This window comes from Gobio gobio (assembly GCF_949357685.1).
Source record: "Gobio gobio genome assembly, chromosome: 23".
Taxonomy (NCBI): Eukaryota; Metazoa; Chordata; class Actinopteri; order Cypriniformes; family Gobionidae; genus Gobio; species Gobio gobio.
The window spans coordinates 27,297,171-27,441,349 of record NC_137119.1 but is presented as its reverse complement, the minus strand read 5'-3'; the positions used below and the strand labels follow the sequence as shown (position 1 = coordinate 27,441,349).

The 144,179-nt window shown below is 39.3% G+C and overlaps 2 protein-coding genes and 1 long non-coding RNA gene across 5 annotated transcripts; 1 reads left to right on the top strand and 2 right to left on the bottom strand.

Annotated features, from left to right (window-relative positions):
- Nucleotides 1–23,490: 23,490 nt before the first annotated feature.
- On the bottom strand, nt 23,491–71,876 carry pkia (cAMP-dependent protein kinase inhibitor alpha). 2 transcript variants are annotated; one of them, XM_079806153.1, is made up of 3 exons: nt 71,800–71,876; nt 24,871–25,048; nt 23,491–24,478 (listed from the first exon to the last, which is right to left on the bottom strand). In XM_079806153.1, the coding sequence occupies exons 2-3, from the start codon at nt 25,019–25,021 to the stop codon at nt 24,396–24,398; spliced, it is 234 nt and encodes a 77-aa protein (XP_079662279.1). In that variant the 5' UTR covers nt 25,022–25,048; nt 71,800–71,876; the 3' UTR covers nt 23,491–24,395. The 2 variants fall into 2 exon arrangements, with proteins under 2 accessions (XP_079662279.1, XP_079662278.1); XM_079806152.1 differs by lacking the exon at nt 71,800–71,876 and adding an exon at nt 45,488–45,592.
- Nucleotides 57,768–83,151, top strand: zc2hc1a (zinc finger, C2HC-type containing 1A). 2 transcript variants are annotated; one of them, XM_079806151.1, is made up of 11 exons: nt 57,771–57,859; nt 58,555–58,625; nt 60,055–60,171; nt 62,572–62,607; nt 65,411–65,583; nt 70,605–70,746; nt 70,829–70,977; nt 71,362–71,461; nt 73,708–73,813; nt 73,897–74,007; nt 80,380–83,151. In XM_079806151.1, the coding sequence occupies exons 5-11, from the start codon at nt 65,503–65,505 to the stop codon at nt 80,513–80,515; spliced, it is 825 nt and encodes a 274-aa protein (XP_079662277.1). In that variant the 5' UTR covers nt 57,771–57,859; nt 58,555–58,625; nt 60,055–60,171; nt 62,572–62,607; nt 65,411–65,502; the 3' UTR covers nt 80,516–83,151. The 2 variants fall into 2 exon arrangements, with proteins under 2 accessions (XP_079662276.1, XP_079662277.1); XM_079806150.1 differs by lacking the exon at nt 65,411–65,583 and having other exon boundaries at nt 57,768–57,859.
- A 2,542-nt stretch (nt 83,152–85,693) lies between these two features.
- Nucleotides 85,694–89,754, bottom strand: LOC307119707. Its single transcript, XR_013815671.1, has 5 exons — nt 89,454–89,754; nt 88,890–89,018; nt 87,854–87,919; nt 87,314–87,463; nt 85,694–87,216 (listed from the first exon to the last, which is right to left on the bottom strand). It is a non-coding gene; the product is annotated as an uncharacterized lncRNA (long non-coding RNA).
- Between the last annotated feature and the right edge of the window lie 54,425 nt (nt 89,755–144,179).

The window sequence follows — 144,179 nt, the reverse complement described above, 5'->3', positions numbered from 1 at the left end:
TATAAGTAACTTTGCAACTACATGTCAACTAAATTATTAACGTAATCCATTATATTACACATTTAACATGTATATACGCATATAATCTGACTACTTTATTTTACTTTATTTATGTGTCATGTGATCATTAACCGACTCCAAAGAACTGTGAACTTAATTTTTTTATTTGTTATTATTGTTATAATTGTTATTGACTAAATGTTTGTCATGGCCTGACTTATTAACTTAAAATCTTAGGGGGTATAAGGAAATATATTAGGTCAAAGAGGTTCAGATGACAAAAATGTTGGGGAATCCCTGCATTTCATGTAAATATGAAATTACGTGAATGTACATTTTAATGTGTTTGAAAGACAAAAGCATTTCCAAAGACGGTAATACATGGTTAAATGACTCCCTGTGTGATCATTTAAATAATAATGAATGTGTCCATGAGCTGATTAGAGAAAACACTTGTTAAAAGTGAAAATATTTTTATAAATCCAGCGATCAAGTGCCATGCGGATCTCAGTTTTCAGTGATAGTCACATATAGTGGCTGGTCTGTGTGTGCAATTCCACAAACCTGGAAGACCTTCCCAATGGATATAAGCAGTAGACTTTTTTTTAGAAAGGAACATTTAAAAGCTAAAAATAAGTAGAAGAAGGGAGAATCAATGAATTATGAATAATTTACTGCCATTGTGAGAATAACATGTAATAATTAAAAAGTAACTGTAGTCTGATTATGAGTATTTTTAAATATATTATAATCGAATTACAAGTACTTTTTGGGATCTTATTATGTAATACAGATTATATTCAATCAGTTACTACCCAGCCCTGACTATAAGTCACTTTCAAACTACACGTCAACTTATTCTACTAACCCTAACACATAACATTCTGCTAATACTATAATGAGAGTGGGTTGACATGTAGTTGCAAAGATAACAGAATGGACCATTAAAATAATATTTTTTTCCCCCTTTTTTTATTGGTTGTATTACATGACTTTGATTTGGCAGACAGATATTTGACAGTTTTTCAATACGTTTTGCTAAAAAATAATAATGTTTTCTGTTCAAAATTAAAGGGATAGTTCACCCAAAAAAGAAAATTACTTCATGATTTACTTTCAGTACTTTCAGTCTTTCAGACGAATACAATTATAGTTATATTAAAAAATGTCACGGCAGTAAGTGGCAGCCCAAAGTTTGAGCCCAAAAAAGTGCATACATCCATTATAAAAGTAATCCACACGGCTCCGGGGGGTTAATAAAGTCGATGCATTTGTGTAAGAAAAATATACATATTTCACATTATAAAGTAAAATATCTAGCTACCGCCAGACTGCATTCCATATTCAACTTACAGAAAAAAGTGCGAAGTATGATGTCGGACGTAGCATAAGCATTTTGAATTGCGTGAGGCTTTACACTTTCTTTGTAAGTTGAATATGGAAGGCGGTCTGGCGGAAGCTAGATATATTACTTAATAAAATTTTATATATGGATATTTTTCTTACAAAAACCCATTGATTCGCTTCAGAATGCCTTTATTAAACCCCCGGAGTCATATGGATTACTTTTATAATAGATGGATGCACTTTTTTGGGCTTCAAATTTTGCCATTCACTGCCATTATAATGCTTGAATTAGCCAGGACATTTTTTAATAAAACACTGATTGTATTCGTCTGAAAGAAGAATGTCATATACACCTAGAATGACTTGAGGGCGAGTAAATACATTTTCATTTTTGGGTAAACTATCCCTTTAATTATAATTTGGAAATTAAAGACATGGTCATTCATAAATTCGCTTCATCATCTATCATCTAAGCCTTTTTACCTTGTGTATATGGTTTAAAAATTCTTTGTTTTGGGGTGAATTAACCAGGCCTCTCCACTTTTCCTCCCCCATCCTCTTCTCCCCAGCCTTCAGTGCTTTTACTTACAATGGCTGAACAGATGGATCACGAGATCCACAGCGCCGCAGAGAACAAGAGGGTCACTCTGCCCTATCACTTCTGTTTGAAGAAGAAGAAAATAATGTAAAAAGCAGGAGTCCAGAGTGTACTTGAGTGTAAAATCACATTCTGATGTGCTCGGGCAGCTTCTTCCTCTCATGTACCGGAGTATATTAAAACCTCCCTCACTCTTCCCTTCAGTCAGATACAGATTACATCCTGTTTAAAAGCCCTGCTATTTCTCCACACAAGTGCTTCGGTCTGATCGCTTGCTTTGTTTATGGGTCAACTCATTGTCTTGCCTGCAGAGCACAAATGTCTTCAGCTCCATCTCCAGACTGAGAGTGTCTTCCAAATATTGACGCACTTGATACGCATAATAAAGAGCATCTTTCTGCCAATCGCCTGGCTTCTTTGAATTGTACCTCAAGCGATGCTTTCTCAGCTCTTAGACCTTTTAGAGAATCAAATAATTTATGAAGGTCTAAGTATGCTTTCTGATGCTGGACTTATTGAGAGGATCAAATGATCTTTACATGTTGGGCTTGATAAAAGATGTGCACTTAGTGGAGAGACAGTGGCAGTGAGACAGTGAGAAGTGATTTTAATATCTACAAGATGTTTTCAGATGTTTTCATGGCTAGTCACCAGCATAATGTATGTTTTTTTATGCTGAGACCAGATGGGATGTGGGAGTGCTGGTGCTACACCAGCTCATATGCTTGTCCACAAACTAGACCAGCACTACACCAGCATAAACCAGCTTTGACCAACATGGAATTCATGCTGGTTTATGCTAGATTTTTCAGCAGGGTTAAAGGGATAGTTCGCCCAAAAATGAAAATATTCATTTCATCATCTCATGTCCTTCCAAACCCTTAAGATTTTCGCTCATCTTCGAAACACAAATGAAGATATTGTTTATGAAATCTGAGAGATTTATGACCCTCCATTGAAAGTCTTTTCACCCAAAACAATTCTGTCGCTTTAAGATGTTTATAAAGAGATCGTAAAATAAATCCATATGAATCTAGCCATTTAAACCAAGTTTTCTGAAGAGACATGGTCGCTTAATATGATCAACAGATTTAATTTAGACTTTTCTTTATATTTATTGATTAGTGAATATTGAGCACTCAATTGGCAAATAGAGCCATACTTGCTTGACCCGTGAGAACAAACCTCATTGGTTCTTGCGGAAGCTCAAACATGCTGTGGTTCCTGTGCATCTAGCAAGCATTGATCTTCCATTTACTACATTTAAATGCTCTATGGCTGTGTCCCAATTCAAAGGCTGCATCCTTTGAAGATATTATAATATATATAAATAGAATATATATAATTAGAATATCATCAAAAAGTTGATTTATTTCACTAATTCCATTCAAAAAGTGAAACTTGTATATTATATTCATTCATTACACACAGACTGATATATTTCAAATGTTTATTTCTTTTCATTTTGATGATTATAACTGACAACTAAGGAAAATCCCAAATTCAGTATCAAATTAGAATATTACTTAAGACCAATACAAAGAAAGAATTTTTAGAAATCTTGGCCAACTGAAAAGTATGAACATGAAAAGTATGAGCATGTACAGCACTCAATACTTATTTGGGGCTCCTTTTGCCTGAATTACTGCAGCAATGCGGCGTGGCATGGAGTCGATCAGTCTGTGGCACTGCTCAGGTGTTATGAGAGCCCAGGTTGCTCTGATAGTGGCCTTCAGCTCTTCTGCATTGTTGGGTCTGGCATATGGCATCTTGCTCTTCACAATACCCCATAGATTTTTTATAGATTGTCTTGCATACGTCTGTGCGTAGTGGTTCTTGAAGCACTGACTCCAGCTGCAGTCCACTCTTTGTGAATCTCCCCCACATTTTTGAATGGGTTTTGTTTCACAATCCTCTCCAGGGTGCGGTTATCCCTATTGCTTGTACACTTTTTTCTACCACATACACATTCACCTCTCTATTCATGTGCTTGGACACAGAGCTCTGTGAACAGCCAGCCTCTTTTGCAATGACCTTTTGTGTCTTGCCCTCCTTGTGCAAGGTGTCAATGGTTGTCTTTTGGACAACAGTCAAGTCAGCAGTCTTCCCCATGATTGTGTAGCCTACACTACAGAACTAGACTGAGAGACCATTTAAAGGCATTTGCAGGTGTTGAGTTCATTAGCTGATTAGAGTGTGGCACCAGGTGTCTTCAATATTGAACCTTTTCACAATATTCTAATTTTCTGAGATACTGAATTTGGGATTTTCCTTATTTGTCAGTTATAATCATCAAAATTAAAAGAAATAAACATTTGAAATATATCAGTCTGTGTGTAATGAACAAATATAATATACAAGTTTCACTTTTTGAATGGAATTGGTGAAATAAATCAACTTTTTGATGATATTCTAATTATATGACCAGCACCTGTATACACACTATATTGCCAAAAGTATTGGGACACCCCTCCAAATCATTGAATCCAGGTGGTCCAATCACTTCCATGGCCAAAGGTGTATAAAATCAAGCACCTAAGCATGCAGACTGCTTCTACAAACATTTGTGAAAGAATGGGTCGCTGTCAGGCGTGGTACCGTTGCCACCTGGGCAATAAGTCCATTTGTGAAATTTCCTCACTACTAAATCTTCCACTATCAACTGTTCGTGGTTATAACAAATTGGAAGCAATTGGGAAAAACAGCAACTCAGCCATGAAGTGGTACGCCACGTAAAATAACAGAGTGGGGTCAGCGCATGCGGAGGCGCACAGTGCGCAGAAGTCGGCAACTTTCTGCAGAGTCAATAGCTACAGACCTCCAAACTGAGCAGCTGCATCCACCCTTGATCACCAAGTGCAATGCAGAGTGTCAGATGCGGTGGTGTAAAGCACGCTGCCACTGGACTCTAGAGCAGTGGAGATGTGTTCCCTGGAGTGACGAATTACGCTTCTCTGTCTGGCAATCCAATGGACGAGTCTGGGTTTGGCGGTTGCCAGGAGAACGGTAGGCCTACTTGCCTGACTGCATTGTGTAAAGTGTAAAGTTTGTTTTTCAGGGGTTGAGCTTGGCCCCTCAGTTCCAGTGAGATTCAGCATACCAAGACATGTTGGACAATTTCATGCTCCCAACTTTGTGGGAACAGTTTGGGAATGGCCCATTCCTGTTCCAACATGACTGCGCACCAGTGCACAAAGCAAGTTCCATAAAGACATGGATGAGCGAGTTTAGTGTGGAGGAACTTGACTGGCCTTCACAGAGTCCTGATCTCAACCTGATAGAACACCTTTGGGATGAATTAGAGCGGAGACTGCGAGCCAGGCCTTCTCTTCCAACATCAGTGCCTGACCTCACAAATGCGCTTCTAGAGGAATGGTCAAAAATTCCCATAAACACACTCCTAAACCTTGTGGAAAGCCTTCCCAGACGAGTTGAAGCTTATATGTCTGCAAATGGCGGGCCAACTCCATATTAAACCCTACGGATTAAGAATAGGATGTATATACTATATATATATATATATATATATATATATATATATATATATATATATATATATATATATATATATATATATATATATATATATATATATATATATATATATATATATATATATATATATGTGTGTTGTGTGTGTGTGTATTATGTATTATATATTAAGGATGCAGCCTTTGAATTAATGTTCGCTGATCAATGTTTATATGTGAATAAAAGCCAAAATTACACGTAGAAACAAGAGATTTTGTACAGCTTTAATTTTCTTAAAGAGGCTTTAAATTATAAAAATAATGCTTGGCAGTAAACGAAAATCCGAACAACAATAATTAAGAAGCTGTTAATGTCTGGTTGGTAAAGCCTGTGTTCAAATGCGGTATTGTCACATGGCCTTTTGTCTAATGCGTGCTTTGATGCAAGTTTAATGCACACGACAACAAACATAGCGTGAAGAGTGACGTCTGATTCGTGACAAATGTCTCTTTTGAACCAGTTCTTTTACAAGCGCCAAAAAAAGAAAAAAGAATCACGAGTTTGAATCAGGATCAGTGAATTGTTCAGAGTTCATAAATGTCTCAACTGAACTGCTAGTAATTTTTCTGTTGTGTCTGATTTGAAATGAACCAGGAACTTATAGGTCTATTTACTGTCTAGTTGTTTATATAATGATGCTCGTAAATTAATAATGCCATTATATTATAAATTGTCATTGTAAAGAATATATAAATGTATATTTAATTTTTTTTTTATAAATGTTATTATTTGTTAGGAAGTCCAACTTTAAGTTTCTTGTTCTCCATTTTTAATGTAATATTTTTAAACATTTTATAATTAATTGACTATATGAGTCATGACCCTAGCACAACCATGTGCACTATCCACCAAGCCACCTCACTTACCGCTATTTTTAGTGAAATATTGTCTAATCTGCAGAGAACAAGGCAGCCTTCTGTAAAAACCCTGTGTCAAATTTCACAACTGTAACTGATTTGTTTGTCTCTCCAACTAAAGTTTCAGGATATTTAAGACCACACTAACTAATTAATGTTAATTTTAATTGCATTGCATTTAAATTTCTTCTGGAAAATAAATAGAAGTGATGCTATTTAAAAACTGAATTTCTTTGAGCTGACAGGAAAACTAATATTTACAGACATTTTTAGGGCACATTTGCTGCCTGGGACTCTCAATGCACGGAAAACGCTCATTACCATATATTATGATTTAGAAAGATATGCAAACGAGCTGCCATAATTAAAAGCAATGTGTAATCTTCTCCACATTCCTAAGCACAAGTGCCACAGCGCTGTCAAGAGGGAATTAGTGAAACACGAGCACCCAAATCTGAACTTTTCTCTTTGGAATGCAGTGTGCTAATGATCTCTGCACTGAGCATTAATTAGGTTTTAAGCTTGTGCCTCAGTTTAGCTATTTAAACTCAAAAAAAGGAAAAAGGAAAAAGAGAGACATACGTGTGAGGCTAGACATGGACCCAGTCAGACACATGGATTCCTGGTGTGATTTGGTGAAAGTGTGACTCCTAAACACACGTGAGCCTCAGATGCTGATGTGTGTCATTAGGACTGATGATCAGGGCGAGTGAAGATGCACGTCAGTCCTTGTGCCTGTGAGCTCAGAGCTCAGTCTGTGCAAGACATTGGAGAGACGTCAAACCCACTTCAATTCTGTATTATCTTCAATTTACTGTCATCTGAACAGAGCTGCTCACAGCTGAGCCCTCTCTCATTGAATTGCTCTGTCTCTCTCTCTTTCTTTCTTTCTTTCTTTCTTTCTTTCTTTCTTTCTTTCTTTCTTTCTTTCTTTCTTTCTTTCTTTATCTACCATCTGTCTTTACATACTTTCATTTGTCCATGTGTCCATGTGTCCATCTATCTATCTATCTATCTATCTATCTATCTATCTATCTATCTATCTATCTATCTATCTATCTATCTATCTATCTATCTATCTATCTATCTATCTATCTATCTATCTATCTATCTATCTATCTATCTATCTATCTATCTATCTATCTATCTATCTATCTATCTATCTATCTATCTATCTATCTATACTTTCAAGTGTCTGTCTGTCCATCCTTCTGACTAATTCATCCTTCTATCTGTCTGTCTCTATTTCTTTGTTTGATTGTCTATCTCTCTGTTTATTTTTTTGACTGTTCATCCATCCATCTCCATCCTTCCTTTATTTTCTTCCTACCATCCATCCATCCATCCATCCATCCATCCATCCATCCATCCATCCATCCATCCATCCATCCATCCATCCATCCATCCATCCATCCATCCATCCATCCATCCATCCATCCATCCATCCATCCATCTATCCATCTATCTATCAGACTATTAAATAAATCATCCTTCTAGCTGTCTGTCTCTGTCTTTGTTTGTTTGTTTGTCTATCTATTTGTTTATTTTTGACTGTCCATCCATCCATCTCCCTCCTTCCTTCATTTTCCATTCATTTATCATCCATAATTTTCCCTCCTTCTTTTATTTTCTTCCTTCCATCCATCCATCCATCCATCCATCCATCCATCCATCCATCCATCCATCCATCTATCAGACTATTAAATAAATAATCCTTCTATCTGTCTTTGTCAGACAGACAGATTTTTTGACTGCCCATCCATCCCCCTTTCCTTTCTATCCATCCATCCATCCATAATTTCCCCTCCTTCCTTCATTTTCTTCCATCCATCCATCCATCCATCCTTCGCTCTATCTCTCTATCTATCTGTGTCTGTTTACCTATCTGTTTATGTTTTGACTGTCCATCCATCCATCCATCCATCCATCCATCCATCATCTATCAGTCTATTAAATAGATCATCCTTCTGTCTCGATTTCTTTGTTTGTTTGTCTGGCTATTTGTTTATTTGTTGACTGTCCATCCATCCATCCCCCTTTCCTTTCCATCCATCCATCCATCCATAATTTCCCATTCTTCCTTCATTTTCTTCCATCCATCCATCCATCTATTTATCTGTGTCTGTTAACCTATCTGTTTATGTTTTGACTGTCCATCCATCCATCCATCCATCCATATATCCATCCATATATCCATCCATCCATCATCTATCTATCTATCTATCTATCTATCTATCTATCTATCTATCTATCTATCTATCTATCTATCTGTCTATCTGTCTATCTGTCTATCTGTCTATCTGTCTGTCTGTCTGTCTGTCTGTCTGTCTGTCTGTCTGTCTGTCTGTCTGTCTATCTATCCTTTTCTCAATTCGTATGACCAAGTCTCTGTGAAACAGATCAAAAACGAGAGCTGGCAGCGGCCTCTTCCTCTCCTGACCTTTCTGAGACCTCCCATCATGTTCAAACTCCCCACAATCACCCGCTGCAGCCGTTCCCTGCGATACACGCCAGCGCCGTGCGTTCAGCCAGCTGTGTACCGCGCTCCACCTAAATATACAGAGTCAGCAGCCGCATTCATGGCTCAGTATAGGCTGGTGGGCTGAAGCATTTGTGTGCTTTCGCTGGCTCAGCCGTAACACGTGGAACAATTAACAAACTGCGATGAGAGATGTGCGTTCAAAAGTTGACAAATGGGGGGAAAACGAAAAAGACCGCATTGCCATTTCTACAAATGGAAAACAACTGGCTGTGTGAGCCAGCCAGCGGAGAGAAAAGTTCTCTTTCCATATTAGTTACAGACGAATACCACTGGCACAGGAAAAATATCATAACCTGCACATGTTCAGACAGCAGTGAAGTCTGTGTAAAGTGGTGTGAATTGCTGTTTGTTTATGTGTGGATATGTTGTCAATAAAAAGCTTGGCGTGGAGTCTCTACATGCAGTCGGTTGTGTATACGTAAGCTGTATGTTTGCAGTGTGTTAACTGGGTCTGTAGGCAACTCCACGGATAGATATCTTACAAAATATGGCCTTGGACTAGAACAGTGCTGTAAATTTAGATATGTAATGGTTCCAGCATGCGCCATGTGGTTCACAGTGACTCCAGACAGAATAGACAAATGCACTGTAATAGTGTGTCTCAATAAAGACAGTTAAAGTATCTGGAACGCTCATTGCGCTTATCAGATTTTCCAGCCTCTGGGCTTCCATCTTATTATTTGGACCAGAATAGCGATAGTTCATGCAAAATGTCAATTCTGTCATTATTTACTAAAACATCATAAATTAGTCCACACATACTCTTGAGAATCAATGCTGTTTTAGCATCATTGAGGTTGACACCATTCATTTGACACAATTTTTCAGAGACATTTAAAATAGTCTTCATGAGTCGTAAAAACTCATTTATGGTGGTTTTATGGCGCTTTATCGTATGTGATCACTATGAATTTTCAGCTGAACTATCTCCTTAAGTTCTGTTTTTTTGCAAACTTTTAAGATTTAGTAGATCTAACTGTCATGCTCTCAGATGATAACTGCATATCGCCTTAGCGCCAATGGCTGTAAATTGGTCTACACATGGCTAAGTAGGTTTATTTCATAATTCTTATAAAGCAATTTAATCTTACCTTACACTTCATCAAGAAACATAGAAAGAGGGTTTAATGAGAGGGATATTTCATCATTTCTCATTTACCCTGCATGACGGTACAAAAAAGGGGATGAGAAATGAAATGAAACGGAGCATTTTTAATTATGATCATTTTGATCTCAGCAAACATGTTCCTCGTGGAATTAGTGGGAGCAATTAAAATGTAATTTATGTTCCTTTCAGCATACGCCGAGTGTTGATTTAAAGCTCAGCTAGCATGCACTGTTTGTTCCAGTACAGCTTTATGGGGCCTAATTAGCAGTGGTTAGCCAAGACTGCTAGCTGTCCAAACAAACTAAATACTATTGGCCAATAAGACATACTGAGAAGTGTGGAGGCTGGTCTGTAAACGTGTGTCTGTAAACCAATCAGCCTCACTGTGGTTACATTGATTAGTGTCTGGCTGAGTGTGTGTGAGTTTGTGGCTCTGTGTCTGTGTGTTTATGTGGGTGTGCCGCTGAGTTTGTGACTGAGTACATGAGAAGAGAAGAGGGGGAAGAAAATTCTTCTAGAGAGAAACCAAAAGCTGTATAATTATCCGCACACACACTGGATCAAGTTTCTCTTTAAAAAGCAACCAATTATCGTAATGTGTGTGGTTGAAAACAAATTCCTGAAAAGAGATGGATTTTCCTTATAAACACGCATAGTTTTCCAGCCGCAATCAGGAGCGGTGCAGTGTATTATTAGAAATCTTTGTCTGGTCAGGGTTGGCAATGTAAAATATCAGAATTATAGATGTGTCACAGGTTTAACCGAGAAAATATAAAATAAGTACCTTTTGAATTAGACATTATCAAAGTTTTATTAGTGCTCTAACTAAATGTCTTGAAGACTTGTAAACCTGGAACTAACTGCATAATCTTCGTTTGATTTATTTATGGATGTCGTACCCCTTTCACCCTGACATTAAGTGTTTAATGCAGGAAAAATAAGCTCAAACTTCACAAATATGCACTTAAGGGTCCAAGAGCAAGAAAAGGCATGAGAGGACAGAGGAAAGTGAGAGAAAGAGAGAGACAGGAAGAGACATATGTCCAAAGAAAGAGGCAAAAAAGATTTAATGCTATTATATATATGTATTAGTGCTGTCAAATATGATACTACAGTTTTTATTCATGCAAATTATATATGTACATAAATAACCACTTTTTAAAATATTTTAAAAAGTATATATATAAAATTTAAAAATATATTTTATATGTACATAACCACTTTTTTAAATATGATACTGCATTTTTTATTCATGTTAATACGAATAAAATGAATAAAAACTATGAATAAAAATATGAATAAAAACCATATATATAATTTAAATATATAATTTATATGTACATAAAAAAACTTTATATATTTTTTATTTGAAAAAATAATGATATAATTATATATATATATATATATATATATACTTTTAAAATATTTTCGTGTTTCTTTTCATGCAAATTTATATATATGTATTAGTTAAACATTTAAAAATATATTTTATATGTACATAAAAATAAAAGAAAATATATTAAAAAGTATGTATGTATATATATATATATATATATATATATATATATATATATATATTATATGATATACCTCTGATGATATATATATAGTTATATATTTTTTATTATTATAATCCATTTTCATGTTAGCAATAAAATATTTAGGCAAAAATATGCTGAAAGCAAAGGTTACATTTGAAACAAAATATTTCATGTCATCAACAAGAGAGCATTTGTTGAACAAGTAACATTGTGAGCATTTGTGTCTGTTTAGTTATGCAACATCGCACCCTACTGTTGTTAAATGATACTGCATTTATATTCATGTGAATTATATTTCTCTAGCCTACATACAGTATATGTACAGTCAGACACCAAGGATTCAATTTCAGTTACAAGCAGCCATTTGAACAGCAAACACTAAGTATTTAATAGAAATGTGTTTAGACTTACTTAATGCTTTCAAAATGGTTTAAGTGACAAATGTTGAACCTTAAATACAGCCATCTTCCCGTGGACTGAAGCAACACGTAAAAATCCAAGGGGAGCGACTACCCTGAGAAGCAGCTAACCTCCAAATAATGGCTGTTTTTCATCTAAAACTCATCTTGCTTGATTGGTGAGGCTGAAAAGCTGAGCTTAACCTTTAAAAATATAGCCATGTGCTTTTAATAGATTCTCTGAGAGCCCCATGATGAAGAGAATTACAGAAATGAACAAGGCAAACAATCAGAGACCTCACTACAAGGCCCTTGCCATGAGAAGCATTTCAATCACGCACCCAGCTGAATTTTCTCCCAGACCGGAGGTTAATAGCATGAAATGCCCTTCAGTCTCCTGAAAGCGAAAACTGGAGCTAAAGCAATATATCTGTTTCATAAGTCAGCTGCCTCATATTACACCAAGAGTTGCTCATGATTCAACATGGGAACATATTCTTTGGAATTCCGCAGGAGGACCCCAGATATAATTGTTTATTTGTATGTTTTAAAAGAGGCCAAAGGCAACCGCATTGTGTTATCTCTAGAGCCGCGTTTATTAGTGGATGTGTTATTGGATGCAGTGAATAGAGAGTTGGAGACGAGCCATAGCATATTTGTACATAAAAGATCAGAAAGTCCCTCTGGGCATTTTTATTTTCTCTGAGAATGAATGGGGCTTGATGAATAAAGACATTAGTATATAAAGGTAGAGAAGCTGAGGATTTAACTAGTGAGTAAAATTATTTTTCTGTCTCTGCATCTTATAGTTACTTCAGTTGGCTTTGCTTGAGTTTGATTGCTTTGTCGTCTCCAAATGCAAACGACACTTATAATTCATGCGATTAAAAAGTCACATTAAAATAATGACTCAGAGATGTTCATTAGTTTGAATGAACGCTACATTTCATTTCTGGATTCTGTTAGAAAAGCGCACAACAGCAGCCGATGCATCGGTCACTCTGAGACACTGCGGCACATAAACACGGAGACTGTGTGAGAATCATAAAAGTCTGCCGCCCTGTAAAATCTGACCCAATATGAGCAATATGCGTCACTGTAATTGTGTTTATTGGGAGAGGGCCCAGACACTGTGGTAATTACATATTGTTACAGTCTGCATCCCTATATATTTGATTTATGTATTTTGGCTCCAGCTGACAGATAAATAAGAAAAATTGTTATATTAAGCGGTAATAAATATGAATCATTTCGCAATCTGCCAGGAAATAATATTGTAATCTGTGAGGTGGAAGGCTTAAACAATGTATGTATTTGTGTGAGTGTAGAGCATGGTCTGTACTTTGGAGAGACTGATATATCACAGCCAGCTGAGACACAGGTTTGAGTTCAATACTGGACGTTATGTACAAGCCGACGGGTCACTCCATCTGTTTCGTTGGGAAGAATGTGAAAAACAAAAAAGAAGCAATTTTTAGGGATAATTATATCAAAACAGGTGTTATCACTGTTTATGACTGATGTATAGGAGAGAGTGGGATAGAACAAAAATGGTCCAATTGGTTTTGGATCCCATTGACTTCCATTTTATTGACAAGACAAAAAAAAAACGTGTTAGACAGAAGTGAAAAAGTCATACAGGTTTGAAACAACATGAGGGTGAGTAACCTAATTTTCATTTTTGGGTGAACTATCCCTTTAAGTTGTTCTCCTATCCTCCTATGTCTCCTCTCCACAGAATTTAGAGCTATAACATTAGTATTCTATAACATGCAGACTTAAAATAAAACTAAAATATACAGGTGCTGGTCATATAATTACAATATCATCAAAAAGTTGATTTATTTCACTAATTCCATTCAAAAAGTGAAACTTGTATATTATATTCCTTCATTACACACAAACTGATATATTTCAAATGTTTCTTTCTTTTAATTTTGATGATTATAACTGACAACTAAGGAAAATCCCACATTCGGTATCTCAGAAAATTTGAATGTGAAAAGGTTCTATATTGAAGACACCTGGTGCCACACTCTAATCAGCTAATTAACTCAAAACACCTGCAAAGGCCTTTAAATGGTCTCTCAGTCTAGTTCTGTAATGTAGGCTACACAATCATGGGGAAGACTGCTGACTTGACTGTTGTCCAAAAGACGACCATTGACACCTTGCACAAGGAGGGCAAGACACAAAAGGTCATTGCAAAAGAGGCTGGCTGTTCACAGAGCTCTGTGTCCCAGCACATTAATAGAGAGGCGAAGGGAAGGAAAATATGTGGTAGAAAAAAGTGTACAAGCAATAGGGATAACCGTACCCTGGAGATGATTGTGAAACAAAACCCATTCAAAAATGTGGGGGAGATTCACAAAGGGTGGACTGCAGCTGGAGTCAGTGCTTCAAGAACCACTACGCACAGACGTATGCAAGACATACGTAAGACGAAAGACATAAGGGTTTCAGCTGTCGCATTCCTTGTGTCAAGCCACTCTTGAACAACAGACAGCATCAGAAGCGTCTCGCCTGGGCTAAAGACAAAAAGGACTGGACTGCTGCTGAGTGGTCCAAAGTTATGTTCTCTGATGAAAGTAAATTTTGCATTTCCTTTGGAAATCAGGGTCCCTGAGTCTGGAGGAAGAGAGGAGAGGCACACAATCCACGTTGCTTGAGGTCCAGTGTAAAGTTTCCACAGTCAGTGATGGTTTGGGGTGCCATGTCATCTGCTGGTGTTGGTCCACTGTGTTTTCTGAGGTCCAAGGTCAACACAGCCGGAGATGTAGATTTCATTTTCCAACAGGACTTGGCACCTGCACACAGTGCCAAAGCAACCAGTACCTGGTTTAAGGACCATGATATCCCTGTTCTTAGTTGGCCAGCAAACTCACCTGACCTTAACCCCATAGAAAATCTAGGGGGTACTGTGAAGAGGAAGATGCGAAGATGCTTAAGGCCACTATCAGAGAAACCTGGGTTCTCATAACACCTGAGCAGTGCCACAGACTGATCGACTCCATGCCACGCCGCATTGCTCCAGTAAGGAGCCCCAAATAAGTATTGAGTGCTGTACATGCTCATACTTTTCATGTTCATACTTTTCAGTTGGCCAAGATTTCTAAAAATCCTTTCTTTGTATTGGTCTTAAGTAATATTCTAATTTTCTGAGATACTGAATTTGGGATTTTCCTTAGTTGTCAGTTATAATCATCAAAATTAAAAGAAATAAACATTTGAAATGTATCAGTCTGTGTGTAATGAATTAATATAATATACAAGTTTCACTTTTTTAATGGAATTAGTGAAATACATTTTTGATGATATTCTAATTATATGACCAGCACCTTTATATAAATTAGTGGTATTATAACAAAGTGGAAGCAATTGGGAACAACACCCACTCAGCCATGAAGTGGTAGGCCACATAAAATCACAGAGCGGGGTCAGCACATGCTGAGGCGCACAGTGCGCAGAAGTCATCAACTTTCTGCAGAGTCAATAGCTACAGACCTCCAAACTTCATGTATGGCCTTCAGATTAGCTAAAGAACAGTGCGTAGAGAGCTTCATTGAATGGGTTTCCATGGCAGAGCAGCTGCATCCAAGCCTTACATCACCAAGTGCAGGGTTGTTTTTCAGGGGTTGAGCTTGGCCCCTTAGTTCCAGTGAAAGTAACTCTTAATGCTTCAGCATACCAAGAAATTTGTGAGAACAGTTTGGGGATGGCCCCTTCCTGTTCCAACATGACTGCGCACCTGTGCACAAAGCAAAGTCCTAGAAGAATAGTGAAAAATTCCCATTATCACACTCCTTAACCTTGTGAAAAGCCTTCCCTGAAGAGTTGAACCTGTTAATACAAATGTAAATAATCCCTGCACATTATTTACATTTGCACACATAAGCATGGACAATGTTTAATATTCTGAATTTTAAAATAGTGAAGCGATTGTTGTTTTAAGCGAAAACATTTTGTATTGGCATTTGCAGCAGTATTTCCTTTGTTTAAAGGAAAAATGTATTACTATTAGTTGCTTACACATCTTATTTGAAGCATGCGGCCCACTTTCATTTCATAATTTGTGGCTAAAAGGTGTTATAGTAGCATATGAATCTGTGTAAAGTATGTTGATTATTATCAGTCTTAGTGCTGTACAGTCAATGCGCAACATGTCAAAGTTTTGCCACCCTACTTACTGTATATCCAATCACTCTGCGCCACACACCCATATGGACACAGACAAGCAGTCAGTCCTGCCTGTCAGAGGCTGTAGCGTGGCAGAGTCAAGCTGTCTCCTCCTGAGTTTCTCTTTCCTCCTTTTGTTTAGCACTCTGTACTCTATATAGCTGTTGAGCATCAGCAAGACTCCGGCATGACCTTTGCCGGTAATCCTTATAAAACATAAATGCATGATATCTCCGCTTCTCTCTCTCTTTCTCTCACTCTGTCTCTACATTAGACCACCCCATGGCCCTCATTACAAGCATCCCACTGCCACCCAATGTCACTGTCTAATTACAATTACCCTTGATCTGCTCGATCATGACGTGAGACCTGCAGCTCACTGGTGTGCAGTGCCGAGGGTCTTTTCCCCGCAGGCGGTGTGCTGAGACGGGTCGACAGGACTGATGAGGACGACGCTTGCGGCTCTCCCTCCACGCTGCACCGCGAGCCGACAGGCGGAGGATCATTAGTGAACCAGCTGTTAACAAGCAGCGACAGGACAGCCAATATCACTTCCTGTGTGAGTGACACGCCGTGGGTGGCAACACGAGGCCAGGTGGGCACAAGTTCATCTGATTTAAAACTCTAAATCACCTGCTTTTTCCAAGTTTTTCAAGGAATCAAGCAATAATTAAGCAGCAAATGAATATATTTATTTGTATTTGAGGGTGATGGATTTTTGAGAGTATAATTGCTTCTAGCTTTCTTCATTAACCGCCGGTTTCACAGACGTGGCTTAAGTCTAGTCCCAAACTAAAATGCATGTTTGAGCTGTTTTAACTGAAAGCAACTTGCACTGACATATCTTAAAATATGTCAGTGCTATTGTTTTGTCTTAAGAGTTTTTTTCTAAGGCACATTTATAAAAGCTTAAATGTCCTAATTGGACAAAGGCTTAATCCTGGCTTAGTCTAAGCCCTGTCTGTGAAACCGGGCCGAAGACTGTTAAAGGAACACTCCACTTTTTTTGAAAATAGGCTCATTTTCCATCTCCCCTGGAGTTAAACAGTTGAGTTTTACCGTTTTTGAATCCATTCAGCCGAACTCCCAGTCTGGCGGTAGTACTTTTAGCATAGCTTAGCATAGATCATTGAATCTGATTAGACCGTTAGCATCCCGCTCAAAAATGACCAACAAATTTCTATATTTTTCCTATTGAAAACTCGACTGTTCTGTAGTTACATCGTGTGCTAAGACCGACGGAAAATGAAAAATTGCAATTTTCTAGGCCGTTATGGCTAGGAACTATACTCTCATTCCTGCGTAATGATCAAGGAACTTTGCTGCTGTACCATGAGTGCAGCGGCGCAATGATATTACACAGCACATGAAAATAGGCTTACATCAGTCAACATAACCAACGTGACAACCTGCTTACACAGAGAGCGTGCTGGGGACTATTTTCAGGAAAAATATCGAAACTCTTTGGTCATTTTTTTGAGCGAGATGCTAACGGTCTAATCAGATTCAATGATCTATGCTAAGCTATGCTAAAAGTGCTAGACCCGAAGATCGGCTGAATGGATTCAAAAACGGTAAAACTAAACTGTTTAACTCTAGGGGAGTTGGAAAATGTGTTCCTTTAATAACAAAAACCAAATCATTATTTAATATTTAAAGGGGCCGTGAACTGCATTATTTTATTATTTTATGATGTTTTCTGGGGTGCTCTCATAATGTTAGTATGATTTTTACATCAAAAATTGCCATAATTTAGAAATAAAAGGCATTTTTCCTACCCTGATTTTAGCCCTCTGCTCTGAATGCTCTGTTTGAAGGGGCGTGTCTGCTGTGAGACTTCAGTCTAAACTCCCACTGCTGTGATTGGCTAACATCTTTGCATATGAAATAGCTAAGTATTACATGTGGAATTATCTTGAAAACTTTTAGCATGTTTTTACTATTACAGTTTTCAAGGTTAACTAACTGTGAAAAGTGTTGATTATAACATTTTATTTAGCATTATATTTTGATTGTGGCATGAAAGGTTGCAGTGATGAGCATTGTAGCCGATCACAGACATGTTGAGCGCATGAACGCTTTCATCATAACTAACAGTGCAAACACAATGTAAATAAGAGATCTGTTGATTCTAATTGGAATTTTGCACAAGAGTCCAGTCGGAACATGCTGTTTGATTGACAGCTCCAGCAATTGTAAAGGGAGTGTTCTTTGTTCGCTTTCTATCTATAATTTAATCAATAATAATTTTAATTTCAGGCTCTCTGCAAATCCAATGCAGCAGCTTCTGTGTTTTTCCACAACCTGGCACTGTACAATATTTTGCACTCTTCAAATGCATATTTATCACTTGCTCGATCCAGTGTTAGCATCACGTCTGTTATTTACCTACTACTACTTGTAGTGCTCGAGCGAGTGGGCAGGGCAACTGAACTTTAGGGTTTGTGATGTAACCAACCCAGAAAGAAGCTTGTTGTAGTCCCTACCAGCTGTTTGTTGTAGTCCTTAAAAATTTATTTATTTTCTATGTAATAAAAGTGAATCCTAGACTGGGTAAACCCAGCCTGATCTGCCGGCGATTTGATTTCGCCCTGCAGCAAACCTGTACATTAATTTAACCCTGCTTCTGTTACTAATTTGCGGGAACCAATCACAGACTGGCTTATGCCATGGAGCGATGCCCATTGATCACGCCTCTTGTGGTCTGATTGGTTGAAGGACTATCCATTCAATGTCATTTGAATGTAGTACGTCGAGACATTCATAGAACATACTTTTTATGGTCATGAAGTAATTACTTATTCAAAATAAGCACCTACTCGAGGGAGTATGCGATTTCAGATTTCATTTTTGTGTGTGCATTTTGATGTCACGATTCATATGACCAGAATTCATTAATGTCAATGGTGCCATATTTGATTTAAGAGCTACAGCTGAGATTTTTAGCAAATAAGATTTTAAGTCTCTTATTTGGATTTTTTTAAATTAATCATAGCTAACGTTTCTTTTTCTTGCAGTGTTAACATTTGTATGCTTTTGAAAATCTAAATGTCCCCAACATATTGGCCAAAGTGTGTCTGAACCCTGCTATCATATTGTAGAAAAATTATGTAATGAATCATGTCACCTTTGCCTGGCTCCTTTTATATAAAAACTGTTGTACTCTTTTTGATGGTGGGATTCTCTGTGATTGATACGAGGTCCTCCGGCTGTGATTAAAGCACATTCGAAGGCATTGTCTGGAGTCTGTTTGATTTTTTCTGCACAGCAGGTTAGACACTAAATATCTTATTCTATTCTCAAGTGATAGTGCTTAGTGGAGCACTAGAGACCTTTTCCCCAAGTGTGTTCAAAACGGACGAGGTATCGTCAGACTCAAACAGGTATTAAAGTATGCCTAGTAGAGTATACATTTATAGCTGTCTGACTGGAACCTCACCTGACTGGAACCTCACCTGGGTTAACTTAAGTCAGGTGTGTATAGGGGAATTTCTACCACACTGTTCTCCGGTCTGACATTTTTTTATAACTTGAGAAGAATTGATATACATCGATCAGGAATAACATCATGACAGGTGAAGTGAATAACACTGATTATTTCTTTATCACGGAACTGTTAGTGGGTGAGATATATTAGGCAGCAAGTGAATATTGTGTCCTCAAAGTACATGTGTTAGAAGCAGGAAAAATGGGCAAGTGTAAGGATTTGAGCGAGTTTGAGAAGGGCCAAATTGTGATGGCTAGACGACTGGGTCAGAGCATCTCCAAAACTGCAGCTCTTGTGGGGTGTTCCTGTCTGCAGTGGTTAGTATATATCTAAAGTGGTCCAAGGATGGAAAAGTGGTGAATCGGCGACAGGATCATGGGTGGCCAAGGCTCACTGATGCACGTGGGGATCGAAGGCTGGCCCGTGTGGTCTGATCAAACAGACAAGCTACTGTAGCTCAAATTACTCAAAAAGTTAATGTTGGTTCTTATAGAAAGGTGTCAGAATACACAGTGCATCACAGTTTGTTGCGTATGGAACTGCATAGCCGCAGACCAGTCAGGGTGCCCATGCTGACCCCTGTCCACCGCCGAAAGCGCCAACAGTGGGCACGTAAGCATTAGAACGGTATTCCCTGGTGGCTGTGGCCTCTTTAAGCAGGATAATGTGCCCTGCCACAAAACAATAATGGTTCAGGAATGCTTTGAGGACCACAACGAGTTTGAGGTGTTGACTTGGCCTCCAAATTCCCCAGATCTCAATCCAATTGCGGAAATCCGATCCATGGAGTCCCCACCTCGCAACTTACAGGACCTAAAGGATCTGCTGCTAACATCTTGGTGCCAGATACCACAGCACACCTTCAGGGGTCTAGTGGAGTCCATGCCTCAATGGGTCAGGGCTGTTTTGGCAACAAAAGAGGGACCAACACAATATTAGGATGCCTGATTGTTGCTATAATGTTACGCCTGATTGGTGTATATTGCATGACCATTTTTAATGTGCTTTTTGTTGTCATTTTGGTGCTTGACAGCTCTAGTCCCCATTCACTTTCATTATATGGAAAAAAAAAACAGCAGGAAATTCACCTTTTATGCTCCACAGAAAGTCATACAGATTTTGTTTAAATGACATTAAGTAAACGATGACAGAATTTTTGGTTGAACTATCCATTGTTAAATGTGGTTTGTAGTTAGGTTTTCACAGATTAAGCAACAGTGTATTTGTGTGCGTGTATGGGTGTGTGTGCGAAAAAGAAGAGAGAGAGAGATTAGAAATGATGGTATGACACTCTCCCATCAGGACAAAATCCATCACTGTCAGAGGTAGCATACTAAGAGTAGCAGAGCTCCAAGACCACAGATTCAATTTCACTCCCTTGAGCCATTCAGCCCTGCCCACACGTACAGACACCTTCCGTCTGAATAATAGCTCTGCATAGATTTGAATTTTCACTCTGCACTCCAGAGCAAGGCCACAGTCCAAGTCTAACTTTTGGAGTTTTGTTCTTACACATCCCCCTTCCTTCTCTCACACCAATATATGAAAATGTAAACAGCTCATTTGTTACAGAGAGTTTGTGCAAATTCAGCTACAGTTTCTATGCATTGGAACGGCATGGAAAATATATTTTTTAAGGAGTAACTTCATGATTTCAGTCATTTTAGACCAACATTGTCTACTCAGTCTTCCTTCCTGTCGCACAAAACACCTCTCCATGGGAAAACAAAGTAGCTTGCATTACTTAAAAAAAGTAATCTGATTATGTAACTCGCGTTACTTGTAATATGTTACCCCCAACACTGGTTGTATGTTATAATTCATGCAGGCCCATGATTACATCCACAAATGCACCTTTGCTCTTTGGTTTCCAATCAAACAGCAACTATACAGGGGGCACCAGATGCCACCTCTATGGAGTGTGATTGAGTAGACAGACACGCTTGACAGATTTGGAATTACAACTGGAAAATGATCAACATTTTAAGGCTGTGGTCCTGTCTGCCTTTAAACCACCTTATGTCTCTATTGCTCATGCACTTGGGTCACAATTACATAACTGATCTCTCAGAAAAGCCACATGGATTCATTGGTTGTGAAAATTGGCTGAGAACTGTGAACTCCAGTGTGCTGTAAGCTGATTAATGATTAATGTGCGGCTCCGCCACTTAAAAGGCAGAAAAGGTCAGTGGCTCTGCCAAAGGGTTTGAGATCTCAAAATACTTACTAAAGGGAGGAAACGTTGGTCTTCCCATAGGTTTTCCCACCAGCAATTTATTTCTTCCTGCTATTTGGTATTAATAAATTCCTTTTAATCATGTGAAAGGAAATTGCATTGCCAAATATCGCCATATATTAAAAGGGCCATTCTCAAAAAACATCTAAAGACACATCTCTTCCAGCAGCACCTGACCAATCAAGAATAGCACTTATCATTCTATTCATTTTATGTCTGTCTAATTTATTTAAAAATAAAATAAAATAAAATAAATAAAATTCTGTCCTGTGTGTTCTGAGCTAGATTAACTGAGACTTGTTACAGCACTTGAATACTGTTGCCCTTGACTGTAGTTGCTTCTATTGCTCTCATTTGTAAGTCGCTTTGGATAAAAGTGTCTGCTAAATGACTAAATGTAAATGTAAATGGATAGTTCACCCAAAAAATAAAATTCTGTTATCATTTACTCACCCTCAAGTTGTTCTAAACCTATAAGGTTCTTTGTTCTGTTGAACGCAAAAGAAGATATGTTAAAGAATTTTGGTAACCAAACAGTTTCTGGTCCCCAATGTGTCCATAGTAATTTTTTCATACTATGGAAGTCAATGGGGCACATCAACTGTTCATACAGGTTTGGAACAACTCGAGGGTGAGTAAATTAGGACATAATTTTTTACAAAAAGAAGAAAAAACTGTTACTTTTTTTATTTAAATGCAGCTATAGTGATATATATACACTATAATTACATATAACTGGCTTATGAAAAGGAAAGAATATAAATCTCCAAAATGGATGATGTTCACTGGCTTATTAGGTGGTGATGTTGTCTCGCTTATTAGGTGGAGCAGCAAATAGATTTGTGAGTGAACAGTGCCATCCAGTGGAATATCAGCATCACTGTCTTAATCAGAATATAAGTTAGTACAGAGCATGGTTGTAATATAATGTAATATAATATAATATATAATCATTGATACATTCAAATAAATTAATACATTATAAATAAATATATTCAAAAATCGAAATAAATTGTTAAAAAAATAAAAATCATCAACCAAACCAAAATCATCCCAAATATTAGTACTACCATCTTAATCAGTTGGTACAGAGCATAAATGGTTGTTGACAAATATAATATAATATATTATAATATAAAGTAATATAATAGTATGATATAATATGATATAATATAATTAATATATCAATTATATAATATTATATCAAAATAAATTAACACATTAACATAAATAACATTACGGGGGGATCTCCTCATCCACCACCAATATATATATGGGGATGAGTAGGAGGCCATGATGGACAGGGGCCAATGCCCAAATTTGGCCAGGATGCTGGAGTTACACCCCAGCTCTTTATCAAAGGACATCCTGGGATTTTTAATGACCACAGAGGGTCAGGACCTCGGTTTAACGTCTCATCCGAAGGACGGTGCTTTTTACAGTATGGTGTCCCCATCACTATACTGGGGTGTTAGGACCCACACAGACCACAGGGTGAGCACCGCAGGCCTCACTAACACCTCTGCCAGCAGCAACCTAGTTTTCCCAGTTGGTCTCCCATCCAGGCGCAGCCCAGCTTAGCTTCAGTGGGAAACCAGTCTTGGGCTACAGGGTGATATGGCTGCTGGCGCATATATAGTTATAGTTTAAAAAAAAACTTTTTCCCAAAGACTTCTTGAATTTATTCACATTTTTGTGTACCCACAAATGAAAATATCAAATATATTTATGCAAAATTGAGGACATAGAGCTAATGATTGGAAGACAAAATATGGGCAGAGGTTTGGTAAGGCAAGCTCTATAGAACAAATTTTCAAAGGGGTTAATAGGCAGTGTCAGTCAGACTTCAAATCAAGCCAGATTTCATAATACGATACAAATTTTCATCATTAAACACACAAAGTAGCATCACAACACGCTGCAAATGTTCGGATCACACATTTGTGGGATGTGAACAGTTATACACATATTCCGTCAAGAGCAGTGCCATGCAAAACCATCAGAGACAGTTTATCAGAATTCAGTGAGTGTTTAACAAGAGTGCAGCACTTATATTATGTGAATATACCAATGTGTACCCAGTGAAAACATAAACTGAAGATATCAAAGACATAAAGCACAATTTAATACAAAATCTGATATTACTATTACAACACTACACCTATAAAATGACTGAATTTTAAGTGCGTATTAGCTGCACTACTCTAGCAGTTATTTGGTGAATCCAAAATCACAAGTTCATTGGGTGTTGCTCATCTCCCAAGTGTGTCTTCATCATTCTAATGGGATTACTTCCGACTCAAATCCCACCAGTCGCTCTAGGTACCTACCAACTAGAGTGGATTTCTAAGTAAAAATCAGACCTACATCAGCTAAAGTAGCGATCACTGTAGTAAAACAGCAGCGCTATGATTCTTAAGGCCCAGCCTTTCACAGTAGCTTCCTCAAAGCAAAGTCTCTTCCATCCGGATCCTTCAGAGAGAGGGATGCTGCGCTATTTTCACTGTCAACCCCTCCATGCTAATAAAATCAGCCACTAGAGGGGGTATTTCCTGATTCTCTCACTGAAGTCTGTTATGTTCCTTCTCCTTTGCCCTCTTCCTGCTTCGATTCAGAGTCAGCCGAGCTCTGGCTTTTCTCTCCATCATTCCCTGTCTCTGAGAGCGAAAAAAGAGTTTTGTTAGTGAAAACAGAAACAAAAGACAGATGGTTTTAATAAAACTAGAGCTGTTGTCTGACAAGAGCGGATACTTCACGCCCTACGGCACGGCAAGATGTTTAGCAGTCGCTGCTATGCTTTTTCACAGGGATGCCCTCAGCTAACAGGCCTATATTTGATAAAGCACATCCATGTTTGTCTTGAGCTAAAAACTGGTGTGGGAAGCCACTAACAGGCCCTCTAAACTCTCTAGTTTGCCCAAAGCAGGCTTGTCTGATACATTATTCATGGTCAGCCTGCCTCTCAGTGCCATATTACATTACTGCAGTGTTTTGATGACTCCATGTTCTTTCTGAAGGAGCACCAATAAGTTAAGGGGACTTTAATCACCTGTTTTGCTGATATTGAGCTCAGACAGAGTTTGAGAGAGTCCACTAGAGTCCAGCCCGCCAGAGCTTCCCAGTATCTCGTGCACAGCATTGCGTCTGCCGGTCCTTGCAGAGGCGATGAAGTCTTCATATGTCACCTCGACATCAGTCATATCTAACGCGTTTCAACATAGCAGTACCTGTGACAGAAAGAGAGGGTTTTATTTGGACAAACAAAGATTTGCTGTGACATGCATATAAAAAACTCACGTGACTTTAAGAAATAAGCACACTTAATACCTACTAAATGAAATCTTGTTTTTCCTTGAGCGCAAGGAACACAAACAATACTATTTAAAATGATCTTTTAATTATAATGTATTTAATCAAATGATGTACTGGCTTACTACTAGACATTCCCGTTTTACCGACCATGATGCATTTTTTTTTTGTCAATTAATTTTTACATTTGATTATAAATATAGCGTAAATTATGTTTTATTATTTATATATATGATTTTTTGTATTTTACATGTTTTCATAAATGTTTAAAAGTTTTTTTAAATTTTAAAAATATTTCTTTGCTAAAGTTTGCACTAGATTTCTAGATTGTTGCATATTTTGTAAAAAGAAAATATGCAACAATCTAGAAATTATACAGCTACAATGTACACTACCATTTAAAAGCTATTTTTCTTAAAGAAATTAAATTTATTATTCAGCAAGGATGCATTACGTTGATTAAAAGTGACAGTAAAAGACAGTTATAATGTTTCTACATTATCGAATAAATGCTATTCTTTGAATTTCCTATTCATCAAAAAAATCCTGAAAAAAATGTATCATGGTTTTCCACAAATATATTAAGAAGCACAGGTGTTTGCCGACCCCCAAATCATGTGACATTGTAAACTTGCAAAATTGCAAGGTGTTCAATAATAAATTTTCCTCACTGTATATATATATATATATATTTGTAATAATATTTCTGTTTTTACTGTATTTTTGATCAAATAAAAAAATCTTTGAATGGAATCTTAGTTAACATTATTAGCTGGGACCAAAGTAACAAAGGCTACCATCAGTAACACGCTACGCCGCCAGGGACTCAAATCCTGCAGTGTCCCCCTGCTTAAGCCAGTAAATGTCCGGGCCCGTCTGAAGTTTGCTAGAGAGCATTTGGATGATCCAGAAGAGGATTGGGAGAATGTCATACGGTCAGATGAAACCAAAATAGAACTTTTTGGTAAAAACTCAACTTGTCACGTTTGGAGGAGAAAGAATACTGAGTTACATCCAAAGAACACCATATCTACTGTGAAGCATGGCGGTCGAAACATCATGCTTTGGGGCTGTTTTTCTGCAAAGGGACCAGGACGACTGATCCGTGTAAAGGAAAAAATGAATGGGGCCATGTATCGTGAGATTTTGAGTAAAAACCTCCTTCTATCAGCAAGGGCATTGAAGATGAAACGTGGCTGGGTCTTTCAGCATGACAATGATCCCAAACACACCGTCCAGGCAACAAAGGAGTGCCTTCGTAAGAAGTATTTCAAGGTCCTGGAGTGGCCTAGCCAGTCTCCAGATCTCAACCTCATAGAAAATCTTTGGAGGGAGTTGAAAATCTGTGTTACCCAGCGACAGCCCCAAAACATCACTGCTCTAGAGGAGATCTGCATGGAGGAATGGGCCAAACTACCAGAAACAGTGTGTAAAAACCTTGTGGAGACTTACAGAAAACGTTTGACCTCTGTCATTGCCAACAAAGGGTATATAACAAAGTATTGAGATGAACTTTTGTTATTGACCAAATACTTATTTTCCACCATAATTTGCAAATAAATTCTTTAAAAATCATGTGATTTTCTGGGGTTTTTTCTCATTCTTTCTCTCATTGTTGAAGTGTACCTATTAGGGGTGTAACGGTACACAAAACTGACGGTTCGGTACGTACCTTGGTTTTGAAGTCACGGTTCGGTACAAGTTCGGTACAGCAGTTTTACAAAATTGATTTTTATTTATTTTTATTAAACAGTGGTTTACTGAAAAAAATTGTGTCTGTCCTTAAATTAATTCAATTATAACTAAAAGTTTCTTAAAGATAATGCTGTAAACTATATAGGGAACCCTTACTTACACATTGCTATTAAAGATTAACAACTAGCCTAAATTCAGTTGCAATTTATTTTTAGCTCAAGCTTCACGTAAGGCTTTTGTATTAACTTCTGAATCTAATTACAATTTTTTTTTCTCCAATTTGTTGTTGAAATATAATCAAAATATACAGTGGCTGTCATTTTCATGACAGATTTATTTAAACATACATTAAATAAACAAGACATCACTAACAGGTTAAGTGGAATATGAATATAGGCTAATATAGTGCATATATTTAGAGAGTTAAAGGAGCTGTATGTAGGACTGTGGCCAAAACTGGTACTGCAATCACTTTCAAATTACTGTTGAGCGGTGTATCCCCTCTCCCCCTCCCCCTGACTCGAGGCTGCCAGATAGGCTGCAGGATCCAGCAGGAACGTAGGCTGCTACAAGGAGCTTTCAATGGCAAGTGACGAGTCCTACACAGTACGTTTTTTTCTTTCTGTTAATTATGTTTATGCTTCAAGAGCGATGTTTTGTGAAGTAATTATGAATCGCAATTTACTTATGGCGATTAGCCAAATATAATCGTAAATATGAACGCTCGTACATTCCCACATGAAAAAATACTATAGTATATTATAGTAAAATTACAGCAAAACTAAATAACATTAGCAATGGTCTTACAGGTCAGCAGCATGTTTTGTCCACTATATATGCGAAGAACGAATGAGGAATATGAGGTAACGTTAGGCTACGGTCTCAAATACGTTTTCACATTGCCATAATAGGCGTGCTAATGTTGTTTTCCTCAGCGTCCCAGCATAATGACAGAGAAACGGGCTCTGATAATGCATTACTAATGTTAGCAATGACGACTCGCCGTTTTTATTTACCAAACAATTCCTTAACGTTACCTTTTCAATTCAATGACCCACCTCCTCCATCTGCGCTAACCTAACGTTACTTTGCACGAACATGCATAGCTTTGTTCGACTGTCATGAATATTTGAAATGTCCATTTACATTAAGTAACGTTACAAGTTAGCCAAACATAGATGAACCTTAACGTTACCTGTCCAGGAGAAAATTAGCAATGTTGGCATCAGTCTTCAAATTATTCTCCGTTTTCAGCCATCTACATCTTTCAAAGGCATCTCCTATACAAATCCTTGTTTTATTTCGGACACTGTCACAACGTTTTTCTGATTCATAACGAGGTCGTTTAGGTTTCGTAAAGTTAGACATTGTTTATCCAAAAAGTTTGTAGCTGCAGCTGTGGTAACTAGAGCAGAGCTGGCAACCCCGATGCCGAAACACTACTGACTTCGTGATTGGTAGACAGGTGGAGGGTGGGGCTTCAGGCATGACACAACATGTCAACATCAACATCAGTTGAGGGCTATGAAAATGACAATATCTTGGCCGGACAACCCTTGTCAGTGATATAAATATTTGAAATTAACATGATTTCTTAATGTCTAGTGACATATCAGGGCCATTTTATGATTAATTGAAATACATTTCTTACATACAGTTCCTTTAATTTCTCTAGTAAAGTAACAGCTGTGGACACTTAATGACTGCCTGAGAAAATGTTAAATGTGATGCTACGTGACATTGTTTACAAGCTGTTTTATTGTCTTTCCACTATTGAAACACCAATTGAGCGATTACACGACATATGATACATTTCAGTAAGTTGTAATGCATCCTCAACACACCTTAAGAGATGTTATTTTATGTTTATCCTTTGGGAAGAGATGATCGTGTTCACTCGCGCGCCGCTGCTTGAAGTTGAACTGATGCATCTATACAGCGCCTATACAGTCACGTCACTTTAAAGAGCGTCAAAACGGCATTTATGATAAAATGAACTGAATACTCAATATGTTCGTGTGGGAACTCGGATTGAAATGTGTTTTGTGCTTACAACAAGACGACTGTTAACTGTTAAAGACTGCACCCGGAAACCGTTCGGTACACGCGTGCACCGAACCGAAAGCCCTGTACCGAAACGGTTCGATATGAATACATGTACCGTTACACCCCTAGTACCTATGATGAAAATTACAGGCCTCTCTCATCTTTTTAAGTGGGAGAACTAGCACAATTGGTGGCTGACTAAATACTTTTTTGCCCCACTATAGCTTTTTAAGGACTATAACAAATGGCTGGTAGGGACTACACAAGCTTCCTCCTGGGTTAGTGACATCACTAACCCTGAAATTTACATAAACGCTGGCGCTGTGGAGCGTGTTAATAAGTTAAGTGTATTTGATCACATAACGTCGTCGTCTGCCTTGCAATGTTTGTAATTACTTAGAGATGAACATTGAAAATGAGCTTACAAAATGGAGTTACTTCTGATAAAATTAATTAATGAAATGGAGTTTGAGAAATCACATCAAATCTAAACACCAGTCGAATGAGGACAGCTGTCCAGTCCATCACTGCATTCACGAGTGCAGGTAAGAGCAGCTGTTCCCCGATTGAGAACGAGATAACGTATATGATAGCAAAATGATCTCAAGACAAATGCTTCCTTTTAGGTTTTGTCGAGGGTTTAAGAACAGAAAACACAATGCTGTTAGAAACTTCACTTAACACCGTTATCTAGGCTCCTTAGTCGAACCAACTATGAACTGGGACAAGCACTGGCTCTGAACTAGCACCCGGTTCATTCTGGTGGAAAAGGGGTATGTGTGTCTCTGCAACGTCTGTCAGCAGGGCTTGTTTTCTTACCCGAGAATATCATCATCCACAGGATATTATTGTTTTTCTTAACATTATAATGTGAAACTATAAACACGATAACCATATTCTGACCCGAGTGAAGGCTATAAGTAGGTTCTGCACGATAACTGGCACGCTCTGCTTTATTAGTGTTTTTTCCGCTCGCATTGCTTGAGCTTATAATGCTTTTGTTCTTTAGGCCTATATTTTTTTGTTTACACACATTGTTTAATGTTTTGAAATGAATGAAAACCTTAAAGGTCCCATGGCATGGGATTTTTTTAATTATTTTATAATGTTTCCTGAGGTGTACTTATATTGTTAGTATGATTTTTACATCATAAAATGTCATAATTTAGAAATAAAAGGCATTTTTTCTATACTGATGTTTGCCCTCTGGCTGAATGCCCTGTTTCAAGGGGCGTGTCTGCTGTGAGACTTCAGTAAAAATGCCCACTGTTGTGATTGGCTGACATCTTTGCATTTGAAATGAGGGACGTGGTTTAACGAGGTCTACGAGGCACGAGCCTGCCAGAGAGACGGATGGACCGGAGTTCACTTCTCATCAGTTCTCTTAGCACGTCTTAGTTCAGTGAACTGCTGTAGTTACTAGCATATACTTCAGGATATTAGTTTATTTCTAGTCGGAGGGACTGTCACTCATGTCAGAAAGTTAGTAACTTTAGTAAATTATGGATCAGCGCTGACTCGAGACGCAGAAACTCACGACTGTATGCACATTTTAGAACAGATAGACACGACGAGGACGTACAAAAACACTGACTCACAAGATAGAAAACACGAAAACACCGTTCTGTCGGGAGAGAGAAGCCGCAGCGCGAATAATAAAGTTCTGTGTGAACTTGTATAATTAGCTACACATCAGAAATCACTGATCACAGATCAGAAGGCACTGAAAAAAGACTTCTGTTTTCATTTGTACATCCAAATACTGAGAAACTGCCAGCATTCACTCGTTCACAAGCCATAATCTCTCGAGGACAAATATGCCGCTCGCATGGGCGTGCCAGATTCTCTGGGCGGAGGAAAGGGAGGTAACCGTTCCTGTTATGACATCATAACAGAAAAATTCAAGATCAGCTTGTCAGGGCTGTCATTTTCTCAAAGGCAGAGAAAGACAGCCAGAAATCGGTTTACACCCATCAAAATTTCTAGCCACTTGGGGACAATATTCAGGCTAGGGGAACTCATGTTAATGTTGAAAAACCTCATAAAATTAAAATTTCATGCCATGGGACCTTTAAGATAACGTAAGCTTGTTGTGTATTACCTAATTATAAGTTTGTTCAGAAATGGTGACGAAAACTTGATGAATTAAAAAAACCTGTCTTTCTCATTTTCTCAAAATAACGTTTAAATAACCAAATATTCGAATATTCATTTTTTTATGAGCCCTAATATTCGAATACAATATTTTGGAAAAATGCCAATCCCAATCTTGAATCTCTCCATCATTGTCCAACTCCGGTTTGAACATAAAAGGCTGAACAGTTTCATTGCCTGTCTGCATGAAGCTCCGCCCCATGAGCAGCAACTCATTTGAATTTAAAGGAACACACAAACAGCGCGTTTTTGCCAAGCAGCTTTCTCTTGAAGCCAATATGGAAGTGACTTAAACTGTAATTCATCGACTGGCCGCTAGGGGCAGTGGAGCAGAATCTCATTGAGCCCCATGTTAAAATGGCCAACTTTACAGCAGAAAAAAAAAACATGTTTACAGCCTGGTACAAATTGTGATTTTGTTCTATATATCTTATTTTGCCCTTCATGACAACTGTGAGGGGGTATTTTTTTATAACTCATTCATTTACATTATATAAAGCCTTAAAGTTCTGCATAATTAAGGGCGTGGCCACTTTGAGTGACAGCTGGATTGCTGTTTGTCTGCTGTCTGTTAGTCACACGTCACCTTAGCTCCGTCCACGTCCCGCCTCTTTCCCCATTTTCAGTTATCCAGGAGTGACGCGCGATGACGCGCTGCCAAGATGGCAACGGCCAGCTCGACCCTACTTTATGCTTCAAAACAATTATGTTCTATTATGCTCAAAAATTATGATTGAAGGTGTCCAAATTGAGAAAGTAAATGAGAACAAATTCTTGGGAGTTGTAATGGACAATAATTTATCATGGAAAGCCCACGTTAGACATATAAAAACAAAAATTTCGAAATGCCTCTCAATAATAAACAAAGTGAAATATGACCTTGATCAAAATTCACTACGTACATTGTACTGTTCCTTGGTACTCCCTTACCTCACATATTGTGTTAAGGTGTGGGGAAATACTCACCAATCCACAGTTAATCCAATAATTATTTTACAGAAACGTGCCATGCGAATCATCCATAAAGTCGGTTTTCTAGAACACACTCATAATTTATGTCTTCTCTCCAAGCTCTTGAAATTTCCTGACCTTGTAAAATATTATACACTAATCATTTCATTTAAAGCATTTAACAATTTATTACCAAGCAATTTGCAAGGCTTCTATACAATCAAAGAGAGAACTCATAATTTAAGAGGATATGGAAACTTTAAATTACCTAACGTCCGAACCACTCGTAAAAGCTTTTGTGTGTCTATACGTGGTGGGACGGTATGGATTTTTTCTTACCGCGGTTGAAAAGCAAGAAATTCCCGCGGTTCAGCGGTAAACCGCTTTAAAGGGCTCCCGCTCGACTTTCGCGCACAGCCGCACACGCACACACCAGCGCAGGCAATTGAACATAATAAGGAACATGTTTATTTTACATTTATTTTTTCACGTTTAGAACAGGAACAATTAGAACAGAAATGGAATGATATCTGAAAAAAAAGTGCTGGCAAAACGAAATCTAGACTAGGCTATGGTTTACATCCCAGCCTTCATATTTTGCTGAGAGAGCAGATCAGATCCCGACTGACAGATCTGAAGATGGAACAGCATAAACAAAGACAAACAAACACATTTATCGGTATTGATCAGTAATATATATTTATTTGTTTATTTATTTCCAATATTTTTAATTTCAGATTACAGTCGTCGTCATCAAACAATCACTTAAACTATAATGACTTTCGCGCACACCCGCCCATATAATATAATATATTATTTATATTTATAGTATTTATATTTTTATATTAGGCTACATATTTTTAAATATTCAGGCTATTAATTTACATTTACAATTTAAATCTTGTGTGCGCTTTTGTCTCAGTGGTTAATGAAGAATAACGAAGGCTCAAGGCTATTTAATTTAACAAAGTGTAGTCACTCGCTGCTCACACTACCTTGATTGTATATTATGCTACTTTTATTATTTATATTTATTTTTTATATTTTATAACATTTACATATATTATTTTACGTATCTCGTGTGGTGTGCGCTTTTGTCTCAGTGGTTCAAGGCTATTTAACGAATACTTTTTAGGCTAATGATTGTAGGCTACATACACACACATACATATATATATATATATATATAGGCCTATATAGCCTATGTTATTTATATTACATAAATAATTATATAGGCTATATATATACACAATTATTTATATTTGTTATTTATATCACATAAATAATTTTTACATATTATATTATTATATTAGGCATATTTTACATATTTATATTAATTTATATATAGGCTAGGCTATGCCTCTCGTGTGCGCTTTTGTCTCAGTGGTGCTATTTAACAATGGCTATTTAATTTAACAAAGTGTCGCTGCTCACACTAGCCTACCGTGATTGTATATTACTTATTATATATATTTATATTATATATGTTTACATATTCATTTTAATTTATATATCTCGTGTGCGCTTTTGTCTCAGTGGCTCAAATATTTAACGAAGGCTATTTAATTTAACAAAGTGTCGCACACTAGCTACTGTGATTGTAAGCCTGCCAGACGGATATCTTTTTCGATAGCCTTTTAATGAAATTGGAATTTCAGAATCACATAGCCAACTTATATTTAATTGCCTACAATAGATTATTTATTGATTATATTGAATGAAATTTCGCAGGCACAGCTTATTTGTAGTCAATCTTTCCCAAACAGAGTTGGAAGAGAGTTAAAACTTACAGTACTAAGGCAGGTCCAGCTCAGTTTGTTCTTTCTGAAGCCGTGGTTTTTTTTTTTTCGCCAGCTGTGGGAGAAATCGGTCACCAGCGGTCGACGCAAACCCATGCGTTCTTCTTCTGCTTTCATGACTTCTATCTCCCTACCCGCTATTGTCGGCTGCGCAACCATGTGAGAGAATTGTGTTAAGCACGTGCAATTAAAACGTGCACGTCCTGCTTATGCGCCTGTATTTTATGCTTTAGTAAAATGAAATGCAAATTATAGGCTAAAAGACATTACACAGGTACAAATGGAATGTTATAATGGAACATTGCGCTCCCCAACTCGCGAAAGGTCGGATTTGCTCCATCTTTTGATTAAGTTTTGTTTAGAAAACCTTGAATCCATATAAGACACACGTCATTAGACACAATCCATGTCATTAGAATCAATGAATACATGGAATTAGACACAACGTGCACACATGTGCAGGCCAATGTTTTTTTGTTGTTGTTGTTTTTTTTGCGGTGATGGCGGTGACAATCTCAGACCCGCGGTAGGCGTCACGTGACCGCGGTATTGCGGTAATGCGGTAACCGGCCCAGCCCTAGGTGTGAAACCAAAAGGTTTTGAACAGTCTGGATATACACTTCAAAAAATTCCAAAATATCAATACATTTGAGATGCAATACAAACATAATGTCTGGACACAATACAGTATATAGAGAGAGGGTCTCAATATTCCATCCTGCAGTGCTGGTTTGTGTTTGTCATTTTTTTTCATTTTTTATTTTTATTATGTGCTGTCCGTTACCAGTGTTGGTATCTGTAAGATTTCCTTACCATTGTTGGTATCTTATTATTATTGCAATGTAATTATTAAGTTACCAAAGATATAACAGTTACTTATCGTCCTCGAATGTAATGTTATGAAGTAATTGTCTAATGAAAACAAAAAGGAAGCTCATTATGTTATGTTATATGATTTATGAGAAATGGGGGTAAGATTAAAAAAGTTTTCTTCTTCCCACTCCTTTTTGGGCAAACGGGAAAATAACCTTGCACATGACATGCAAGCTTTTTGTTATTGCATTGCAACTAGGGATGGGCATTTTTGTCAATTTCTCATTTCGATCGATAGGTCTCAAAAACGAGTACTCGAGTACTCGGGGGCGGGGCATGTGCAGGGGGCGGGGCATGTCCGTCATTGAGATGATGAAAACTGTTATGAAAATGGTTGTTGACAAATACAAACGTGACATGAAAACAGGTATATGAAAACATGAACATATAAAACAAAAAAATAACTGCTAGATTATGATGCATAAATGTCTTTGAACAGGGCCGCCCGTGGCATAGGCGGAATAGGCAAATGCTAGGGGCGCCACTCATCCATAGGGGCGCCAAAATGTATTACTGATACTATTTTATTAATTCGAAATATTAACTAAACTAAGTGCCCTGCCTCTTCCCGGTCCGCCTCATCAATCTCCCCCCGCCGAGCTACTTGAAGTGCGTCAGAAATATAACGCGCGATCAGTTTAACGTTGGGAATTTGTTGTGTCGTGTCGCCTCTCGCCGCAGAAAGGATTGCTTTCATTTTTTACGGTGCTTGGCCGCTCGCGCCAAGTGTAGACACGGTGAAAGTTGCCTGATATGATGGATGGCCGAATTGTAGTGTCAAAAAAGACAGAAGCCCTCTGATGCAGGGAAGATAAGGGATACACTGCAAAAATGCTCTTCTTACTTAGTATTTTTGTCTTGTTTCTAGCCTAAATATCTAAAACTTCTTAAATTAAGATTCATTTAGCCTACTAGATAAGTAAAATTACATAAGATATATTTTCTTGTTTTCTTGAAAATAAAATCAAAATTAAGTGAGTTTATTAGCCTGGGAAAAGCCAGACAACTTCCGGCAAATTTAGATTTGCTCTGCAAGTAGTCTGGCAAAGACCCCATTCAAACCCATTTCTAAACCCTAGAAATCGCGGCACCAATTAGAAACGTTGGGGCGGGCTTTAGACGATGACGACAGCGCAGCGACGTTGAAGCAGATTTGCCGCTACTGTGGAGCATCACTCGTTCGAATCAGCTATCGCGTCTGTTTTAAGCGATTTAAACTTTTCCTTTTCGTTAAAACCCGAGCAAAGAACAACACTCGAAGCCTTCATATCTAAAAAAGATGTTATCGCTGTCTTACAGAGTGGATTCGGCAAAAGTCTGATACCAGCTTGGCCCTTTGGTGGCTAAACGAGTGGGTCTTAGCGAGAGCCCTCTGGTAGTGTTAAAGGGGGGGGGAACACTCAGTTTCAGTCAGTCTCATGTCAATCTTGAGTACCTATAGAGTAGCATTGCATCCTGCATATCTCCGAAAAGTCTTTATTTTTATTATAATTATAAAAGGAAGATGCGCTGTTCCGAGTCTTTCCGAAAAAAGCCGTGCGGCTGGGGGCGTATCGTGTGGGCGGAGCTAAAGAATGTCGAGCGCGCACCGCTGTTACTGTGTTGAGTGCGTCTGAAAGCTGCGTCATCCCTAAAAGCGGAAAAAAACTTTATTCAACATAAAAAATGGCTTTTAATCAGATACAGCCATACATCTATGATCCGGAATCAGACCCAGAGGCTGAAGTTGAACAGGAGCAGCAGCAAAAGCACTAACTATATAATATGCTCAGCGGCTTGTGTTATTTACACATTTGTACTTTAATTATATCGTGTGTGTGTGTGTGTGTGTGTGTGTGTGTGTGTGTGTGTGTGTGTGTGTATGTGTGTTTACGCGTGGTTTGTGTAGACATGATTTGTAGTAAGCGGACTGGTTTTGCGCGTCAGGCTAGTGTTTACATAGAAAGACATGGAATAGTAGCGCATTTGAATGAAGAAGCGCGCATATTTAGTTCAACATATTTCCCCATTCTTTGTGTATTGTTGTTTGGAGTGCTTTTACAATACACAAACATACACATATAGTGGCCAGCTAAACAAATGTACACACTATACATCGCATGCTCCATTGATCAATACGTGATCATGTTTGGGCTACTTGATGGGCATAGGCAAAAACAGACATTTGAAGCAGTCTTACTCACTGCCTGCGGTTCCAACGTTGGGACCTTTATCGTTGGGACCGCTCCATCCTTCAGTATTAGGCGATTTGAAAATCCGGAAAAGCAAATTCCATCCACTTTTGCCTTAACGCGGGGTTATTTGGCTACGAGCCAGCGCTTTGATGGGCGTTTCCTATTGCTTTCACGCGCTCTCTCTCTCGCGCGCGCGCGCGCGCTCTTCCGGTAGAATTGTCCGTACGGCCCATACAAGGAAATTCCGCCCTGTTGACGTCAAGCGGACCCATGATCGAAAAAAACTTTCCGAAACTTATGACTAACAGGAAGTACTAATTTTGGCAAAGAAATACTCCCATCAAACGTCCATCTTAGCTTTTGAAACTGTGTCCATGTTTAGCATGGGCATTTTAGCATGGGCATAGCATTTTCCAAGTCTTTAACAGTGCAAAAAGATCAGTATGCATGAAACAGCATTTCACCCCCCCTTTAATGTTTTACAAAATATAGTTTTAAGTCCTTTTCAGGCGTGAATGTAGTTGTTTAAAGCTCAAATATGTGGTTTATTTATAAAGAGAGAGCCTTTTTTAAAATTTTATCTGCCGTTTTCGGAGTTGTGAGCGCCAGTGGTTCAGCGGCGCTCAATTGATCATTGATCCCGCCGAGAGGCGCCTTTCCTCGGCCAGTCCTTCTGCCGTCTGCCGCTGGCTCTGATGTCTCTGTAGTGGTTAAACCGTCTCGTCTTGTGTAGATCTAACGGCTGATCTTTGCTCTCATTAATCTATAATTTGTTCCTAGACAGATCGTTTTGTCTGAGGGCAAAGTGAAGTTTCATAACTTTATATTTTTAAGATATTAAACTTTACCGTTGTAGTCTCCTAGCGCTGACTTTGACTGAATTGCTTTATTTATTGTATAGCTTCTTATACCTTTTACTTATACTTTTATGATTGCTATGGATGATCACACATAAACTGACATTTAACAAAAAGAGACTGGGTTGTGTTTTGTGTCATATTTAATTTATTACAGTGATAATCATAGCCTATTATGTGTGTGTGTGTGTGTGTGTGTGTGTGTGTGTGTGTGTGTGTGTGTGTGTGTGTGTGTGTGTGTGTGTGTGTGTGTGTGTGTGTGTGTGTGTGTGTGTGTGTGTGTGTGTGTGTGTTTTTAAATGTAAACGAAAAGAGGCTGGGTTTTTTATATTTCGTTTTGTTATAAACATGCATTGAAGATAATATGCATTGCCTGCACTACATATACAAATATATACTGAGTGATACTGTCAAGAACGCTGCTTGTCCATTAGCAGACTAGGCGGACTAGTTTCCTCCCGTCCTCGGGAGTTCATTCTCCGGAGTCAAACTTGGTAAGTCACGGAAGCAAGTCAGAAGTTCGCGTACGAAATATGTCATAAAAAACACCACTGCCTCATTTCATTAAAAAAATAAATAAATAATTAAACATAATAATAGCCACATGAATGTGGTTCAGGCAACGCATAGCTAGGCCTACATTGATTATCTTATATATTTATAATAAAACGAAGTATAAAACACCATGCCTCTTTTCGTTTACATTTTAAAAATAATATATTAAACATTAATATGTGGTTTAGGTAAAGTGACCAGATTTCTGAAATGGAAACCGGGGACATTTCCTATTTGAGAACACAAGTACAGACAAGAACGCATATTGAGAAACGGCCAGAGTCTCAGATGTTTCTCCGTCGCTCTGCATACGTCATCTCCCTCATCGCCCTGATTGGTTTTAGGTCTATCCAATTGCGCCGAGAGGCATTTGAGCGACGCCCGTTGGTGACGCCCCTTTGGAAATGATTTGTCTATGAAGCTTTGCCAGACCATAACTCAGTTACTACTGAGAATGGTCTGGTTTTAACCAGGCTATGAGTTTATGCTTAAAACAAGCTAAATTATCTGGGGTGAGAAAAATAATCTAGTTTCTGATTAAATCTTGTTTCTTGTTTCCGTCCCAAACAGAAATAAGATAATTTTTCTCACCGCATTTGGCAGATAATTTTGCTTGTTTTAAGCAAAAACTCACTTAATTTGAGTGTTTTTTCCCCCCAGAAAACAAGAAAAAATATCTAATGTCATTTTACTAGTAAATACATCTTGATTTAAGATTTTTTTTTATATTTGGAAAAAAAATACTAAATAAGAAGAGCATTTTTTGCAGTGTAAAGACAGAGGTAACGTGATGTAGGCTTATTGATGAATGAATGTACAGTTTATTTAATTGCATAGTAGTAAAATACTTATGTTCGCTAATTCATTCCAGTTTTACCTTAAACTTTATGCAAACAGCTGTTCTGGGTTCTCGAGAGGCCACAGCCAGTGTGATTTTGTAAATAAAAACGCATGCAATATCACTTTTTTAATAGCCTAATGTTTTTACTCTACAGTTGTGCAGTTTTAAGGGGACATATGGCAATTTTAAAATGTATTTGCCAAAATTAGTAATGATATTCATATACAGGTTTATTTAAAATAGCAACATTTTATTTAAAATTCACATTAAATATCTACATTTCTCAGTTTAATTCATGGTGAAAACATGAATGTGCATAGTTTAGTGGAAGATTGCTGCCATCTACTGGAAAACAAACACTTTTGCTAGTTCTCAATGAATAGTTTGTGCATGAATGCTGGATGCTATTACTCTTGCTTTTTGTGTTTAAGCTGTAATGTGGCATAGGTGCTATTTTTTTATAGTTTAACTATCATCAGCCTTTTAAAAAATAAAATAATAATAAAAATATCATGAACATAATGACGGGGTAGAATGGACTGGACATCATATAAAACAACAACAATGAAAATAAAAATAAAAACATCAATGCATTACAAAAATAAAACAGTAGTAATTCCATAACTTAGACTGATAACATGTAGTGCTAAACCTTACAAGGGGCACCAAGTAAAATCTTGCCTAGGGCAGCAAATTGGTCAGGGCCGGCCCTGTCTTTGAAAAAGAAACATCTTTATAAAATGACTGTCTCAAATAACCAAGTCAGTAATATCGAGCATTGCCTTTGAGCTGAAACTGTGAAATAACACCACCCTGCAGAGCTTGCTAGCTGGTTAATAAACTCAACCAAACGGCAAACGCACCATATATCAATAATAATATGAAGATTATTATGAACCTATTACGACATAAATCAACACAAAAGGACGTGAATGCGCAAGTGAACTTCAGCGTGCTAGATTTTACAGGCGAAGGGTTCGAAACGGAACATTTTGAATGCGCTCTTCCCTTAACAACGCTGATATACGGACAACGAAAGCACACAGAAACAACATTTTATTAAAATCGTGTTCTCATTATAATGCTTTGACAGATTGACTCTGCACATCATGATCTTAATTTTATTATTCATGATCGAAGTGTTTACAGACATCACTGCGCGTTTTCGAACTCATAACGAAAAACAACTTTAAATAAACTATAGGTCTACTGTTAAAAAAATATGATAACAGTATAGCACTGCTGCATTACTAATATCAATGATTCTATGAAAGAAATAGCCTATCTAAAAAGAATTTGACTGTCTCTAAACCATCATGTCGAGCATGAAATATGCGTTTGAGCTGAAACTGAAGAGAATAAACAACAGCCGGTATAACGGCAGCGCTTTGCTAGTTTATTAAGGCCTGTACACACCGGGACGAATATCGCACGCGCTTATCGCCAGCGTTTTTCGTGACGTTTTTCTGCGCGTCTTGAGTGTTCACACCCAAATGATTTTCACTGGCGATGCGCCGAGTGAACGTGCACATTCAGTAGATAGCGCTCCCAGAACACAAGGTGGTGCTGCGGCACTTTACACTTCAGACACTCGCTTGTCACACAGAAGAAGAGGAGAGACAGTATTTACGTGCTTGCCAAAACCACAGATATATTATGTCTTTGACAAAACCATTCACACACTTTTTGCTAACTGGCAAGCAGCATTAGCAGCTCATCTTCTTTGTCTACTTACTACTTCTTCGTCGTATCAATGTGTGCTCGGCAAGATCGATTTTGTGCTTGAGCGCCACCCAGTCGTGTTTTACGGTCACTTCAGCAGCTCCAGGCACGTGAACAAAAGTGCTGATCTCATTGGTCGGACAGTTTTTAACGCGCCGCGTCAAAATATAAAAACGAACCCAAGGCGTTTTTTTTTAAATGACGCTTTTACGCCTGGCGTTTTACGCGTCGGTGTGCACACTCACATTGGCGCCCATTGTTTAGTCACGAGGCGTTAAATGTCGGCGATAAACGCGCGTGAAAATCGTCCCGGTGTGAACAGGCCTTTAAGCTCAACCAATCGCTTCTTATATTAGATTAACCAGATAGACAACATAAAAGTAATCTTACAACGTGCATCTGCAGACAAGGACGCGAATGCGCACATGAACTTCACGCGCTTCACGCTAGTTTCTCTGTGGATCAGCTGATACACGGGGAACTAAGCACAGTTCATTTACAGCATTCTTATTTCCATCGTGTTCTCATTATAATGCTATGTAGGCTATGACAGATTTGCGCTGCACATCTTGCACTAACCATTCAATGATCACAATGATTCCAGACATCACTGCAGTGCACGCCTCAGTTTCACTTTATTTCGCCGCGGTCAGGAGGCGTGTTGTATAACGCTAACCAATCAGACCTCCGGTACCGCGCAAAATGACGCAATAACCAGTAAAAAAGAGGCACTTTTTTTTTCAGGGCGATCATCGTTCTCATGATCGATGATCGCTGTCACGTTCGAGTACTCGATTACTCGACCACTGTTGCCCATCCCTAATTGCAACCGCACAAATTGTCAAAAAAGATGCTATTTATGTTTTTTTGTATAAAAATGTTTACTTGCCCAAAATAAACTAAATATATATATTATTTTTAAACGGCTCTTCAGAACCCTATGGGTGATGTCACGGACGCTACAATAAAATGTTCTGTGGGGTATTTGGAGCTAAAACTTCACATACATACACACTCACACACATTTTACATCTTGTAAAAAGTGGCAATCAACCACCCCTTTAATAATTTATTTTTCCTTTTTTAGTTCATGTTAACTAATGTAGTTCAATAATATTAACAAATGAAACCTTATTGAAAAAGTGTTAACGACATCTTTGAATGGAAGCGTGACTCCTTATTGATACATTTTCAAACTGATTCAACTACTGATCAGTGTTTGGACAAAGACTCTAACCGTTCTAACCATTAGGAATCCCAAACATTGAACAATGTAAAGATTATACAAGGAGCCATAATCTGGCCTAGATAAGAAGATAAGCTTGGATAAGGGACTGTTGTTTATTCTGTCTCACATTTGTGATCTCATGCATTTCTAAATTGTCCTTCTGGATATCTTTCTTATCTGAGATTCCTCTGTATGTTGTATGAAAAAAAAAGTACCATAAAATGTTTCAATGCTCTGATCCCCGAGTCAAACACGTCAAAACATATGTGGCACAAATCTGCAAGATTATAGAATTTTGTTGAACTAAATATCACTCATGAGATGCAAGGACGGTCTTCCCTGAGCTCAGAGTTATATATAGCCCATGCTAACATCTCAGTACAGTCATTCTCAGCTGTTGCATTCAAAATGGTGCTACTGTGTGGTGAAACACCCATAAGGAGGTCATCCTTACAGGCCTGTTTAACAGTATAAAAAACAAATCACATACTCCATTTCTCAAACAAAAATATTTACTTTTCGATTCTCCTGATTTGGGTTACTAAATAAGTGTATTATTTTAAATGTATGCAGAAATACAGAAAATGTTGCCCCTATTATGCTTTTTTTGTTGGACATTACCTTTCATGTAGCGTGTAATATAGCAGGTCTGCAAAGTTTCAAAGATCAAAGTGCACAATAAATAGAGTTATTGTCTCCCAAAAGAAAGAACTGATTCTGAACTGTCTGAAACGAGTTGTCAGTAATTGCAGTCTTACTTCCTGCACAAACCTACGTAGGTTTGCAACAACTTTGCACAATGCCCGTCTATGGTCTTCACTGGTTGCTTGCAAACAATGGCTATTTTGACCCGCCCTCAAACACTGTAGTTGTAGCTGAAGCCTGGAAAAGTTTGGTTCGTGTTTTCGACATGTCGACTATGCTGGGGAAGCAAATCCACTTCGCATGCACTTCCAAAAGTTGAGGACTGCATTGGAAGCAGAGTATGTGAGCGGAGTGGAGTGGCGTGATTTTGAATGGAGTGAGGAGCGGATTTTTTAAAAGTTGGAGCGTCATGTTTTTCACTTGCTCTGAGAGCGCTCCTCTACCGCTCCATCATGAGTACAATTCATGCCAACGGCCCATAATATAACAGCATTTTTAGCCAGAACTCACACGTAAAATACATTTAACTAGCTTGATACAGATGGACCATTCAAATCAGAAAGAATGTAAAGGTTATGATGACGCCGATGGACATGAGCGGGATGTTATAGTTCAAGGAATTTTTTGGTACCTTCTACGCCTACTGAATATAATCGGGAATGTAATCTTACAGTGCTTATCTGCTTACAGTTATCTGTATCTGATTTTGAATGAGCAGAAATATGGAATGTATTTACCCATAGATAAAATAACCATCATCTTACCAAACAAAATTTGCACTGCAAAAAGGGTTAGGTAATGCAATGATATTTAACTTTTAATGCTGATAAAGCCTAATAAGCTTGGCATGTCTTAGGAATAAATATTTGCGCACTAGTGTTCCAATAAACCATGTTGAAACTATATCCATTTTTTCATTTAATGTAGGCTGTTATAAACCAAACTTTTGTGATATTCAGAGCTTACTTAAATACTTTAGCCGCAAATTTCCTCGGAGCGAAGATGGAGTGGCCTTTCTGATATCAGTGAGCGAGGAGCGGGAAATGGTGAACCCGGAGCGGAGTGATTATTGAATGCTTAGAGCGTGGAGGGGAAATTGCTGCTGCTCCACTCCACTTCTGATTGGAAGTGCAATTAAAAAGACCAATCAGAGCAGAGTAGGCACTCAGAAAGGTGGAGTTTAGAGAGACTAAATCCATTTCAGACACAGAAAAGAGGTGGTGCTGCCTGCAATGTATATTTTTATATATATTTTTTTCTATTGGTGACCTCCAAAACAAAATTGCAAACCTTTAAAATAGCAAAATATGGGCATTTTAAGGGTGCACATACTTTTTTTTATCACCGCTGTACTTAAAATACCATATCATCACATTCTATTAAAATGTATCTGTCTGTAAACACCAAATTAATTGTCTTATTTCTATATATTAATGGGAAAGAGATGTAATTTAAAGCTCACTTGGCATAGGAGTACAGGTCCAAGTCCAAAATCAATACGGACGTAAGTGAGCAGTTCCTCAAGGCAACAGTGACATCCATGCAGAACAGTCCCACACACTTTACTTTGCCTATATGAAAACCTCTGTGCAATCCAACAACGCACCCTCCAAAACAGCGTGTGCAACAGTTTGGACAAAACAGCCCAAACAAACACATATAGCAATAGAGGTTCAGTAGATGGGAAGCAGTTAAGGGTGTGCCTCTTTTTTGCATAATGTGCGTACCAATGATGACTGAGTCCTGGGATAGAACAGGTTGCAAAGGTTAGAAAATAAAAGTCCATGTACCATGGAATTAATTTGACATATCAAATATATTAGTGTTCAATATACATTTTTGAGGATGAAGACAGAATTTAATTTTACACAATTTTATACATGTTTTCTTTATAAATGTCTGATGGTAAAATATGCATTTCTTTATATTTATATAAGTGCAACTCATTTTAATGGAAGTAAGGTATGATCTGAGAACAGGGGAATGAGTAATGCAATGTCACTATTTAATAATAATATCTAATGTAGTATAGTATATTAGATAATATAGTCAAATGAAATAGTAATTCCCATTCTAGTTATCATTTTGGATTAATTTGAAAACTTTTTTTTGCAGTTTTCAAAACTAAAGGCAAATTGTGTGACCTGTTATTCCCATGTTTCAGGAATCAGTGCCACTTATCAATCCAATTTTGACCCCCAACTCTGCAAATGAACCAACCACATATACATATAGTATAATGTGCATCATAATATTGGTGAGATAATCGTGAAAATGTGCTTCATTCATAACTAAACCCTTCAATGCCCCAAACTCAAAATATAAATCACCTTATTAATTGAACCCAAACTGAAACTAAAAACATACCTGGCTATGTAATGTGATTGTGTAATATGCCCCTTTGTTTAAATGAACACACAAACGTAACAATTTGACAGACTTATTATTTGAATTATTAGAGCGTAAAATCCAGTTTCTATTATGTACAATTAAGAAAATACAGAAATAAACGTTTGTAAGGGAAACTCGTCTCGAACTTGACATGTCACGTGCACTCGGTAATAACATCATATCAAAACATAGTATCAATATGGCATATCGCTCAAACATGACAGCTACAAGTGCAAATCCCAATGGAGCAATTCGTTCATTTACAGCACAACATACGGCGTGTGAGCTTATATGAATGCACCGTTATATAAATCTGACAGGCTACAGCACAGACGCTAATGAAACAAGGACGCGAGCGACTAAATCTATCATAGAATACCACTCACAAGGCTTATCTATAAGGCCGAGCGAATCCGCAAATCGTACCTGTTTTAGGCTGGACGTTTTTGTGTAGTTTTGTCGCTCCGGTTAATACTTCAGTAGGATGCGACGGTGCTGTCAGTGGTGCTGCTGCTGCTGGCTCAGTTCATGAGTCTGCATGAGAAGAAAGGGATGACGTAAGCGCGTTGCTGAGTGCTGATGATATGCGAGGATTATCTAAAACCATTGTAGGCTATCTGCTTATGCTCAGTAGTGGTAAGGAGTTCGACTCATTTCATTGATTCGAATCTTTTGAACCTGTTCATTGATTCGCGTGACTGTTTGTTTTGGGTGACAACGTACGGTACGCAAGTAGGTGGCGACAGTGAGTCGTGTTTTTTGTGACACGTTCACTCCGATTCTTTCAAAAGACAAAAGTCAGTTCAAATATGAGGGTCATTTTTACATTTTTAACGCCCATTTTCTCTCATTTTTGTTGAAACTGAGATTGATTTGAGCATGCCTGATTTACTGATCCTAGTTCACCAGAAGTCACGTGATCAAAAGGGAGATAATTTATTCTGAAGCAATATTCTCATTAGTGTTCTATCCAATAGTATCCAGCTGTAGCCCCGCAGCACACCAGTTTCAGAACCCCATCCACAGAACCGGAAGTGAGGGGCGGGGCTTAAATAGTCATAGTTGCGCTATCCATGTGTGGTTAGCGCTAGATATAGCGGGTATGGCAACGAGTTCAAGTTTAACGACATAATTTAGCCTACGTATCTGTGCTGTGCAGCTTCCTTAGTCCCTTCTGAACAATCCAGCTTCCAATGTTCATGCTTTGAGTTAATGACGGAACGTAAGTGACTGTTACTTTGCTGTGTAAAGGCCAATTTATACTTCTGCGTCGAGTGCACGCAGAGGGTATGGCGTACCCTACGCATAGACGTGTTCGATACGTCATACCCTACGCCGTACCACGACGCGCACCTCTCCAAAAATGTAACTACGCGTCGCGTTGACGCAGAGCGCAAGATCTGTGATTGGTCGGCTTGGTACCGGCGCATTTCCGGCGTGTTATTTCCGGCATGTTCTTCTCTGGTTCTTCTGCGCCGCCCGCTATTTTTAAATCCCGAAGTACAGCGAACAACATGTCGAACGTGGATATGGATCAAGCGACCGAGCGTTTAATTGAGGAGGTGCGGAAATTCAGGCATTTATACGACTCCTCTTCAGCCGATTATAAAGACTGCCAGATGTCAGCGAAATCGTGGAGAGAGATTTCTTCCAACGTTGGTTTGGAGGTGGCTGAATGTCTAAAACGATGGAAGAGCACCAGGGACAAGTACGTTCGCCTTCGCAAAAGACTCGCCACAAGAAGTGGAGATCCAGGCGGAAAAAAAGTCCCTGCGTTTTATTTATTTCTCTGTTTTATTTTTGTAATGCATTGATGTTTTTAAATTTTTTTATTGTTGTTTTATATGATGTCCAGTCCTTTCTGCCCCGTCATTATGTTCATGATATTATTTTTTTTTTTTTTAAAGGCTGATGATAGTTAAACTATACAAAAATAGCACCTACACCACATTACAGCCTAAACACAAATAGCAAGAGTGCATCTGGCATTCATGCACAAACTATTCATTGAGAACTAGCAAAAGTGTTTGTTTACAAGTAGATGGCAGCAGTCTTCCACTAAACTATGCACATTCATGTTTTCACCATGAATTAAACTGAGAAATTTAGATATTTAATGTGAAATGTACATAAAATGTTGCTATTTTAAATAAACCTGTGTATAAATATCATTACTAATTTCTGCAAATATATTTTAAAATTGCCATATGTCCCCTTAAAACGGCACAACTGTTGAGTAAAAACATTAGGCTATTAAAAAAGTGATATTACATGCGTTTTAAAAAACAGATATAATTTTTTTTGACAAAATCACACTGGCTGTGGCCACTGGAAAACTCAGAACATTGCATAGAACTTGCATACAGTTTAAGGTAAAACTGGAATTAATCAGCAAACATTAGTATTTTACTACTATGCAGGTAAATAAACTGGTAATAAAATGGTACATCTCACATCATCTCGTCAGCCACAACGGGAAAACCCGCCTGGTCTTTAACTGCTCTCACCAGTACCTTGGGCAGACCCTGAACCAGTACCTGTTAGCGGGCCCTACTCTTGGTGCCCCTTTGCTGGGAGTTTTACTGAGATTTCATGAACACTCCATTGCGGTTAATGGAGACATCAAGGGGATGTTCCATCAAGTCCGCCTCATCCCTGAAGATCGCCGCCTTCTAAGGTTTCTGTGGCAGGACCTGAAGGTGGAAGAGCCCCCAAGAACATTTGAGTGGCAAGTTTTGCCTTTCGGCGCAACCTGTAGCCTGTGCTGTGCGACATACGCCCTACAGCGCCATGTTGTTGACCACTGCGGGCCTGACGATGACCTGAAATTCTCGGTTGAGAACTGCTTTTATGTGGATAATTGCCTGCAGAGCATGGGTACATCGGGTGAGGCCAAACGGCTAGTTGATTGACTCAATCTTCTGATATCTGCAGGTTTTGAGTTGCGTCAATGGGCTTGCAACGATCCAAGCGTCCCGCGTCACTTGCCTCAAGAGGCCAGATCGGAAAGCCTGGACCTGTGGTTGGCACAGGATAAGTCCAACCCTCTTGAGTCAACACTTGGTCTCAGCTGGAATTGGGCAACCGACTCCTTGGGCTACAAACATAGGCCTGTGTCCTACGAGGAACCAACCTTGAGGAACATCTACAGAGTTCTAGCTACACAATATGATCCCCTGGGTTATATGTTACCTTTCTCCACCCGAGCAAAGCTCATCATCAGGCAGCTGTGGGATAAGAAGCGAGGATGGGATGACTCGAACTTACCCGCCGACCTCCTGCAGGCCTGGTTCAGCTGGGAGGCTGAACTTGAGTCCTTATCTCTACTTACATTCCCACGTGCATATGTTCCGGCGGACGTCAACCTTGCGGGTGCCACACGTGAAGGTGGACGCGTGTACATTTTGAGTTTACTCGCGCGAATCGCGCGTGACATTCACTGCACAACAGACGCGAATTCGCGTCTTGGGCGGGGCTTCCGCCAGCAGCTCGTCTCGTTGAGAAATGGCTGACATGGGCTGTGTTTACATGTCTTTTTTTTGTTAAAATCTACTGTTAATGTGTGACAAAACGTAGTTTTAAGACTTTTTCAGTCGATAATGTAGTTGTTTAAAGCTCAAATCTGTGGTTTATTTATATAAAGAGTGCCTATTTGAACATTTTATCTGCCGTTTTCGGAGTTGTGAGCTCCAGCAGACAGCGGCTCTCAGCGCTCGTCAAAGCCGGCGAGGGCAACCTTTCCTCGGCCAGTCCTTCTGCCGTCTGCTGCTGGCTCTGATGTCTCTGTAGTGTGTCTCGAGCTATAATTCATCTTGTAACGGCCGATCTTTGGTCTCATGGATCTATAATTTGTTCCCTGGCAAATCGTTTAGGCTGAGGGCAAAGATAAGTTTCATTACTTTATATTTTTAGGCTATAACTGTACGTTGCAGTTGTAACGTTAGCCTGCTAGCACTGACTTTGAATGTTTGACTGCATTGTTTGCTTTATTTCATGTATAGCTTGTTATACATTACGTATACTTTTGTAGGCCTATTATTGATCATACATAAACTTGCATTTAACAAAAAGAGACTGGGTTGTGTTTCATGTCATTTAATGTTATCAGAGTGATAATCATATTGTCTGAACCAGATATTAATATACAGATTTTCTCCTCATTGTTGTCACTACTAGAGCAAGCTCCTGATTGGTTAACGTGGCGCGTCCGGTGTGAACACACCATTATTAGTGTTTCTATTGTAGAATTACTATGCATTACCATGTGCCAGCGTGATGAGTGAGATTTATAGTGATAGAACAATGTTTATGCTGTAAAACACTGTAGGAAATAATAAGTTAACTAGTGTGAGCCTTCTGATATATAAGTTACATAGTTACGTTTATAATATTGAGTTAAAGAATTAATATCGTGCTCACGAGACCATGTGCGGACGCTGTTTGAGTAGTAGCCTTGTCTGGCCAGAAGATGTCGCCATTGCTCCTTTTGTAAACCTTTTCTAATACAGTTTAAAGGGGCTATATGCAACTTTTTCCCCAAAATAAACGTAACAATAGCCTTTTTATTTTACCATTTATGACTCAAACATCTCCTGATGAGCATACTGACACCTTGTCCGCTCACAGTGGGTGCACCTATAAGCCTGTATCCTATTTTTCCTATTTTCTGGCGGGTCGTTTTTTCCCGCGCTGTCTGCGGATGTGACGTCACCACCGCTGCGAGAGCGAGCAGAAAATAAGAGCAGTTCTGTTTTTTGGCCACAGGTGTCAGTCGCGAGTTTAAATTTCAGAAAAACGCATATAGCCCCTTTAATGTGAACTGGTCAGTGAAATAGGTGAATATATTTATATTTTTTATATTTCTCCAAGTAGTAATATTCATGTTTATGTAATTGTAGATTATGTTCAAAGGGGCATAGTAATGTTTATTGAGATATTTATGTTAGATGAACCTGATTTGTTTTATAAGTGTGGATATATTCTTTACGTTGCATAGAAATGTATGTACTGTAACTGTTTAGATGGCAGTACCTAATGGTGATTTATTTGTTTTATTATCAGACTATAATTACAATACTGGATATTGGAATGTTCTGATGAGCACTGCTGAAGTCCAATACAATCTAAAGAAGAAAGAATATCTCCTCGTCTTTATTCCTGTATTCTGACCGATACACCATCCTGTTTATTGCCTGAAACCCTAGATGAACTAGCCCTACTAGATTACCTCTTTTACACAAACACTGTAGTTTATTGTTACTTTAACAATACTACAACTTTTTTATTATTATTTAAAAAATATATTAGGCCTAATACATTTGTAACATGTTATAAAATGTTTCCCATTTGACTCTGTTCAATTGTATTATTTCCATTGAAAATAATAGACAGAGAATGTGACATTTCTATTTTTCAAATGTCAAATAAAAATAACCATTTTATACAAGGCCTTAAAGTGAAACGTGTTTCTCTGAAAGAAAACAAATAGGGCATATATAAAATATTTCTAAAATAATAGGTTTAAAACTAATTTAAACGGCACATAATAAAAAATAAAAACATGCAAAAAGTTATCTTAAAACACAAAAACACTTCGGTTACTAACGTAACCTCGGTTCCCTAAGATGAGGGAACGAGTATTGCGTTTTGCTAAAACGCTTATGGAGGAATTCCTTTCCTCGAGATATTGAAGCAAATTTTTATCCTTTTTTATCCAAATTTTTATATTTTATCTCATCTTAGGGAACCGAGGTTACGTTAGTAACCGAAGCGTTCCCTTACGAGAGTACTCTCGTATTGCGTTTTGCTAAAACGCTTATGGGGGACCAATGCAAAACGCTGTGCTTGCTTAACGGCTCTAAAGCCGACGACACCAAACCCAGGCCAACCTAGGTGGGCCCGTAATATGATATCAATCATCCAAAAAGTCCAAAATGAGCCAGACCTGAGTCGGGTCCTAAATGAGAATGAACACGTTATACGTGTAATAATATAAAGTATAGACCAGACATAGTCGGGCCAGGAATAATGAGTGGCCAGATAATTCGAGACGTATAAGGAATGTGCTTATGACTTATACAATATTTAACCCAGACCGGACTTTGAGCCTTAAGGGGTTAAATCTGTTTACACAGCAAGAAGCCCAGCTTGTAAGGCCGGAACATCTAAATTATAGAATCTGATAAAAGTGGACTGGGAGGCCCAGCCTGCCGCCGCACATATATCATACAGAGAAATGCCAGTAGACCAAGCCCACGAAGAGGCCATGCCTCTAGTAGAATGGGCTTTAATGCCTAAAGGGCAGCTGAGATCTTTAGACTCATAGGCCAGTGAGATAGCATCCATAATCCAACGTGACATGGTCTGCTTTGTAACCGCGCACCCTCGGGTGCGGCCGCCAAAGCATGCAAAGAGCTATTCAGTTTGCCTGTAAGCAGCGGAACGCTCTATGTATATCCTCAGCGCTCTGACAGGACAGAGCAAATTAGCATCTTCTTCATCTAACGGTGATGAAAGTGCCGAAAGTGAAATGACCTGTGCTCCGAACGGAGTTGAAAGCACTTTTAGGTACATATCCATGTCTTGGTTTGAGGACGACTTTGGAGTCGTTTGGCCCAAATTCCAGACACGAGGCGCTCACAGAGAGCGCGTGCAGATCACCCACTCGCTTAACTGACGCGATCGCCAACAGAAAAGCGGTCTTTAGTGACAGGAGCTTTAAGCTCACCGAATGCAGAGGCTCAAATGCAGAGCTCTTCATGGCATCCAGGACCTTGGACAGGTCCCCTATAGGGACTGAAGTGGGGCGAGGTGGGTGAAGCATTCTAGCCCCTTTAAGGAAGCGAACAATAAGATCGTTCTTTCCCAGTGACAGTCCGTTCACTTGAATGTGATACGCTGCTATAGCAGCCACATAAACTTTGAGCGTGGAGGGGGAACGACCCGCGTCCAGAAGCTCTTGTAAAAATGTAAGCACTTCTGACACTTCACAATCATGTGGGGTCAGACTTCGCGCTTTACACCAGTCTGAAAAGACTGACCATTTGCCTGAATAGAGCCGTCTGGTCGCGGGGGCTCTAGCTTCAGTAATAGTATTCAATACATTTTCAGAGAGGTTCTCATGTACCCGTTGATGGGCCAGACGTGAAGCGCCCATAGATCGGGACGGGGATCCCAGATCTGCCGTTCCGCCTGCAAGAGGAGGTCTCTCCTCAGCGGGATCGGCCACGGAGCTGCATCTGCCATCTGACTCAGTAGTGAGAACCAAGGTTGATTTTTCCAAAGCGGGGCTATTAAAAGCACAGCGCATTCGCTCTCCCTGATCCTCTCTATGACCTGAGGTAACATTGAGATTGGGGGAAAAGCATAAAGAGGAAGGTTGGCCCATTTGTGGGCCAACGCATCCTTGTGCTTGGAGAAATATATTCGGCATTGAGCATTGTCTTGTGATGCGAAAAGATCCACTTTTGCCTCTCCAAACATGCCCCAAATTGTCTGAATTGTATGTGGGTGAAGAGACCACTCTGCAGGGGACACTTTGCCCCTGGACAGCATGTCCGGACCCAAATTCAGAATGCCTGGCACGTGAGTCGCTCTCAGCGAGCTCAGATTGTGCTCTGCCCATATTAGGACTTCTTCCGCCATTGTGTGCAGATCGATAGATTTCAGACCGCTTTGGCGATTTATATAGGCTACCACCGACCTGCTGTCCGTTCGGACCAGGACATGGTGGTGCTTTATGTACGGAAGGAAAGCTCTTAGCGATAGCGGGACCACTTTCATCTCTAGACAGTTTATGTGAAGGCTCTTCTCCGAGTCTGACCAGAGACCGGAGATTGGCCTGCCCTCGTGAAGGGCTCCCCAACCTAGGTTGGATGCATCTGTCGAGATAACTTTCCACTTCGTAACAGTGCCCAAACTCACGCCCGTCTTGTACCAGACGGGATTTTTCCAAGGAGCCAGAGCCAACACACAGCTGTGGTCTACCTTGATTTGCAATCGGCCCGAGAGCCATACGTGAGCTAGAACGCGGCAACTCAGCCAGTGCTGTAGGGGGCGCATGTGTAACAGACCTAGTCTGAGAACTGGCGCCGCCGAGGCCATGAGACCCAGCATCCTCTGAAAGTGTTTGAGAGGAATGCGTGCACCGGATCTGAGGGAAACCGCTCGGTTCTGAACAGAGAGCGCGCGCTGTGACGTCAGCCGCGCGCTCATCTGCAGTGAGTCCAATACTGTTCCCAGAAACGAAACTTTCTGTGTGGGAGACAATGAACTCTTTGCCACATTGATTCAGAGTCCCAAGCATTGTAAATGGTTGAGAAGCCAAGATCTGTGGTTTAATAACTGTATCTCTGACTGAGCTATTATGAGCCAGTCATCGAGATAATTGAGAATTCTCATTCCCCGAAGCCTCAGCGGGGTTAGCGCCGCTTCCATGCACTTCGTAAACATGCGGGGAGCCAGAGATAGTCCAAAAGGTAGCACCTTGTATTGGTATACTTTCCCCTCGAAGGCGAATCTCAAGAATGGCCTGTGATGGGGGGCTATTTGTATGTGGATAAAGGCATCCTCTAGATCCACAGTGAAAAAACAATCTCCCGGGCGAATGTGCGCGAGGATTTGTTTCATTCTCAACATTCTGAACGGGCGCTTCATAAGGGCTTCGTTCAGATGTCTGAGATCTAGAATGGCCTGAGACCACCACCCTTCTTTTGGCACAAGGAAGTAGCGACTGTAAAGCCTGACTCGCTCTGTGAGGGGTGCACGGTTTCCACCGCTCCCTTTATTTAACAGTTCGATATTTCGGTTCGAAGCACGTGACTCATGTCGCTTCTCACTGCTGTCTCTACCACAGTGCGAAAGCACGGTGGTCTGTGAGCGAACTGTAGTGAGTAACCTTGTTATCGAAACCAAGGGTTGAATTAATTTGTGGGGCGGGTCACTGAGTAACAGGGACCTGTTAGCCTGGTTGCATTGTGCTAGTAGCACTGTGAGAGGCGGCGTGCACTGAATGGTGACGCATGCCTTATTTGGGTCGCCGAGTAGCGCTTACCAAGGGGATTGTGTTTGTGTACAGAAGAGCACGTTGCTCACAGGCTCGTTGACTGTGGAAATAGTGTTCCCAGCCGCCTGAGTGCAGGGGGCCGGAGAACGCAGAATAGCGGCGAACGCTTTAATTGTGTCGCCGGGGAAATGGTGCATGTGTACAGGCGAGCGCATTTGTTTGCGGGCTCGTCGATTGTGGGAATAATGTTTCCAGCCGCCTGAGTGCAGGGAGCTGGGGAACATAGGGAAGTGCTTGAGTGTAGGGGTACAACTTGATGTTGGCACACTGCCTACAGATGAACTCGTAACACTGTGTTTGGAAAGTGTTACTGTAAAGTGGACGCATTCTTGCGGATTAGTCCACGTGCACGTTAGTGGCAGGGCTAATGGATAGCGCGTGCTCTGCAGGCGCGGGTCTGCCTAGCCACTAGAAAAGCTCTGATTCATTTTAAATAATGTGTGGTGGCGCGCACTGTATAATGGGCGCCACTACATTAGAGTACTCGCGGCGTACGCCAGCGAGCGAATTCACAGAGGTAAACGCATAACACCGTTAATGTGCAAACGAGCATGTTTGACCACAGGCTAGTTATTGCAATATATATCTCCAGTCACCTGAACTAAGGGAACTGGGAGAATATCAGGTTTATTGAGTGATTTTGTGGCACTGAATTAACAGTGCTTGTGCTGGAGTGCACACTATGTAGTGGACACGCACATTACCTACAGTGTTGAACCACTCCAGCCGCCTGAATAGGGGGACTGGGAGAAGTGATATTTGAGGGAAAAAAGGCGCAAGCTTGGCAGCCATTTTATGACACCGTTATGCTCTAGACTGAGAGCGCGTGTTATGACGCGCTCTAGTCAGCGAATGCGCGCTGTGCAGAGAGCGCGCTTGCTGCCAAAGGTAAACAGCCTTATATGGCAGCGCGCGCTCTCTGCACAGCGCGCATTCGCTGCAGCGAGAACGGCTGTGACGTAAGCGCGTTCTCGATATATCCAGCAGCCTGAGTTCGCATGTCTACTCTAGCATTCTCTGTCCGCGGCATATCAGGGCGGCGGAGCGAGAGAGAAGGAAAAGTGAGGAGAGCTTAGGTTGAGTTCACTCGTGTGCAGAAGTGCATATCTTCTGTCCGCGGCGCTATCCGCGCGGCGGCAGTATAACATTCTCTGTCCCTGGCCATTTTCAGGGCGCCGGAAGTGAGAGAAGAAGGCGAGTGAAAAGCCCCGTATGTCCGCGGCGCCATTAGCGCGGCGGGGATATAACATTCTCTTTCCGCGGCCATTTTAGAGCGGCGGAGGGGAGAGAGGAAGGCGAGTGAAGAGCTCCGTATATCCGCGGCGTCATTAGCGAGGCGGGGATATAACATTCTCTGTCCGCGGCGCAATTCAGCGCGACGGAATGAGAGAAAGGGAGAGCTCCGTATGTCCACGGAGGGGACATAACATTCTCCGTCCGCAGCGCTTCTCAGCACGACGGAACGAGAGAAAGGCAGAGCTCCGTATGTCCGCGGCGCCATAGAGCGGCGGGGATATAACATTCTCTGTCCGCAGCGCATTTCAGCGCGACGGAACGAGAGAAGAGGAGCGCTCCGTATGTCCACGGCTTTATTGAAGCGGCGGAAGACCAATGTTCTCTGTTCGCAGCGTAAACACGCGGCAGACACGAGAGAAGAGAGGTGGAGAGCTAGTAAGCTCTTAGAAGTGGCGTTGCCAGCAACGCACACACACGTACACACATATACATAGTATAAAGGATATTTTGACCCCGGATGGCACAGCTGGAACAGCAGGCGGCTGAAGGAGGAGACCAGGTTGGAATCCGTCGTCCTCAGGGCTGCAGGGATTCCGCTGGTAGCGTTTCGACGGCGGGCTTCGATCCGGAGCTCAGCGATAGCAGTCGCTGAAGAAGAATTAATCTGACTAACCTTGCGAGACGGGGTCTTATATACCCTTGGCTATGCAAATTCTGTTGCCCCTTGTGGCGGGAATTTAGAAGGACCTGATTGGTCCGTCCCGCCCCGCGGTCTCGCTGTAGGTTGCTGCAGTTGCAGCGGCACAGCCAATCAGCACGCAGCTGCTTCCTGCTGAGAGTTGTGCAGCTGCACTGCGTGTAAAGGGTATTTTTGGATAAAAATTTGCTTCAATATCTTGAGGAAAGGAATTCCCCCATAAGCGTTTTAGCAAAACGCAATACGAGTACTCTCGTAAGGGAACTTCTGACTCTTAAGCCCATATCATGGCATTTCTGCAGAAATAGGCCTACTTGAAAAGATGAAAGTGTTTTCATCCCTGAGAACGAAATGAATACGTTTTATTAGCCTAATGAATAATTATTTAATATTGACAAATGCAAAAAAAGCTTTAATGATAAACGTGAAAGACGTGAACAGATTCAATATTCGTTCAGCATCACATGCATCATGACAGAATATCACACAGACACAACTCAACATATTCTCCTTTCATGCTTCTGTTCACATCTCACTGGCTTAAATGCATGTTTCTCTTGTTCAAGGATATGAATAGAAAAGTAACTTTATAAGTATTGTTGTTAAATATCGTAGACATCGATCCGAATAACATCCATGAAAACAACGTGTATGGGTAGCGCCGCTCACTTCCGGTTCTGTGGATGGGGTTCTGAAACTGGTGTGCTGCGGGGCTGCAGCTGGATGTATCTCGTTCTATCAGCCATGACTTGTACATGACACATCAGTGAGACATTGTGCCATTTCAAATAAAACAGCTGATTTCATTCAGTGAATAGGCTGGCTGCATTTCCCAGGCAGATGTGCTGGGATTCTGGCCCAACATTCAATAGTTCCGTATTTAAACAAGGACTCTATTGTTTGAGATTCCGCCCAATACAGATGTTTATTGTTACTTCTCAGGGGCATGTGAATAAGATACTAACAGAGTTTTAAAAAGAGTAATATGGTGCAAAATGTCATCTGCAATAGACTTGAGTGTTTTGCTCTTGCAAATAGTAGCTTTGGACTGGAAATTTGCCAGTAAAAATAATAAGAAAATATCAAACAATGTGCCAAAGTAATTATTAATGTAGAATTAAAACACTGCCGTTCAAAAGTTTTTGATCGGTAAGATTTTTTATGTTTTTAGAAGAAGTCTCTTGTGCCCACCAAGGCTGCATTAATTTAATTAAAAATACAACAACAACAAAAAGAACAGTAACATTGTGAAATATTATTAAAATATTAAAAAAACTGTTTTCTATTCTATTCAACATTGATAATAATCATGTTTCTTGAGCAGCAAATCATATTAAAATGATTTCTGAAGGATCATGTGACACTGAAGACTGGAGTAATGATGCTGAAAATTCAGCTTTGCATCACAGAAATAAATTACAATTTAAAATATATTCAAATAGAAAACAGTTATTTTACATTTTTATAATATTTCACAATATTACTGTTCTTTTTTTGTATTTCTAATTAAATATGCAGCCTTGGTGAGGATAAGAGACTTTTAAAAACATAAAAAGTGTAGTCCTAGGCAGTGTAGGCCTATGTAATAAAATGTAGATTGTAAAGCACAGCCTGGTCGCCTCCCACGTCCCACCTAGCGGATAGATAAAGGTATTACACAGCGTTTATTTCTGCGGGGAAACGGGAAAAGACCAATCAAAAATAAGGATACTGGTATGTGGAGCGGCTACCTAGAAGAGCCTAGTTGCTACAGCATCGTCCTTAGTGTCTTACCAGGCAAGAAAGATGGAGGAAATAGAAGGTAAGGCTTTAAATAAGCAAAAGATGCTTATGTAAATATTTTTGAATATTGTGCATTTAACCTCTAACACTCAATCCGTGTGTTTGTATAATGGAGAGCAGCTTTGGTTTATTCATTGCGCTGTTGTTTGAGGTTATCACCATGGAAGAGAATGACGTTTAGTAGGAAATACTGACGTTTGACTGTTATTTTAAGTATATATATATATATATATATATATATATATATATATATATATATATATATATATATATATACTGTTTATACATAACGTTACATACATATACATGAATGTGTGTATATATAGCTGAAGTGCTTTTGTTGTGACATTTGATTCATGTGAAGGCTGCATTAAAACAAACTTAATTCCATTTCAATCAATTGTTCTTGTGTGGCTCCGCCAGGAAAGATTTTTTTTTTCTCTCTACAAACTGACATCCTTTAATTCCTTTTTTCAGCACATCATTTGTTTTGCATGGACTGACAGGAGTGACCTATTTTCACACTGCTTGCTGCTTGATCTGTTCTCATTTGTTTAGCTAATCTAAAGCCACTATCTGAGTGAACTGGCTGCATAGACACACCCAAACAGACTTAACTACTTTTTGATCTTTATCATTTTTGTGTTTTTTTTTTCTTTTGTATTATCGTGATGATCTCTGTTACTATTTATATATTTTTTCTTTTGTCTTAAGAATCTCCTCCTGTTTCTGAAGATCTGGTGCCCTGCAAAATATGTGGAAGAAGTTTTTTTCCAAGGGTGCTTGTAAGTGTTTCTTTATGGATGATGAACTGACAACTGATGGTTGATATAAATTTGACATAAAACAGAAATCCCAACAGGACATTCTATATAATATATAAATAGTATTCTGCTATATGTTACCATATGTCCATTTATTATGCGTTGCCTGCCTAACAAATTAAAGTACCGGTATGTTACAGTACATAGGGCTGTGCGATATTGAAGAAAAATGCGATATCCTGGTTAAATAATGCAATATTCGATATGCGATACGATATTGTTTTAAGTGTGTAAAATCTATTTCTTTCCCCAACTGATATCCTTCACTTAAAGCATAACCGACTGTGTTTACATGAATACTCATCAAGACAGCCATTTTGACATAACTGTGTGTGTATTTGACAGTTCGAGTGTGTAACAATACACTCGGTGTGTGTCCGACAGCAGACAGCGCGAGACTGCAAGGAGTTTTTCGCAAGTTATTGTTTTTAATAACTCCTTTTAACGTCAAGCAAGTCACATAAGTAATAGTTGTGTGCCTAATCTATTCTCTGCTATATGCGTCGACCTAAAACGTACACTTTTCACAATGTTGAAGTAGCCTATTAAAATCGTTCAAATATTGCGTGCCCTTGCGATATTCCGATAATTTCGATATATTGTGCAGCCCTATACGTACACTACCATTCAGAATTTTGGGGTCTGTAAGATTTTTTTTTTAAGTGTTTTCTAAGAAAGTCTTTTATGTTCACCAAGGCTGCAATTATTTGAAAAAAAAAAAATACAGTAAAAATGGTAATATTGTGAAATACTAATATAATTTAAAACAACTCTTTTCTATTTTAATATATTTAAAAATGTAATTATATATCTGACAGAAAAGCAAAATTTTCACCATCATTACTCCAGTCTTCAGTGTCACATGATCGTTCAGAAATCATTCTAATATGCTGATTTGGTGCTGGATTTTTAATGATAATGTTCAGCATTAACAATGCTGAAAACAGTTGTGCTGATTAATATTTTGTAGAAACACATTTTTTTCAGGATTCTTTAATGAATAGAAAGTTCAAAAGAACAGCATTTATTTGAAATAGGAATCTTTTGTAAAATTATAAAGGTCTTCACTGTCTTTTTTTGATTAATTTAATGTATTCTTGATGAGTAAATGTTTTTAGTTTTTTTTGGAAAGACATTTTTTTTACTGACCCCTTTGAATGTTAGTGTACATGTTGCCTAGCAATATACTAGCCAGTTATATTGTTGTGCAGTTGCTATATCAAGATTAGCAACAAGGCATGTATTTTTCACAGGTCACACTGTAATCGCATAACCTGGTATTATTACCCTGTCAACGCAGTGCTGTCACAGTTATTTGATGGTATTATTACCCTGTCAATGCAGTGCTGTCACAGTTATTTGATACCCGCCCAACATATACCTGTTTTAGAAAAAACATGTGCCGATCTGCCAGAAGACAGTGGCAAAGAGGAGGAAGGTGTTTGACTCCAGCAGGCAAAGGGCAGAGGGGACTGATATTTCTACAATCAAACCCATAAAACCAAAGGTGAGGAAACAACCACACAACACTTTACAAATTACACAAATTACAGTTACAAGTTTGAACTAGTTGTTTTGACCTTGATCTAGTTTACCATAATCAGTACTATATATTTCCGCATATATAAAGGGATTTTGGGTTCCCTTCATGTTCAAAGATGAGGAGATGTGAACGGTTAGTGATTACATGCAGTATATAGTTGGGACTGCTGCACATTCAGGAACAGTGTAGTTGCCGTCACCATAACATCTATCTGCAGTGGCAAAAGTGACATTCACCACCACCATCTTAGTATTAATAGAACAACATAAGCATAAAGGCACTTATTTACTTGATTTCAAGCCTCATTGCCTATCAACACTGGAAATCAGTTAATAATATATAACAATAATACGGGTATTTTGTAAGGCTAGTTTACACTGCTCCAGCACACTAACATCCAATGAGCATCTCAAGGCTTGGGTGGTCTTGTATAATGATTTTGATTTCATAGTGAACCATTGAAGTGACAATGAGCGTGTTTACTTGCACATTCTTAACCCAAATATGCTGACAGTGCATATGGTTGTAAACGCTTTACCAGTTTTCCTTTATCAGAGTCATAAATAGGTTAATCATAAACCGATCAACACCGATTTTTCCCTCTAACCCTGATTTTGCCCAGCATGCCAGCATTTCTCCTATGCTGTTGACGTAGTAAATACAGTGTAGCGTTTCCGAATTCTTTATCAGAACGCAGACTTTAATGCTTTATTTAACAATCACAATGAATGATATAATATATGAAATCATATACACAAATGTTTATGTTTTGAATAATCTGATTTATTAAAGTCTTGTAAACACGGTTTACTTGCGTTGCTGGGTTATTAGTTTGCATGGAAACTGGGACAACGGGTTAATTCAATAAACTTTGTTTTGGGAGTTATTAGTGTATCGCCATGCATGTAAACGTGTTGACTCCATAAAAAAACAAATAGCTTATTATTATTATTATTATTATTTTACTTTTTTGCTGAGAATCCGCAAAGCTCTTACTTCTTTTGTTAAGGAAAGACCGCTAAATAATATGTCTTACAGCTGGATTCAATATATAATAATATATTAAAACGATGTACAGACTATGGAGGTAGATTTCTGCAGTAGTGCTCTTTAATTGTCTCACACAAAAACGCTGACTCTGAGCTTGGAAATTCACAGGGAGTACAAACACCTCAATGCAAATCTCTGGTAATTAAAATCATTTCCCCCACACTTTATGGATGTAATTTTAATAATGCCCTGTGACAAAATTCTTAGATTAAGTTAGTCAATTTAAATAAATGCAGTTACTGTGTTAAAAAAAAAAGTGCATTGATGCGTTGGGCAGATGCTTGTATCCAAAATGAGTTGCTGTGCTTTCAAGGTATTTATATATATTAAGAATTTTTTTTTACTTATGCATCAACATACATCAGGTGTATTAATTCAGAACAAATGAGCTACTTAAAAATGAAACAACTTAAAGTAACTAGCAATCAAAAAAAATTAATATATCTACAATAATATTCAAATAAGAAATAAATCTTGAAAGAGATCATTTTGGATAATATATCTTTTTTTCTTAACTTTTTTACATTTATTGATTTTTGTCCAAATTCTTCCTGACCATAGACCTAAATTTACAAGCCTGTTGCCCTTAATGAATTGTTAATTTATTGTCAAATTATTATTACTATAGATTTGATGTGAATATTCCTTATTACTGCCAGCATGAGTGTTTCCTTGGAATTGATAGTGTCATTCTTTATCAGTTGGTCTAAAGGAATTTCATGCATGGCTGCACCATGTTTGTTGAGGCAGTGTAAACGGCACAGTTGTTTTTTCAGCTTTCTAAATATACCTACCAACTTGTTTGAAATGTTAAAGGGATAGTTCACCCCAAAATGAAAATTCTGTCATCATTTACTCACCCGCATGTTGTTCCAAACCTGTATGAGTTTCTTTGTTCTGCTGAACAACACAAAAGAAGATATTTTAAAGAATGTTTGTAACAAAGCAGATAGAGCAACCATTGACTACCATAGTATTGTTTTCCCTACTATGGTAGTCAATGGTTGCTTGGATCTGTTTGGTTACAAACATTCTTCAAAATATCTTCTTTTGTGTTCAGCAGAACAAAGAAACTCATACAGGTTTGGAACAACATGCGGGTGAGTAAATTATTTTTGGGTAAACTATCCCTTTAAGTGAACATGCCTTGGTTCAGAACAGTCAAACTCTGGTTTGGCCTCAAGAAAGAACATAAAATGTGAAAAATACCTCAATCTCAATGAGACTCTGTTCAGAAACTTTTCCTCCACGGCTACCCTCATATCTACCCCAATGTCCTGAAATATTCTGAAACCCCTTTTGATTATGTTTCAGTTACACAGTTCTTCCAGCAGCTCTAAGTCTGATAAAGTAAGTTGAATGTTTGATTTTGTTTGTTTTTTTTCTCTTGTGTCTCACCATGTCACCTCTGATATGAAGGCTTCAGTGTTTAATATTTGCTAACTTAAAAAAAATGGTCCTTTTAATTCTCAAATGGAGGCTGTCCTTTAATTTCTTAAAGGGATAGTTCACCCAAAAATGAAAATGACCCTATGATTTACTCACCCTCAAGCCATCCTTGGTGTATATGACATTCTTCTTTCAGACGAATACAAATGGAGTTATATTAAAAAAATGTCCTGGCTTTTCCAAGCATTATAATGGCAGTAAATGGCAGCCCAAAATTTGAAGCCCAAAAAAGTGTATCCATCCATCATAAACGTACTCCACACGGCTCCGGGGGGTTAAGAAAGGCCTTCTGAAGCACATTGATGGGTTTTTGTAAGAAAAATGTCAATATTTAACACGTTATAAAAGTAAAATATCTTCCGTGTTCAACTTATGAAAAAAGCGTAACTGGCGTGACAATGACGTTGGACGTAGCATAAGTGTTATGAACTGCGAGAGGCAGTACTCTTTCTTCGTAAGTTGAATATGGAAGTCGGTCCGCCAGAAGCTTGATATTTTACTTTATAAAGTTTTAAATATGGATATTTTTCTTACACAAATGCATCAATTCACTTCAGAAGGCCTTTACTAACCCCCTGAGCCGTGTGGATTACTTTTATATTGGATGGATACACTTTTTGGGCTTTAAACTTTGGGCTGCCATTATAATGCTTGGATTAGCCAGGAATTTTTTAAATATATATATAACTCGGGTTGTATTCATCTGAAAGAAAAATTTAATTTACACCTAGGATGGCTTGAGGGTGAGTAAATCATGGGATACTATCCCTATCCCTTTCAATATTATCTTTGTAGTTGTTTTAAAAATATGAATGCAAGATCTCTAAAAGAGTTACAAGTTAATGAAGGAAACCCACCTTAAATCTAGCCATTACTGTGTCATAAGAGCTCTGTGATTAATTTATGTGTTCAAGAATATTGAATCAGGAAAAGAAATGTGCCATAGTAAAAATCTGCACTACTTCTGTCAGTCCTTCTTATCCTCAGAGGAGTTGTGTCCTTAGACTGAGGGAGTAATCTTTTTTTTTTTTCTTTCTTTTTTCTCAAGATGTTTGTTTTGACTTCACATTCTGGGATCACTAAACAAATGTATATCTGTGTTCTGACATACAAAACAGTAATTTTTGTTAAAAACAGTGGTTCCTATTCGAAGTGGAACTCAACACTGCGTCTTGGATTGACACTAAGGGGAACACCATCAGTGTCAATTTCTTTGGTCGACGACAGTCGATGATGTCATCACCAGAGCGCCCGTGAGTATAAGAGGGCACCTGCAATGTACGTCATCAGCTTTTTCGTCTTCAGGAGTAGTTTGTTTGTGCTGGTGCGTGTTGAAGGCAATTGATATGGAGAAGCACTCAAACAAACATTTTAGGAAGTGTGTGCCTCCTTGTCCCAGGCTTTTGACACCCGAGTACACGCATGACCTGTGCGTTGTGTGTTTGGGTGAGGAGCGTGCATGTTCAGTTCTTGAGGGAGCTGAATGTGGCCATTGTAAGAGATTCACAATGAGTAAGCTTTGTTCGCGCTTGGCCCTATTCTCGAGTGTTGGGGGACCAGGGTCTGCGCCCCATGGCTCAGGCCTCGCTGTAGTAGGTCGAGACAGAGGTTGGGAAGCTTAGGAAGGTGAGGGACCTGGTCGGCAGCTTTCAGGAAGTACATCTCACGCCTACATCTCTAAATCTCCACCTAAGACCTCTGGGGAACCTGGCGTAGGGCAGGCTCCCTTCAGTAGTTGGTACCTTAGTGTAGAGTAGAACCTTCCCCACTGCCTGGGGATTTGAAGAAAGATCCTCCGCTCCTCATCTAAGCCTTAACCGGTCCAAGTAGAACCTAACATGTAGAGTTCATTTGTCTACAGCATTGGACACCCTTTTTTTGAATGCTGGGAGTATTTGGATCCTGGACTAGTCCAGGCAGGGTCAGAGCACTCGCCCCTGATTGAAAACTCTGGGGTGGTATAGCTGAAGCTCCCCTGCGGTTCCCTAGGAGTATGAGTCTTTACCCCTGGAGGTAGTGGTAATCCAGGGTTGCATCTTAAAATATTTCCCCAGTCAAGTATTCCCAATGGGCTGTGTTCTTGGGCTTCATGTGGCTAATGCCTGGCCCGTAAAGAAGGGAGGAAGGAGGTTGTAAAGAATGGGACTTTCCTTGTCACGCAGCATAGAACCTTGTGCAATGTCCGAGGGAATACTACCACTTGACAGCCTCTATAGGACGCGCCCTATATGATTGACCCATCTAAGTAAGTCCATAGAGTCGATTTATGCTATGCCTATTATGATTATGTATATGCACAGCTAATGAGACAGGAATTTCCTCAGCATGGCAGAATGGGTATTTGTTTCACATAGCGTCAATCCAAGATACTATGTTAGGTTCCACTTTGAAAGGGAACGCCTCAGGTTACGGCTGTTAGCATGGTTCCCTGAGAAGGGGAATGAGACACTGCGTCTCGTCCAGTGATGACGCCATAGACTGTCATCGGCCAATTAAATTGTTGTGTACACACGTGCTTCAGATACCGGTCACGCTGATGCTGTTCCCCATAGCGTCAATCCAAGGCGCAGTGTAGTGTTACACAATATACCGGTACTAGATAGGTATCACGATACCCTGCTTTTAAAAAGGTACTACGGCTTTCATGGTGATGAAATGAGAGAAATGGCTGTAAATAGAGTGGGTTCTCTTGCCGAATGACCAGGTTGTTGAGAAGGCAGATACACTTACATTGCCGACAGTCAGGGCAAGCCCACAAAGCCCGTCTGCAAAAGATGTTACAAAACAACGCAAGCGATGGGAGCCAACACGTCCAACTTGGCAAAGCATCTTGCCGACAAACATCCCGACTTGTTCAAAGAATTTAAAGAGCGACAGGTTAGTGAATGTGATACCAGCATTATGTCTATGCCCTCAAATGAGTGTTATTTATTTATTTTACCCGCACAATATTTTACCTGTATTGAATCTGTTTAAAACCTTTATCTAATTATTTACAATAATAGAATTATTAATACTATATATGTACTAATTAAATTCATTGTCAAAAATTTTAAAATAAACAATGTAAAAAACGAATAAACAAAATTTGTATTGAGGATTTAAATAATAAACGTAAATGACATTAACTCTAAGTCTGTAACTTCATGGTAATGAAGCTCAAATCCAGAAGTATCAGCCTGCATATTAGTATGCTAAGGTAGATCGAGCACAAGACTCATTACATCTCCTTGGTGGAGGTCAACTCCCCCACTTCCACAGGCAAATAAACTGATGTCAGCAGAACAAGCAACTACACAGATGAGCCAGCCCTCCCTTCCAACTGTGAGAGACTCAAAAGATGCAAACAGATTAAACAAAGCGGTAGCCGAGTTTCTGTCTTGATCAGTTGCCATAAGTTGAGAAAAGTGGAAACCTTGTGCAACAGCCAAACAGAAAATTCGACATGCCTGCAAGAAGTTATTCAGTGTATAGTGAAATCCCAAAGCTGTACACTGAGACCAGGAATGTTTTTCAGTCACAACTCACCAGCCTTTCTTTGCATGTACACTGACTTCTGGACAAGCAGGGTGGTTGATGCATACATTGCAGTCACAATCCACTATATAATATGCAGTTCATACAGCAGATAATCTCCACCAAGCCCTGGAGGAGATGGTGTCAGAGAAATGGGGACTGAGAAACTGGACCTGTTCAAAATAGCTGGCCTATCCATTGACAATGCCTCTAAAAACAAAAAGGGGGTATTCCAGAAAGCAGGTTATGTTTCATACCATGGTACGTTTAAGAGTAAGTAAATGGATAACCTCAACTTTCGGTTCCAAAATTGGAGGTAACTTTCAGGGTAACTTAGTAAGTAGCCATAGCAACTCACTCTCTGAACAGGGTTAGTTTGCTTAAGAGGTATTCAGATGTTTTTTTATATAATTAATATAGTTATTAATATAACCACATTTTTTTCAGTGATATAATATAAAATATTATATATTAATTCTAAAGAATTATAATAAAAAATTATAACACGGTAATATTTAAAGGTTAATTAAATTCAAATATATTTATTAATTATTTACTTGATTTTCATCTCACACATGGATCTGCATTTAATTAATTAGTATCAAATAAACAATGTAATCCTTATTCTCAGTGAATAAAGATTACTTATTAAAGGGGTCATGAACTGGCTTTTTACATTTTTCTATACTGTTGTCTGAGGTTTTACATTCAAAAACATCATAATGAATAAGTAATATGCTATTTTCTGCCTTGGTTTTGAGGCTCTCTGAAAAACGCTCGGTTTTGATGGGCGTGCCGCACTGAAGACTTGGAAGTAAACACCCACGGCTAGGATTGGATAAGATTAGCATATTTAATGAGCTTAAGCTCCCCTCAGTACATGTGAAATTTTTTTGAAAGCGTCTGGAGAAACGCTCACAGGGCTCGAAAAATATCTTTATCAAACAAACACAATGATTAATCTCTCATCCACCCGCGATTGATTGGAATGTTATTTTTGTATTACTTGGCCGGCCCGATCAGTGAATATAACCGCTAACCGTACACACACACACATGCGCGCAAGAAAGGAATGTTATTTCACTATTTAAGATAGCCCGTCGGCAGGCCGGTGATACGTTTTGGTAGCCTGTCTGAAAAACGCATAGCCCCGGGACGTTGGGCTTTGCTAACACTGGTGTTAGAAGTGTGAGTCTGATCACGAATGAACCAATAACACCTTCTCCAGCCTGTGACAGCGTGCTAAGGTATGTAATCAATAGATATCAAACGATCTGTAACAATGCAATACTAACTCAAATAAAAAAACATGTTTTACTCACATTAGTGTGTTGCACCGTTCCTGTCGGATCCAATATAGAAGGCACAGCATTGTGTTTTAATCTCAATATGTCTGCAAATCCAGTCTCGACCTGTATCTTGTTTACAATCGATTCTGCTGTGAAATGAAACGAACAAACGCGCAATGTCTTGCGCATGCGAGCTGGAACCGGCATGTTTATTGCTCGGTAGTGCGACCCGGTGGGCGGGCTTGAGGCGGCACTTCTGCATTCTATGACGTCAATGGTCGACATATTCTGAGATCTCTCGTTTTCTGGGCCTGGTGTCAATAAAAGCTTTTCTTTGACTAACAAGGATGTTTTCAGCTCTGAAACGTACAGGATATTCTTATATCACGATGAACTTTTATATATCAAAGGCTCAAATGAAAGTTGATTTCTCAATTCATCACCCCTTTAAACAAAGAAATTGAAAAAATGATTGCATAACCACCAAATAGGTGACGATGTGCACTAAGTAGGTTATGTAAGTCGGCATTAAACAAAAGAAGAAGAGGAAGTAGAATGGCGCTTTTTCTTAGCGTCTGTTTCCATGGTGAATCATCGATTCATCGCTCTTTTGAGAATGTCTTGTGTGTTAACCGGGAACATATTCTGAGTTGTCTGAACTTACTCCCGGACTTGTTTTTGGAACCAGCATACCTCGAGTAAGCAAGGTTTGGGTTAATCAAGCGAGAGTTCAAGGTATATGTAACGGTAAGTTAACCTTGCTTTCTGGAATACCCCCCTGGATACCATGTTTTGGCCATAACCTTCATCTGGCTGTAGGCAAGGCATTAGGCCTGGCCCGTGTCTCAAGTGTCTTGTACAGGCTCCATGTAATTGAGTCTGCCTTTTCCAGGTCAAACAAAATGATGAGGAATTTGAAGAGAAAACAGCAGACCTTAAATCTAGCAATGCAAAAGCTAATTCACAATGAGCCTACACGCTGGAACTCCACCTTTTGACATGGTGGAAAGATTCTGTATACAGTCTGTGCCATTTTGGCTGAAAATCAGAAGAAGTTACCGATGTTTTAAAGCAGCACTAGGTAGGTTTTGCTCTCGGGGTCCCCATACAGTTGGGAAACAGTATTGTCCTCTACTACTGTTGTAAACTCTGTCATCCTTCATCAGGGGATGCATCGCAAGTGCATTTGTTGACATGACAACCATGACGCCGCATTCACACGGGGCGTCGGCGTCAATACTTCTTGGCCCGTGTGAATGCGGCGTGATAGCCCTGAACACTGCATTTAAGGATTGGTGGTGGAAGTGACGTATATAATCCGTAAAGCAGTCGAATTTTGTAGTTCTTTTTGTTCTCGGGTTACTACCCGAAACCCGAAGTTTAAAAGTACGATTAAAAACGATACAGACCCCGTCAGGCTATGGCAGACGTGTCATTCAACCTATTGTAAGTCGATGTATCATCACAAGAGTCTTGAAAATATATTATAAAGGTTGAAAGTTACCTAGTGCTGCTTTAAGTGGAGGGAAAGACCCCACGTTGTCTTCTTTGTTGTTGTCTATAAAATGGAAACTACTTTCCTTTCTGACAGTAAAGGAAGGAGAAGGCGCTCTTTCATGTGAAATGAAGGAAAAAATAAGACCTCAAGATTCACAGTACATTCGCAGCAAGATACGAAAGCAGACTTCTGGACACTGTTCTAAACACTGCAAACTTTATCCCAAGATTTTTGGACCGTTTTCTTACCATGGAGGAACAGGTGAAAGCAGCACTTTACAGAAATCGGTTAAAGCTTAATTACAGCAAAATAATGTGGTCCAAGCACATTAGACTGACTGAGGAGCACATTGGCACTTGTTTTCGTTGCTAAGAACCTGGAATTGGCCAAAGAACTGTCCCAAGTCCAAGTGAGAATATGACGGGGTGGGGGGGGATTGGGAGACATGTTCACGTTCTGTTGACAAAAAAACGTTCTATTGTGAACCAATGGTTGTTTAAATAAACATGGCTATAAAGTTCAACAGCTGCAACAATTTATTTTTTGTTAAAAGCTGTAGCTTAGCAGCGGTGACACATTTATTTATTTTGAGTATAAACAGTTCACATTCCCACTCTGTCTCAGCAGACAGCAAAAACGGAGAAACTTTGTTTATTAATAAAAACAACGAAACCATGTTTTTGCCGTAGTATTGTTTAAGTATCGGTATCGTGATATTTAAGTTGGTATTGCATCAAAGTCAAAAATTTGGTGTTGTGACAACACTAGCGCAGTGTCTTTTTCCCCTTCTCAGGGAACCATGGTTACAGTCATAATCTGAGGTGTTCTTAGCCATTACCCAAGGCAACATTTAAGATACTTCTGTTGTAATGATGACAAAGCTGCTTACTTTCAAACTTCTTTATTACCAGAAATTAAGCCTATCAGTAGATTCAAATGATTAACCATGATCCATTTTGTGATTCTCGACGTTTCAAGAACTACACGTTCTTTAGTAAAACAAACAAACTGAGAAATGTGGGTTCTGTTGTACGTCATGATTTTAATTAAATACAATAAATTAAATAAAGTTAAGAATTGTATCACTTTTATCAAATTTTCACAATATATATGTAGGTAGGTACTATATCAGTTTTCTGAAAATTATCATCATCATCATTAATTTGGTCACTAGTGTAAATATCAGTCAATATTGGATATTTAATTGTTCATACTCCTTTACCCTATTCTTACATTTAGGTTACCTGTTGCCATTACCTGACGCTTAATTTTTAAAATACTAATAATTTAATAAATATATCCAATTTTCACTCTGTACTTTTTTTTTGTTTTAAGTGTTTTTATTTTCCATTTTAAATGTACAATAGTATAGAATAGCTTACTATATTGACCCTTTATGTTTTTCACAGCATGGAAATAATTATCAGAATTTGAATAATGGTACATAACTATATTTTGATAATTTGTTCATCTGATGGCCCCCTTGGAGGTTATGTAGTAGGTGATATAGGAAATTCATTTTACCCTGCATTCCTGTTGAATTTTGTTCATATTGCACTTGTCTGTTTTTAAATTAAATATCTGCTTTTAAACAGCCTGAACCACCCAAGAAACAGTCCAATTGGCGCCGAAAGCATGAAGAATTCATTGCCACTATTCGCGCTGCCAAAGGCTTAAATCAAGTCATGAAAGATGGCGGACCCCTTCCTCCACCCCCTCCTCCATCCTATGATCCAGGTCAAAAAAACGCTTGTTAATTGACTCTTGGAATAGTTATAGTAAAATCAGTCAAAACATTAACAGCAATTGACTTTTTCAGATTATATCCAGTGTCCCTATTGCCAGCGACGCTTCAGTGAGAATGCAGCAGATCGCCACATCAAGTTCTGTAAGGAGCAAGCGTCCAGAATCTCCAACAAGACCAAGTTTCCTGGAAGTGAAAAAGCCAAACCCCCAGCCAGGACTCCGGTGAGGCTTCACTGTGAACATCACTTGGGATCAGCCAGTGGTTTATTTGTTACATTTATTTAGGAAAAAGGGTATAACATTTTAATGTAGTGTAAAATAAAAGCAATTATCAAAAATTTTCTTAAATTTGTGGCTCCCTTGAAGGCTAATTTAAAATATAAATTACAGTTTGTCTCATTATTAAACTCTTCAGTTATTAAAGTGGCTTTTGATGTACTTAAAGCAGTGGTTCTCACATTTCCCCATGGTCATGAAGCTGCAACCCAAATTTTTAGGCATTTGAATGAAGCTAATTTATTTCTCAACAATCCACTCAATTACACATTTGTTTACAGTGCCTTGAGAGGTTTGATATATAAACTTAGCATCTCCCTGTGTCTGCAGTACAAACCTCCTGCAGCAAAGAAGACAAACCCTCCCGCTGTATCCACCGTGTCCTCTCGTCTACCTCAGCGCTCAGCCTATGGGCAGGGTGCTGGCACAGGTATAGACTCATATTTATTTAGTTATTTTTCCTCCATTTTGTTGCTGACATATTTGATCAATTCTTTTGTCAACAATCACTTTTGTGAAGCAACCAAAGCTATTAAACATATATGATTGCTCCTGTTGCATCCCTCAATGTTTCCCTAACATTATTTCAGTGTTCAGTGTACACATAGGGAGGTTTTAGTGAGAGGAAAAAAAGGCCGCTTTGATTTAAAAAAAAAGAAGTGTTGGTGCTGTGACATGGCATTTAAAGGGTTAGTTTCCAAACCCATAAGACTTTAGTTAAGTGAAGATTATAATTAATGAAATCTGAGAGATTTCTGTGTAACTTACCTCCCTCCAAGCATACGCAGACACAATGGTCCTCTTGCTACTGGTTTAATTAAAGACTTTTCTCCAAATCCACCATGAAAACTAAACACAAAATAACATTTATAAAGAAATCACAGTAGCTTGACACAAAGCGAAAGCGTGCACAACAGATGTAATGGCATTTTTTTTACTGACAAAAATACAGACAAATAAAACAAAATACCTCGTTGTCTACATGCTGTGAGAAAGGGAAAATAGTCTTTGAATATTCTTTAAGACCATTCAAGTCCTTTCTGACGAGAATGCACTTCTAATCGAAGCATACATAATGAACATGCTTGCACAAGCTTTTATTTGTAACTTTTATTCACATATAAATATTGATCAGCGAACATAAAAAGAAGCTTAACTGAACCTGCTTGTCATGTTAGAACAAAACTCATTGGTTCTTGAGGAAGCTCAAACATGCTGTGTAACATGAGAATGAACCTCATTGGTTCTTGAGGATGCTCAAACATGAGAATGAACCTCATTGGTTCTTGAGGAAGCTCAAACGTGCTGTGTAACATGAGAATGAACCTCATTGGTTCTTTAGGAAGCTCAAACATGCTGTGTAACATGAGAATGAAGTTCTTGAGGAAGCTCAAACATGCTGTGTAAATATGAGAATGAAGCTCATTAGTTCTTGAAGAAGCTCAAACATGCTGTGTAACATGAGAATGAAGTTCTTGAGGAAGCTCAAACATGCTGTGTAAATATGAGAATGAAGCTCATTAGTTCTTGAAGAAGCTCAAACATGCTGTGTAACATGAGAATGAACTTCATTGGTTCTTGAGGAAGCTCAAACATGCTGTATAACATATGAGAATGAACCTCATTAGTTCTTGAGGAAGCTCAAACGTCCTGTATAACATATGAGAATGAACCTCATTGGTTCTTGCACATCAAGCTTGTTTGAGCTTCTGTTTATCATATCTGATGTGTGCGTGGAAGGTTTATATAGGAATCAAAGATTAAATTAAATCTGTTAAGCATATAAAGCGATCGTGTCTCTTCATTTTTAATATTTTAGAAATGTACATGTTTAGTAATTTTATGTGCATTCTATCAATTAAATTTTTTTAAATAGATTTTTATAGCTTTAATTTATTAGTATATTTAGTATGTACATTTTTGTAATTTCAGTACTTAACTTTTTCATTGCAGTTTGTTGCTAAGGCAACATTTCACATTTTCAGTTTTTTTTATTTTATGTTTTATATATATCTTTTTTTTATTTTTTATTGTTAACTAAAAAAGTACAACACTGATCCAGTCCATATTTTGTTCTAAATTTCATCTCACCTCCAATTGTCACCTTTAATATTTCCACTTTTAACATCAGTAAAAAGGTTAAATCTTTGGACATTTTTAAAATATTTAAAATGCAAATTAGTCCCATTGTGTTGACAAGCATCCATAAGAGCGAATTTATATTAAAATCACTTGTAATATGTTTTGATGTGCTCCTAGCATTGTTATATTTAACTAAAACCATAAAAAATTAATTTCTTGAAATAAAATACATTTTAACTGAAATAAAATAAACTACTTTAATTTCAGTTAGCTACCAATACATCTCATTTTCATTTAATTTAACTTGATGTACAAAAATAACTCAAACTGAAAATATTATTATTTTTTAAGAAATGACTAAAACTTTAACTAAACTGAAAGTGAAAAGGGAAAATATAAAAACTAAAACAGTATCTCAATGATACTAAAATAACACTGATGATGATAAATGTAGGGGCCAATAATATCTCGACCTGTTCCTAACACAAATCTATTTTATGGTTTCTGAAGATTTGCAATACAGGACATGAAGTGTAGAGATGATACTTTTTAATCATATTAAAATAACTCCTTTTTCCCCCTCTCCCTCCACAGGGATTCCTAGCAGCAAAACCTCATCCATTGGCTCAGTGAGGAGCGTATCATCAGGATATTCTCCGTTACGGAACAACGCATCCGGCTTGACCAGCCCTCCCTCTGAGTAAGACACCAAGTCACTGACTAATCCAGATTTTTGACATAATCTCCAGGCTTTTAAGACCAAAATTGCACTTGTGTTTGCAGAGGGAATATGAAACCCAAGGGCATGATTTTGCAAAACTCCTTAAGAAGTCCGCCTTCTGGTATAGGGATGAACAAGAAGAAAGTCCAAAATGCAGATAACTGTATTTCAAGGTATGATGTTACAAGTATTGATGTACTGCACTGCTGCATTCTTGGGACTTGTGATGAATCCAAATGAACCCCTTCAACTATTCAAACCTTTTCTAGCACAACAATTGTGTTACGTCCTAGTCCTACGAGTGTCTAGGGCAGTGGTCGGGAAACTATGGCTCGCGAGCCACACCTGGCTCTTTGACAAAAATCATGTGGCTCTCCAGGTCTCACCCTTTACCAACAAATGATCAATAAAAAAAAAAAAAGAGACATATCAACAGAGATCCTCTCTCTGCAGGAAAAGCCGCTAACCTAGCTTAGCACAAAGACTGGAGGTAAACGGCTCGAGCTAGCCTACTGCTCAATAATTGACAAAATAACACCAACATTTTCCTATTTACATGTTGTGATGTGAATAGTTAAATTGTGTACTAAGACCGACAGAAAAGTTTTTTTTTTTTTTTTTAGACCGATACTTTTTTGTAAGTGTAACCTGCCGATACCGATTTTTGCCGATTCCAATTGTTTTTTTTTAAAGAACTATAACTGACTAGCCTGCATGCCAGCCGAACTTAGCTCCGCCCACAACATTTGAGGTCGGAAAGTTCGGTCTGGACTTGATCCGTTGTGAAGCAACTATGCCCGAACCAGAGCTGTTTGAACCAATCAAATTGTCAGGGCGGGCTTTATACGATGATGGACAGATGCTCAACAGCAACGTAATCACCAAAGAGCGCTTGGGTTGAATTCATTCTAATCCTAAACGGAGAACTTGTTCGTACATGCTTTCACCTTAACTATTTCTCTCAAAAATGATGATCGTTTTGGTAAGTACTCTGTGTATCCTTAAATTCTTTTTACAACACCGGCAAAGATAGTTTACTCTTCTTCTTCTACGTCCAGCGTGCATGCAGTTGAGTTCTGTTGACAACTATGCATCGCTCCGTTGCTCTGATTGTTTGTAGGTCTATCCAATTGAGTGCAGAGGCATTTTCTTTCCTGGTTCGGTTGAAACACGCCTCATAATCACAGCCCAATGGAGCAGTATCAGACTCATATTCTGACTAGAATTGAGTATGACGACGTCAGGCTAATAATTGACAGCATATACAAACAAAAATCTACTTTTCTGCAATGCAAAATTTTATTAAATTTTAGTAAAAAGATAAAATAAGAACAAATAAACAAATTTCAAACAAAAACCGGCTCAGAATCGGTAAACAAAGGTTTAGTCTACCTTGGGAGTTAAAATTTTACTAAAGCCCCGTTTCCACCGAAATTACCCGAAACAATTTGTACCAGGAACTTTTTTTACAGGAACTTTTTTTCCCCCAGACCTGCTACTGTCTGCGTTTCCACTGCGGTCTAAAGTACTGTGAAGATTAGGCAAATTAGTCCAGAGACTTGGGACTGCGCGCGGCTGCTCCTCCCAGTCAGCGACGGACAATCATTTTTGTGCGATACTGTCTGCAACAATAACGAGGAGATGCAAGCAGCGCTGCTTTTGCTAGTTATGTATTGGTTTAATAAAGAGGTCATTAACAAAACAGCAGAAAAGAGACGAGCACTGATACTAAAGCGTATTCTGGAAGCTCGTAAAGCTAGATTTAAAATAAGACAACGGATGTTATTATCAGCTATTACGGACATTGACCGTGAGATTGGCGCGCGTTCGTCTGAGCATCGGACAGAAAGAGCAAGACTGATATTCACTGAATGCAGAATGAACCTCGCAAAAGACTTTTAAAAATGCCGGTGGAAATAAAATGCTGCGTGAGCTCAACCAATCCGCATGTTCAGCGCCCAAGTCCCACCCCCGAAAGTTCCCGAACTTTGAAAAAGTACTACCTCGGAACCAGAGCCGTTCGGAGGGGGAAATATTTACCCGGAACTTCATCTACCAGTACCACCCCAAAGTTCCTAGTTCCTGGGGAAAGTTCCTGCTGTAGAAACGCGGCTTTAGTCTCAAAAGGAAAATAAATCATCAACAGAAATGTACGCTGACTCCCTATCTAGCCATAAACCAGGAGAGAACTAGCCTGACAAGCCAGACCCACATCAAGATGTTGGGTCTGGGAACTCACCATTGGCAGGGCTCAATCCAAGGGCCGGGATAAACGGTTGTCTTTCAAATTCCCTCTGCACGCAATAGGATAGCGCTACAACCAACCAGAGCAATGAAGAAGGTGAAGCGGAGCTAGTTGATAGATTAATAGTTGATAGAACGGTGCCGTTCTTTGTTCTTTTCTCAAAGAAAAGCTTAACGCCAAGTCTTCCAGAGTCACAGCCAAAGCCGTTTCGAAAGACCGTTGTTCACCAGCTTCTTTGTTTACAAGTAGCACGTGGAACCGCGGCAACTCTGCCATCATTATGTTAGGCCCGCCCACCAACTTTACACGATGTGATTGGCCTGACTAGAGTTTGCTTTTTCCAGCGCGCAGGCCAACGGAGAGCTGCTAGACTACCCTGGCTGCAAATTAGATTTGCTGCCGCTAGGGTGCGTCTAGATTTCTAGGCTAGGAGAGAACAGGAGATTCCAAAATATAAATGGTGCCCACCTGCCTATAGTTCCCAAATACAAAAAAGGAAAACAACCAATCAGAAGAATTACCGCTTAAGTGGTAAAACAAAGAAACAAGTAGGGGTGTAACGATTCGTTTTAACAACGATACGATTCGTATCACGATTTGAGGTTGTCGATACGATTCAAGGACGATATTGGTTAATTTAGAACGATACGATCCGAAACGATTCAGTGACTTGAAATCGATTCAGTAACTTTTTAGCCAAAAATAGTGTGACTGAAATAAATATCTGGATACTGGTCAGTGCAGGTGAAGTTTCCTAGATTCCTGTTGTTTCTTGTAAGGGAATCCGGTATATCAATTAATTATGGATATAAACAAACAAGTAAACAACAATTAATGGCAAATGCATTAAAATTTTATTTGAATAAAGTGCAACCAACAGTTTAGGTTGAATTAACAGGAAGATAACCTTTTCTGCTCTCATTTTCAATATTCAATACATTTTCAATAAAAGCACAGTAAGTGCAACCAACATTTCAACAGTAGTTAACCTGCTACTTCTGCTTTTGTTTTCCAACATAAAAATATTACAATATTAATATAAAAAATAAAGTGCAACTAACTTCTCTTCAGGTTTAATTAATAGTAAGTTTACCTGCTACTTTTGCTGTTGTTTTTCAACATTAAAATAATACAAATACAATATTAATATCAAAAATAAAGTGCAACCAACATTTCTTCAGATTGAATAAACTGGCCTGCTACTACTCTCAGTTTAATAAACAAACAATATTTAACAAAAGATAAAATGTAACCAACTACTCTTCAATGACTCTACAGATTTCTTTTTCAAAAATATCACCATGATCTGACCGCGGAACACTTCTCTGTGCGTTCACTATGTCGCCAGCAGTACTAAAACTCACTCTGCTGGCACACTGGTGCCAGGAATGCACAGGTAACAAGCAAGGGTTGAAAGTACAGGTAGCGCTTTCTCCTGGTGGCTTGATAATTTCTCGCTCGTTGGCTTCTCCTCTGCCATGCGCCATGCTATGTTTTGTTTTCTCAAGCCCCGTTCACACCGCCAGCAACACGCAGCGACAAAGCGACACAATCCCATTCATTTCAATGAGCGCTGCTGCTGGTGCGTTGCGATGATGTCACAGATAGGCAGACTGAATCGAGTAACGTTTAACGCCTTTATCATTAAAAGTGCTAAGAAAAAACATCCATATAAAGTCTGACGTGCTTAAATCCAATGCGTTATTTCCTATGATCGATACAATCGATTGATTACCTTTTAAAACGATGTTAGATCGATATATGTCGTCCGGAAGGCCAACTTGCCGAGCACAGATCGATGTAGTTAGATCATAGGAAAATAAATCGATACATCGATGTAGTAGATGAATCGTTACATCCCTAGAAACAAGGTAATTGTACAATGGCAAAGTTGTAGACTGGGGGTTGTAAAATGTAAATGTCACAATAAAACAAAAGTATTTTAGACTCCAGTGTTTAGCAGAATGAGCAACTAGGCACCAGTGCTCTGGACTAAATCGTCATCATCAACCGTTGATTCAATTCCAGTACTCAAGAACGCGAGTACAGAGGCCGCATGAAAGTCGAATGCAGACTTGAGAGATTAGAACCATTTAAAATCCCAAAGGACGCTGCGGGTGGTCAACGTACGGAAGCCTTTACACTTTAATGGGATAGTTCAACCAAAAATGAAAATTATCCCAAGATTTACTCATCCTCAAGTCATCCTAGGTGTATATGACATTCTTCTTTCAGACGAATACACTCAGAGTTATATTAAAAATGTCCTGGCTAATCCAAGCTTTATAATGGCAGTGAATGGCAGCCCAAAATTTGAAGCCCAAAAAAGTTTTTTATATTTTGATATTGTAATAATTTCAGTTACTCCAAATTTATGTAGAAACCATTTAAAGACAGTATATTTTAAATACTTGTTGTAATGGCATCTTTTTATGAATGAAGGCTGATGTCTCTATGAAAGTGATTATTTTTAAACATTAATGATAGACATTCAACATTACAGTATAACTGAAAGCTACCAATTTCATACATTAAAAAATAACAACTTTTAATTTAAGTGAACTTATAACATTTATCATAATGGGTTTATCTAAAGATTGTTTTATTTACCCATGGCCTTCCCTGTTAGACATAGCCTATACAGAAATGTATAAATGTATTAATGTAGAACTGCATTAAATAATACATTAAATATAGATTAATCATAATTAAATCTACAATTTTCTCTGTCAACTTTTTTTCTTTGATGAACATTAATGACAGACATCATCAGTGCTGCTGTCACTTTAACATGACGCGGATGTGAAGCGCTGTCACGCACAATTTTTTTCACAAGTTCATTTAAGACGTTATTTAACTTAAGACTCCTATCATGAGAATACTCGACAAAACTGGCATTTTGGCAAAATTCTCTGTGTTGTTGTCATTGTTTGTTCACGAGCGAAAGAAAACTTGATGTGTGAACGTCTGCACGAGATTGGCGCGATTCTTTCTGTCGAGTGTGTGTGTGTCAGGTGCGTCTCAATCAGGTCCCTAGCTTCCTAGGTGGTGAATCAGTATATCGTGTACATGAATGTGGCCGACTCCCTGATCAGTGCCCTGACTACTGAACTAGGGAGCTGATTGAGACGCACCCACACAGACAGGACATTCACAGACAGGGCGTTCTCTTGTGTCTTGTCGCTCTTAGATTGTTTAAAATCATTTACTTGAATAAGAGCGTGATCATATCATAACACTATACAAAAATGGACGCTGAATTAAATTGCGTTAAATATTTTTTACATGTTAAACTGAAAAAATGTTCCGCCCACGTTAACGCGCTAATTTGCACAGCACTAGTTGTAAAGTAAAATATCTAGCTTCCGCCAGACCGCTTTCTGTATTCAACTTGTGAAAAAAGCACAAAATTGTGATAATTTTCTTACAAAAACACCGGAGCCGTGTGTATTACTTTTATAATGGATGGATGCCCTTTTTTGGGGCTTCCATTCACTCCCATTATAAAGCTTGGATTAGCCAGGACATTTTTTTAAAAATATATAACTCTGATTGTATCATATACCATCTATTATATCATATACACCTAGAATGGCTTGAGTACTGTAAATCATGAGGACATTTTCATTTTTGGGTGAACTATCACTTTAAACTTCCCGTTGCAAGCTTACAAATACGTGAGGGCTCCTGAAAGTAAACATTTATCTGTTTGTTTGCTTAATTTTAATAAAGTGATAAAGACATGAAGAAAGCATAACGTGTTTATTGGCATATTAAAAAGAATCTTAACATTGACAAAGCATAGGTAACATTAACATTAAACATACATTCTCATTTTCACAAATACACGTGGTAAAATACAAAAAGATATAAAAATTATATGAAAACAATGTCTATAATAATATGAAAGAAATGTTTTAATAGATTGTGACATTTGGTGTGATGTTATGTTGTACTTATTGTGCATTAGCCACTACTTATAATATGCTGGGATGGTCAGCTTAACAACAAGATGGCAGCACATCTTAATTCTCACAAGGATGCGTTCTCTGTCCTGACATTTCTGAGTTTGTCCTTTTAAGGTTGCCTGGCAAGAGCAAAAAAAAAAGAAACCATGCCACAGTGCAATGCAATGCAGTTGTTACAAAGATAAATACTTCTTTGGACGTAACACTTGAGTTAGAGTTCAATTAAAAAGGTGTATATTTGTCCATGTTGCCAGGTTTCCTAAATCTTTTTGGCTGCAGTTTTGTTTTGAATAGTCCACATTGACTCATTCATCTTGATCTTCTTTTATTAGGAATGATGTGAAAAACGAAAATGAAAACAGTTACTCCACAGCAGGCACCAAGTTTTGCCATGAGTGTGGGACCAAGTACCCCGTGGACTGGGCCAAGTTTTGCTGTGAGTGCGGTGTGAAACGGATGTACATTTAAATGGAACTAACGCTAGAAAGACTGACTCACTGTAGCTGCAAAATGTACTTGGCAAAATCCATGTGCTGTAAAAACATTTCACTTGTAAACTGCTTATGTTTCTAGACTGAACCCCTCTGCTCAGTTTTTTTTTTTTATATGAAAGTGCAATATGATTGGTTACTGCTACAAAAGGAGTATTAATCACAGTTAAAGTTATGCTTAAAATGTTTCAATTGACTTTAGTTGATGGGACCATATCACAAAATGCAACCTTTCTGATGTTAACAGGGCAATATCTTATTGTAGTGTCATTGTGTCATTTATTTATTTAAAAAAAAAAAATAGGTTAAATGCATTGACTACAGTTCTTTCGCTGAGCAATCCAGTTTTGTATACGTTTTGATACGTTCTTGATTGTTTAGCGTTTTTAACAGTATTCATCATAAAATATCTTGTAGAAATTGTCATTGTATATTTATTAGACAAACAATCCCATCACATCTGTTCAACCTTGGTTGATCTAATCTCTTCAGCATATTCGTACATTAAAACAACATTCAAAGGCAACTGAAATGTCATGTCACATCCTTCCAGAGCATGCACCATACTACAACTTTCAAAAAGGACTTTACTATGGTATTTTATAGCTTCAGAGTTTTAAGCTTTATCATTGCTGTTCGGGGTGAGAGAAGTCAAGGGCCCTCATTTATCAACGGTGCGTACGCACAGATCTGTGCGTAAGAACAGGTTCACGCAAAGTGTGGAATTTACCAACTTGTACTTGTACGTAGAAATGTGTGTAAATATAAGCACACCTCTGAGCATGCTTACGCAGAGATTCTAGTGGTAGAATAGCAATACTACACATAGAAAGCATTTAAGAGTGTCACAGTATGCATTAAGCAATCTACATATGTCCTGTATTTCCTTTAATTACAAAACACTACATTTATATATATATATATATTGTAGGGGTGTAACGGTACACAAAACTGATGGTTTGGTACGTACCTCGGTTTTGAAGTCACGGTTCGGTATGGGTTCGGTACAGCACTTTTACAAAATTGCTTTTTATTTATTTTTATTAAACCGTGGTATACTGAAAAAAAAGTGGCTGTCTTTAAATGAATTAAATTATAACAATAAGTTTATTGAAGATATTGCTGTAAATTATATAGGGAGCCCTTACTCGCACATTAATATTAAAGGTTAACAACAGAGCCCAATCTATTAGCTTAAGTTCAGTGGCTATTTATTTTTAGGTATATTAATCAACACTCAAATAGCATAGTACGCAAACATGTAAACTTCACATAAGGCAGTTTTTTGCAATAACTTCTAAATCTAAAATAGTTTTTCTCCAATTCGTTGTTGAAATATAATCATTTATACACAGTTTCTGTCATTTTCATGACAGGTTTATTTAAACATACATGAAATAATCAAGACATCACTAACAGGACACTGAATGACTGTCTGAGGTAAATGTGATGCTACATGACATTGTTTAGTTTACAAGCAGTTATGTTGAGGTCTTTCCGCCATTGAAACACTGATTGAGCCATTACACCACATATGAAACGTTTCAGTAAGTTGTAATGTATCCTCAACAACATACCGTCAGATGTTCATTCATGTTTATTCTTTAGGAAGAAATGATCGATCGCGTTCACAGATGATCGTAGCCGCTTGAACTGTGATCAGTCACGCCACATTAAAGAGCGTCAAAACGGCAATTTATCGCTTGAATGCCGTGATAAAATGGACTGAATACTTCATATGTTCGTGTGGGAAATCGGATTGAAGTGTGTTCGGCGCTTAAAACAAGCCGACTGTTAACTGTTAAAGACTGTATTCGGAAACCGTTCGGTACGAATACGTATACCGTTACACCCCTAATATATTGTCATTTTAAACCCGATGCGTAATTGGTGTTAAACCCTATAAAAGACAGCTGTGACAAATGTCGGATGCAATTATTTCCTTGGACCCAACCTACATACAGAAATCCTCAACAAGCTGAAATAAAACTAGCTTTCATGCTATCGCCAGATTCCCAAACATAATTGGAGCCATGGACTGCACCCACATCGCCAGAAAAGCACCATCAACCCACGAATGTAATGATGTAAATAGAAAAGGGTTTCATTCTGTTAACATGCAAATCATGTGTTATGCAAATTTGTTGTTGTTAAACGTCGTTGCGCAACTCATTCTGTGTTTGTGAAGTTCCTCTTTGCCAGAATTGTGGAGAGGAAAAAACACAATCACATGATTTTTAAAGGGATGTGTTGTCAATGCTAATGACCGTGAAAAGGTACTTAAGCACATGTGGGATTCATCAACAATGAACTCATGTGCGTAAGAAATGTGTGCGCACGTTTTATACGGATTTTCTACTTAAAAACATTCTAAATTTCAGTCGTAGGACGAAATATAGAACCTTTTCTATGCAATGTTGATAAATGAGGGCCAAGGAGCTGGTGTGTGTTCGTGTTGATCTCAAGCATCACTCTGCACCCTATGCTACTACTATTGCTGCTCTGACAGCATGTATATGGATTATGACAGAAATTTTGCCATTCAAGAATTGAATGGTAAAACGGCTCCTGCATTGAAGTGATCCTACATTAATAAAGTAGTTAACAAAGCTCAGATTGAGTCCTGTTTGATGTGTTTGTTTAATTGATTTCCTTGGGCTGCCATTTTAACACATTCATTCTGCACAATAGTCTTGTTTTTTTTTTTTTATATATATATATATAAGCATTTCATAATAGTTCCCATTTCATGTGTTTTGTAATGCCTATTCAATTATTTACGTGCAATAATGTAATGTCATTGAAAGACTTATCTTCATTTTGGGGCTTGCAATGCATCTAGTTATTAAAGGGATATTTCACCCAAAAATGAAAATTAGCCCATGATTTACTCACCCTCAAGTCATCCTAGGTGTATATGACATTCTTCTTTCAGACGAATAAAATCGGAGTTATATTACACAAGTCCAGGCTAATCCAAGCATTAGAACTGGATTAATAGTTGCTCTGTTTTTGAAGTCCATAAAAAGTGCATCTGCCCATCAAATAACTGCTCCACGCGGCTCCGGGGTGTTAATAAAGGCCTTCTGAAGCGAATCGATGCGTTTGTGTAAGAAAAATATCCATATTTAAAACTTTATAAAGTAAACTTTTAGCCGACCACCTTCCCCTGTTCAATTTATGGAAAAATTGTTGAAAGTTCCCTTGCCGATCGAAAGACTAACGCGACCAGGTCCGCTCGTCATGACGTCACGTACGCATCTTGAGTTTCACTTTCAACTTTCAACACTTTTCCACGGAAGGCGGTCGGCCGAAAGTTTACTTGATAAAGTTTTAAATATGGATATTTTCCTTACACAAACGCATCGATTCGCTTCAGAAGGCCTTTATTAACACCCCGGAGCCGCGTGGAGCACGTTATCTGACGGACAGATGCACTTTTTATGGACTTCAAAAACAGAGCAACTATTAATCCAGTTCTAATGCTTGTATTATATAACTCCGATTTTATTATTCTGAAAGAAGAATGTCATATACACCTAGGATGACTTGAGGGTGTGTAAATTATGGGCTAATTTTCATTTTTGGGTGAACTATCCATTTAAGGCATGATTAAAAGTTTCTAAATTGATTGACAGCCCATTCCATATTTCAATATATATTCCATTACTGGCATGAAGTTAGACAGAATACATATTTAAATGTAGTCAACGAATGGAAATTTGTAATAAAATGTAAAAAATAAAGCTATATTTTGTTTTTAAATGTCATATATTTACTTCAAAGGCTCTGGTCATTTCAGTAATACAGTGCTGTACCGTTATTTATAAAAATATATATTTGTGTAATATGAAAGCAGGGAAAACTGCTTAAATGTCATATATTTACTTCAAAGGCTCTGGTCATTTCAGTAATACAGTGCTGTACCGTTATTTATAAAAATATATATTTGTGTAATATGAAAGCAGGGAAAACTGCTTAAATGTCATATATTTACTTCAAAGGCTCTGGTCATTTCAGTAATACAGTGCTGTACCGTTATTTATAAAAATATATATTTGGGTAATATGAAAGCAGGGAAAACTGTACAGCTAGTCCATTATAAAGTGGAAGTGACCCTAAAGAAGATTATGTACCATAAAAGCCCGCCCACTTTTTTCAAATATAAAAATTATAACTTTTAAATGAAGACAGTAAATAAAAGGCAACCTGAAAAGATTAGCTTGGTATTTAAAAGAACATTTAGAAAGAAAAGATGATTTACTTGATCTGTAGCTAGTTGCTCACAAAGATAGATTTAAAAAAAAAAAAAAAAAACTTGACATTTTAGAAGATCCTTTACAGACAAAATATTAAACCTTGTTTTTGAGTTATTACAATCCATATGTAACTGAACCTACTCACAACCGCTCCAAGCAGGATTCGAACCAGTGTCACCGGTATGGGAGACGGTGCGCTAACAAGGACGCAAAAGACTAGTGCGCTTCTTGAGACCAAGGGGGTGAGTGTTGACGGAATGGCTCTATTAAGGAAGTTTATTAAAGGGTTAGTTCACCCAAAAATGAAATTTCTTCCATTAATGACTCACCCCAATGTTGTTCCACACCCGTAAGACCTCCGTTCATCCTCGGAACACAGTTTAAGATATTTTAGATTTAGTCCGAGGGCTTTCAGTCCTTTGAATGTAAGTGCAAGCACACTTTGCTGTCCACGTCCAGAAAGGTAATGAAAACATCAAAGTAGTCCATATGTGACATCATTTGGTTAGTTAGACTCTTTTGAAGCGTCGACAATACATTTTGGTCCAAAAATAACAAAAACTAAGACTTTATTAAGCATTGTCTTCTCTTCCGGTTTAGTTTGAATCCGCGTTCACGACGCCACAGTGACGCTGCTGACGTAAGACGCTGTGACGTGTTATCTGGTATCTGCTATCGCACCAGATAACACGTCACAGCGTCTTACGTTTTCTGGACGTGGACAGCAAAGTGTGCTTACACTTACATTCAAAGGACTGAAAGCCCTCGGACTAAATCTAAAATATCTTAAACTGTGTTCCGAGGTCTTACGGGTGTGGAACAACATTGGGGTGAGTCATTATTGGAAGAAATTTCATTTTTGGTAGAACCCTTTAACTGAAGTTCATGCACTTCACTCACTTTTTCATTCTGGGTAATTATGTTTGCTGTGTAAAAGCATAAGGCAGAGCTGGCTACCGCAGAGGGGGACCTGGAATGCGATCGCAACTGCACATGCCTGAGAATGTTTTGTATCAGGCCCAACAGTTGCTTACTGTGGCCCTGCGTACAGCTAGCAAGCCTCTTGGGAAATACTTGCCTAAATGTAATGTATTTGGTCTTGGCAGACTTTGGGCCCTATGAAATACCCGGCGAAATGCGGCGCCAGACGCGATGCAAGTGTTTTCTGCTCATTTCAACCCAACGCAGTTGTCATTTTCCCGTCCAGCGCCATGTTGTTTAAATAGCAAATGTACTCGCGCACATCTGTTCGTCCATGGGCATGCTGGGGGGTATTCCAGAAAGCAGGTTGTGTGACATACCTGGGTATGTTTAAGGTTAAGTGGATAACCTCAACTTTCGGTTCCAAAAACGGAGGTAACTTTGAGGGTAACGCTTAGTGCATACTCCGCAAGAACAAATACATTTTTTCGTTTTCTCGAGGTGGCAAGAACAAGAACAAAGTTCGCTCTGGCCAGGACATTCAATACTTCACGAGAAAAACAGGTGCCGAACATTTCCGATTCTCTGCATTAACCCCGCCCACAATAGTTCTCGGACACCCACAAGAAGAAAGTTCTGCTCCGATGATGTGTCGAGAACAAGCAGCGAGAACTCCCAAACCAGGGCTGTAGCCCTGGGAGCGAGAACTTTTTTCTCTGTTCTTGTGGAGTATGTTATGGCCTTAAGTAGCCATAGCAACTCGCTCTCTCAACATAACCTGCTCCAGGTTTTTTTTTTATTTACAGCTAAACTGTTTAATAAAGTGCAAAGAGTTTACACCCAAATCCATAGTGGATGTATTTGGAATATGTTGGGCTTAAATGATACACATGTACCTTTTAAGCCCACTTTTGGTGTTAGCAATTATTAAATAATTCCATTTATGAGAAAACGCAAGTGTTTCCTTGAGAGATTAATGTTAGACTTTATTGGAAGTCTGTGAGAAAGCATATAAGACTTGGAGTTGGTTAGGGTCACTTCCCCAAACACGTCAAGACCATAAAGTTTGTAACTTGAGGCCTAGTGAATTAATATATGCTTCGTTACAGTGCAATTAAACTGCAAGTTTAATTTGCAGCATCCACATTCAACAATCTATGGAAAATATAACAGTCCTGGTCTGGTCATAAAAAAAATAAAAATAAAAAAAATTCCCATTAAAAGGCATTTTTTTCTTCAGTCAAATACTGAATAGTGTGAATGACACAAGGTTCGTCCAGTTACTTCATATTGTGTACATGCAATTTTAATAGAGCTACGAGATGGATGGAGGCCAATATTATATACCGGTTTGCTCTGAAGTCTTCCCACGCTCTGGAAAGTCTTTGCCGAGTTAGTGGTAAGCATTGTATTGTTCAAAGTATCTCTGTAACTTGGCAAGAATGCCTTTCACTTTGCAAGGCTTCCACTTTCGTGTTTGTTGCGTCAGCCTCTCTCTCTGCAGATCCACAAATGAAACAAAAAAAAAGAGGTTTCAATAATTAAAATGATGCGTAAGAAAACTGAATGTAGGAAAAAGGTATAGTTTCAGTTACCTCTCGACTGCAACATCTCAAGGACGCATTTATTTCGTTCACAAGTGTATTTAAAAGACCTTTAAGCTCTCCGTTTTCATCATTTGATTCGCTCTCAAATCTCCTCAGTTTTCCGTTAACTTTGCAGATTTTTTTGTGGATGTTGTGTGCCTGTTACCAATTAAGGAAAAACAGCAGATGAATGAACTCAGATTAAAGATGATTAAGAAGACTTGCAGTATGGAGGAGACACCGTCTTCAAATGTGGCTGTTTAACTAACAAGCTCCATCTGTGTCTAATGAGAACCAGTTCTGTTCTGAGTCTGACCCTGAGCTTTACATTGATGAGTTCCGCAATGAGTGGGAAAGGCAGGTCGCAACATTTACAAACCAAATGTACGGCATACTAAAGTGAAACAAACACATTTTAGTGAAGGTGTCTTTACTGCCACGTAGAACAGGCTGTCACGTGTGTCATGTCTTTCAGTTTAAGCGAGAAACCAGACTTGCATATGAGGAAACTCTTGAACAGAAGAGACAAAATGATAGACGTGTTCTTACATTTCGTGGCTCATTGCCGACATTTTTTGCTGTGCAGTTTGAATTTAGTTGTTCAATACTGGCCTCCTAAAAAAAATAAACAAGAAATAATGGCATGTAGCTAATAGTAAAAACACAACACAATACATGAATTTGTTAAAATGATTGTTAATCAGTTATCTACATTGTGTCAGCTATGCACATTTTGCTTTGTTACATTAATGTTTAAAGCATTATTTTCGTGCTACCATCACTGCAAAAAAAATGCTTTTCTTACTTAGTATTTTTGTCTTGTTTTCAGTCCAAATATCTAAAGAAAATCTTACATTAAGAAGCATTTACTAGACAAGCAAAAGTTTTTGTCTTATTTTGGGGGAAAATAACTCAAAATTAAGGAAGTTTTTGCTTAAAATAAGCAAAATAATCTCCCAATGGGGTAAACAAAATAATCTTAATTCAAACAGAAAACAAGATTATTTTGCTTACCCCATTGGCAGATTATTTTGCTTATTTTAAGCAAAAACTCCCTTAATTTGGAGTTATTTTCCCCCAAAACAAGACAAAAACTTTTGCTTGTCTAGTAAATGCTTCTTAATGTAAGATTTTTTAGATATTTGGACTGAAAGCAAGACAAAAATACTAAGTAAGAAAAGCATTATTTGCAGTGATGATGATGTTGTGGGTGTGTTTTTTAGCCATGGTACATGGAAAAGCCCATTTTTTTACTTTAATTTATCATGTGGCCTATTTTATCACACATAAGCTATTATTATTACAAAACAGATAAGTAGTTCAATGTATCAACTATATTCTGATCTATCTGTTAATGAAAAGAATGATAAGGAATTAGGCACAAATAGCCTACATAATGCCTGAATTTGACCACTTTTTCTTTTTACAGTTAATTTCCAGCAACCACAGCAGCCGGTTTTTCACTGTAAATTGAACAGATGTTCTACAAAATGTATATAGGCTACACACAATATAGGTCTATTTAACATGACCTGTTTGAATGTATTCACCTGGTGGCATACATCTGAGAGTAGGTAATACTTACAACGTGCTTCAGCTGTTTCTGAATGATATTGCGGTAATCCTCGGTGATCTGACTTTGTGTGTGGCCACTTTCACAGGAAAACGCAAGAGGTAGAATAATAAGCATCAAAACAGAAGTACCAAGACGATGCTGCGGATACAAAAATGCACATGGGTAACCCTACAAAGTACCTATATGTTACGGTGTTACAGTTTCATTCAGCCGGGGCATTGTATAGGATTTCTGTTAATCTAGCCCACATCATGCGTAGGCTACGCACCACTCGAATCACTTTCAGGATGACACAATGTCCACATGATATGCACTCAGTGAACATTCACTTTCGTAATAAACTTGCTTTCTTGTAAATCACGAGTTTCGTTTTGATTGTTTGTTATAATCACCGGGAATCCCCAAGTAACAATGGCTATAAATACAAGCTTTTCCTGTAGTCCGGCTCAAACTGAAGCCGCAGACACTCGTGCTCGTGAAGGTAAGAGTAATGCATTAATTCGGCTCGTTTCCTTGTGCTCCACTGACACGGGACTGGGACACTTGGTCAACTTTTGCTTTGCGTGAACTTACCATTGGTCATTTTTGAGCCATATTCACATTCAGACCGAAGCACTGCAAACTCGTCTCAAAAAATGGACAGATGGAAGTCCATGTTTTCCAATTTCCTATTGATTGTCCACGTGAATCAAATTGATGGTCAGGTGTTTAATGACTCGAATGCTTCCCTCGTCTATCAGTCATTGAAACGCTCATAGTCCAGGGGAATTAAACTTCCGTCACTGGTGGATCTCATCGCTTTCGTTTTCTCTCTGTGTGACTGGACTCTAACGCTTCAAGTCATGCTCCGTGTGTGTTCGGACCGAGTGGAGAGGACAAGTTACCGAAAGGAGGGGCCTTCCCGGCTTCCACATGACGGCTGGTGACAGCTAAGTCATTCTGGTTTGATCGCATCGTCGGAAGACGTCAAGTGCGTGACAAGGCCTATCGTAATTATCTATCAATGTCAGTATGTCAACACATCAGAGTTCAATGTTAGATTAATTTCAGGATTTTCCCAAAAAAAATTCGCGCACAACAGTGCAACAAATTCCATGCATTCCTATCGCAAAAACTGGTGCAGGACTGCGCTTTTCCATTTGAAACAGATTCCATTCGGGAGGTGCGTTTCGTAGATCGATTAGACTGAGAGGGGATTAACATTTGTGGGATGTCGGGTGTATATTTTCACAGACATGGATTAGACTAAACAAGGATTAGACTTTAGTTAAATTTAGCATTTAGCATTCCTGAATGAGCCTTAGAAAAAGAAAAAAAAATTCGCGCACAACAGTGCAACAAATTCCATTCATTCCTATCGCAAAAACAAACCAAAAACATGCACTGTCAGGTGCAGGACTGCACTTTTCCATTTCGATCGATTAGACTGAGCGGGGATTAACATTTGTGGGATGTCGGGTGTATATTTTCACAGATATGGATTAGACTTTAGTTAAATTTAGCATTTAAGCATTAGAGAAAAAAAAGAAAATAAAAAGTAGGCCTATATATATAGGCCTATATATGTGTGTGTGTGTGTGTGTGTGTGTGTGTGTGTGTGTGTGTGTGTGTGTGTGTGTGTTCCGACCCCCCCTATGTGATTACCACAAGTAGCCTATTGGTAGGTTTAGGATTAGTTGTGGGGGAGGGGATAGGATTGGGGGTGGGTTTAGGATTAGGCAATCAGGTAGAGACTTCAACGAGGGGGGTAATAATTTGGCCGGGGGTCGAAATTCGGCACAACACCGGGACTGCTTTATGTATACAGACGTGAGGTAATGACCCAAAGACGAAAGGCGAAAGCTCGAATTTCCCGCGGAAACCCACCAGTACGGTACAACGGGGCTAAAGGGTCCACGGGGCTTCTTTGATTTTATTTTCCTCTAAACCACTAATGCCACAAAAACTTGCCTCAGCACTTTCCAAAACATCCGCTTTTCAAGATGCACATGGAAATTTGTCTGATCTTTGAAGCGAAATAGTTCAAACTTTGTATTAACATTATTAAAAAACATTATTTTAGCTAAAGTAGGCCTATTTGCATCAACTGTGGGCCTTTTGCCCCATGCTGGAGAGCATTTTACCCCGTGAAAGGCCCCCCTCGCCACCTCATCCATTTATACGATTTTTAAACAAAATAAACCACTTTTATGATTTATTTTCACACAAAATCTGTTGCTCCTTAGATGTTCAATACAAATATATATATATATATATATATATATATATATATATATATATATATATATATATATATATATATATATATATATATATATATATATATATATATATATATATATATATATATATATAATTTTTTTTTCTTCTTTTTTTTCTTTTTTTTTCTATAATCATACATTATGGGAGTAGTGAAAAGCACATTTTTCTTAAGGTGAGCCATTAGCTCATTTGTACCCACTCAAATTAGAACATTATTACAAGCTTAACTTTGTGAATCGGGCTAAGGTAAGGAGATCGTTTTGAACACAGGCTAAGGTAATGAATCGGGCTAAGGTAAGGAGATCGTTTTGAACACAGGCTGGTTATATACACTTGCTCAAAAATAGATTTTGGATAATTTTTTACCAAAAAAAGTTACGGACTGTGACGCCAATGGGTCCTCGCCGAGCGTGCATCAATGGCACGTTGCAAGCAGAGTTACAATGATGACAGTTGTTGTTACTGTTCTTTCAAGCATTTAATAAAAACATAATTAAACCACAACTTATTAAAGCCAACTTAGCGAGCAATGACTTCTGTTCACTTCTTTACAATTTTGTCCATACAATTTTGTTTAATCCAAATCAGGCCCTACGTGTTATGTAGCCAATGTCTGTATTTCATCAGGGACATCTTCACAAAACTGCAAACTATTATTATAAACGGCTACGAAACGATAAACAATTGTAGTTTAGGCATAAGTTCGCACAACACTGAAACCTTTTTTTTTAAATATATAATCCATGAATTAATGTGCCTTCCGCCCCTACAGCAAGTGCGCTTTTTACACCAAATACTATACTTTTACATATTCTTCCATCATTGAAAAATTGTTGCTTTAATGAACAAAACTGAAACTCATTAAGAAGACCTGTGTGTCAAAATATAGTCAATAATTTTAGCGATTCTCATTTACTTAAATCTACAACATTTAAAAAAAAAAAAAAAAACATCAAATATTAGTCCATGCAGATCAACTTTGCGCTGCTACACGTGATTGCATCAAGAATCAGCCAAATTTCCATGTGCACTTTTAGGAAAGTGCTGCATAGGGATCAACCGATATGGATTTTTTAGTGCCGATACCGATTTTTTTTCCATCAGCCTTAGCCGATGACCGATACGGGCTGCCGATTTTCTTGAGCCAATATTTGGAACCGATAATGCTTTTGCTCCCTCAATTTACATCATAAAAATTACACAATGATCATGATGATAACAATTTAAAGTTTTAAAAAAATGAACATTTATTGAACTAAAAAAAACTATATTTAACAAATAGTAAAAACAGGTGAGGTAGAACAAGAAAAAAAAGAGTTCAGTGGTGAAACTAAATTCTGAAAATAAATATTTAAGCATAAATAAAATAATTACACTATTGCACACAGTATCAACAAGCAAGCATCATAATAAAGTGCACACTGACTGTACTATACTTAAAACTTTTATACTTTTAAAACTATTTACAACCTAGTCATTTAATGCTTAGGGGCACTTAACTTAATCTCTTGAAAAAAATATCGGCGAAGGCAGCAGCCTTGTATCGGCCGATGCCGATACATGTAAAAATCGCAAATATCGGCCCGATATATCGGCCGGCCTAACACTAACACTAGTGCTGCGTCAAGTTGTCCCATCTAGTGGTTTTACCCAAGTACATCTACAGCCTGTAGAATGGGGGCTTCTCTTATACCTACTCTGATTGGCTCGATCGTCGGCATATAGAAAATGTGTTCGTAGTGAGCGGCAACCTTCCGGTCTCTCTCAAAGCCAACACGGAAGTGACTTAAACTTAAAAATTCATCGACTGGCCGCCAGAGACAGGCTCAAAAAGGGCCACGGACATCCCTGTGCCTCCCTCAGGACCGAGGGAGATATAGACCTGATAATAGCGTGTCATTTTCGCACTCAAACCACTGCCCAGGCAGTGCACTGGCACTCAATGATTTACTGCTTCAGATTATTGCTTTTAGAGGGAAAAGCTGCCCAACACTGCTGATCTAGGATCTGTAATTCACTGTAAGAAATTGTAATAATAGCATCTTATTAGCGATGATTTGGCAAAAGAGCCAGTGCGTTTCTGTATTTGCACTTGTCAAATGATTAAATTTCCAACGTGTTTCCCCTTCGGTGAGTAATTTAGCCAATCCCAGACATGTTTATTGATTTCTAAAAACGCAACGGCCAATCACAAGTGTTGAAGTTAGAATCACTCACCGCTCGAGTTGTTGTCCAGTTCTGCACATGCGCTAATCCTTTCTAATAAAGTGTAGACATGTAAATAAGATGAATTGTGCCGTCAGCTTCACTGATTAATAAAACAGAACTTTGTGAGATCGCGTTCATTGAATGAGTGACAGCTTTTAGTGATTATAAAGGGAGCAGCACTATTTGCGCACTGTCTAAGCGATATAAAAAAAATATTAATAGGCCTATAATATATTCAGAATTTGAATAAAACTTTGTTTTCTATTCTTGACAAGCGGCCACATACACACTTTAATACATATACCCATATCCACATACGGGATTCATTCTCGAAATTGTGATGACTGACAGTGATATATGTGTCGAAATCAGGCTCATATAAATGTCACTATTCATGGATCACTGGATCTTTGCCAAGTTGTAAAGAACACTATATCGAGTCCAACCTTTAGTTTAAACCAGGCGGCAACCTCCTGCAGTTTCTCTTGAAGCCAACACGGAAGTGCCTTAAACTGCAATTCATCGACTGGCCGCTAGGGACAGGCTCCAGAAGGGAGCAGAATCTCATTGAGCCCCATGTTAAAACGGCCAATTTTACAGCAGAATAAAACATGTTTAGAGCCTGGTACAAATTGTGGTTTTGGTCTATACGGCTAATTTTGCCCTTCATGACAACTGTGAGGGGGGTGAATTTTTTTTTAACTCAATCGTTTACATTATATAAAGCATTAAAGTTCTGCATAATTAAGGGCGTGGCCACTTCGAGTGACAGGTGGATAGCCATTTATCTGCTGTCTGTTAGTCATCGCGTCACTTAAGCTCCGCCCACGTCCCGCCTTTTTGCCCATTTTCTGTTATCCGGGAGTCACGCGCGATGACGCGCTGCCAAGATGGCAACGGCCATCTCGTCCATACTTTGCGCTTCAGAACTTCTCATCAGAATCCCATGGGTGACGTCACGGACACTACATCCATATTTTTTTACGATCTATGGTTTAAACTGATAACTCTTTGTTTTACTCGCATTTTTCCCTATTAACTCCAGTCACGCAGCAGCTCTTCTGCCACTCAGTCCCGGCGGGAAAGTGACGTCGATGCATACCCTCTATACACAGGTTGTGTTACCGGCGGCGCTCACTGGAAGACTACATTTTTCAACATTGCTTGAGATCTACAGCAAACTACGTCAACCCAAATAGCTCAAAATACACAACGTTTCCCCCTTGTGGTTCTAAATGGTATAATTGTGTACAAAGTTGGAACGTAGTAATGATTTAAGTAGTATTTTTTTGTGCTTTATTATGCAAGTAAAAGTAATCTGTTTTGGTAGTTCAATACACTGTTAGCCTAATTATAACAATAGCTGAAAAAAATATGGCTAAAATAGAACAAAGACTTGACTTGGACCCTAAAGACTTGAGACTTGACTTGACCTGGACCTTAGAGACTTGAAACTTGACTTGGACTTGGACCTCAAAGACTTGAGACTTGACTTGGACCGCAGGGACTTGTGAACATCTCTACTAGGCTACTTGAGTATGTCGTTCAAGTCTATATGAACTAAAAAAAAAGTTGTGCAGTTTCATGAAGCAATTACAATGCTAGGAAGAAAAAAAAAAGGTAGGCTTGCAATGTCCCTGAAATGATTGTTTTGCTAAATTAAGCTGTCTTTATAGGCTAACGCACGAACAACCCCACAACATTTAAACAAAAATATATTGTTTGATTATCCACAGCAGGAGGGTTTTCAGGTAGAGGAATTCGTAGGCTAATATGAATTAAATTATTCATGATTATTCATGTTAGGCTACCAAACGAAAATGAAAAATATAACCTACATAATCAGTAGCTAGCCTATCGCTTTAATTTAAATAATATGGCAAGACACTTATTTTATGGAAGGCGTTACGTTTTTATAAGCCATGTCGGGTGCAGTTGTGATATAACACTTTGTCTGCCTTTGTTCATTTACAGTGACGGCGCTACACCGGGGCTAGGGGGGGCTAGGGGGGGCTACAGCCCCGTCAGAATTTTGAATAGCCCTGGTTTAGCCCCCCCAAGCAGTTGAGAATCAGATGGACCGTTTTTTGATAAAGACAGAGTGCAGGTAGGAAACCCTGTCTCTGATGGGGTCCAAAAGGAGAAAAGAAAGAGGAGTCAGAGAGAGAAATGCCCTTATCGAAGGCCATTAGGCTACAGACATGTAGCTACACAGTGCTGCCGCTCCCACCATGCGCATCACACGAAAATGCTCTCTCTACCTAAGTGATTCTAAGTGATCTACTCTAAGTGATCGCGCTTAGGGCATCAAAACGGCCAGCGGCGGGACTGTGTACACACCTTAATCTAACTAAATAATCGAATTCGTTAATATGACAACCCGCAGGATTTGTGACGCACAATGCACATTAATGGCCCACTTACTGACGACCATTGTCTTTATTGTGAGTGTGTACACAAATAAAAGTAGACAATCTATAATTTATAATTATGTCTCACAAACACATTTATCTGTATGGCCAAAAATGACGGAGTATTGTGAGTTATTCCAGCTGTCATGAGGAAAAAAATCCATCAGAATGTGCTGCCGCCTTCATCGACCAGAGGGTTAAAGAAAACGTATAGCCAGACTGATCTCATGAAATAGCGTATGTATGACACGCCAATTCGCTATGCCATTTTGGCGTGCTATCAAGGCACATAAACGCTTTTTAGCGTGTTTATCAACGCCGTTTCATTCTATCCCCCTACACTGCTCCTACCCCTAAACCTACCCATTACACACACAAACACACATACACACACACACTGCCCCTGCCCCTAAACCTACCCATCACAAGAAACATTCTGCATTTTTACATTTTCAAAAAAGCATAATTTAGTATGTTTATAAATCCATTTACATTCACGCGGAATCACACGGCGTACACATACACGCGGAATCACACGGCGTACACATACACGCGGAGATGATGTTCATTTCGGCGTACACATACACGCGGAATCACACGGCGTAGACACACACGGATAGCTCAAAATGCGTACAGATAACACGCCATTTGGCTTTAGAAAGTGGCGTGTATGTTTACGCAAAGTCATGTCATGTTGGTATAGCCTATTTAGTTTCATATTTATGTTTAAATAGTACCCTATATTATATATATTTTTTATTATTTCATCTATGTTAAAATGTGAACAGTTTGAGCAAGATCTCTACATCATAAGACATATCATAAGATGCCCAATATGTCGGGGGACATGGATCAGACATGATTTTGACTTCATTATGTTTTGTTTTGCAGAAAGCCTTTCTTTTAAGTGAATTTTGTTTTGTTTAAATTGTATCTTTACTTTAATCAATAAAGAAGCAAACCAACCATGAACGTCGGGAATGGATTGACGTGCGTAACGAAACCTGCCTGTTTCCGCGGCCTTTAAGACTGAAACTATAGGCTACGTCTTTCTGTTTTTAATAGCCTACATTTCGTATAGATCATATTTGTTGTGTGGTTTTTTTTTATAAATGCGCAGCACATATTCACATAGGCTATTCATCTAAACGCAATCGCACTGCAAAAAATGTTCTACTTACTTAGTATTTTTGTCTTGTTTCTAGTCTAAATATCGGGCGGGTAAAAAGTAACAGTGACGAATGCTGCCTACCAAAAAAAACAAAACAAAAAAAAACACACAGGGCAAATCAACTCTTGAAATATTATTATGGTACATAGTGCATCAAAATGCAATGTCGTCAGTTTGCCTAAATTAGAACATTGAACGTTCAAATGTTTTACGCACCATTTACACGTGGTAGGGAGCAGCTGTCAATTTCTTTCGTACCAACTAACTACGAACATTTTCGTGAATCCGAAAATGTAAGTCAGATCGGCTTTTCGAATGATTTACACGCAAATTCGTTCTGCTCGTGTTTCATGAATGAGGCCCAATAACGCTTCGGTTAGGCTACTTAAGTAACCTCGGTTCCCTGAGAAGAGGGAACGAGTATTGCGTTTGCTAAACGCTAGGGGGATTTCCTTTCCTCGAGAATTTAATTTTTATCCTAAAAATTACCATGTAAAACGCAGTGCAGCTGCACAGCGCCTCAGCAGGAAGCAGCTGCGTGCTGATTGGCTGTGCTGCTGCAACTGCAGGAACCTTTGGCGAGACCACTGGGCAGGAGGACCAATCAGGTCCCTCTAATATTCCCGCCTCAGGGGGCAGCAGAATTTGCATAGCCAGGGGTATAAAAGACCCTGTCTCGCCAGGTTAATCGACTGAAGCGACTCCCTGAGCAAGCGTAAGCACGGCAAGCAACTCAATACTGGTTCCCTCTTCTCAGGGATCCGAGGTTACGTAAGTAATCGAAGCGTTCCCTTTCGAGAGTACTCTCGTATTGCGTTTGCTAAAAGCTAGGGGAACCAATGCAAAACGCCGTGCTCGCTTAACGGCTCTGATAGCCTGGAGACACCATACCCCAGGCCGAATACCCCAGGCCGACCTTAGTGGGCCCGTAGATACAATAATCATGGGGAAGTCCCTAACATAAGCCAGACCTGAGTCGGGCTATTTCAATGTGAATAGCACACGTATGAGAGATATATATATATATATATATATATATATATATATATATATATATATATATATATATATATATATATATATATATATATATATATATATATATATATATATATATATATATATATATATATATATATATATATATATATATATATATATATATATATATATATATATATATATATATATATATATATATATATATATATATAATATATATATATATATATATAATATATATATATATATATATATTATATATATATATATATATAATATATATATATATATATATAATGACGACATGGTCTGCTTTGTAACCGCGCACCCACGGGTGCGGCTGCCAAAGCACACAAAGAGCTGTTCAGATTGCCTGTAAGCGGTGGAACGCTCTATGTATATTCTCAGCGCTCTGACAGGACAGAGCAAATTCACATCTCTCTCATCTTGTGATGACGGAAGTGCTGAAAGTGAAATGACCTGTGCTCTGAACGGAGTCGAGAGCACCTTAGGTACATATCCATGCCTTGGTTTGAGGACAACCTTAGAGTCGTTTGGCCCAAATTCCTGACAAGAGGCGCTCACGGAAAGCGCATGCAGATCACCCACTTGCTTAACTGATGCGAGTGCCAGCAGAAAAGCGGTCTTGAGTGAGAGGAGCTGTAAGCTCACCGAATGAAGAGGCTCGAATGCCGAGCCTTTCATAGCATCCAAGACCGTGGACAGGTCCCATATAGGGACTGAAGGGGGGCGAGGTGGGTGAAGCCTTCTAGCCCCTCTGAGAAAGCGCACAATCAGATCGCTCTTCCCCAGTGATTGTCCATTCACCTGAATGTGGAATGCTGCTATGGCAGCTACATAAACTTTGAGTGTGGAGGGGGAACGACCCGCGTCCAGTAGCTCTTGTAAAGAAAGTGAGCACTTCTGTTATTTCACAATAATGTGGAATCAGACTTTGTGCTTTACACCAGTCCGAAAAGAATGATCATTTGCCTGAATAGAGCCGCCTGGTCGCGGGGGATATGGAGCATATGGAGTCGTATGCTCTCGCTGGACTCGTTGTCATACGGCGATCGGTCTGCACCGCACCGCTGCATCTCGAACAAGCCTTCCATCAACAATGCAAACGTTGCGTTACTATTGATTCACATGGCTTTACGATACTACAGCGGCATCAAAACACAACGAAAATCCAACGCATTCATGCAGCTCGCCGTAATTTGTATAGACGGAGATTACAAACGAGCAGCAGCTGTTAGCTCCATTAGCTGCCATTTCAAAAATGGCGGATCTCAAGTTTGTGTTTGTCTTGTTGACCCCGCCCCCAGCGCCTGACGTAATCGGTTCTTACTTCTAGACCAGCAATGCTTTGGTGCTACTTAAAGGGATAGTTCACCCAAAAATGAAAATTTGACATTTATCTGCTTACTCCCAGGCCATCCAAGGTGTAGGTTTCTTTGTTCATTCAGTAGAACACAATTTTTAACTTCAACCGTTGCTGTGTGTCAGTCATATAATGGATGTCAATGGTGACTAAATCTATTAGGGTAAAAAAAAACATTCACAGACAACTTCAAATTAATCCATGTGGCTTGTGACGACACAATGTCTTAAGACACGAAACGATCGGTTTGTGCGATAAACCGAACAGTATTTCTATCATTTTTTACCTCAAATACAACACCATGTCCAACAGCCGATCAGACCAGACGATCTGGCGTAGTTTACGCAAACGCCAGAAGTGCTCTCGCGCTCGTATACGTCACTCATTGTTTACTGTATACGAGCACGAGAGCACTTCTGGCATTTGCGCAAACTACGCCAGATCGTGTAGAGACCTCACACACAGGAAGTGATGTCTCTACACTAGATCTTGTACATTGACATTCCTTTCCGGAAGTGCTGCGCTTTCACATGGCTGTTGGACATGGTGTTGTATTTGAGGTAAAAAATTATATAAATACTGTTCGGTTTATCGCACAAACCGATCGTTTCGTGTCTTAAGACATTAATGTGTCGTCACGAGCCACATGGATTAATTTGAAGTTGTCTGTGCATGTTTTTTTTACCCTAATAGATTTAGTCACCATTGACATCCATTATATGACTGACACACAGCAACGGTTGAAGTTGAAAATCTCCATTTGTGTTCTACTGAAGAAACAAAGACACCTACACCTTGGATGGCCTGGGGGTAAGCAGATAAATGTCAAATATTCATTTTTGGGTGAACTATCCCTTTAAGAACCACTTTTCCTGGCTCGGAGCTGGTGCTTTGGGTGTGGAAATACAAAGAACCGGTTTGAAACTAGGCTCTGGCTCCGAACTAGCACCAGCACTGCCTTGGTGGAAAAGGGGTATGTGAGAACCATGGTTGATTCCTCCAGAGCGGGGCTATTAAAAGCACAGCGCATTTGCTCTCCCTGATCCTCTCTATGACATGCGGTAACATTGAGATAGGGGGAAAAGCATGAAGATGAAGGCTTGGCCATTCGTGGGCTAGCATTTCCTTGCGTTTGGAGAAATATGTTGGGCAATGAGCATTGTCTTCTGAGGGGAAAAGATCCACTTTTGCCTCGCCAAACATGCCCCAAATTATCTGAATCGTTTGTGGGTGAAGAGACCATTCTGCTGGGGAAATGTTGCCCCTGGACAGCATGTCCAGACCCAGATTCAGAATGCCTGGCACATGAGTCGCTCTCAGCGAACTCAGGTTGCTCCGCCCATATAAGGATTTTTTCCGCCATTGTGTGCAGACCAATAGATCTCAGGCTGCCCTGGCAATTTATATAGGCTACCACCGACCTGCTGTCCGTTCGGATCAGGACATGGTGGTGTTTTATGTACGGAAGGAAAGCTCTCAGCGATAGTGTGACTGCTTTCATCTCCAGACAGTTTATGTGAAGGCTCTTTTCCGAGTCTGACCAGAGACAGGAGATTGGCCTGCCCTCATGAAGGGCTCCCCAAACTAGGTTGGATGCATCTGTCGAGATGACTTTCCACTTCGTAACAGTGCCCAAACTCACGCCCGCCTGAAACCAGAAGGGACTTTCTAAGGGGCCAGAGCTAATATGCAGCTGTGGTCGACCTTGATTTGTAATCGGCCCGAGAGCCATGCGTGAGCTGGAACGCGGCAATTCAGCCAGCGCTGGAGAGGGCGCTGCATGTGTAACAGACCTAGTCTGAGGACTGGCGCCGCCGAGGCCATGAGACCCAACATCCTCTGAAAACGTTTGAGAGGAGTGTACACACCGGTCTTGAAAGAGGCTGCTCGGCTCCGAACAGAGAGCGCGCCTTGTGACGTCAGTCGTGCGTTCATCTGTAGTGAGTCTAACACCGTCCCCAGAAACGAAACGCTCTGTGTGGGAGACAATGAGCTCTTTGCCACATTGATTCTGAGGCCCAAGCATTTCAAATGGTTTAGAAGCCAAGATCTGTGATTTAGCAACTGTATCTCTGACTGAGCTATTATGAGCCAGTCGTCGAGATAGTTGAGAATTCTCATTCCCTGAAGCCTCAGCGGGGTTAACGCCGCTTCCACGCACTTCGTAAACGTGCAGGGAGCCAGGGATAGACCAAAGGGTAGCACTTTGTATTGGTAGGCTTTCCCCTCGAAGGCGAATCTCAAGAATGGCCTGTGATGAGGGGCTATTTGGATGTGGAAATAGGCATCCTCTAGATCTACAGTAAAGAACCAATCTCCCGGGCGAATGTGCGCGAGGATTTGTTTCATTGTCAACATTCTGAACAGGCGCTTCATGAGGGCCTTGTTCAAAAGTCTGAGATCTAGAATGGGTCTGAGACCACCATCCTTTTTTGGTACAAGGAAGTAGCGACTGTAAACGCCTGACTCGCTCTGTGAGGGGTGTACGGCTTCCACCTCCCCTTTTATTAACAGTTTTGATATTTCGGTTCGAAGCACGTGACTTATGTCGCTTCTAACCGCGGTGGTCTGCGAGCGAACTGTAGCGAGTAACCTTGTTCTATTATGTTTAACACCCATTTCGAAATGCCGGGAATAGCCTGCCAGGCCTCGGCTTTCGAAGCCAGGGGCTGAATTAATTTGTGGGGAGAGTCGCTGAGTAACAGGGACTCAGTAGCCCGATAGTGTTGCGTTAGTGGCACTGCGAGAGGCGGCGTACGCAACTTTGTTTGGATCGCCATATGGGTGGCGCCTATCAGAGAGATAGTGTCTGTGTACAGGTGAGCGCGTTTGTTCACGGGCTCGTTGACTGTGGGAGAAGGGTTTCCCGCCGCCTGAGTGCAGGGGGCTGGGGAACATAGGGGAGTGATTGAGTGTAGGGGTACATGCTTTGATGCTGGCACACTGCCTACAGAGAAAAAACTCTTTTTGTGATTCATTTGGGTCGTCGTGAAAACGGCGTTTGTGTACAGGCGAGCGCGTTTGTTTATGGGCTCATTGGCTGTGGAAGAAATGTACCCAGCCACCTGGTTGTAGGGAGCTGGGGAACATATTGGAGGAGAGCGAGGTGGTAAACCGGCCGAAGTGGGTATTATCCACCTTCTCTTTGTGCCTCTGGCTAGGACGGCTTCGGCGGCTCGCGTTTCGACACATTACTGGGTCTGGGACCTCGACGCTCTGGCGGTCTTCTGCGGCTCGTAGAGCGGGAACACTGTCCGGGCTTAGAAGCCATGCAAGGCTGCGAAGCTGATGGCGCTGCCCTGGTGGGCTGTGTGGGACCAGCCTTGGTGTGACGGCTGGCAGAGGAGCTGGAGCGTTTGGGCAAGAAATGCTGCATTGCCTGTGAGGCTTTCTGCGCTTCGATGAAGCGTTCTGTGAACCCAACCACAGAGGGACCGAATAATCCAGAAGGCGACATGGGCGGGTCCAAGAAGGTGGTCTTGTCCGAGTCTTTCATTTTGGTTAGGTTGAGCAACAGATGGCGCTCTAACACCGCCAAGTTGGCTATGCATCTGCTGATCACCTGAGCGTTAGCTTTGGTCGCGTGCAGGGCCAGGTCAGTGGCGCCGCGCAGGTCCTTTAAAGCCTCAGTGTCGGGGACAGACTCGTCCAGAGAACCGAGGAGTTTGGCCTGAAAGACTTGTAGCACTAACATGGAGTGCAGCGCTGAGGCAGCCTGGCCGGCGGAGGCGTATGCTCGACCGGCGAAGGTTGGAAGTAGTGCGGCAGGCCTTCGATGGGTGCACAGCCTTTGACTGCCATCCTCTGACGGAGGGCGGGCAAAGGTGTGCAGCGACGGCTTCCTCAAGGAGAGGAAGACCATGGTATCCTTTTTCCTGCGCACCGTTGACAATCGAGAGCACGGGAGAAAAAGAGGATTTGGCCCGGGAAGAAATGGTGCCTTCCACGACTTGGAAAGTTACTCGTGGACTTCTGGGAAGAAGGGAGCGGGTTTTTGAGTGGTCAGATGACAGCGTTTCTCAAAAAAACACTCATCCAGCCTGCTTCTCGTGGGCTCCTGGGGTTGAGACCAGTCAATGCCGAGGTCGTCCACGGCCTTAGTGAGCAGGCCCATAAGCTCAGCGTCAACTGAGGTTTTTCCGCCCGTGGCGGTCCGCGTCGAAGTGGCATGCTCCGAGATGGTGTCCGACCACCCGCTTCCAAATGCAGCAAGCGAGAGGCTGTCATCAGACAGGAGACGCAGATAATGTGCCGATCCTCGTCCGAGAGAAGGCCTCTGCACGAAGCGCAGGAGGAACAAGACATTTGAAACAACATCTAGGCTCTTTTTGGAAGTGTGTAGCGACGGCAAACACACGGAGGTAATGAAAAGGATATATGCCGGATGGCGCAGCTGGATGGCAGGGCTGAAGGCGGAGAATCCGATGTCCTCAGGCTGCAGAGTTCCGCTGGGTGCGGCTCGACGGCAGGCTTCAATCCAGAGCTCAGCGAGGTGAGTCGCTGAAGAAGAAATAATCTGACGAACCTGGCGAGACAGGGTCTTTTATACCCCTGGCTATGCAAATTCTGCTGCCCCCTGAGGCGGGAATATTAGAGGGACCTGATTGGTCCTCCCGCCCAGCGGTCTCGCCATAGGTTCCTGCAGTTGCAGCAGCACAGCCAATAAGCACACAGCTGCTTCCTGCTGAGACGCTGTGCAGCTGCACTGCGTTTTACATGGTAATTTTTAGGATATAAAAATTTGCTTCAAATTCTCGAGGAAAGGAAATCCCTATAGCGTTTAGCAAACGCAATACGAGAGTACTCTCAAAAGGGAACTGGAAATACTTAATCGTTGCGAAACCGGAGTTCTGGTCAAGCACACATCAGAAAAACATCACGCAGTGTGCACAATTCTATTCTCCTCCAGACGCCACCTGTTCGTCTCCGACACACTTCCACTCCGCTGAAACCCTGTCAGGCCACTGAAACTCAGAGCCTGCTTCATTCATCATCATCCTCTTCGTCTTCCTCCGTGAAAACGATGGCTGGGAACTCCTCAGAATTCAATAATTATTTTTATTTATTTTTTATTTAAATTTTTTTTTTTTTATTGAGATTTTTTGGTTTTTAAAGTAAATCTATTATGCTCACAGAGGCTGCAGTTATTTTATCAAAAATACAGTTAAAAAATTGTAATATTGTGAAAGGTTATTCCTGTGATGGAAAGGCTGAACTTTCAGCATCATTACTCCAGTTTTCAGTGTCACATGATCTGTCAGAAATCATTCTAATATGCTGATATGCTGCTCAAACATTTTCTTGTTTTCAACATTGATAAAATATATAAACAATTAATGGAAACAATGTTTTTCAGGAATCTTTGATGAATGGAAAGTTCAAAACAGTATTTGATAGAAATAGAAATCTTTTGTAACATTATGTCTTTCCGGGTTTCTGCAGGTTCCCTTTCGAAAGGGAACTCTCGCTGCGTCTAGCTGACGCTATGGGGAACGCCCTCGGCGTGACTGGTGTCTGAAGCTACTATCGAATCACGGCAAAGTCTTTGACCGACGTCAGCCCATGACGTCATCAACGTGCGACCCGGAAGTATAAAAGGGCGCCGTGCCAACACATACACATCTTTCTCGTCTTCAGGGACTGTCTGTTTGAACTGCTATACGAGTTAAGGTAAAACAAATTCAATTATTAATACACAGGAGTGTGTATTTACTGCCTGGGATCAAGAGCATGCACAGTCAAGTTCATTTGAAGTTGTTTGTGTGTGAGTGTGAGCGGTTTTCAATCTGAGATCGCTCCACTCTAGTCTGGCTTTTTTCCTGAGGGAAGAAAGTTTGGCATCTGGGACTGGATGATGCTGTCCCGTTCAAGCTGAGGCTGAGCGTTGGCATACATCATGGGTTCTCAGATGCAGCTCGCCGATCGTCGCGACGATCTGGCGGTTAACGAGACTAAACAGCAAGTGCTCTTAGGGATGGCTGGTGAGAGTGGTATGAATCCTCTCAGCCACCCTGACCGTGTATGCTGAGCTGATGAATGTTATGGAACGTACTGCAGGCAGGCTGCGGCTGCCATGTTGGCGCGTTAGAGGAGAGATCGCTCGTGGTAGATTGCACAATCGTTTTCTCCTTGGCCATAAACCATCAGCTCAGATGAGCCTTCCATTCCTTCTTGATCTTCTTACAGAGATCGAGAGGGCATGGAAGAATCCATATTCGACCCAATATTCATCAGCATCAGCGTTTAACTTCGCTGATGTCGAGGGGATAGGGGAATATGGATATGTGTTGAGGCTACCGACTGGCGAGGAAAGTTTGCAGACTTTTCTCGCATTTCGTGGGCATCAACACTGAGAGCTCAAACTGTGCTTTAATGGCAGGGGCATACACGGCAGCGGGTCAGGCTGGTGCTGCTTTTCACACCATGGCGGTGTTTCAGGCGTACCAGGCGGACCTGCTGGAGGATCTCGACCAGGGGGCCGGGCTGTCCCCTGAGGCGGTTGCTGAGCTGCGCCGCACCACAGATCTTGCTCTCCGGGCCACCAAGCAGACTGCTGCTGCCATCGGCCGCTCTATGGCGGCTATGGTGGTCACGGAGAGGCATCTGTGGCTGAGCCTGGCTGATATCGGGGAGAAAGAGAAAGGCTTTCTCCTCGATTCGCCGGTTTCGCCGACTGAACTTTTCGGCACCTCCGTTGAGGCGGGGGTTGGAAAGTTCAGGGAGGCGAAGGCGCGTTCAGCGGCATTTAAGACATGCATACCGCTGAGATCCGCGCCCCCACCCAGGCAGGCGGGACCTGGTCCTTCACGGTCTGAGGACCGTAGGCAGGACCAGAGAGCTAGCGTCTCCTCTCGTGCCCCCCCCTCCGTGGAGGAGCAGGGCACAGAGGAGATGGGATTCCCGGGGGGGAAAAAGGATCTGAGGGAGGTGATCCAGGACCAACGCTCTTGGCGTTGGTGATGGATCACTTCCCTTGAGGGCGGTTACATCCTAGCCCTCTCCTTTTTCCTTTTTAATGTCTTTTAATGATTTTTTACCCAGGCACTTCTTACATCAGGCCTGAGGCGGGCCCATGATGAGTAGAACTATGTTCTGATGGCCCACCCGGACCTGCTCAGTGAGAACGCCCCTTTCAGGCATTCAAGGGCGGTAGAACATGGTGGTGAGAACCGCACAATGAGTCTTCGCTCAGCATGCCGCAGGTGAGAGTGGTCATTTTTGTGTATTACACTAAAAATATGTATTTCTTACAGACCCCAGGTTTCCTGTATAGAGTTGGGTATTCATCAACGACTGAACGCTGAGGCGTCAGTTGGGATGTGGATGAAGGAGGCGCGTTGCTGAGGCACCGCCACCGTTGGTAATATGTACCACTTAGATCGGAGGCTCTAGTAAGGCAGGTGCCAATGCTGAGGCATCAAGGTACTGCTAGCCTAGCTGGCTATCAGGTTAAAGAGGGGCAAAAACGCTCTCCTGAAGGTCGGCTGTCAATTGTAGGCCTCAGTAGGCCTCTTGAACAAGGCGCGTTTTCAGTTGGAAGGCCTCAACCAGGCCTCACTGGAGGTATGTACCGATGTGCGCATCGGGACAGCTAGCCTGGCGGCTATCAGGTTGTAGGCCTCATCAGGCCTCCCTGAAGGCCCGCTGTTAGTTGTAAGGCCTTATTAGGCCTCCCTGAGGGTGAGCTCTCAGGTTGTGATCACTACCAGAGGCAGGTTGTAGGCCTCATCAGGCCTCCCTGAAGGCCTGCTGTTTACTCTAAGACCTTACTAGGCCTTTCTGAGGGTGAGCTCCCAGATTGTGGTCACTCCCAGAGGCAGGTTGTAGGCCTCATCAGGCCTCCCTGAAGACCTGCTGTTAAATTCTAAGGTAGTAGGCCCCATCAGGCCTCCCTAAGGTGTTCCTGGGATCCAGTCATCTAAAACAGTTAAGCACGAATTGCAAACAGGTAGCAGGCCTCTCCAGGCCTCCCTAAAGGCTGATTATCTGGTAGTAGGCCTCAATAGGCCTCCCTTGAGAGCGAGTTCCTTAATCAGGATGCTCGGATAGCCTGCGTAGCTTGACTGTCGACTAGTAGGCCTCAATAGGCCTCCCTGAGGGTGAGCTCCCAGGTTGTGGTCACTCGAACAAGGTAGTAGGCCCCATCAGGCCTCCCTAAGGCGTTCCTGGGATCCAGTCATTTGATACAGTTAGCACGCATTGCAAACAGGTAGCAGGCCTCTCCAGGCCTCCCTGAAGGCTGGTTATCAGGTAGTAGGCCTTAATAGGCCTCCCTTGAGGGCGAGTTCCTTAATCAGGATGCTCGAAAAGCCTGCGTAGCTTGACTGTCGGGTAGTAGGCCTCAATAGGCCTCCCGGAGGGTGAGCTCCCAGATTGTGGTCACTCGAACAAGGTAGTAGGCCCCATCAGGCCTCCCTAATGTGTTCCTGGGACCCAGTCATTTGAAACAGTTAGCACGTATTGCAAACAGGTAGTAGGCCTCTCCAGGCCTCCCTGAAGGCTGCTTATCAGGTAGTAGGCCTTAATAGGCCTCCCTTGAGGGCGAGTTCCTTAATCAGGATGCTCGAAAAGCCTGCGTAGCTTGACTGTCGAGTCCCAGATGGTGGTCACTCGAACGAGGTAGTAGGCCCCATCAGGCCTCCCTGAGGTGTTCCTGGGACCCAGTCATTTAGCACGTATTGCAATCAGGTAGTAGGCCTCTCCAGGCCTCCCTAAAGGCTGGTTATCAGGTAGTAGGCCTTAAATAGGCCTCCCTTGAGGACGGGTTCCTTAAACAGGATGCCCGACTAGCCTGCGTAGCTTGACTGTCAAGTAGTAGGCCTCCATAGGCCTCCTTGAGAAAACAAGGGTAACCTCAGCAGGCGGTATTGCTGTCAGGTAGTAGGCCTCACTAAGGCCTCCCTGAGGACGGAGTCCCGAGCCTGGATGCTTGGGTTTCCAGCATGGCTTGCGGTTAGGTAGTAGGCCTCTATAGGCCTCCCTGGAATACCCGCTATCAAGTAGTAGGCCCACAGGGCCTCCTTGAAGTTGAAGTTCCTGAGCTAGGCACTTTGATTACCAGTTCTCTGTGAGAAATTGTGGTAGTTGGGCTTACAGCTGGAGGTTACTCGCCAGGCAGGCTCAGCTGCTCCCCTCTATGAGGGTCGTCTATGAGTGCTCAGCCGCCTGAGCCTGGTCAGACGGTCGTAGGCCTCTCATGAGGCCTCCCTGTTAGATCAGTCATTAAGGCCCTTTCGGCCTCCCTACTGCTTTGAAACACAAGCACCTGGTAGATCCTTGATTTGAGCAGGCAGACTCCCCTCGATAGCAAGGGTTGAAAAGCACTACGCTGAGTGTTGCTCTCTTGGATAACCCGTCTCTGAGTTCCGGGCTAAGTAAGACTGCCTGTGTTTCAGTCCCTTAGCTTGGACGCCCCTTGGGCACCATCCAGAGGCTCTGTTTGAACAGACAGGGTTGGCTAAACCGAAGTGTCCATAACACTTAGGGCACCAGGTCAGGCCTCCCTGGTGGCACTCGGGAGAACATTTCCCGAGTAGTGACTGGCTGGGGTTCCTTCGGGTCCCCTAGCCACATTCCCTTGAAGGGACCCCTTCTTTGGAAGTAGTGGTCCCGGGCCTTCAAGCTGTCTAGATGGAACTCCACGCAGTGCGTTAGGGTTCCGTTTAGTTGTATAGCTTGGGCTATGACCGTAGGGAGTGCTGTCACTGTCAGCCCAGGACCTGAGGGGGAATCGCTCAGGTTTTTTCTATGAATTACTTGAGTTGACAGTTGTCACTGCCAATGGGCAGACACTCCCCTCAGCATGGCGGCGTTGGTATATCGTTCCCCATAGCGTCAGCTAGACGCAGCGAGAGTTCCCTTTCGAAAGGGAACGTCTAAGGTTACGTATGTAACCTCTGTTCCCTGAGAACAGGGAACGAGCGCTGCGTCGCGTTGCCATGCTTCAGGGCCTATCTGCCATACAGTCCCTTCAGACGAGAAGATGTGTATGTGTTGGCACGGCGCCCTTTTATACTTCCGGGTCGCACGTTGATGACGTCATGGGCTGACGTCGGTCAAAGACTTTGCCGTGATTCGATAGTAGCTTCAGACACCAGTCACGCCGAGGGCGTTCCCCATAGCGTCAGCTAGACGCAGCGCTCGTTCCCTGTTCTCAGGGAACAGAGGTTACATACGTAACCTTAGACGTTTTATGAAGATAAATGTAAGAATTTCTAAAGACCTTTTCAAGATCAGTTAAAGAAAAAACTGAAGGGAAAACAATATACGTCAATATCCTGCTGTGGATAAATCAAACAATATATTTTTGTTTAAATGTTGTGGGGTTGTTAGTGCGTTAGTTTATAAAGACCAGATTTATATATATATATATATATATATATATATATCCTCATTATTAAATCAAATATCATACATTTTGAAAGTAAAAAATATAAACAAGGCTCAACATCTAAACATGCGTGTTTTTTTAGTAGTTCCTACAGTGAAACAATACTACAGCCTGTAAAACATTTATATAGATATCAGTGAATAATGGTAATATAAATTAGAAAAATGTTAGTTAAAAAAATATATATATATTCGTTTTATATTTCCCACAGAGGTGCGTCATATGCCGCTTTGCACTGAAAGGGACACAAGCAGGAAAGTTTTGTAGCAACAATGACCCGATTCAATCAGATTTTGGCCGAATGCATACGTCACTGATGGGCCTTTGCACAGTCTCTCGTGACTTTCCTAATCAAATCAGCCAGAAAAAAAAGGTCTTTGTGTGTGTTAGGGATACCAAGTTAATTAACAACCCGGACAAAGAATGGAGTCTATCCAAAAGAATGGAGACATGATGTCTAGCGGATGGTATAGCCCCGAGAGATAACGGTTTGATGTGAAAAAATACCGGTTAATAACGTTATTTTAATTTAGCCTATACTTTAAACAAATATGTATAAATAGACTTATTTTTCACTCATAATAATATAACGCATGGTAATTAAACTTGAATATTTATTTCATAACATTTTTAAAACCACAACAGAAATACATGCATTAATTACAAAGCATAAATAGCGGACCTGTTTTAATGGAGCGTTAGACAATCGAAAGTGGCCTCTTATGCCTAATTCTTTTCAGAAGAGTGATAACATTCTTTGTACATAACTTTTTTTCAACACGACTTGCTTTAAAAATTGCATGAATAAAGAATAAATAAACTGGATAACCATTGCTCTTTTAATGCACCGTCAACTGCTAATTTCAAAGCAAACACTGCGCAACACGTCCTTGCATCACATAATCAAATTCAGTCGGCTAATAAAGCTTGATCATTTAATGCAATATAACATACCATTTAATACGAAGCATCAACCGTCTATATCAGGGGTGTCCAAAGTCGGTCCTGGAGGGCCACTGTCCTGCAGAGTTTAGTTCCAACTTGCCTCAACACCTGTCTGGAAGTTTCTAGTGTGCCTAATAAGACCTTGATTAGCTCGTACAGGTGTGTTTAATTGGGGTTGGAGCTAAACTCTGCAGGACAGTGGCCCTCCAGGAGCAGGATTGGACACCCCTGGTCTATATAGAAAACATTGACCTGTCCTGTATTGGCAATCTGAAAGACTATAGGAAAAATGTTTGATAGATGCTAGTAACCTACTTGGATAGGCTTAAACGGAATCCATAAACTAGCCTAAATCAGTCTATTTGAGCTTAAAGTCCGTACTACTTATTTAAACGCTCGAAAAGAATGTCCTCCAATACCTGCGCTTTCATTGTAGACCTCAGCGGGGAAAGAAATGTACTTGAGGCATGAAAATGCGCGCTCTGCACTGACTTGCGTAACCGGTAGATTCATAGATGACTGGTGCGCGGGCATTTCACTCACGCTTGATCCGTCAACGTCACATGCTGTACTACTCAATTCATGATTGGTCACTGCCAAATTAAAATATTAAAAGAACAATAAAATAACGTTATTAACCGGTTAATGGTCATTTCAAATTAACGTTTCTGTTCAGAACGATTCAAATTGATTTTGATTTCGTTTTTGTTCCCCTTAAAATTTCGTTTCCGGTTTTCGTTTTCGTTCCTTGAACCGGTTCAGAGCCCTGATGTGGACTAAAAGAACTGTCTCAATAATGTTCAAATATATATAATCCGTTGATTTCATGTCTTTATACAATGTATTAGAATAACTAGGATGTTTACTGTATGTAAATCTAAACCTGTATGCCAGTCACTGTGATAATCTTGTATATCTGTACGCGCAAGTCGCAGAATGACCGTTCTTAGTATCTCTGTTATCGCAAAAACCTGACGGTGCTAAATCTTGTTCAAAAATCACAACAAGATGCATAATTTCAGAAATACCAGCTTTCTAAAGAAATAGAGGCTTAAAATTGCCACCCTATTTATTAACTGAAGAGGAGGGGGTCCAGAGAACAATGAAACACTCGCGCCTTCGCTCCACGGATGTGATTGGATCCTTCCATCTGTCGGGCTCAGCCACTCTGTCTATAAGAACAGAAGTTTATCATTAACTCCTTGCACTCCGCCATACCGAGGACGACCACCCTGGTTGTGGGGGCGTGGTGTAGTTTGTTTATAGCTTACCTTTAGCTTTTGACTTCTGGCGACTGCATTTAGGCTTCAAAATTAATAAAAGTTGTGTTCATCTCTGAAAATTATCTTGATGGACAATAAATGCAAGTGTCATAAACTTCTGTTGCTCACAGAGCTTGTTTTTAGCGATAATCCAAAAGCCCATGTAAAAATCCTATTGGGTTTTTCTCGAGGGAACCAGTGCAATGTTAACTGCCAGTTGGCCTACAAAGGGACATCATACCTGCACCACTATTACCAGCGACCATAAATGAGGTCCACAAACATCTCAAAGCCTTTAAATAAAAAGTACATTTTTAAACAAATAGCTAAAATATAAACAAATATTTAGATTTTTTTTTTAATTATCTGGCAATTAATAATCACATACGGAATTAAGATAATTATAATGAATTACTTTCTGAATTAAATTGCTTGAGTGGCCTATTGTTGATACGGTTACCTATGTTTCCATCACCCTGTTTTATGGAGTTTTTTTTTTTAAAATAAAAAAACGGTTAATGCAAATGCAAGATGGAAAAGCATTTGCCGAATAAATTCTGATGTAGCGAACATTAAACCCATGTGACTGATCGCCGTTTCCTCATGATGGGAATTTGCTACTTGCACTGAGCCTCGTGACGTACTTCCGACTTGAATGGTTATGGCTCGCTTGTTAACGGTTTAGCCGCCATTGTTTGGGTGCGTTTAAAATGTTAAAAAAAGGGTACTTTTCGATTCCAGAAACAGCAAAACAAAATGACACGAACACGGTGTTCCGCGGTGTACAGCTTGTAGTAAACGGCACATTCCAGGGCCCAGTTTATGGCCGGGCCACTCTCTGTCCATAACAGTGGACAAAGGTTTGCTATATTTAGATTGGATCTTGGTAGACTGACACAAACTGTCCAACGCCATCAGATAAAGATGCTAGAACAACAGCCAGACACCTCTTAGAGGGCAATAAGAAGAACTCTTGTACCAGGCCCAGGAAGGACAAGACATCTCATTGCTCCATGCAGTTTCTGCCCTTCACCCAAATCTCTAGTGTCCTGGACTGCCATAAAAATTCCACAGGACCTTAGCAGTAGTGGGTGAAACAAAGACCACAATGATCCATCTAAATCCATTCATAACTATGTTTGGAAACCTTAAGACTGATGTAAACTACACACATCCATTTCATACTTATTCAGAGAAATAAGTATTCTCAGTGACAGCTATCTGTAATTCAACATCTTACACAGAATCAGCTGTTAATGAACAAATTAATGAACAGTTCAATCTTTTCCCATCATGTTTGGTTAGAATATTGCCATGGGTATTCTGATGGTGGTTTGGAAAGTGAGAAATGCATTGGTAAACTTTAAAGGCACTTTAAAGCTACACTGTGTGATATTTTCCCCCATCTAGCGGTGAAAAGGTATATGACCATCCAGTGAATTTTAGTTACTGTTCCTCTCAATTCCGATTTCGTTTTAACTCCTATGGTGGCCGATTTGGTCCAAGATTAACATGGCTTCCAGTTCGATCTCGTCCACATTCAACACGGTGCCTGTGGGATATTCTGTGCGCAGTGGGATGGTTGGAACTCAACTGGCCTAATTATTCGGCTAGAAAGAACTGCAACTAATCCAGAGTGAACTTTGATGATAGTAATGTTTATTCAGTCATCCAATTGCAAGGCATAAACAGGTATGCGTGGATATGTACATAAATGTGGTTTCTGTGAGAGAACAAATAAGGATGGTAAATATACATGATAATGACATGACAGAAGATACACAGTTAAGAACTGTATAACTATACTTATAAGTTACATTTGTATAATGTAACCGTAAACCAGAGCTTATTGTACCATATATAGGCGCTAAATACAGCTGCATTAAAAGGAGCGGAGCTGCCGCTGCTGCTGCTAACGCCCGTTTCACACATACTCCGTCTGCAGTGCGTATGCGGTGCGTGTTGCGGTGCGTATGCGGTGCAGGAGCAGCACGCGCTGTTGTGCTTTCATATATGCTGCGTTTGCAGCGCGCAACTGATACGCGGTTGTATACCACAAACACACCATTTATTCATTATTTTTTTTATTTCAAATCCAAAAGTTGTTACTGAACATGGCTTGTCAGAATTGCAATTCTCTTTGTTTACACTTTCATAGATGTCATGTTTTAACGTAGTAGCCTACATTTAAACGTTTTATTAAATTCATTACTTTATATTTATATAGCCTATATATAGGCCTATAGATTTAGCTCACACAAGTGGCAAAACATTTAAATATAACTTATAGCCTATACACATTTTAAATTAGAAACTTACAATAGCTATACAAAAACAGCCGACTCTCCTCTTTTCTTTCGTTTTTAAACCCTTTTAAAAGCAGGTCATAAAGACCTTTGTTTTTCCACCTCCAGGAACGTATGTGCTCTTCATTATTTAATTTTTTTTAACCTAAATGCCAGGTAAGGTGTCGTTTCCTTTCTTTACCCGAGAAAAAAAAGCCATGTGTTGACTTTGAAACAGAGTAGGCTGTAAATTATATGCATCTGTGGTAAAATTACTAGATTTTCGCGTCAGTACATGTTAATTTTAAAGCGAACAATGTGCTGTCACTTTAATTCCGCAGTGCAGCACAGCAAAAAATAGACTCGGTACGGAAACGATCGCCGGACTGCTGCAGACGCACCGCACCTGGAACGGATTGACGGACAGCATCCGCGCGCAGTGTGAAAGCTGTAATCCGTTAACATGGGTACGGAAAAAAATACGCACCGCATACGCACTGCAAACGGAGTATGTGTGAAACGGGCGTAACAAGCGGTGTCGGATTACAAAAGTGTGTGTGCAGATTAAGCACTGCAGTGCGCTCTGTATAACAATTGTTAATATGCCGATCAAACCTGATACATGTTTCCATCAACATACATTACACGCAAATATTTTCTATAAATGAATAAACATTGTTGATAGCAAAATAACTGAATGATTATTCAAATAGGTAAGCTTTACGCTATTGTATGTTGACACAAAAATACTTCCGAGGTGACATCAACTGAATTACGCGATGACACTCTGAAACACATCTACAATGACAATGACTATTATTACTTACGGAGTTATTAACGCACAGAAATACCACACAAGGAAAAAGACTTTTGAGGAATAAACAAGCCAGGAAAACTCCGTATAACTCTGTTACTTGACGCTGCTGAGATGAAAACTCTCTGCGCATGCACCAGACAAGTCTGAACAAGTTGACGCGCACATGCGCGAGGCAGGGAATTTTGAACAGTGCCATCCAGTGTTAATTACGGGTATGTCCCTCTTTGGCTAATGTACTTTCAAGATGGAGGGGCAAAATGGAGACCTGCATTCGAACCCCTACCCGTATGTATTTTAAATGGCATATTATAAACTTACGAGAATACTTTATTACTTGAAAGAAGTAAATATACATTAATGAGCACATATTTTTGAAAGACCTAAGTGTTTTTAGCTAAGAATAAACTAAAAAAGTTACACAGTGTAGCTTTAAAGACTTCTGTGTAAAGTATGCAAATGAGTTCCAAAGGAGAAAGGAGGGTGAGCCTCACTGTGGACCCCTCTGTTGCCAGGAGCCAATCGCAACACTGGAATGGAGAAGGGCCAAATTGCAATCTCCTATTCGGAAAAGGATAAATTCCCACTGCATTGTCACCCAGCACAACCAGTGGACCATATGATTTTCTAATTTACATTAGAGGTCATTTAACTGATGCTAGTTAGTAAATAATCTTTCGTTTATTTGTTTGATGCATAATAAGGTTATTCACCTTAGTTTCAGAGAAACAGTTTATCTTTCCATAAGATAACGCAACTCTTCCATAGCCACACTCAACTTAATCACATGTATTTTATGCATCTTATGCACTTTATTCCTTTATCATTCATTGTATTCATTTAGTAGTTGTGTTAGCTATTCTTGTTTCTTTTGTTAATAAAATCTATTTTATTACAATTGTGTCTTACTTGTGCTGATTATACAAGTTAGAAATCTCACCAATCTTTCAGATAAATCAGCTGACCAACTCTCCCCACTTTACATTCAATCTAAAATGATTGAACTGCCTCCTGTGTGGAGTGTTCTCATACAGCCAAGGTAAAAGACCTTGACTAGTGTCCCAAACTAATAGAAGGGGAAGGTGGTCATCTGATGTACTCATAACCACACCTTAAGTGACGTGTGATCCAAAAATCACAACGTCAGTGGTGACGTGAGTACCAATCACTACCTAACTTAATGTCCTTGGATGGACGAAGCTAAAATCACTAAATAATTGGCGTCCCTTGTTTGGGCCCAAAAGTGAGATTACTACAAGCTTCTTCAAAATTCAACAGAACTTTAAGTTTTCACAGCTTTCCTGCCAATGTCGACCTTAGAAAGCAATGGCTAGTTAACATACGTCGAGACTATTCCTGCTTCAAGTCGCTCTAAGGTTTGTAGCAAACATTTTAGCAAAGATCAGATTATTGAACCGCAGACAGTAGGGACTCGGAGAAAGTTAGTAACCGGTGCAGTGCCAGTGCTCTTTGCTTGGAATGACTACACAATTCAAGCACCGCGACCAAGTGTGTGGGAGAGGAGAGAAAGACCTGTCGAGGTGATATCTAGAGATATTCTGATACCCGATACCGACTACTGATCTGATTCCTGGGTGTGTGTATAGAGCTGTATATACAGATATACTACTAGCCCTGTATGAATTGCTAGAATAATTTTATGGTATGCTTCAGACTTATCCCTTAATAAAACATGAACAAATACATACAGTGAACTACTGTATTTACTACAGTATTTTTATTATCTGACATGCATTTGACAGTAATATTATTTATTTTTCTTAAGCAGCCACAAATCTAACACTGCAAACTGAAAAAGGTATTTTAGTTTTACAATATAACTGTATAAAAAAACTGTAGGAATGTAAATAAATGTAGGAATATAAAAAATTACATATTAATCAGAAAATAATCTCTTCACAAAAAAACAAGTGACCATTCTAGGCATTATTATTATTAGAGACATATTATTACATAGAGACGTAGCTAAATCTACTGTACAAAAGTAGCCTAATATATTTTGTCAATTTACAAAAATCCAAACCGAACTTTTATTTTGACGGGTTGCCGTGAAGAAATTTTAGGCTGCGTCCCAATTCGCATACTATCCGTACTAAATAGTATTCGAAAATAGAATTAGTATGTCCCAAATCTTAGTATGTTGAAAAAAGTATTCCAAAGATTCCCGGATGGTTTACTATTTCCGGTCAGAACCCAAAGTGCAGATCGATGCGCACTCTAACGGCTGAGATTGCCCACAACCCATTGCGAGATGGACGAGGATTCGATTAGAACTACAAACGCGGATAAAAAGTGTTTAAAAAACTAGAAACATGACGGTTACGCGAGTCTGACGGTTAAGTGGAGAGGATTAGATAAAGTGGTTTGAGTGAGCAATTATCAGTATTTAACCTGACGAAAAGATATTTATTCAATATTATCCACATTATATTTCTCCTTCAGCAGCATTGAGAACTTTTGTAGTGATACGTTTGGCCATTAACTTTGCAAACACATGAGAGGAGTCTCTGCATTAAAGACCCACGAAAGGCAGATCAACGAGCGACTACATTTCTCTCCGATACGGTAGGAAATTAAATTGAAAGTGGGGGATTTGAACTGTGACGATGATTGACAGGGCAGTTTAAATGGTGACGGGACGCACGTAACAGAGTCCGTTAAAGATGACGAAGTAGTATGTCCCAAAGCTTGCATACTCTTCTGCTACACACTCAAAAGTATGTACTTTTTCTTCACAAAAAGGGTACATACTTTTAGGACGTAGTATAAGTAGGCGAATTGGGACGCAGCCCCAGTGTCAGTGTTCATATGACAGTTTTCACAAATGAAACGGTAAATTCTCATGAAGTGATAATTTATGCGTTCGTGTCCTCATATAGTGACCATAGACTGTAAAAAAAAAAAAAAAAAAGGGATGTAGAGAAACTGGGGGAGGTTGCCGCTTGATAGTGACACACGGCGAGCGTGTGTGTGCGCCCGCCATCCACACAGAGACGAAATATTGCTAAACAGACATAGCCTACAACATAGCCTACTGCTAACCATAGCTGCTAACGCGTTTTCATTTCTCCTTTGCTGCTCTTAACAGTGGTTGCTCTCAGCAACTTCCTGTGTTTGCAATGCATTCTGAGCTGCAAAGAAGAACCGCGCAGTGGTTAGGCAAAGTTTGCGGTCATATCTTGTTTAAGAAAATGGTATCGGATCGGTACATGGGTTCAAGTACTCGCAGATACTGATGCCAGAATTTGTTGTGGTATAGGTGATATTTCCGATACTAGTATCGGAACAACTCTAGTGATATCCGCTGAACCCATTCCTGCTGATGTAACCATGGATCACGATTACTGTAACGTTCCTGAGGCATCGTCATAAGGCATGTGCTAATATAGAACTGTCCCAAGAAGAGGAGGATAAACAGATGTTAATGTACGTACAATAAATATAGATGAATAAGTGTATAAAGCGATGCTCATTTCAAACACCGCTTCTGCTAACAGGTTCCCCAGCTACCGTCACCTGATGTCCTTTTGGTCCCTCCACAAAATAAATTGCATTTCCAGAGCTGCTGCAAGGTAACATGGAGATTACACACGCACGACCATCAGTGGTAGGTTATTCACTTAAACACTAGCACACACACAATAAGAGTGACTGTACATTTACAGTTGGGTGCAAAACGCTTACAATACAGTATGAATTTGACTGTGCTGCCTGGGTGGGTACATTTGACCTTTCACACGTTTACCTTTCCAGACATAGCTTCTGGAGCCAATCAATGAGTTTCTCTTTTCCTCATCTATCTATCAGTTGGTTTGAAGGAGAGAGACCTAGCACACCGTTTCCATGTGCACCCCTCAGCAGTGAGGAGAATCATTTCAACATGGACAAACTACCTCTATTCACTGTTGGGATCGGTGTGTGAGTGACTTTCAGCAGCTGACGTTAAATCCAACCTCCCTGAAGAGTTCAGTGATTTTCCCTGACACACAGGTTATCATTGACGGCACTGAGCTCAGATGTCAAATACCATCCTCGCCACTACTCCAGAGTGAAATGTACTCAAGTTACAAATCTTACTGACACTGCACAATGAAATATGCATATTAATATGCCTCCATGACTCTGAACAAGCATGGATCTGGTTAAACACCCCCCTTCCCTCTGTAGAGTCCACTTCTGTAAAGAGATGTTTAGCATGAAAATTATTGTTGCTAATGTTACACTTTTGTACATTCTGAAGGAACTTAAATAGTGAACACAATGAGGATAATGATGGCACATAGCTGACATGGATGAACTAATAATGATGGTAACCGGGGAGACAGACGAGTGGCGGGAAACAAAACAAAGGAACGTGTGACAGAAACAAACAAACTGAAAGTCAAATCAAACTGAAACGAAACGTGACTGTGACACTTGTTTTCTGATAAAGCTTTAAAGCATCTGATGGATGGCCCAGTCTTGGACATAGGCCAGAGGTTATTATTTTTAAACTGGGATAGGAAAAAATTATAGGCTAGGCATGTCTTCATCACCAATGTCATATGGATTCATTTTGCTTTTGTGATGCATATATTGATCATCTTATAAAGTTACTGTCTGTTTCAGACTGGATGTAACAGCTGAAGTCACTAGTAGCTCTGGCAGTGTGTGATCTGGACATACATGGGGGCTGTTCTCTCTCATTGAGTGCCAAGGCCCTGTTTTAATAATTATTTATTACAAAACTGTAATTATTATAAAACTGTAAAAATAAAAACAACCAAATAAAACGCAAAAAAGATGACACATTTTATTTGTTTACATGTACATCATGTCACCATTAACCAACATCAGAGAACTGTGTGAACGTGAAAGTGTGTTAAATTATTGAAATATTAACTTTATTAATCTCAGGAGGACTTCAAGTAAATATATGAGGTCAACAGAGTTTGGCTGACAAAATGTTTAGGAATCCCTGGCCTACAATGTTCAGAAATGATCAGAAATGTTATCATCGTACGTATACTTTGAATAATATTAAACGCGATTAACACTGAAAGGTGGATTCTGAAATCCACTACCGCTTCAATATAATTGCTGTATCCTAATTAAATTCATTTTCAAAGCCTCAATCAATATTCATCCTCCTCTATAATTATTATGCTTCTAATGATTCTTTCCAGTTATGATTTTCCTTATATCAAGAGGACCAATGATTGTTTCTTCCTTTATATTTTCTAAAGTTTGTATTTGGTCTCCGAGTGGTGACTGAGGGTCTGTCCTGGGCGTGTGTGATGTTTCGCAAAACACTTGATCTCAGAACATGTTGTCGTGTGTTTGGATTTCGGGGGCATCACACACCTCCAACTCGACAGGAATGCAGTAACAGAGATTGGTCATTTAGGCCGGCTTCCAGAGATGAAATATGGATTTGTCTTTCATTGTATTTTATTTTATTTCAATTGATATTTTCTTTTTACTGAAACCCTAAAGAATCAAAAATGAATGTGGTCTGTACTATTGTCTGTCTCTCTCACTGAGAGAAAAGCACATGTTATCAGCATGTTTTGGTGAAGTGCTTTGATATGTAGGTAAGACTCTCCAACCTAGGGAGAGCTGTGATGCTAGAGAGCTTTTGTGTGTATGTTTTGGGTCCTAAGCTGTTACCCCAACAACATGTTATGGATTGTACAATTTTATATGATTTCACACACCATATAAAACACATGATATGAAAGGAAGTTATTTTTCAGTGCAACATATGGTCAAATTATAGCCTGTGTGTGTGTGTGTGTGAGAGAGAGAGAGAGAGAGAGAGAGAGAGAGAGAGAGAGAGAGAGAGAGAGAGAGAGAGAGAGAGAGAGGGAGAACTATTTATTAATATAATATTTATTATATTATTAGTTATTTATCTTAGATTCTCTAAACTGTATTTGACTGTTAACTAGGCTAAATACAATAGAGAAAAACATAATGTACTCTTTTGAGGGTATACTTAAAAGGATTAGTTCTGTTTAAAAATAAAAATTCTAGTGCCCTCATCTCATTTCAGTTGAATGACTCGTGCATATTTTGAATAAAATGTCAGTGTATTTTAGTACATATGGAGAGAGCAGGGGCGAAAGTACAATTTTTCAGAAAAACGTGATTTTAAAAGATAATGTTTTAGACAGAGATATATTTTTGCTGTGGTCAATAACTAACAAGTGTGGTCTATCAATAGCAGGTGGTATTTTGCACAAATAGAACAACTACAGTATAATTTCACTTTGAACATAAGCTGCACATTGTTACTTTTGACCCCATCAGTTGGGACGAAAGTAACACACAGGTGGGTCAAAAGTAACACAACAATACAAGCTAGATTTTTTTTTATTTCTTGTTTTTATTAAACATACCTGACTATGACCTTGTTAATATGTATCTGCAAACATAGTTTGTCCTTTATCTTTGCAAAAAAAATATTAAATTACATTTTCATTTTAAATGTTAAGTTTCATCAAATGTTTCAAATATAACCCGACAGGACAAACTTGAATTGATTAGAATATTTTTTTATTTGCAATGTCAATCTATTTGATAATTTTTTTCTTCAACAGTATGAACAATATGAAAATTGTATTAAATAAAATTAGCATAATATGCATTATATATATATATATATATATATATATATATATATATATATATATATATATATATATATATATATATATATATATATATATATATATATATATATATATATATATATATATATATATATATATATATATATATATATATATATATATATATATATATATATATATATATATATATATATATATATATATATATATATATATATATATATATATATAATATAGCGGGACAAAAGTAACAAGTGTTACTTTCGTCCCGACAGGAAGTCCTGACATTTAAACACTAAAATACTGAAAAACTCTGAAAAGACAAACCTTCAGGGTGTATAACAGCACTAAATAACCTGTAGATTGATCATTACTGTGACACATGAAACGAGAAACACAACTTGTAAAACAGCATTTCGGACCTAACCGCGGGAAACGACAATGAAATCATATGATATTTGGCAGATTCGTCAAGGGTTGTGTGCTGAACAGCGTGCTGTCATAGCTTGGAATGCAAATGTAGTCAGGGCTCTGAGAAAATCGCTTTGTTACTTTCGGCCCATGTTACTTTCGCCCCGGTTCTCCCCTACAATATAAGTCAATGGACACCAATATTGGTTCTACTGGTTCCCAATGTTCTTCAGAATATCTTGTCTGGCTATCACCAGACCAAACTCAATTTAAGATTGAACATTGGTCTGGGGAGTCTGCTATGCATTTTCTACTGCACAAGAGGCATGATAAACAAGCAAAAATTAAATGTCTCTGTACGCAATTGGATAGTCCTTCAACCAATCAGACCACAAGAGGCGTAATCAACGGGCAACGCCCATCGCTACTCTATCTGTAATCGCGTTAAACCCGCCAATAGTGCGCCAGGTGGATAAGCCAGTCTGTGATTGGTTCCGCAAAAGAGTAACAGAAGCAGTAGAAATGAATGTACCAACACGATCTCATGACAATGTGTATCAATAGTAAGAGTGTGCAATCTCGTGGAACGCAGTTTTTCGCGTGCATATGATACGCACTTTATGGCGTGTATATGACACACTTTTGGGTGAGGGTAGGGGGTGGGGGGTTCGTACGTATAATACGCCATAAAGTGCGTATCATATGCACGCCAAAACTCTTTTTATAGTATACATTCCACGAGATTGCACACTTGTATTATTTATACGCATTTACGTGAGATCGGGCTCAATGTACAGGTTTCCAGACTGAGTTGCAGGACGAAATCAAATTGCCGGCAGATCAGGCTGGGTTTACCCAGTAACACAGTGAGTAAATGTTGACATATATTTAATTTTTGGATGGACTATACCTTTAATCGATTAGTACTTAAATAATCCATGAAACGAGTTGCGATTCGAGGAGCGTGCACAATATTTCCAGTTCAGTTCGTTTGCGTGTTGTCTCAAGGCCACGCCCACAACAAGGGAAATCTCATGAATATTCACGTTTACTCCACCCACTGGAACAGTTTTTCACAGGAACTGAATATACACCGGTGTGAAAGGACCTTGGAGAAATCGTAACGGCTAACTTGCACCGCGTGAGGCACTTCAGCCTATCGTGTAATGGCAGTGACATCAGTGCCCGTCGTTCAAAGCTTTACGACAGTCAGTTACAGTTTACGTTAATCAGTTTCTTGTAGATTATTAGCGTGTTGGTCTTGTGAACAAATGTTCTATATTTGGTGTTATATCGCTAGTAAAGTAGAGTAGGACTGCATTGTTTGTGGAATGTGCTTTACTGCAGAAAAAAAGAGCGTGAATAGGCCTATGTATTAACTGCAAAGTACTGGTCACTGCAGGGTGCAAAAAACTAAACAACCAGCCTATAATTGGAAAAAATCCACTCAATTCTTTTTTTATAATCCCCATCAATCATTATCAATCTCTCATAACACCCTGTTTCATATCCCCCCTCCTCCCCACTCCTATGTAAGAGTAGGGAAACCCTGCCCATGACTGTTGATGAGCTGCCCTTTTCTCACCCTTTTGAGTGAGAAGCACAGAGACCGCCATTTCTGTTTACTCGCTGTATCAGCTAGCTAGAGTATTATAATGTCTCTGCCAAAGAAACAAATGTTCTATAGGCTTTATACCCTGCTCTAATGCTGCGTTCCAGACAGTTCGGAATTTGAATTCTGTTCTTGAAAATAACGTCTGGAACGCCACTCAAGGTCAGACATTCGACCTGTGAACTCATCGTTCAATCCCAACCTCAGCAAGACACGTGATTTGTCATTCACTTCCAAGATGTCGCCAAATCCTGCTTTCAATGAGGATAAACATATAAACAAACTTAGACATTAGACATACTAGACATTAGACATTAAGTTTATGTAATAATACCTTATAGTTTGTGCTTTTTGTCAGCTGTTTTCAAAACGATTGTATGTTTTTTTTATTGTTTTTGCTATAATTGACACAATGGCAGCGTCATGCGGTCAACATGACGTCAGAACTCTGAAGTGGGACATTTAATTTGGGATATTCCCACATCCATCCTTGTCTGGAAAGCAGCATAAGATATCAGCATTGGCCATCAAAAAACAATATTGGTCAACAGTCATTAGACAGTTACAGTCATTTTAAAAACATAAGGATGAACTGTGAGGTAATCGGGATTAAAAATAAGTTTAAAATGAAGTTCTATGTAAACATAGTTTAAGAACAGATAAAGCATGATTTTCCAGGACTTTCTAGTATTAAAATTAGATTTTCTAGTATGTATTTGAGAAATACAAGAAAAATAGAGCACAAACAGAGGTACAGCATCTGAGAAGTGTCTCATGTAAAAAAGCAAACGAGAGCCTCGCAAGTGGGAAACAAAAATTCATCATAATTAAAAACATCCATCACAAGCTGTCTGCTTTCACATGGGTACCTGGATGACTTATCAGACAGGATTGTACTTGCTTTTATAAAAGAATATGATTCACAGACCAACTATTTCTCCACCTTCACAGATACAATGCTGTTTCTTTTTAGACTGCTAGCAAAACAAACAAACAAACAAAATCAAATAGGAAGTCCACTGTGTATTTCTTTAAAAATAGTTATTTCAAACAAATTCAACTAAACGTATAGGCCTATTGATATTTGGTATTTGATTTGACAAAATAAAAATAAAAAGTTCTCTCAACTTTTGGGAGTAAGTGAAACAAAACAAAAAAGCAATAAAATAATGATTTGAGATTTTTTTTACAGTGCAGAAAAATACACTATATTGCCAAAAGTTTTGGGAGCCCTGCCTTCACATACACATGAACTTTAATGACATCCCATTCTTAATCCCTAGGGTTTAATATGGAGTTGGCCCACCCTTTGCAATTATAACTGCTTCAACTCTTCTGGAAAGGCTTTCCTCCTAATTCCTCCCTCACAATGTTTAGTTTATGGGAATTTTTCACCATTCTTCTAGAAGTATGTTGGCTCGCAGTCTCCGCTCTAATTCATCCCAGAGGTGTTCTATCGGGTTGAGGTCAGGCCAGTCAAGTTCCTCCACACCAAACTCGCTCATCCATGTCTTTATGGACCTTGCTTTGTGCACTGGTGGGCAGTCATGTTGGAGCAGGAAGGGGCCATCCCCAAACTGTTCCCACAAAGTTGGGAGCATGAAATTGTCCAAAATGTCTTGCTATGCTGAAGCATTAAGTGTAGTGAGGAAACTTCACAAATTAACTTATTGCACAGGGGTCAACCTATCACGGTACCGCACTTGAATTCACTGCGCTCCTGAGAGTGACCCATTCTTTCACAAATGTTTGTAGAAGTGTCTGGAGATCGGTCTAAAATTTGAATAAATTATGGGGTCAGGAGAAGGCTTCTTTGGGATCGGTGACACCGAGGCAAATTTGAAGTCATCCGGGACTGTCCCTGTCAAAAGACAGTTATTTAAAATGTTCACCAAATCTAGACCTATAGTATCAAAGATTTGTTTTATAAATCGCGAGGGTAACACATCATGGGGAGAAAAGGTGAATTTTAGTTTTAGAGTGATTTCTTTACAAGTATGCAATGAAACCAATTCAAATTCCCTCCAGTGAGTAGTGGATAAAATGGTGTCTGTTGTATAATTCGTCATTGCAGAGAATTGAGCCCTGGCATTATTAACTTTATCTAGAAAGTGCTTAAGAAAGCTTTCACAAATTAAGGAGGAAGTCTCTGGGAATGTCTGCACCTGGGGATTTAGCCTCTTTACAAGACATCTCTCTCTCTTGGTCTCTAACTTGAAGATGACAACGATATAAGATTAAACAGTAACCTAAAATGAAGAGCAAGTAAATTAATACTGAATAGAAAAGCAAAAAGTAAAGAGATAAAGAAACGCATGAATACAGTAGCTACAACAGAGATGTATTTTGATATACATACATATGCATACATAACATACATAAGAACTCGAATTAGATACGTAAATGTTTTTTTTTTTGGAGTGTGAAAAAAGCTGTTTAAGTTGCACCAGTTACGCTTTTTATGTAAGTTGAATGTGAAACACTGTCGGAAGCTAGATATTTTACTTTATAATGTGTTAAATATGGATATTTTTCATACACAAATGCATCGCTTTGCTTCAGAAGGCCTTTGTGAACCCCATTTGGATTATTTTTTATAATAGATGGATGCACTTTTTGGGCTTCAAATTTTGGGCTGCCATTCACTGCCATTATAATGCTTGGATTAGCCAGGACATTTTTTAAATATAACTCCGATTGTATTCGTCTGAAAGAAGAATGCCATATACATCTAGGATGGCTTGAGGGTGAGTAAATCATATTATTTTCATTTTTGGGTGAATTATCCCTTTAATACTTTTAAGAGGGGAAAAAATACAGCAGAAAATATTCATAGGCCTACAGAAAAATTCAGCTGATAAAAATGGACTCCCAAAAGGCATGTGGGTGTAACATAATATAGCAGGGGTGTCCAAACTCGGCCCTGGAGGGCCACTGTCCTGCAGAGTTTAGCTCCAACCCTAATTAAACACACCTGAACCTTCAGGACCGAGTTTGGACACCCCTGTAATATAGTAAGTTGGAATTTAATGGCATGAAACAATATTACACAATTTTCCCATATCCTCCCTTTAAAAAAAAACAGTTGTCGCTGTTGGGAAGCTTGTTGAATGTGTTTTGGTCAGAAGTTAGGGCAGTCTAACCAATAAAATGTTTTGAATGTTCAAGAACTTCATGTAGTTTCATAATTAATATGAGTTCATAAAAGCTTCATGATATAGGGTAAAATATATGACAATAAAATATAACAATATCAATAAAAGATGGACACACCGCAGGACCCTTTCAAAAAGTAGTTTACGTGAACTAGCCATTTGTGTCAGGGTTTGTGTAGGGAAGAGGCGAGGACTCAGAGATGCAGAGGAATGGGCTTTTAATGGTAATAATAAAACAAAAAACAAGACAAAACAAAACTACCCCGAGGGGGAAAAACAGACTTGACTTGACAGGAGCAGGGAAACATGAGGTTAATACGACGATTCCGCACTGGACTGCAAACACAAGGAGATTAAATAGGGAACAAACAAAAGAGGGTAACGAGGGAAGACAGGTGGGGCAAATGAACAAATAATCAGGAAACAAGGAGGGCGGGGTTAGACAATAGACACGAGCACATGGCACAAAGAAACACTTGACAAGACATGTGCTCACACCAAACATGACATGAACATGCAGCTAATGAGAACTCATCAGCTGCATATTCACACAAAACATGACAACATGACGTAGCACGTAGCCAGTGAAAAAACACCAACCACGTGCTACACAACATAAGACAAAACATAACATGAAAGCACACGGCCGATGTAAACATGAACCGTGTGCTACACAGAACACAACACAGACAGAAGAGCACACGCTCACGTGACAAGACAGAGTGACAAAACAAACACGCGGAGCATGAATGTCCGAATCCCAACACAAAACTGAAACCCAAACTAGACCGAAGTGCTGGGATCCGAACACCATGCCCGCACATGAAACACAAGGACAGAAGAGCACGCAGCTTGAGCATGCTCAAAGCTGCGCGCTCACACAAGACAAGACAAACAATACAGGAGTGTCAGGGCTCTGTCACAAACCAAGAGTGAACTAGACCGAAGTGACAGAACCCTGACACTACCCCCCATCAAAAGGGACGCCAAAACAAGACAGGAACAAGATAACTCAAGACAGATACACAGACCAACCACAAGAAAGGAAAATCAAAACACAGAGACAAAGAGGGGAGGGAGGGAGGGGAGCCAAGTCAGAGTCAGCAGGACAGTCCAGAGAGTCTCCAGCGTGGACCAGGGAGGGATGGGAGGGTTGAGCCAGGGAGGCTCAGGCGGTATGCAATGAAAGTATGCAATGAAACCAATTCAAATTCACTCCAGTGAGTAGTGGATAAAATGGTGTCTGTTGTATAATTCGTCATTGCAGAGAATTGAGCCCTGGCATTATTAACTTGATCTAGAAAGTGCTTAAGAAAGCTTTCACAAATTAAGGAGGAAGTCTCTGGGAATGTCTGCACCTGGGGATTTAGCCTCTTTACAAGACATCTCTCTCTCTTGGTCTCTAACTTGAAGATGACAACGATATAAGATTAAACAGTAACCTAAAATGAAGAGCAAGTAAATGAATACTGAATAGAAAAGCAAAAAGTAAAGAGATAAAGAAACGCATGAATACAGTAGCTACAACAGAGATGTATTTTGATATACATACATATACATACATAACATACATAAGAACTCGAATTAGATACGTAAATGTTTTTTTTTTTTGGAGTGTGAAAAAAGCTGTTTAAGTTGCACCAGTTACGCTTTTTATGTAAGTTGAATGTGAAACACTGTCGGAAGCTAGATATTTTACTTTATAATGTGTTAAATATGGATATTTTTCATACACAAATGCATCGCTTTGCTTCAGAAGGCCTTTGTGAACCCCATTTGGATTATTTTTTATAATAGATGGATGCACTTTTTGGGCTTCAAATTTTGGGCTGCCATTCACTGCCATTATAATGCTTGGATTAGCCAGGACATTTTTTAAATATAACTCCGATTGTATTCGTCTGAAAGAAGAATGCCATTTACATCTAGGATGGCTTGAGGGTGAGTAAATCATATTATTTTCATTTTTGGGTGAATTATCCCTTTAATACTTTTAAGAGGGGAAAAAAATACAGCAGAAAATATTCATAGGCCTACAGAAAAATTCAGCTGATAAAAATGGACTCCCAAAAGGCATGTGGGTGTAACATAATATAGCAGGGGTGTCCAAACTCGGCCCTGGAGGGCCACTGTCCTGCAGAGTTTAGCTCCAACCCTAATTAAACACACCTGAACCTCCAGGACCGAGTTTGGACACCCCTGTAATATAGTAAGTTGGAATTTAATGGCATGAAACAATATTACACAATTTTCCCATATCCTCCCTTTAAAAAAACAGTTGTCGCTGTTGGGAAGCTTGTTGAATGTGTTTTGGTCAGAAGTTAGGGCAGTCTAACCAATAAATTTTTTTGAATGTTCAAGAGCTTCATGTAGTTTCATAATTAATATGAGTTCATAAAAGCTTCATGATATAGGGTAAAATATATGACAATAAAATATAACAATATCAATAAAAGATGGACACACCGCAGGACCCTTTCAAAAAGTAGTTTACGTGAACTAGCCATTTGTGTCAGGGTTTGTGTAGGGAAGAGGCGAGGACTCAGAGATGCAGAGGAATGGGCTTTTAATGGTAATAATAAAACAAAAAACAAGACAAAACAAAACTACCCCGAGGGGGAAAAACAGACTTGACTTGACTGGAGCAGGGAAACATGAGGTTAATACGACGATTCCGCACTGGACTGCAAACACAAGGAGATTAAATAGGGAACAAACAAAAGAGGGTAACGAGGGAAGACAGGTGGGGCAAATGAACAAATAATCAGGAAACAAGGAGGGCGGGGTTAGACAATAGACACGAGCACATGGCACAAAGAAACACTTGACAAGACATGTGCTCACACCAAACATGACATGAACATGCAGCTAATGAGAACTCATCAGCTGCATATTCACACAAAACATGACAACATGACGTAGCACGTAGCCAGTGAAAAAACACCAACCACGTGCTACACAACATAAGACAAAACATAACATGAAAGCACACGGCCGATGTAAACATGAACCGTGTGCTACACAGAACACAACACAGACAGAAGAGCACACGCTCACGTGACAAGACAGAGGGACAAAACAAACACGCGGAGCATGAATGTCCGAATCCCAACACAAAACTGAAACCCAAACTAGACCGAAGTGCTGGGATCCGAACACCATGCCCGCACACGAAACCCAAGGACAGAAGAGCACGCAGCTTGAGCATGCTCAAAGCTGCGCGCTCACACAAGACAAGACAAACAATACAGGAGTGTCAGGGCTCTGTCACAAACCAAGAGTGAACTAGACCGAAGTGATAGAACCCTGACAATTTGTTAATGCAAAGCTTTCATTTTAAAAGCTGGAGAAAAAAAAATACATTTGAGGTATAAGTTCACAGCACCGAAATATTTTCAACCAAATATTTAAACAGCACCCAAGTCCGTAGTTACATAAGCACAGAGGATTCATTCAGCATTTGGCACTTGGAAGCCAAACCATCCAACAGTTTTTAATGAGTGCAGCTTGGTGATGAGGGGACTGAAGGACAGTCTGTGTACACATCCACTCAGTTTCGAATGGCTGCTCGTTCCTTTAACATAGGGTGACCATATTTTGATTACCGAAAACCAGGACACTCGGCCCGGCAATGAGATACTCAAATGATACTCGAAGTTTACTCAAAGATTCCTTATTAATTTCAATACATTTAAAGTATTCCCCCTCTGTATGGATAGAAAATTGTTATATTAGGGCCAGGACAGGACTTGAAAACAGGACATGTCCTGGGAAAACAGGATGTTTGGTCACCCTATTTAACAGGACTATGGAATAGCTAAAGTACAAAAAAAAAAAACACATTTAGGTGAGTTTCTGAGAGTGCACAAACAAATGATACAACAATTGTGGCAGTGTGGTATGGGAGCTGCTCTGTTGCGGAGCGCAAGGCACTGCAGCGGGTGGTGAAAACTGCCCAGCGCATCACAGGGACTCCACTACCTGCCATCGAGCACATCCAGAGGAAACGCTGCCTGCATCGAGCTCGCAGCATCCTCAAGGACTCCTCTCACCCAGCCCACAGACTGTTTTCTCTCCTGCCCTCCGGCAGGCGTTTCAGGATTCTCCGGACCAGGACCAGCAGACTAAAGAACAGTTTTTTCCCCAGAGCTGTCTCTTTACTGAACTCAAACCCCCGTTGATCCACTTCCCTCATAAACTGCTAAATCTCCTACCTCATATCTGCCTTCACTTTGTTATTTGCACTACCGACTCTTTATTACAGTAACAACTGTTTACTTATGCATCTTGCACTACCATATCTTAACTGGATTATGCTCATTTGCACTGCCGACTGTATTTATAGTACCAATGTTTACATTTGCATTTTGCACCGTACTTCTAACTGTAATATGCAACCACTTTCCACTGCACTTTTACACTTTTTTTCGGATAGCTCTGTCCATAATTTATTGCACTACCTTAATCCACTGCTATATTCCTCATCTTGCCGAACATATTATTGTATACCTCTAACTGTAAAAATTCAGTTTAAAGTACTAGCCATCTGTATATTATATTCATAGTACATATTCACCTGTAAATTCTGTTTATAGTAATAGCCATCTGTATATTAATTCACTGTACATACGCACCTGTAAATTCAGTTCTGTTTATAGTAATAACCATCTCTCTATTTATATATATTTATATATATTCAGTATATTTCCACGTCCTGCACTTATGCAACCATTGTATATCCTGCACTTGCTGCTATTGCACTTCTGGTTAGACCTAAACTGCATTTCGTTGCCTTGTACTTGTACTTGTGTAATGACAATAAAGTTGAATCTAATCTAATCTAAAATTGACCTTGAATAAAAACAATTTTACACCTGTAATGTGACATTTATAAATCAAACAAGATATTAAATAATAAATAAAACAGCAAGGAGGACTGGAAATAATGTGTTGAAGCTGTTGAGATTTATCCTGTATCCTGTTTACAAATTCCACCTTGCTATAATTATTTCTTCCTCAAGTACCTAAGGGGTAAGTCATATGTTTGCGTTGGCATCAACGCTCCCAAAGAGAAATTCACATAATTGACCTATCGGTAAGCCCCTCCCCTCGAACGCAGATGAGCCAATAGCAGTTGAGTTTCAGTTGCGCTGGGACCGGAACTCGGACATCTTTAGGTGTCAGCGCCATAGAGAAACATTGGAAAATCCGAAGCTCTCATCGGTTTGATGGTGTTTATGATACAAAAATGCTAGAATGTCGTGCCTGAGGTACTGTAACACTGATTCCAGGGATCCTGAGGGGATTTTCTGTTTGTCATACTCTCGTTAATTTACGATTAAAGTCCCTGCTAACATACAAACCGTAATAACTAACTGTTCTCACGTCATGTAACACTGTAGGTCAAAAACACGAAAGTCTACATTTTAGTTCCTCTCCATATTAAACTGGTTATATGTAAATTAATTTAATTTTAGATATGTTTAAGGTCTACATTATCTGTCCTACTAAGGAGGACTCCTATTTTGATGGGCATTACAGTCTATGGGTAATGTGAAAGGTAGAGCTCGCAAGCAGTTTATCGGAGTTGTTTTGCAGATACAAAGTTTACAAGTTATTAACTGCACCCTCGAAAAGGCATTCGGTTTGTGTATATGTTTATTTACTGTTAGTTGTATGAGTGTTTTTGTGTAATTTGCTGTGTATGTTAATGGTAATGCAACGGAGAGTTTGTGAATGAGACGTTAATGCGCACTTCTTATGCTTTGTTTGTTCAGCTCTTACGATGATTTTTTGGAGTGAAAAAGGACATAAACTTGATAAACCATCAGGAAAGTTTGGCCATCACTCGGACGGGATATATACGCTACATTCTGTGTCCAAAAACATCTTGGGATAAGGTTTTCACACTGACAGCTGTCACTGTAAGATATAGCAACTCTGTTTGTTTGTCCGAGTTAGCAACAGTAACTAAGGGGGGCGGGGCTTACCGATAGGTCAATTGTCATATTAGCCTTAAGTGTAATACCACATGACTCTAGCATACTTGGCATTACCTTATATATTACCTTACTGTGGTTACTGGCCTATTGGTTTCACTGATAAGTGTCGAGATGCTGCCATTACTCATTAACACATTTTTGGGGTTTCAATATTGATTTGAGACGTTGGGAAGGATTCCTAAACCAGTTTTCTCATAACTTTCTCTGGTGTCTTCTTCCTCATTGGTGCTATTCCATACCTTGCAGTGATCCCTTCATGTGTTTGGTTGCATTTTTTTTAAGAGGTTTTAACATCACTTGAGTATCCAGGTGTACTGTGTCCACATTTATTCAGCTTGTGTAACCTCTTGCCAATCCCTTCAGAATGTGACTGGCTTGGGTTGGTTGCAAATGACACTGCAAATAGAAGAAGCATTTTATGTAAGCCTCTCTGTGCTGTGAGTTTTAGAACATAACAAATTGTATAACTCTATTTGTACAAGCGTATATTTACCAAATGTGGATTTCCTGATTTAGGCTGTAAAAGTAAACAAGTGTTAAAAACATGGGGTTTAGACAGGAATATAGTCTGTGAAGAAAGGTAATTAGAAGTTAATGTTTCACAAACAAAAAATAATGCACATTTATTTATATTTGTTAAATACCTACCCTATATATTATATACAAAGTTACCAAGTGGATGTATGGAAATTACATAGTGACCGGATGGGGCCGATCCGATCCAGTATCGGTATCGGGACCGATACCAGCTTAATTCACGTATCGTATTTTCCCGATCCAACCTGCGGAGAAATCCGATATCCATGAGCCATGTCTGCGCTTTAACGTTGTCTGCTGAAATGACTCCAAAAGTGATTCCCACCGGCTTGTCTGCTAGCTGGCTGCAAACTATGGAATGGATTTCCTGAACGGAGGCGCTGCTCAATGAGACACAGAGTTATGAGACAGGCCCCGCTCAGGAAATCCATACCGCAGTTTGCAGCCAGATAGCAGGATAGCATTGTGGCTAGCCAACATGTTAGCAGAGTGGAAATACTTCACACTGGAAACACCGAAGAGCAAGACAATGTTTGCAAAACCGTAATTCAGAGATGTGGAAGTTCCCTCGCATCGTACAACACAACGAACGCAATCAAACATTTAAAAAGCAGACAAGTTCAGACAAGACTAGGGTGACATTTAAGAGATAATAATCAGGGCTTGACATTAACAATCGCCATCTGCGTGTGTATTTCGGCTGTGGCGTGCCGTGTAACACTCACACTAGCCACTTTGAACTTATTATGGTCTTCTCAAAAGCCATCTCTTATAATCGCGTTGCGCATAATAACCAATCACACGTGTTTCTATTGAGTTTATGAATATAATAATCAGAGGCGTTCAGATTAGCGGAGTTTTGTTCAGAGCGCGCGCCGCTCTCGCTCACTGAAATATACCCTCAAAGCAGAGATAAACGTGCGATGTACGCAGGAGATTCATTCATCATACGGTGCTGGACTGTTTTTGTTATATTTCAGCACAGAAAATAGTTTCAAACAAACACAGCAGAACCACAGCGCATCTGATTTAACTGGCATAAAGTCGGCTTGACGTTCGCAAGTTTAGGGACCGTCTCTAAAGTTACATAAAACATTGGTAGGCTATACACGTTTCTAACTTAAATGATATTTGAAGAGAATGACTTATGTTCAGGTGTTCAGGTGTCAAAGTGTTCAGGTGTCAGGTATGATGCACACCTTTTGGATTTGATATTTAATAAAATAAACTGTCAAATCATATGAAAATATATGCTTTATTTCACTAGGATACGGGTATGGGCTCTTACACAAAATATGCTAGATTTAAATGTACCATAGCTGATAGAACACTGATGAGAATATTGCTTGAAAATATATTTACAGAGATAATATTAGAGATTTATGCATTATGCGTTGCCATTGACGACGGCCATTATAAGGAAGGAAATCCCACAGAATCTTGCTTAAAAAAGTGCTTAGAGCTGCTTGATTTATTTTTTGTTTGTTGATTTTCAAATATAAATTGATAACCGTGATAAATTGGGTCACTATTATCGTGATGTGAAATATCCATACCGTTTCATCCCTAATACGTACATATCATACTTGCCTGTTGAGTGGAGTTTATTTCAGCATCATATAAAATCAACAATAATGATAATAAAAATATTAAAGCAAACACAGCCCTGGTATCAGAATAGTATCGGTATCGGCCGATATCCAAATTCAGGTATCGGGATCGGATCGGAAGTGAAAAAATGTGGATCGGTGCATCCCTATATAATACAGGTGTATATATATACACTGTATTGTAGTCCATTACTGAAAACAAATTATATTATATTAAACATTTTAGGTAATATAATCTGACTACTTTTAGATTACTTTTGACCCAACGTGTTTATCACATAGATTTGAATAGGATAATCTTTTTTATTGATATACAAATTGACACAAAAAACTTTTTTTTATTTGTTAACAACACGAAGTGTATTAAACAGTAAATTACATCAGGGTTTTCGTGAAGGAACTGCAGGAAGTTCATAAGTTGATGAAAAGGTAATAATAAATTAAAGGTGCAGTGTGTAATATTTATGAGGATCTATTGACAGAAATGAAATATATACATAACTATGTTTTCAGTGGTGTATAAAGACCTTATATAACGAAACATGTTTTTATTACCTTAGAACGAGCCATTTCTATCTACATACATCACGGGTCCCCTTACAGTGAAGTCACCATTTTGCGCCGCCATGTTTCTACAGTATCCCTAAATGGACAAACTTCTCTACAGAGCACTAGCTACTCCCTGCTGTCTCAGACGACGACATCTTTGTCCTGTGTCGGCCACTGTAGCTTCTTTATGTGCTTCGAAAGGGAGGGGTGAGCGGTGGACGGTTCGCAACCTCACAGCTAAATGCTACTAAAATTTACACAGTGCACCTTTAAATAACTATTAATTAGTAATAATGTAGACATAAAAAGGTTGAATTAAATAACTAAATTTTGTATTTTGCTTAATTTTCTTAAAAAAAAAAAAAAAAGAAATATTTTATTTGTTTATGCTGAGTGGTCTCGTAATTTTCCATGTAATTATATACTTTAAGAACACATACAGTAAGTAATAGGCTGTTTTAAAAGACACAGAGAGAATCAGTGAATTAAGAATAATTAATTGCCATTTTGTGAATATTAAGTAATTATGTAATCAATAAAAATGTAATGTGGACTGATAAGTATTTTAAAATGTAATATAATCTAATTACAAGTATATATCATTATTAATCTGATTATGTAATCTGTTACAAACTTGGTGTAGCTTAAATCACGAAGGCAAACTTGGAACAGGAACTTTAATAAACAAATGACACTCAAAAACACAATTTTACAGGACCGTCGACAGACAAACACTGAAGGAGAACTCAAGACTAAATACACAGGGCAGACCAGGAAACCAGGTGAATGACATTACTAATTAACAAGACACAGGTGATGGAATGAACTCATAATGACAAAGGTGAGGAGTTGGCGAGAAAACTGAACAAGGGAACAAACTCAAAGACAAGCAAAACAGACTAGACATGTACCATAATTCAGATTACATATTTTTGTATCAATTTAAATAAATCTATACACCAAAAGATTGTTTCAAGATGCACACCAGTAATGTTTTTTTTTCTATGGCATGTTTATAAAAGATACTTAAATGCCCTAATTGAGCAAAGGTTTAATCCTGGCTTAGTCTAAGCCCTGCCTGTGAAACCGGGCCAAAGTGTTCTCTGATTGTTAATCTTCTCTGATACACTGAAATCTTACTTTCTTCTTCAGCTGTTCAAGTCAAGAAGGATAAGTCTCCACACCCTTCATGACCTGTGATTCACACAGATGACACATACCCATCCCTTTTGCACACATAATCTAATACGTTTATCTGGTATGTTTTAACTGTAACTTGTGGTTTACATATCAGTGCAACTAGTTTAGGGTGTAGTCATTGTACTTAACTGAAGCGTACATGTTCCGTCTATTTTACATGATTATAAAAGTCTCACAGTAAATTTTCTGTTGCAATGAAATAACTTTGCTGTTACTATATTACGCAAATACTTAATAGTGAAAGGGAAGCCTTCATAAGATGAATGATGAATGACCCTCTGAGGCACATACATATTCAACCGGCTCAAATTCCCAGCCAAGCAGAAACAAAAGTGAAAGAAATGCATGTAATTCTGTCAGCCAAATCGGCAACTCTCCTGCCCAGACAAGTGTGAAAAAGAAGAAAACAAACCAATTCCTGTAAACTCTGCCATGAGAACGGCATACAGTATCATATTATTTTATACAATATACATTATAGAATATAGAAGAACACCACAGTTAACAAGACTGGTAACTTATGTAATGTATCTAATGTACTTGTATAAAATGTGTTAATGGATTGGCCCAAAAATAATTATTAAGTAATTTACTGTATTAATGCACACTGTTACTGCATTGCAGAGATATGTTTTGAGGCATTTAGTGGTACGAAGTGACATCTGTTGAAAGAAGCAAAGTGTTCTGCTGAATTTATGACTCATTGGTTTCAGCTCTGTAAACATTACATGATTATGCCAAAAGGAATGATTTACAACCTGACTGTAAGCTATAAAAACAAGTTTATTAAGTCTGGTCTTCAATATCATTTTACTTGTTTTGTGTACACCAGTTTAAACAAATAAACAGGTTAAAAGAGAGCATTTCTTTTTTTAACACTAAATAGTAAATTAATGTGGGCATTAAAGTACTAAAGCTAAGAAATCGCAATGATTGCATATTTAGGAAATCTTTCTAATGTATAAAATAATTAATATGCCCACTAATTATGGAATTCCAAAGCTGACTAAATAATAATAATAATAATAATAATAATAATAATAATAATAATAATAATAATAAAGAGTATTAATACTTTTATTTCCTTCTTTATGTATCAATTTATATAGTCAGCTTTGGAATTCCATAATAAATATCATATTTATGAGTGAAAGCTTTTGAGTCTATTGTTTTCAATGAACCGGCAATGGAAGAAATAGTTTGGGAATCGGACTGATCTGGTGGCAGCAGTTCTCCGGGCGTACAGAAGATTTGACTAATGGCGCAAAAAGATAAGTTACTAAAATGGCAGAATACATAGTGATTTTATACAAGAGTTCAATAAACAAGAAGGAAATATTTTGTTAGGCTACTTACATAGGCTACATTTAAACACGATGTTGCCTGTTAATTGGTCTATTTTTGCTTTGCCAAAGAAAATAGATCCAAAGAAGTCAGAACAGAACCAACCAAGCTACACAAACATTAACTGCATCTGAAATTGCATAGGCTACTTCCCTACAAAACAGTATATGACAAAAGAAGTATGTCCGAATATGAGTGACCATTACTGGCGGAACCCTTGCAAATGTGTTTAAATGGAACACCCTAATCCCTTCATCACTTGAAATCCGCAATGGAGCTGATTATGATTTACATTTTTTTTCCCTTATGAATTTCTTTTTCGCAGCATTCTATTGGCCTGAAACTATAACTGGGTCGAAAAAACAGTCAGCTTGAGGTAGATTCTGGGCCCTGTCATACACCCGGCGCAATGTGACGCGTTTTTTTTTCAATGTAAGTGTCCCAGATAGCATTGTGACATTGAGTCAATGTTGAAATTCTACCAGAATCATCAATTTGGTTGAAGTTGAAATGTCAATGCTAAGTAATATTGGATCAATGTTGAAAATTCTATGCTAAAAAAATAGTGGACCAATGTTGAAAACTCAATGCTAAATAATATTGGATCAATGTTGATAATTCCATGCTTTTTAGTGTTGAAAGACAAACTTTTTTTGGTCATCTTAATTCTCCACTGGTGAGGCTTACTGTCAGTCTATCTGTCCCATCATTCAACATGTTAAAGCAAATACAAATCAATTGGGAACATTTCTGTGAAATGTGAGCACATTCATTATCCTCAAAGGATGAATCTCCACCAATGAGTGTGCGGATTAACAAAGAACCACTACCATAAATTTAACTCAATGGGACGAACCAGTTGATTCTTATTAGTAGACATATTGTTAATATTAATGTTTTAATTATTGTTTTAAAATCTCCTCCATCATGGAAAACATCTCCAATATTCTAGTGTTTTCGGCTAGCTACAGCACATGCAGAGAGATATATAATGACTGTCACAGAGTCCTTAATTCTTGTGGTCATCCAATTCAACAAGTCCTCCAACCCATACGACCATAAAGGTTGTGTGTCCATACCTTTAAATACGACCCAAACAAGCGTTCTCTATATTAGCGCCCCTACTGGCAGCTGGAGATATGTCACTCACAGAAACTCTCACCTCAATGCATTGTGGGTTCCCTTTCATGACACTCCCTAAGCAACAGCGTATCTGAAGTCTGAATGAAACCATCCCAATCCTGATTGGTGTTGCGTCATGACGTAGCTATGATGGCATACCCGGAAGACACATAAGGGGAGCCGGCGCATAGTAACGGCAGTTATCGCTCTTCAGCATAGCGCTCTCTGTGAAACTGTCTGTCTATTTATTGTTGTTTGTCAAAAATTTAAAGTGTGTGTGAAATGGCGGCTGTGAGAGAATTCAAGCAGTGTGTGCATCCGTGTCGGGCTCGGACACACACTCGCTGTGTGTGCAGTGTCTGGGTGTTCAACATGCTAGGGCGGCGCTTGAGGGAGCCGCCTGTGAGCATTGTGAGAAGCTGACACACAGACTCTTGCGCTCTAGGCTGGCCGTGTTCGATGAGGCCGGCCAGCCTCGTGAGCCCTGTGGTTCTGGACCCGCAGTCGCTGAGGCGGCTCGGCGTCGCAGATCATGGGGCTCACAAAGAGATCTGTCAGATAGGTTTGGGACTACCAAGGCACTTTCCCACTCCTCATCTTACGATTCCGAGATTCTCCCTCCCCGTGTGGATGCCTGCTCTTCTGATACCAGAAAATCCGAGGAACCAGATGAGGTGGACATCGGGGCGGGTGGTGAAGCACCGAGTGAGTTGCCACTTCACCCACCCGCCCAAGAGGAGCTGGTTGAGGTGTTAACCCGTGCGGTGGCCAAGCTTAACATTGATTGGCCACAAAAAAGTCAGGAAATCCAGCCACCAAGCAGGCTGGATGACCGCTTTCTCACACGCCGGGCTCAAACACCTCACCTGGGCTTGCCGTTTATCCCTGACTGGCACAGTGAGTTGTGCAAGTCTTGGAAACAGCCGTACTCAGCGAGTGTTTCCAATCCCCCAGTGTTGGATTATTCCAACGTACTGGGGGCACGCAAGGCTGGGTATAGGACGATGCCGCGGGTGGAAGATGCTCTCGCGAGCTATCTTTCCCCCGAATCGGCATCATCGCTCAAAGCCCCCGTACTGCCCACCAAGCCCTGTAGGCTGTAGGGACACTTCAGCCTTGGTGGGCAGAGCTTAAATGGCGGCTGGGCGGGCTGGTAGTTCCCTGCATACATTATCCATCTTGCAGGCCTACCAGGCTGACCTCCTCAAAGAGCTAGACGAGGGTGAGATTCCCTCTCCGGAGGATGTGCTGGAGCTCCAGAAGGCTGCTGACTTGTCTCTCCGCATCACCAAGGAGACGGCCCGTGCTGTTGGCCGCTCCATGGCTTCGATGGTGACTGTGGAGAGACATCTTTAAATCTAAATGTTAAATCTAAATCAAAATGTTAAATCTAAATCTAAATGTAAAATATAAATGTTAAATCTAAATGTTGAATCTAAATGTTTCGGGTGAAACGAAATATTTAACTAATATGCAAATTCAAAATGCTGATAACCGGAAGTTTCAAAATAAAAGCTTGAGGAGCTTGAGGAGGTCAGTGTGTGTTTATAGCTGATGGAGGACAGAGGCAGTCACAATGATAAAGACATTTAATTTAATGTGAATAAGGTAGAGTCAGAGTGCATACTGTAAAAAAGCATAACATGTATCTCTCTTTGTTTCCTTTGGCAATCTGAACCCTGGGCATATAAACATTAAAAACACATGAAATATACAGAGTGATGACATGATGAGTGAGGACATAACATTCAGTCAAAGTGAGACCCCTCGTGGCTGGCCATTATGGCTACAGGTCATCATAAGTCCCGCACTTTTGACTTATTTGACACGATGCTATAAACACACACTGACCTCCTCGAGCATTTATTTTGGCACTTCCGGTTGGCATTTTGAATTTGCATATTAGTTACATATTTTGTTTCACCCGAAACATTTAGATTCAACATTTAGATTTAGATTTAACATTTGGATTTTACATTTAGATTTAGATTTAACATTTAGATTTAACATTTAGATTTTACATTTAGATTTAGATTTAACATTTAGATTTTTCATTTACATTTAGATTTAGATTTAACATTTAGATTTAACATTTAGATTTAACATTTAAATTTAGATTTTACATTTAGATTTAGCATTTAGATTTAGATTTAACATTTAGGTGTAACATTTAATATTTAGATTTAACTATTTAAAATATCTCTAAGTTGACAAATATTGTTGTAAATGTGCTAAAAAAAAAACGTCAAAAATTCATACCAGTTTTTTAAACATTGTTTGAAGCTAAATGTGACAAAATGTTGCTGTTATTTTCAGCGTGAGCTGCTTTACAAACGGCGCCCCATAGTTATCCAGCTTGAAAAGCATGACAAGTTAGCGTTAGCTTGTTAAAAACAGTAGTAAAGCAGGGGTGGTATAGTTTGCAAGACTAAAGACACGCTTTCATTTTTCAATCTGTTGCTATGTTAATTTCGTTGACAAATAATTTGTCAGTATTTTAATCAACAACATTTTTCACAGACAAAAACGAGACGAAAATCAAAACCAGCTTTGAAAGACAAAAACTATGACTAATATCTATTGTCATTTTCGGTCAGCATTCGGTCTTAAAGTGACAGCAGTCCATTAACCTGCTAACATTTGTGCTCTTAATATTAATCAAACAACAAAAGACAGAGAAAATCACTTTGTTAACTGAATGGATTACTGACGTAATAATAACAACAAAACGTACTTTACAACATTATACGCTTTTTAATATGTTAAAAGGTTGTCCAACCACAACCAGTCCTGTCGGTGCCAAGGAAATGTCAAAGCCAATGACAATCAGTTGAGCAGATGCGTCACACTTACTTGCCCATATAATGGTCTTATAAGACAGGACCTTCCAGGTTCTTGTGATGAATGGACAGATTATCAGTTAAACATGTAAGTGTCCCCATTAAATATACAACTAAAATGACATTGCATTGGAGGGTAGACCTGGTGCAGCAATAGATTTGTTGATTACAGTGATTTTATTTTTATTTTTCCCAAGCAAGGGCCTAATGGTTTCTATTGTATACATTACCCTACTATTAATTCATGCATTTACATTTAAGCTCAAACATTCTGCAGTTGCATACTGTATGACAAATAAATATAAAAATAATTCAAAACGTTTCCTCTGTTTTACAAAAACTACTCCTCTGATAATTATTCAAGCATGCAGTATTTCTGGACCAAAGATAAGTGCAGCTAATTATTTAAACAAAGCGAATGTAAAAAGTAAAAAAAAGTAAAAAATAAAAAATAAAATGAATGTACACATTTTGTAGTCATTTCACAATGTTTATTGATATGTCAAACTGTTTAAAGACAAACATAAGTGCCCAGCACAGCATCCTCTGTCACCCAGGTACTTCTCCAGTTTGTGGCACTATAAAGAAAAGAAGAAAAAAAAAAAAGATATAAAAAAAACCAATTGTACTTGAATAGAGTTATATAAAATGATATTACCGGTATGTACATTATTATGTAATGATTAATATAGGTGTACAATTATATACTATGTACAATTATAGAGAAATATAAAAACTTTAAAAAAAAACATTGATAAAGTAATATGTAACTGTTACTGTTCATTTACATAAGAAATATGTAACGATTGATAAGATTAATAATACTTTTACAAACCAGGAGTTGCAAGGAAAAAACAGGCAAAAAATGGTTAAGAACAATAATTTACATTATTAATTTAAAACTATACCTCCTGTAATCATAGTTTGCTTCTATTGCAACTACATGTAAGGTAAACTAAAATAGTAAATAATTATAAAAGTCAACTGTTTTCAGCAAGAAAAATGCATATAGGTAGGTAGGTAGATAATGCAATTCAATAACATTACTGTAAGTTGACACAATGAAGGAAATAATGATCATTTTTACTAGGGGTGTGCATTGGCACTGCCCTCACAATTCGATTCGATTACGATTCACCAGGTAACGATTCGATTCAATTCGATTCTACGATGCATTGCGATGCATCAAAATTCTACTGCACACAACAAGGCAAATTTTTAATCAGTCATGAGGCAATACAAGCAGTCAGATATTGAACAACAGATTGTATTGGCTGCTATGTGTGTATTATCGCTCTCCTGTATCTTTGACAAAAATGTCATTAAATAAAATAAAATTGAATGGTACAGGGCAGGGACGTCACTAGGATTGGAATACAGGGGGGGCTTAGCCCCCAGGGTATTTGTAACTTGCCTTTGCAAAATCTTTGCACTCACATCTAGAGCTACACTGACGTCAACAACCAGTCAAGAAACCAAGATTTTAAGAAGTAAAACGTGACAGACATATCCTCTTCTTCCATTTCTACTCTGTTAAAGAAAAGTTACTGTAATGTTAGCTTTTAGACACATCAAAGCTGATTGGGGAATTTACTTAGGTCAGATTTGGCTCCTGATGAGTTATAAGCAATGACTTATATTGTCTGTCTGCTCATGTAAATGTATGAAAAGGTAATAGCATACTAAATCTAATTCCTCTCTATATAAGATAAGTTGTCCACAGAATGCTATTTAATTACACAGAACCGCATGTATTCAACCCATTTTTTTCAACCCTAAAATACAAATATACCAACACATTCTCACACCCAACTCGTCACATATGGACGCTTGACCCGGACCCCTTGTCGTCACTTTTCAACGAACTGGGCGTACCTTTATCGTCAATTTTCGACGTGCAGGGTAGTCCGATAGACTTCTATAGAACTCTGAACTGGAGCCTGTGGCGTTGAAATTTGACGTATTGGGTAAGCACACCGCAGCCCGTTGTCTGCGGTGAATGGGTCGAGACTACAATAACTAAAAATTAAAAGGAATAGGCTACAATAAATGATCTATGCCAGGGCTAGTCAAAAGGCAGCCACCAGATCATATTTATTTGGCCCTCCAACTGGTTTTTGATGTTCAAAACCCCTCGCAATCTGATAT

Bases quoted from the DNA above. Each gene is read 5' to 3' on its own strand.
- zc2hc1a (XM_079806150.1), top strand. The intron at 70,747-70,828 runs GTCAAAAAAACG...TGACTTTTTCAG, and splicing joins TCCTCCATCCTATGATCCAG to ATTATATCCAGTGTCCCTAT. The intron at 71,462-73,707 runs GTATAGACTCAT...CTCCCTCCACAG, and splicing joins TGGGCAGGGTGCTGGCACAG to GGATTCCTAGCAGCAAAACC.
- pkia (XM_079806153.1), bottom strand. From the start codon at position 25,021: ATGACTGATGTCGAGGTGACATATGAAGACTTCATCGCCTCTGCAAGG. The intron at 24,479-24,870 runs GTGATTAAAGTC...TTTCGCTCTCAG, and splicing joins GCTCAATATCAGCAAAACAG to AGACAGGGAATGATGGAGAG.